The following is a 121,036-nucleotide window of genomic DNA, read 5'->3' as shown; positions in this document are numbered from 1 at the left end:
AAAGATGCTTTCATTCATATACATCATACCAATATTACATTGAACAAATGTAATAACTGCTTTTTACTGGTATTAGGTCATCTAATACCAGTCCATTTTCAAATTTCCCCAGTTATCCCCCAAATGTCTGAAAAGCAGTTTTTTTGGGGTTTTTTTGTTTGTTTGTTTTTTCAGAACCAGAATCCAGTCAAACATTTGATTGTGTGGGTTTCTTTTTGAAATTAAAAAAAAAAAAAAGTTACAACAATCACCACGTGACTCTGTTATGATATCACTTTTCCTTAATCTTTATATCTTATCTTCTGTAAAACCAGTTGTCTTATAGAATATCTCACATTTTTTATTTACTTGATTGTCTCCTTGGGGGTGTTGTTTATCTGGTTCCTCCAGCCCCTGTAACAACTTACGTTTTTGTAGCTGTTTAGTTTATCAAACACGTTCGTATGCATTTAATCACAACAGTATCGCTGTAAGGCTTTATTCCTATTTAACAAAAATGAACACTGAGGCTTGGAGTGCTTAAATGACTTTTCCAAAGCCAGAGAGCCAGTAAGTAGCAAAGGCAGGACTCAAGCATAAAGGAATTCACTTTAGTTGAGTTAAAACAACAACAATTAATCCCAAATAGCCTACATCTAACTGCAGATTTTCGAAGTGCATTGTCTCTCCAGAATTCAATAGATATTTCTCTTCTTTTAAAAACGTTTTCAGAAAAAGGATCTTTCAAGAAATATTTTATTTTCCTGATACCGTGAAGCACATTGCCAAGAAAAAGCAATTTGTTTTACAACTTCTAACAGCTATTTCTCTTGTCCAGCAAAACTAGCAAAATGTAACAGATACCGGGTTCCCCTCAAAGCTGCGTTTGTAACAACAGTTCACAACGTCTAAATGTTAAATGAGTTACTGAATTTATGACTTTCATAAATGTGTGAACAAAGTCAATTTATCTAAAATAACTATTTTCTGTGCAAAGTTAAGCATACACATGTGCGCTTATGATGCTAATACCAACAAGGGCCTTTCGGACTGTTAGAGACGCCGGTCGGAAGTACACGTAAACTCAGGTCTTCGCCAGTCTATTTTCTCCTCACAGCTGGGTCAGCAACTCGTGGAACAGAATTAGGAGAAGCTTATGACAGTCTACAATCAAGAGATAAGGGGTGTGGTGCGACGATGAGCAAACCAGGCAAAGGAATTAGGACGGTGGATTCAGGAGGAAACTGGGGAAGACATTTCTGGGCTCCCCAGGAATTCAGGCCTCCAGCTTGGAGCCAGCTGCTAGAAGGGGGCCCTAGAAGGGAGACTTAGGCAGGGGTTGACTACTGAGGAGTACTCTTCTCAGCAAGAAACTATGGAAATCTAACTCAGAGAGAGGGACTCCCAACACTGCGCGTACATCAAAAAACGCTTTTAAGAAGCTGACTCGCTTTCGCCTCTCACAAACTTCCCCGAAGGTGGAAGCAGACGGGCACGCCCCGCAAGTGCCCTTCCCTGGTTTTATTGGCTGCCCTGGCCTGCCCCTTTCTCAATCTGTTTCTTTCATTGGTTAGCATTGCTACGCTCCTGCTTTCACAGACAATTCCCGGAACCAATCATCTCCAACCACCGCTCCGTCTCTCCGCCGACTTGTGAGTGGCATCCATTCCAACCAATAAAAAATGAAAGTGAGGCTGTAAAGACTACACTCCTCCCCTTTCTCCTCAACTCGTTCAGCAAATGGTAGAAAAGGTTGAGCAGCTGATACGAACCACCAATCCGTAAGGGCGGAAGAGGGGCGAGGAGAAGAGTGATGGGAGGGGGTGACGTGGCGGTGACGGGGGCATAAACTAAAATGAGTGGCAGAAATACTAGCCAATCGACAATCAGACTGGCTGGGTAGTCTGCATTCTCGAGTCCTCCCTGAGCGCCGGAGACTTCGGGAAAGCACCAATGAGGTTTTCATGAGTCTGATTGGCCTTCACCTGCACCAATCAACGGCGTTCCTGGCGGAAGCGTCCCACCACGGGCTCTCACTGGGCGCTGGTGGAATGACAGGCCCAAGAGAAATGCCAATGTCCGAGGGGTCTTCCGCAAGTGACACTCAGCGGCACCAATCGACTTCCTCCTTCCCGGCGGCAGAGCCCTCCTCCCCGCGGCCGGCCTGGCTGGGCGGGGACGCTGCGCGGCGGCGGCTGATGCGCTAGCCAAGTGGGGCCCTCCGGGCGGCGACGGCGGCTCTCGTAGGCGGTTCCGGTCCTGTATCTCCGGGCGGCGGCGGCTCATGGCGGCGACGGAGCTGAGAGGAGTAGTGGGCCCGGGCCCGGCAGCCATTGCGGCCCCGGGCGGCGGTGGCGGCGCCGGTCCCCCCATGGTGGGAGGAGGCGGCGCCGGCGGCCGCGGAGACTCGGGGCCGGGCTCCGGGATCGCCCCGGGCACGGTGGCCGCGGTGGCTGCGGGCGGCCCGGGCCCCGGGGCCGGGGGAGTGGCGGCGGCGGGCCCGGCTCCTGCGCCGCCGGCGGGGGGCTCGGGCGCTGGGGGTTCGGGCTCTGCTCGCGAGGGCTGGCTCTTCAAATGGACCAATTATATCAAAGGCTACCAGCGGCGGTGGTTCGTGCTGAGCAACGGGCTCCTGAGCTACTACAGGTAACTGCTTCCGGGGCGCCGTCCCCCACTGCAGCCCATAGCCCCCGCGCCGTCACCCTCTCCAGCCCGCACAGCAGCCAAGGTCGCCCCAGGCCCCTTTTCGTCACTTGCGCGCGTTGACAGCCCGCGACACGAGTCCACCATCACGAAAGTGAACGCTCCAGGACTTACCGCTCCACCTGGGTGACCCACCCTTGGTGCCATACCTTCCCCTCGGTCCCTGGCCCTTCCAGTTGTTCGGAGAGCATCTTCTCTTCCATTGTGTTTCCAACAGCGTATGGGTGCAATGATTAATTCTGCAAGGAAGGCGCTGTTGTAGGTGTTTAAGGGACACGTATGGGAGGGCAAAGTCCAGGCACCGCTCCCAAGGAACTTACTGTAAAAAGTCCCAAGGCTTAGCTCTCTGTGCCTGGTCTCCAGAATTCAAGGTTATTAGCAGCCCTTGATGTACCCGCCTTTGCTCTCTCCACATTCAGGCACAAGGACACCACGCGTAGGGTGGCCTCGGTATCTGTCCCCTCTCTTTATCTCTTCAAGATTTGCCTAGGCTTTCGCCTTCTGGACAGACCAGAATGGAGAAGTGCACTCCAGTGTTTCTTTTTGCCTGCCCCACCTCCTCCCATGGGAATCATTAAGTGTTCCATCCAGTATTTCTGGGGTCTCTCTGGTCAGTGAGGTTTAAGTTTCATTAAGGGAAGAGTCCATGCCTTTTGTATGACTACTTCTGTTCAGAAATGCTTGTTTTGGGATGTTTAATATATGTTTACGGTGACCCACAATCTCCCCACAACATAACATGCTTTTGGCTACTCATGTTACTATAGATAGAGAGGTTGGGACACTGGATTTGGAGACAGGACATAAACATTTCCTGAGTGCTGGACAGTTTGGATAGGTGTTTTACATATGGTATTCTTTGACTCCCCAAAACAATCTGGAAGTTAGGAGATATTCCCATCTTACCAGTGAGGAAACGGAGACTTAGCTTGGGCAGCTTTCCCAAGGTCTTGAGTCAGGATTTGAAACTAATTCTTTTCACACCAACACAACCTAAAACCCAGGTTAGTGTTACATGGATCAGTCAGATATAGAGATAACTACTTATCCATAGCTAGTACATTTATAGATCATGATACTATGTATAATTTATACAAAGTGTATAGAAGTTCCCTTTAAGGGAGATTTTGCTTAATATAATGGCATTTCTAAGTGAAATCTTTTTATAAAGACCATTCTATTTGGGCCCCAAAACAGTGTTGTTAAGAACGGCTCACTCTATATTTCTTTTCCTCTGCCAGTAGTCACTTTGCCACCAGGAGGGTTCGGGTGAACGAATCTCTTTTCCACCAACTCCATTGTTTTGGCTCTTAAAGAATTTTGAGAGGAAATTGAAGATGGGAGTTGGAGGTTGTTGAAATAGGAACACATGCTTATCTGGTCTCTAACACAGTGGAAGATACCTTAGCACATACTCACTGCTTAAGCCACATTAATTGTGAACACTTGTGTATTTCATTTTTTTTTTTTTCACCATCTTTATTGGACTATAATTGCTTTATAATGTTGTGTTAGTTTCTGCTGTATAACAAAGTGAATCAGCTATACATAAACATATATCCCCATATCCCCTCCCTCTTGCATCTCCCTCCCACCCCTCTAGGTGGACACAAAGCACTGAGCTGATCTCCCTGTGCTATGCAGCTGCTTCCCACTAGCTATCTGTTTTACATTTGGTAGTCTATATATGTCAGTGCTACTTTCTCACTTCGTCCCAGCTTACCCTTTGCCCTCCCCGTGTCAAGTCCATTCTCTATGTCTGCGTCTTTACTCCTGTCCTCCCCCTAAGTTCATCAGAACAATTTTTTTTTAGATTCCATATCTCTGTATTAGCACAGGGTATTTGTTTTTCTCTTTCTTACTTCACTCTGTATGACAGGCTCTAGGTCCATCCACCTCACTACAAAAACTCAGTTTCGTTTATTTTTATGGCTAATATTCCATTGTATATATGTGCCACATCTTCTTTATCCATTTATCTGTTGATGGACACTTAGGTTGCTTCCATGTCCTGGCTACTGTAAATAGAGCTGCAGTGAACATTGTGGTACATGACTCTTTTTGAGTTATGATTTTCTCAGGGTATATGCCCAGTAGTGGGATTGCTGGGTCGTATGGTAGTTAAATTTTTAGTTTTTTAAGGAACCTCCATACTGTTCTCCATAGTGGCTGTATCAATTTACATTCCCACCAACAGTGCAAGAGGGTTCCCTTTTCTCCACACCCTCTCCAGCATTTATTGTTTGTAGATTTTTTGATGATGGCCTTTCTGACTGGTGTGAGGTGATACCTCATTGTGGTTTTGATTTGCATTTCTCTAATGATTAGTGATGTTGAGCATCCTTTCACGTGTCTGTTGGCCATCTGTATGTCTTCTTTGGAGAAATGTCTGTTCAGGTCTTCTGCCCATTTTTGGATTGGGTTGTTTGTTTTTTTGATATTGAGCTGCATGAGCTGCTTGTATATTTTGGAGATTAATCCTTTGTCAGTTGCTTCGTTTGCAAATATTTTCTCCCATTCTTTCGCCTTGTTTATGGTTTCCTTTGCTGTGTAAAAGCTTTTAAGTTTCATTAGGTCCCATTTGTTTATTTTTGTTTTTATTTCCATTTCTCTAGGAAGTGGGTCAAAAAGGATCTTGCTGTGATTTATGTCATAGAGTGTTCTGTCTATGTTTTCCTCTAAGAGTTTGCTAGTGTCTGGCCTTACACTTAGGTCTTTAATCCATTTTGAGTTTATTTTTATGTATGGTATTAGGGAGTGTTCTAATTTCCTTCTTTTACATGTAGCTGTCCAGTTTTCCCAGCACCACTTATTGAAGAGGCTGTCCTTTCTCCATTGTATATTCTTGCCTCCTTTATCAAAGATAAGGTGACCATATGTGTGTGGATTTATCTCTGAGCTTTCGATCCTGTTCCATTGATCTATATTTCTGTATTTGTGCCAGTACCATACTGTCTTGATCGCTGTAGCTCCGTAGTATAGTCTGAAGTCAGGGAGCCTGATTCCTCCAGCTCCGTTTTTCTTTCTCAGGATTGCTTTGGCTTATGTATATTGTTTGCATTATTATATTCAGAATTGATTTTCATTTTAACCCTTTCTAATTACTCATACAGGACTATCAGTTTAAGGTTAAATCACAAATCTAAAATTTTAGTCTGCTCCAAAGTTTTTCCCCTACTCAGGTTCATATTTTCCTGTTACACTGGCCATCATTCTAATGTTCAATTGATTCATGTCCTAACTTGGCTTGTAAGTCACTGTTAACACTGATTCCCCATTTTCAAAAGTTGTGTATCAGCTGAGGGCCTTAATGTGTGGTCATTTTTCCTCATCCAAGTTCCTAATCAAATCTACTTTCTAGCCCAGTTGAGTCTTTGATCGGTACCAGTCTTGATCAGTATTGATCTTGGTTGGCCAGTAATAACCTATATGTTGCTATCTTTTAAGTACTTGTAACCACTTTTCACTTCTCTCTTACAATAGCTAGTGGTACCTGTCTGACTACAGCTAAAACTACTCCCAAAACATATCAAACCACATATTGGGAAATATACCACATGCCTGTCCTTGCCAGCTAAGATGGTTCCACCCACACACCAACCAAGCAGCAGGATCCAAAGTTATCAAATCTACGCACTACCCTCAAAATCACATTGAAGTACTTCCTATCAACGAATTGGTAGTTTATTCTTTCAAACAGGTTCTTTGGGTCCCCATCTCCTTATTTAGCTAACTTGTCTTTCCTCCTGCTTTTCATGCCTCCAAAACCAATCGTATCCTGTATATACCTTTTACAAAATACTGTTTTCTTTTTAACTGAGTACTTCCTAGACCCGTGCTCTGATGAACTGTCCTAATAGGCTTTGGCATGCCTTCTTTTTACCTATCCTGTTCTTCCTCACAAAGTTACACAGATGTCTGGTTACTTAAAACCATATGTAGAACCCCAGCTCTCCTAGACACATCGTGACAAGCCCATAGTATTAGTTTTCCTGGCTAGCTTCTAGAGACTGAGTTACTATTTCTGCTGGCCTTTTCAGGGAAGACCTTACTAACCAGAAAATACCACCTAATACTGAGGTGCCTAAAGAACTTATCTTGCACTCTGAAAAGCATGTCTTTCTCGCTTCTGCACTGATCATTTATAAGCATAGGTGTACCTGCTTGAACCCAAGAGCTCCGAAGTTAAGCCCGCCCTACTTCCAGAGTTCTTTGGTATTTTAAAAACTGCTACAGACGTTATGTGATTTGAGAAACTTCTTTAGTTCATGAAGATGACCCAAGCAGAAGAGATTCCTAGGAAGTGGCTTGTGGAAAATACCAACACGTTGTGAGGAATGTGGTAGACGGTCCAAGTAACACCTTTGGAGTAGAAAGCAAGGGTGAGCTGGCCTGTCAGCTGTGGGTCTGTAATTCAGCCTGCATTATTCATAATGTAACTGAAGCTTGGGGGCAGGGGAGGGGAGGTAAGAATAGAAAAACCAGGGATTCACGTTACAGTGTGGCAGGTGCGGGCGCGATGGAAAGTGGCCTGGTTTATTGAGGACCCGTTTCCCCCCCCCCCCGCCCCCATCCCGGCCATCCCATACTGCTCATTTGTGCATCTGAGGAAGAAAAACCAGTTTCATGGGACAAACCGAACGATAGCAAATCTGTCTTCCTAAACACAGCACACAGACTTTCTCAAAGCCACCAAATCTTAGTTTCCAGAGCTGGAGTGTGTGTCATCTCTGGCATGCAGGAATTCTGGATGTGCCAGGTATGTTTGGCCGCTTGGCACTCGTGAAAGAGAAATGGCTCTGCTTTGCACTGTGGCAGTTGGCAAAGGACTTTGACCTCTTTATGTTCCAAGTTGGTCAGGGGAAAACTGCAGTCTCAACATGCAGGTCCCTGGGCATAATCGGCGGGTGGGGGAAATTAGCACAGTTTGCCCTGTACACTCAATTGTGCTGGCAGCTTGATCTTTTATGCCAGGTCTCTTGTAGCTTGTTGTCACCAACCAGTGCTGTAAAGTTCAAAAGTTAGTCTATTAATAGAACTGTCAGTCAGTAGAAATGGGGAAAATTTTTATACCCAGTCCTCTGAGAACAGATTTGCTGAATCTCTCCTAGCTATTAATAGGATGGCTTAGGAGTTCCCACCAATGGAGGTCAGTGGACCCTAGGAAAGAATATATTCCAGAAAGATTATACCATCTGGTGATTCTTTAATGATTATTCTTTCTTTACTCCCACAGAAAGCTAGTTATTCCTATTTCATATCATTTGAGCTGTAGTCAGTATTTAATACTCTAAACGTCTAAGGGTGCCTTACACTTCTGCAAGATAGTTGTTAAGAGTAGTATGAGAATTTCATTTGGGCTGAGTTATAGTTGGGGGAATGGGTTGTTCAGTACGTGTAAAATGGAGCTATTCTTAGAGAATAAGATTATTATACAGAATTTTGTTGCATGAGTTTATAAAGCACTATTTCATAATTATATCTTGCTAAATAAAAGGTAATTCCTGACTGCAAAAGGGCATGAGGGAACTTTCTGGGGTGATGGAAATGTTCTACATCTTGATTGTGGAGGTGGTAGCACAAGTGTATACATTTGTCAAAACTTACTAAATTGTACTCTTAAAATTGCTGGATTAATACTGTATGTAGTTATCCTTCAGTGAAGCCTATTTTTTAAAAGCTAAGGGTGAGAGGGACAGCAGAGCAATAAAATCTTATAGGCTCTGAAAGGAAATCCCTACTGATTGTTTTTTGAATTTTAGGGAGCCATTTGAGGGAAATATTACAACTGGCTAATTCCTAAGACTGCTGTATTTTCGAAAGGCTTAGAGTTATGAAATGGAATGTGAGGAAGGATAAACCACGCATCAGCTTTCTACTTAGCTTGTCTTTGGCTCGTTATTGCAGGTCAAAGGCAGAAATGAGACATACCTGCCGTGGTACCATCAACCTCGCCACAGCCAACATCACGGTGGAGGACTCCTGCAACTTCATCATTTCCAACGGGGGTGCTCAGACCTACCATCTGAAGGCGAGCTCGGAAGTAGAGCGGCAGCGCTGGGTCACAGCCCTGGAGCTGGCCAAGGCCAAGGCTGTGAAGATGCTGGCAGAGTCAGGTAGGGAGCAAAGAGTATTGTGTCTGGGGAACATTCTGTTTGCCCCTCTTATGCACACATCTTATTTTGTCCCTCATTGTCATTGTCATTTAACTATCAGCTGTCTCCTGGATGTCTCAGGCTTCTGCTCATCCGGCAGAATTTCTCCTGGAGTGCTGGTTTTCAGCTGGGGGCAGTTCTGCCCCAAAGGGGACATTTGGTGAAGGCTGAGGAGTGGCGGTGTTGGTGGCATCTAGGGAGTAGAGGCCAGGGACGCTGCTAACCTCCTGCCAGTGCACAGGGCAGCCCCACAGCAGAGAGGTGGCTGGCCCAAAATGTCAGCGTTGTTAAGGTTGGGAAACTCTGCCTTAGGAGCTTATCAGTTATCCTTTTGGCTTTTAATGCCAACTGACTACCTTAAAATTTTGAGAAATAATTATTTTATTGATAGATCAGTCAGGATTATTACAACTCACACTTTGGATCTGTCCTGACTTTTTTCTTTTCTCCTGGCATCTTCTTACTTAACTCTTTTCTGGTGGAATTGAAACCAACAATCTTCGTAGATTGCCAAAAACATTATATGTGAAACCCCCTGGCAGTGGGCAAAGAGACACCTGATGGGTGGTGTTGCTCTTATATCAGTCGGGGCAGAGGGGCGTACAGCCCTTTGTTCAACCCAGCTTGGTGCCTTCGTTGGTGGCCAGAGCTGTTTCATGCTTGAGGCACATGAAAAAAATAATAATTATATGTGATATTTTCTGTGAAAAATCTTTATTTTGCTACCATAGACTCACTAAAAAGAACAATCTAATTATGTTTTGATTTTTCTTAAAGGAAAATGGTAGGATTTCCCCGCAGATGTTGATAGTTTAGTCATGCTGAGCTTGGTCATCATAGAGCTGACCAAGATGCTCACCTGCTAACTTCTGGTTGTTCATCTCTTGTGTTTCTTATCCCTTGTTCTTTCCCGTGCTGTGTTTACTATCTCTTAAGCAATGAAGGAAAGTTTACTGCTTTGTTAGTTTCCGGGTAACAGCGAATATTTTGACTCTGGCCCTGCTGTCTGCCTAACAGATAGGGCAGGTCCTTCCTTGTTTCTTTTGTTTTGATTTTAGTGCTGATTTCAGCACCCCCAAAGGAAGTGACACTGCTGGAAAAGAACTTTGCAGTTGCAAAGTGTTAAGGACAAAACTGATAGCAAGAGGCACAACACAGCTCTCTGCTTGACTTATTATTTGAAAGTCATTTAACAGAAGACCTTGCACAGCTTTCAGTGCAGGGGTGGCTTTAGTGTCAGATGAGCTCATCATGAAGTTCCCGAGTTCTCCTTTAGAAAAGATAAGTTGGGCTTCCCTGGTGGTGCAGTGGTTGAGAATCTGCCTGCCAATGCAGGGGACACGGGTTCATGCCCTGGTCTGGGAAGATCCCACATGCCACGGAGCGACTAGGCCCGTGAGCCACAACTACTGAGCCTGTGCGTCTGGAGCCTGTGCTCCGCAACAAGAGAGGCCGCGACAGTGAGAGGCCCGCGCACCGCGATGAAGAGTGGCCCCCGCTCGCCGCAATTAGAGAAAGCCCTCGCACAGAAACGAAGACCCAACACAACCAAAAATTAATTAATTAATTAATTAATTTAAAAAAAAAAAGATAAGTTAATGAGTCTTTTGATGATGTGGACATGGTTTACAGAGAGCAGCTAGACTGCAGTTCTCAACCCATGTCATACAGGCCCACTGATCACCCAACAGATGATAGTGGATTTGCACTAATAATCAGTGTGACTGGATTGGGCCCCTCAAGCTAGGGTTAAAAGGCTCAATAATTCATTCCCAGCCCCAAGAGCCATTTAGCTTCTCCATCCTATCCTCTAGGTCACTGGTTTGCAAACCTCAATGTGCATCACAATTACCCAGACACCTTATTCGAAATACAGATTCCTGGACCTTGCCTCACACCAGCCAAATCAAAGTTTTTCTGGGGGTGGGGCCAGAGACTGCACCTTTAAGAAGAACCCCAGGGTTGGGACATGAGGGGATGGAGGAGGGTGGTCAAAAAGTACAAGCTTCCAAGGACTTCCCTTGTGGCACAGTGGTTAAGAATCCGCCTGCCAGTGAAGGGGACATGGGATCAATCCCTGGTCCGGGAAGATCCCACATGCCACGGAGCAACTAAGCCTGTGCGCCACAACTACTGAGCCCACGTGCTGCAACTACTGAAGCCTGTGCGCCTAGAACCCGTGCTCTGCAACAAGAGAAGCCACCACAATGAGAAGCCCGTGCACCGCAACGAAGAGTGGCCCCCGCTCGCCGCAACTAGAGAAAGCCCACTCACAGCAACGAAGACCCAACACAGCCAAAAAAAAAAAAAGATTACAAAAAACAGATTAAAAAAAAAGGTACAAGCTTCCAGTTATAAGATAAATAAGTCCTGGGGATGTAAATACAACATGATGACTGTAGTTAACACTGCCGTTCAGTGTATTTGGAAGTTGTTAAGAGAGTAGATCCTAAAAGTCTCATCACAAGGAAAAAAGAAACTTCTTTTTGTATCTATATGAGATGGTGGAGGTTAACTTCTTTTAATCATTTCACAATATTAGTAAGGTGTGTATGCTGTACACCTTAAACTTACAGCAGTGCTCTATGTCAATTATATGTCAATAAAACTAGGAGGAAAAAAAAGCATGAGCAGAAAAAATGCTTATTGTTGTCTGCCCCGGGAAGAAAAAGTAGTAGTACCCCAGGTGTTTGTGACACAGGTGGGCTGTGGACCACGCTGTAGGCGAGTCATCTGGCAGTGGTGAGCTCTCAGTCGGTCAGAACGCACAGCCTGAGGAGTGTCGGTTTGGTTGTGGGCAGAGTGGGTAGGGTTCCGACTCTCAGCCCTGGGCTTGGAGTCCTATCACTCACCTTTCCGCCCATACAGATGAGTCGGGAGATGAAGAGTCCGTCTCACAAACCGACAAGACCGAGCTGCAGAACACCCTGCGGACCCTGTCCAGCAAAGTGGAGGACCTGAGCACGTGCAACGACCTGATCGCCAAGCACGGCACGGCACTGCAGCGCTCGCTCAGCGAGCTGGAGTCCCTGCGGCTGCCGGCCGAGAGCAACGAGAAGATCAAACAGGTCAACGAGCGGGCCACGCTCTTCAGGATAACGTCCAACGCCATGATCAACGTAAGCGCGCACCTGTCTGCCTTTTTGCTTCTTTCCCTCTTTGAAATGTAATTCTCCCCAAATGCTGGAAAATCGTAGTTGGTAAAGCATAGGACGTTAGGTCCAGCTTAATCGTTCAAGGGATTTGAGTTACATTTTTTTTGTTGCGTGAAATGGAACAGGGTGCACAGATGGAATGACTTTCCCGCTCTGCTTGAATGGCAGGAGGACACTGCTCCAGCCCTGCGTCTGCCACCAGCAGGGCATCTGATGGTGACGTTCGTTGAGTCCCTTCACCTCTCTGGGTTGTGGTTCTTTCTATCTATCTATCTATCTGTCTGTCTGTTTATCTATCTACCTATCTATTTATTTTTCTCTAACTTTATCTATTGGAACTAAAAGGTCTTCATGGGCCCTTTCCACTTCCATGTTCCTTGAGATTTTGGTTGGAGTCTGACCCCCTACTTTGCTAACGCGCCCTGGCCTACAGTGTGGTAAGTGGGGGCTGGATTAAGTACTAGTGAGAACCTTGTAATCCTGGTTAGTCCCATCTTTAGTCTTGGATTTGTCGGTTCTGGGTGTAATTCTGGGTGATAAGACAAAATATTCAACCTTGGGTACTTTTCTTTTCAAAAGGAGGGGCCAGTGCTTCTGCCTCCTTATGACTCCTGACTCGGGTGCTGTCGTTGGTTTAGGGAATGCTTTGGCTGCTTGGGTGCAGGGCTCCAGGTAAACCCAGAGTGCCACTGGCGTTGGTGATGTGTGTCCGACACTGGGTGATAGGTGTGGAATGAGCGCACAGTTTAAACAGCGCTCTTTCTCCCCTGCTGGTGGCTGATCCTCACCCGGCAGCTTATTTTAGTCAGCTTCCACATAGGAGCACGGGAGGATAGTTCATGAGGCACGTGAGAAAGGGCTTCTGCACGTGGTGGTTTCGTTTTTGTTTTTGTTTTCCTATCTAATTAAATGGGATGAACTTACTTCACTAGGGTCAGATTTTTCCTTGTTTGAGGAGTGATAATAAGGCATCTGCTTAGAACTTGTGTTCACGTGGCTCTTAGAGATCGAAGGTCTTTTCCTATGACCAAGGGAAATTTTGGTTTTTCGCATTTAAAACCCCTTTGTTTCTTAATAGAAAGTTGTAGTAACTTTTACTTTTGTGTCATTTTCTGAAGCGTTGAACACTCCTCAGTGCTCCGACTCCCACAAAGTAGAGGAGAGAAATTATTTTGTCCTCTTAAGGACTGCAGGCAGATCAATGTCTCCCAGCACCATTCTGCAGACCAGCACTGGCGCTTGTGTTTCTGATGTTTGGTCGTGTGCTCTTTCCAAACTCCCGTACTTCTTGGTGCCTGTGTGCCTGTTTTTCTGGTCCTCCTGTGATCAGGAAGACCTCATAAATCATACAGGTCATTTAATCAATAGTAAATAAGTACACTTTTGAAATAGAACAGCTCAGGGCACAACCATCTGTTACCTTTTATCCATGTCAGGTGAACACCCTGCTCCATGACAATTTTTTTCCTACTCTGATAGGAAAAATTTGCTACATAAAACACCTCTCGATTTAAAAATGTCTCATAAAACTGGAACTTTATTTTGGACTTTTCTCTTGAAAATATGCTTATCTTTGTTCCTGGGGACAGTTCTTTTTCCCTGAGTTCTAGGTATCCAGAGTTTGTGTCAGTTCTCATTCTGTTCTCCCTGGGTGCACTGTCTTTGCCCCTTTTATAGCCAGTTACTGCAGGAAATGCATTTTTTAGCCCTGTGTTGTTTCCTTTGTACCTTTTAGGGGATGATGGCAAGGCCTTAAAACTGACATGCTAGCACAGCACATCTCTAAACAGGCAGTGTTACAGCAAAGGAAGAATGCACTCATTTCACTCAGTTGCTTGCTTGCTTAGGATATAGCTTTTCTTATTATCGGAGTGAATCTAAGTAGGGGAGTGCATTTGACACTGTTAGTGTATGCATTTGCTAATGCACTGAACACCTGTTGAGCACCTTCTGTGTTCTAGGCACTGTGCTGGGGATATAAAACTAATGTGGCTGTGGTCCCTGCCCTCAGGGAGATTACTGTCCAGTGAGGGGCCTGAGAAGTGAACAGATCATTATGGAGTGTGCTGCGTGCCAGGAGGGATGTGAGCACAGGCTGCTGTGCTGTAGAACCGCGGGAGTGTCTAGCTCAGACCAGGAGGATCTGAGAAGTTAACACCTCAGATAAATTCTGAAAGACCCGAGAGAGTCTTCTTATGAAAAAAAAGCAACAAAGAGTTTGGGGTCCTGAAGTCCAACTGCCCCAGTTAACCATCTCTGTAACCTGGGGCACCCTAGTTCCTCGGTGACCCCAGTTCCTTTTCTGTAAATGGTGATGATCCTAGTAGCTGCTCTCAGGGTGTGGAGAGGCTTTTATTAGATAATGGGTGTCGAGTGTTCAGTAAAGTGCCTGGCATATAATCTTCTCTCACTAACTTTGAGTTATGACCCCTGTTCTTCAAAGGAAGTGAGGGAGGAGAGTTGATCCAGGTGTGGTGTGTGTGGATCCCCCCCTCTCTCCCAGAGTCTGGGAACCACTTGCAATTGACTGTTAGCCAAGCAAGGAAGTAGCTAGAGATAAGGCTGAAGAGGAGTTAAGTATAGGGGGTGGGGGGCTGTGTGCAGATCCTACTAAATGGGCTTGGTAGTAGTGGATTAGAAGAGGATAAGACCGATTTTGATGCAGGCTTAACTCTAATAGCTAACACCTTATTGAATGATTACTGTGAGCCCTGTCTAAGTGCTTTACATGTTAAGCAACAACTTTTGAGATAGCGACTGTTGTCACTCTTTGTTTACAGGTGAGGAAGATGAGGCACCATGAGGTTAAGTAACTTGCTAAAAATTCTGTAGTTAGATAGTGAGAGGGAGCTGTGACAATTCCAGAGTATGTCCTCTGTACTGCTTCTGAGTGTGCAGGATGGAAAGAAATGTACAGATTCCAGAAATATGGAAGAAAAATCAGGATTTGATCATTGGATGTAGGGAGGGAAGAAAACTAAGACTCAAGGATGCCTTTTAGTTTTCTGGCTTGGGCAGGTGGAAGGGCCCTGGAACTGTTCTTGGGATGGAGATGCAGAGTCAGAAAGGGAACATGGTGAGTTCAATATGGGACCCACTGATTCTGAGATTACTTTGAGCCATTGAGCAGGCAGTTGGATAGTCTGGTCTGCAGCTCCTTGAGCGCAGAGCTGGAATTACTGATTTAGTAGGCATCAGCCCATAGGCAAAGGTTGAAACCATGGGAGTAGATGTTCTGTTTACCTTTTAGTTTCTCTTTAACAGGTTATAGACTTTTAAGCTTACATTGCTCCCTTCCTTCATTTATTTATTAAGCAAACTGTACCAGGCTCCCACTATGTACGAAGCAGCTAAGTTAGGAGCTGGAGATAAGTATGTGAATAAGCTATAAATGGTGTCTTCAAGTGGCTCATAATCCATCTGGAGAGAAAGTCACGATATTGCTGTGGATGGTGTAAAATAGAAATATGTGCAAAGTGCTGTGGAAAGTAGAGGAGAGACTGGCTACTTATGAGATGGGGGTTGGGGGGGAGTGTCACAGAGGAAATGACATTGGCCATAGATCCTAAAGAATGAAGAGGACTTGGCCAAGCAGAGAAAGGGGGTAGGAAGGCATTCTAGGCCAAGCAAATAGCACGTTCTCTGATGGGCAGGCCTGAAAGAAATCTGCATGTCTGAGAAAGGGCGAGCGGTTCAGGGTGCCTCCATGGCAGGGTGCAGGGGTGGCTCCAGCTGCCTGGACAGGAGGACACAAGGGCCGTTTATGTCCATGACCAATAGTTAGGATTTGGTCCTGATGTCGATGGGGAGCCAGTGAAGGGACTAATATGGTCAGGTTTGTGTTTTGTCTCTAGATCTCTTCCTCGATTCCTCAGGTAGGCTTCTAATTTTTAAGATCAGTTATTATCTTAGTGACCAAAATAAAAACCAATTAAATTTCCCCATATTTGGTTTAATTCAGTGCAGACTCTCTGTTCTCAGTGTCTGAATTCCTCAGTTTTAGGTGACTTGAGTTCAGTTGAGAATGTATTGAAAGCAATACATACGTATCTCATGCTTTTCCTCACCTTTTAGTCAGTAGGTTTCTTCTTTGGAGCGGTTCACATAGCTGCCCTTTGTGATGTTGCACGAATACTTTGTCTAGGTTTGTTACTCACTTGGCATTTGTTTGGTCCTCGTGACCAGGAAAATATGAAAGAACTGTGACAACCACATTCAATTTTTTTTTTCTGGAGTTGACCTTGATTGTATCATGGAGCTGGCTGTCCCTGATACTGTGGAATAACAGGGAAGGCCTTTCATTGTAATTTGCTAGTTCACGTTCCCAGAATAAGGTTGCTTACTGGGCTTACAGAGGCCTGAGGGGAATCTCTGACCAGCTGAGTTGAGGTGACCTATATCGGCTCTTTCTCCATACAGGCTTGCAGAGATTTCCTTGTGTTAGCGCAGACCCACAGCAAAAAGTGGCAGAAGTCCCTGCAGTATGAAAGGGACCAGCGCATCCGCCTGGAGGAGACCCTGGAGCAGCTGGCAAAGCAGCACAATCACCTGGAGAGAGCCTTCCGCGGAGCCACGGTGCTGCCGGCAAACGCCCCTGGCAGCGCTGGGTCTGGTAAAGGTGAGCTGCTTGCTTGGCTCTTGGATGGCCTGTTCTCATCCAAGCCAGATGCTTTTCTGCAGCTGATAGAGAGAGCTCCAGATTCTCCAGAATCAGCGACTCATGTGAGATGGGATTCGAGCCCTTTATTTCTTCTGACTTCCCCATTGCTTTCTACCATTTGTTACTCTGTTTGTGGTTAATATTTGAAAGCTCCAGCTGTGCCAGGTTTTGATCAATGCAGCCAAGGGAAACAAATGCGGCTTTCCTCCTTGTAGGTCAGTGCTGCTCTGGCAAAGGAGACGTGAGTGATGAGGATGACGAGAATGAGTTCTTTGATGCTCCTGAGATCATCACCGTGCCTGAAAATTTGGGCCACAAGTAAGTCATTCTTGATTCCCACCCCCCGCAAGATGAGCATATCTGGCCATGGAAAGGTTAGAAATGTTTCAGTGGGAGTGTCATAGTTGTTTACTAAGATGTGGACTCTTTTCCTTACGTAAGTGGAAGACTGTCAGCGTTTTTACATGAACAGGTTCTCCAGAGATGTCTATTCATACGTACTGTTTTCTAAGTGTCGTCGTTTGATCACTCATCGATAAGTTTGTGCAGTGTCCTTAGCATTCTACTTTGTAAAGACATGCTGAGGACCAAACTCTAGTTCTGACGTTTATGCTAATTCTCATACGCTTCCCATCTGTGTAGACGTACTGGCAGCAACATCAGCGGAACCAGCAGTGACATCAGCCTTGATGAACAGGTAACTCTTATTTGGGAATTACCAAGACTGAGGGGCTTAGGTGTCATTCCCAAGGATTTGCTTATACATTACTAAGAGAAACAGAAAATGCTGATTTTTTTTTTTTTTTTTTAATTTTAGCATGGGGGAAGGGAAGCTTATAAATACTGGGTTTTCTGTTCTTTGTGGGTGATTGAATGGCTTTGTTTCTGCGCTTAGTACAAGCATCAGCTGGAAGAGACCAAGAAGGAAAAGAGAACGCGGATACCGTACAAGCCAAACTACAGCCTCAATTTGTGGAGCATCATGAAGAACTGCATCGGAAAAGAACTCTCCAAGATCCCCATGCCGGTGAGGGTCTTGCACGACCAGGCTCCGCCCGGAAGGCCTCTCAGGCCCCGGTCAGAAGGGTGCTGCCGGGACAGCCTCCGCCCACTCCTGTGGCAGTTTGTGGCATGGTCCTTGTTACCCTTACAGTCATAAACGATCCCTTAAAACTAGCTGCTTCAGTTTTCGCTAGGGATCTGGTATGTTTCCAAATCACCTAGGATCAGATGCATTTGTTCAGTAACGGTTATTTATGAGCAAATTCCTATGCCAGATGTGCTGAGGACCTGCAAAGATAAATTCAGCATCGTTTCTGTTTTCAAGAAGCATGTAGTTCAAGAGACAGACATGAAAACAGGTAGAAAATATTCCTTTCTATGATGGGAAGTACTGTGCTTACAAAGGTTTGGGGAGACAAAAGCAGAACCAATTCATTCCAACCAGGAAGCTGTGGACCATCTCCCTGGTGAAGGAGGTGTTTGGACTGACCTCCCTGCCTCCTGTCATGCCCTCCTCCAGTCTGTCCACACTGTTTTAAAAAGGGATCTTTTTAATATTGCAAGTGTAGTCATGTCATTCCTTAGCTTAACATCCTTTACTAGCGCCTTACTGCTTTGAGATCCCTTAGTGGGCTTGATACTTCCTCCCCGAGGACAAGGCTCCACCCGTACACGTGCCGTGTTCTGGTCTTTGGGAGTTACCTTCAGGGACTCACCGGCATCTTCCCCCCCCCCCCAGGGCATTTGCACACACTGCTCTTTCTGCCCAAACTTTCATCAGCTTCCCACCCACCTATGCCACTTTTCTTTTGCCCTGGCTGATACCCTTTTTTTCAGGATTCGACTATGGTGTCGTCTCTTTCAGCAGACCTTCACCCATGCATCTGGTCAGGGTGAGCCGTCTCTTCCCTGTGTTCCAACAAGTGCCACTGTGTATTTCTGGGCAGTGGGTTTAACTTACTGGTTCACTCCCCAGGAGTTTAATGACTGCCTAGCTGCCTGGGGTTGTATCAGTGTATCAGGTATAGGTTCAATTTAAAGAATCCAAAATATGTTGGTTTAGACCAGGGGTCAGCAAACTGTGGCCCTGGGGCCAAATCTGGCTGCCATCTGTACAGCCTACAACCTAAGCATAGTTTTTATGTTTTTAAATGGTTGAAAAATATCAAAAGGATAATATTTTGTGATGTGAAAATTATATACAGTTTAGATGTTAGTGTCCATGAAGCTTATTGGAACACAGTAAATGCTCATTCACTTACAGATTGTCTGTGGCTGCTTTCATCCTAGAACAGCAGTGTTGAGTAGGTGTGACAGAGGCCATATGGCCCTTGAAGCCTAAATATTTACTATCTAACCTTTCACAGAAAAAGTTGGCCAACAAATATTAGCCTAACTCACTCTCACGTTAAAGTCCAGAAGTAGGTGGTCCAGGGCTGGTACGATACTCCACACTGTCACGACCGGGCTCCTTTCTGTCCTGTTGTTCTGCTGCCTGTGGCCTCAGTTCCTAGGTGTTAAGTGGCTGCTCCAACTCGGGCCGTCAGGATCGTGTTCCAGTCAGCAGGAAGAGGGAAAGAGGAGAAGGGCGTGTCCTGCCTTTTAAGGGTGTTTCCTGGAAATTTCATGAACCATTTTCCCTTCAGTCTCTTTGGCCAGAACTTAGTTACATGGCCTCAGCTAGCTGGAGAGGAGACTAGAAATGAAGACTTCTATTCTTGGTGGCATGACCTAGTTAAAAATTGGGGATTCAACTACTTGTAGAAGAAGGCAAGAACGGAGAGTGGGGGATGGCTACAGGCTCTGCCCATAGCCGGTTGCACGGCATACAGACAGCATTCTCGTAGCCTCTTGGGGCTTATGGACCAGTGAGTGGTTTCTGCCTCTCCGTGGACTGTTCTTCACGGGCAGAGGCTGCTCTTTATATCCTTGATGCTTAGCCGGTGCCTGGCACATATGCATCCCTCAGCAAATGTTAAAGTAATTAATTAACTGAGTCTTGGAAAACAAATAGATTTGTACGTAAGTGCATAGGATTTCTGTTAGAAAAATGTTGACCTCCAGACAGGGAAAGGCCGTGAGTAAGCACACTGGAGAAGCATAAAATAAGTGGTTGACTAGGGGCCTGAAAAGAAGCCCCGCTTCTTTGCCTAGTGCCTTGAAGGAAGTGGTGGAGAGGCAGGCTGGAAAGGCAAGTCATTGCAGCCTCAGAAATGCAGTTCCTGCTTAGAGATAGGTTCTGAGTCCAGGTGACCTCTCTGTCCTACTTTACCATTAGTTCCTTGTTGACACTGTTACGAGGAACGTGCAGTCCTGTATCTGCTGGCCTGTGGATCTAGTCCTCACCCTTCCCCTGCTCTGTGCTGTGTCACAGGAAAGCTGATCCCTCCAAGCTGTGTTTCTCAGGCTTCCATGTCTGCTGGCTCTGGCTGGGCTCCACCAGTGCGAGGCACCAGAAGGAGTTTGGAGCGGGAGGAAGGGAGAAACCCCAGGGTACTCCCCGCCCCGGCTACATTCTTGGGCAATGCTCTGGCAGCGGCTGTGTGGCTCTAGTTTCCACTGGACAGGCCCCCCTGAGGTTTTAGCTTCTGCGCACGCCTCCGGCCTCTGTGCTGCAGCAATACCACTGCTGCGCTTTGCTCCTCCTGCCTGTCAACAATTACGGCTTCCTGCTGCTGCTGCTAATCTCTAGGCTGTCATTTTATGCTGCCCAGCTCTCCATCAGCCATATAACTAATGCCCTGTTTCTTTCCACTGTAAATTCTCAGATTGGTTTGTTTCCCTGTTAGCCCTCTGAGGGATAAAATGACCGGTATAAAAAGCTTGGCACTTTCAGAGAAACTGTGGTTCCTGGAACAGCTGTTGGGGGGCAGGGCTGTGTGTGTGTGTGATAAGCGGTGATGGGCTAAGTAAGGATAGACTGATTCTAGGCCCAGGTGGTGCTCATCTGTCCTATAGCCACCGGCGGAGCCCATCACCTGTCCCATTTTCCTCGAAGCGTATGGAAATGTTACTACTGCGTGTTGCCTGCAGTTCTGCCACGGAGAGATTTTGTTGGCATAGTTAATAAGTACTGTCTTTTAAAAAGACACTTGAGGATTTGAGTTCTGTCCATCCATTTCCCCTCGGTGTGCATTCTTCTTATCATAATGCTTTTCTCTGTGCGGACAGCATGGCTTTGGAGTGTGGTACACTGTTTTTAGTTGAAGCAGGGTAGATCCTGCTTCCCCATTGGGAAATTTTCACAGAGAGATGCTTAGTATATTTCTCAGAAAAAGCAGGCTCTAGTATATATATTTTTTTAATGTATAAATGCATAGAAACAAATACGAAACTACTAACAGTGGTTATCTTTGGGTGATGGTATTTCAAGTAGATGTTTTCCTTTATACTTTGTTTCCAAAGTTTGTTATAGTGGAAATTACAAGATGTTTCATAATTGGGAAGACAGTAAGCATGAAGGTAGTATGTGAGTCAGAGATTGGGGGTAGGAGGCTGGATAAAAATGCAGAAAAAGAAAAAGAGGTAGGACTGTAGGAAAGAAAAGTGTTGTTTTATTAACTGAAATTTTGCATTAGGTCAGCTCCATTCAACACAAAGGACATTTTTTTTCTTCCTTCCTCTCTTCTTTGGACTCAACTCAGGCTAGTGATATTCAGGCTTATTTAGCTGTATTGCTGGTTAAATAAGCTTTATGGACTAGCCTGGGAACCTAACCTCTTTTTATAGTAATTTTTTAAAGTAGGAAAGTCATCATAAATTCCAGTCAACTTAGAAGCTAATTCTTTGGGGGATGAGGGGACAATGTCTGTTTTGTTCACTTCTCTGTACCCGCTGAGTTGTACAGGGTCTGGCACACATGAGGGCTCAATAAATATTTGTGGCATGAATGGACATCTTCTGCCCGACAGAGGTACACAGACACACACTTGCTTCACCTGTGGCTGAGTGCCCTAAGTTGGCTCTAAAACTTGAAAGGTAGAAGCACTCAGAGCCCTCTCTTAGCCCCCAGCATGAATACTCCAGGTGCAGAAACGCAACTGTCCAGCCTCAGAGAAGAAAGCAGAATCCTGGCCTGATGTAGAACTGACCTGAGACTCGGCGATGGTCTAGTCTGGGAGTGAAGCTAACTGCTGTAATGTTTTGTCCACTAGTCAGGACACGACTGCACTTAGAATCTACTACCCTTTCTCTCCTCCCTCAAAAATGTTAAATACCTAACTTCTTCTCTGCGTATACTTGTGCTGAAGTCCATTTCCCCTTTTATTCATTCATTCAATACCTATTTCATGGTCTCTCATGGGCCACGCATCAGTGGCTCTTGGATACGCAGTGGTGAGCAGAGGAGGCATGGTTCCCATCTCAGAATGCTTCCAGTTAGTGAAATAAATGAAAATGGAGATTTCCACCACTCATTGACATGAACAGTTGACCAAGGAGAATGGGCTGCTTTCAGGCTAGATCTTGGAGTTGCTCTGCTGAGCAAAGGCCTCTTCTTTTCCCAGTGATTTGCTTTTTTTTTTTTTTTAATTAATTAATTAATTAATTAATTTTTATTTTTGGCTGTGTTGGGTCTTCGTTTCTGTGCGAGGGCTTTCTCCAGTTGCGGCAAGCGGGGGCCACTCTTCATCGTGGTGCGCGGGCCTCTCACCATCGTGGCCTCTCTTGTTGCGGAGCACAGGCTCCAGACGTGCAGGCTCAGTAGTTGTGGCTCACGGGCCCAGTTGCTCCGTGGCATGTGGGATCTTCCCAGAGCAGGGCTCGAACCCGTGTCCCCTGCATTGGCAGACAGATTCTCAACCACTGCGCCACCAGGGAAGCCCCAGTGATTTGCTTTTTCATCTTGACGTCTCAGTATGTGTCTGCCTCCGACCGCAAAAAGAAAAAAAAAAAAGAAAGAAATTGTCTCATTTGGATGTGTGGACAAAGTTTTTATATCTGCTCTTTTCCTGACAGGTAAACTTTAATGAGCCCTTATCCATGCTTCAGCGCCTTACTGAAGATCTGGAATACCATGAGCTGTTAGACCGAGCTGCAAAGTGTGAGAACTCTCTAGAACAGCTCTGTTATGTTGCAGCTTTTACCGTGTCCTCCTACTCCACTACTGTCTTCCGTACCAGCAAGCCATTCAACCCACTCCTTGGGGAGACCTTTGAGCTAGACCGATTAGAGGAGAATGGCTACCGATCCCTCTGTGAGCAGGTAAAGGAGCCTCAGGACTGTGACACGTTGCCTTTTTGAAGGAAGGGATGATTTTTTTTGTTTGCTACCCCTGGGTGTTCACGTTTGCAGAAATTCCAGACCCCGTCATCCCAAACTGCCTTCTTTTCCTTCAGGACTTCAACACTGGAGGCCCTGGTATTCATCTACTGCTATGGGTGTAGACATGTCAAGTGTGAATTTGGGGTGTTTATCGCCAGTGAACAGGCAGTATCTTTTTTTTCTCCTTTCTTCCGTCTAACTTGAACCACTGATTTCTTCAAGGTGAGTCATCATCCCCCTGCGGCTGCACACCACGCTGAGTCCAGAAATGGCTGGACGTTGCGTCAGGAAATCAAAATCACCAGCAAGTTTCGAGGCAAATACCTCTCCATTATGCCCCTTGGTAAGGCCACCATCTTTGTAAGAATTTGTGCACCAGAAAGGAAAGCTTTTCTGGCAGGATGGAGGAGGTTACTGGTTCAGTAGTCAGGAACCTGGAGGTCTGATTCAGGCGCTGAAACTTATGAGCTAGCTTTGTGCAGGTCATTTAACTTCTCAGCTGCTGGGTGGGTGAGGGGGTGTGAGACTCTTGAAGGACCCATCCGGTCATAAGTTCTTTGTCTTCTTAGCTATATTTAATGCATCTTTAAGTACTATTTTAGAATACACATTTTAGCATGCATTTTAAAAATTCTATCTTTTAGTTGGTGTTGTTTACCCCATTACCCTAGCAATCAGGTTCTCTCTATAGATCAGAACTCTTGTGACTGCAAGGTTAGGTTTCCTGGGTAGCCCCTCCTCCTCCTCCTCTCCTTTCTCCCCTCTCTCTTCCTCCACCGGAGGGGTTAGGTATCATTTATGTAACAGCTGAACTCCAGGTAAAATGAAACTTTATTTTAAAAGATCTTATTGGATGACAAGTTAATTTTGCACCAAGATCAAAAAGATCAGACCTGGGAATAGGAATCCTAGCATGCAGTGTTTGTGTGTCTGTACTTTAGGGGAAATGAGATTATTCAGAAAGGGTAGTAGATTCTTGACGTTCTTTTGAACTAGAGCCAGCCACATTTGGCCATGTGTGTACTGAAGAGTGAATGTTGGTCTGCAGAAAAAGAAACACAAAGCAGGTAGAGAGAAAGCAAGTAGCTCCCTAGAGACAGAGCTGATAGTAACTGCCTGAGCTCTCGATGGCTTTCCATTTCCTGGTTCTAGTCTTTCATGTGGCAGAGCTGCAGTGCTGGGTTATTGCAGTACAGTCTTCTGCTTTAATAAATCCCCCTTTCTCTCAGAAACACACAATGTAGCAGGTACAGTGCAAACTAGAAATTAGCCAGAAAAAAATCCAGGGATGTTTGTAACATATTAAAAGACAAGAAACTGAAATGTTAACTCTGTTGCTTCATGGTTAATATGCAAGAGGCCCTTAGATGAAAAGGAGACTAAGTGATTTTGGTCTTGATCTTTACTGAGAACCTTTGAAAAGGTTCTAATTGCTTAACTGTCTTTGAAGCTGATGGTTTCCGAAGTGTGTTAGGTTAAGAGTAGTAAACACCTGAGATGTTCACACTTAATCTGCAGAACTAGGGTGTCAGTGGTCATATTGCAGTATAACTTTCATCCATGGAGAAGAGTTTCAGAGGCCCCCTGAGGGTTGCTGAAGGGATCGGTTATATGTATTTAATTCTAAGGAAGGTTATATACATTTTAAAAATGGCAGTAAACCTAAATTACCAGTGATGTGCTGTACATTTTCTCTGTAATTTGACTAATCTAGAATTCTTTGAGGGGTAAATAACTATAGGAACATGATATAAGTGGTAGATCTAATTTTTTAGAGTTAAAAAAATCTTGGATAGGATTTCATTCCTTTGGTTGTTTAAAGATTCATCGGGATGTATTATCTTAAGTCACCCCATCTATTAGATACTGAGTATATCTACCATGTACTAGGTATGGTTCTAAGGTGTTCAGGAAATGTAAGTGAACAAAACAAAGATCCCAGCCTTTGTAGGGAGATTGAACAAGAATTGACATAGTGGGACTTTCCAGTTGGTGCAGTGGTTAAGAATCCGCCTGCTAATGCAGGGGACGTGGGTTCGATCCATTTCCAGTGGTGTTCAATTCTCAGAGGGTAAATTGTTAAGCCAAGAGATGTCATTGAAGAAAGACAAATGGACAGGGGTGTGAGTGAGTAGGCAGATGGATGGTTTTTTGAGGTGGTGGAAGGGAGTCTGAGTCTTCCAGTAAAATAGACTGAAAAGGTTAGAATTCTTGCAATCTGGAAAAAAGAATGCTTCTAGGAAATATAATTGAAGTTTGCAAAATTATGAAGACTGCAGTAGAGGATAAATCTGAGTTTGCTCATCCACGCATTTTGGAATTGGGTGGTAGCTTCAAGTTTAAAGAGATATATTTAAATAGAGGATTATTTTATAGTTTGGAGTTCTTGAACCCAAGAAGAATCACAATTTGATATTATGAATGAAACAACCACTCAGCCTGTTGATCTCTGTATCAGTGACACTGCTGGGCTCCATGCACCTTGAATTTGCCCCAGCAGCACTTCAGTCAGAAAGTCCTCCTTATATATTTTATCCATTTTTCCAATTTCTACTTTTTGATTAGAGTAATTAATCCATTTATATTTATTATAATTACTGATCAGTTAGGATTTACATCTGCCATTTTGGTATTTTGTTTCTGTACATCTTATGTCCTTTTTGTTCCTCCTCTACTCCTCCGTTGTTCCTTCTTTTGTGTTAAATAGATATTTTTCTAGTTTACCATTTTAATTCCCTTGTTATTTCTTTTACTATATTTTTAAAGGTATTTTTGTGGTGGTTATCCTGGGTATTAAAATTAACACCTTCTAATAATCTAATTCAGATTAATACCAGCTGAATTTCAACAGGATATAAAAACTTTGCACTTATATGGATCTATTACCTTTTCCCTCCTTTGTGCTTTTATTTTCATACAAACTATTTTTCTACATTATAAGTCCATCAACATTGTTTTATAACTGTTGCTTTATGTAGTTGTCTTATACATCATATAGGAGAAAAAAGTTATAAGCAAAAAATACACTTATGCTGTCTTTTATATAGTTTAATTGCTGTTACCTTTACTGGTCTCGTAATTTCTTAAGGTAGATTTAAGTTACTGCCTAGTGTCCTTTCATTTCAGCCTGAAGGACTTCCTTTAGCATTTCTTGAAGAGCAGATCTGCTAGCTAGGAATTCTTTCAGTTTTTGTTCTTCTGGGAATGTCTTCATTCTCCTTGTTTATGAAGGATAATTTTGCTGGACATAGAATTCTGGGTTTGATGGTCTTTTTCTTTCAGCATTTTGAATATGTCATCCGACGGCCTTCTGGCCTTCATGGTTTCTGAGGATCGCTTGTGTATGATGCATCACTTCTCTCTTACTGCTTTCAGGATTCTCTCTTTGTCTTTGTCTTTCTAGTGTGCTTATGATTGGTTTCAGTGTGGTGCTCTTTGAGTTGATCCTACTTGGCGTTCATTGGACTTCTTGGAAGTGGAGATTAGTGTTTTTCGTCAAATCTGGGGAATTTGGGGCCATTATTTCTTCAAGTGCTCCAACTGTTATCACCACCTCTGGCAGCTGTTGTGTTAAATAATTGCCACGGATTGTTTTGATAATTGCCCCAGGAAAAAGGCTGAGGTGAGCGGGTGCTGAATCAGATCAAATGAAGATAAGCCCAGCGAGTGGGAGTTTACAGGGAGCCACCAGATAGGTCAGACAATGACAGAACTTTGGAGCTGGGCTTTGGGAGCTTCACACTGTTCTACTCCCTGCAGTGTTTGCTAGACTGCTTGCTGGTGTTCACGGCTACCATGACTGTGAGGCTGCCAGTTTTCAAGGCTACTGCTGAGCTGGGGAGAGAAGCATAGGAATGGGGCAGGTTAAAATGCCACAAAGCTCATTTTGCTTACTGAGATTCAGCCATTTTTCTTGAATAAATGTTTCTTGGAGTATTGTAAGCCTTTGGTTAATTTCCAGAGTTATGAAAAAGTTGATTCTGATCACTTTTGTTAGTGTGTTCATGTTGATCTTACTGGGGAGCTGATACATGGAAGTTCTTACTCTACCATTCTGCAAGTGGCTGTCTTCCCCTTTATACATTTTAAATGGCTCAGTTTTTGGATCTTTGACTTATTGCCAAGTTTTCAACACACAAATAATATATAAACGAAGGTAGTCATAGGGTGTTCTTTATTTTTCCACTATCCCAGTGAACTGGAAGGGCCACTCTGCAGAACAGCAGGTACATCAGGGTGGGATATAGGGTTGTGGTATTGGACTGTACACGTGTTCTGCTCTTATTTTGAACTTCAGCTCTAGCTGTCACTAGCTCTGGGACCTTGGGAAAATTATTTGACCTCTCTAAGCTCAGAGTCTTCATTTGGTAAAATGAGGATGTGGTAGGTTGAATAATGCCCCCAAATATATCCACATCCTAATCTCTGGAACCTATGAATTTATCACTTTACACAGTGAAAGGAACTTTGGATGTGTGGTGAAGGATCTGGAAATGGGGACATAATCCTGGATTATTCTATGGGCCTAGTGTAATCAACAAGGGTATTTATAAGAGGGAGGCCGGAGGTTCAGAGTCAGTGACAACAGAAGCAAGAGGTTTGAGTGATGCTAGGAAGGGTCCACAAACCAAAGAATGCAGGTGGCTTGTAGTAGCTGGGAAAAGCAAGAAAATGGATTCTCCCCTTGAGCCTTCAGAAGGAACACACACCTGCCGACACCTTGATTTTAGACTTCTGACTTCTAGAACTGTAAGAGAATAAGTTGTGTTATTTTTTTTAATTTATTTATTATTTGTTTGTTTTGGGCTGCATTGGGTCCTCATTGCTGCGAGCGGGGGCTACTCTTCGTTGCAGTGCGAGGGCTTCTCATTGCGGTGGCTTCTCTTGCTGTGGAGCATGGGCTCTAGGCACACGGGGTTCAGTACTTGTGGCACGCGGGCTCAGTAGTTGTGGCTCGCGGGCTCTAGAGCGCAGGCTCAGTAGTTGTGGCGCACGGCCTTAGTTGCTCCACGACGTGTGGGATCTTCCTGGACCAGGGCTTGAACCTGTGTCCCCTGAATTGGCAGGCGGATTCTTAACCACTGCGCCACCAGGGAAGTCCCAAGTTGTGTTATTTTAAGCCACAAAGTTTGTCATAGCTGGTTTCAGCAGCAGTAGGATACAAATGTAGCCTGCAGCTAAGGTATCAACAAATATTTGAGTGCCCACTATATGCTGGTAACTATTCTAGTTGGGTACATAATGGTGAACAAGAGGTACTTTGCCCTCATTTAGCTTGCATTCTTAAGTAGACACAAAAGTAAATAAAACAAGTACTTTGATTTCATATAGTGGTGGTTCAGTGAAGAAAATAGAGCAAGCGGAGATGGGGTTAATGGTGGAGGAAGGAGAGTGTTGTGTGTTCCCTTGTAGCGGAGTCAGGAACTTCTCTGAAAAGGTTACATTTGAGCAGAGACCTGAGAACAAAAAGAAACAAAACCAAAAGATGACTGGCACAGAGAACCCCAAAGATAAGGGCCCTGGGGATGGAGCAAGCATAGCACGCATGAGAAACAGCAAGGCCACAGCAGCTGGTTCAGAGTGAGGAGGGGGACGCGGTGGATGAGACCAGAGGGTAGGCGGGGGCCTGATCTTATAGCGTCTTGTACACCGTGGAAAGGAGTTGAGTTTTATTCTAACTACAGTGGGGAGTAATGGAGAGATTTTATGGTGTGGAAAGTTGATATGGCATGTTTTAAACAGATCGTTTTGACTAGAGACTTGAAGGGGGCCAGAGTGGAAGCTGGGAGGCCGAAAAGAGGTTCGGGCAAGAGCTGCTGGTGGCTTAGACTGCAGTGGTGAAGGACAAGCGATTTAGGCCATAATTAGGCAGAGCAAATGTTTCTGAAGATGGCTGTGAAGAGTAAATGAGTGAGGAGAGCCTAGCACAGTGTCTGGTACACAGCAGGTGTTCTCAGCAGAGCTGCCATTGCTGCTGTCAGGGTCATTGTCACCATTGTTATCCTCATCAGCGTGACTGCTGCTGCAGCCACCGGGGCTACTTTAACCTTTTGTACAAGAAAGACACGCCTCAGCCACGTTCAGTGTTCTTTTCTTTAGTGGTTACAGAGGGAGCTTAGAGTTATACCATTACTGGAATTAACTGTGTTATTTAATGTATATACCTTCTGAAATTTTTTGATTATTTTGAATCTCCACTCACCTCTGTTGAAGCCACTGATTTTGGTTTGGTATTCATTTGAGATTATAGGAACAGGAGAAGACCTTACGTACTGAGTGCTATCAAGGGTACAAATCAGGACCAGCCCCATGGAGAGGCACATAGCAGAGGGTGTGGGAGGATCCTGGACATGAGTTTCCATGCCCTCTCCCCATGAAATCAGGGCCCAGCACCTTCCTGGCACATTGATGTGTTTAACATCCTAGAAGCTCCACCAGGCTTCCTTGTCCAGAGATTTTATTGGGGTTTCATCGTGTGGGCACAGTTGATCAAACCCTTGGCCACGTAACTGAACTCAATATCCCGGCCTCCTTCCCTCCCTGGAAGGAAGGAAATATCATTCCCAGGAGGTCAGGAGGCCAGGTCTAGCCCATATCAGGTGACCCGCAGCCGCTGCTCTCTAATGACATGGTTGGTCTTTCTGGCCCACCCTCGTCCTAAGTCATCTTGTTGGCATAAGCTATCTAGGGGCCCACCTGAGGCACCTCCTTGGCATATATCACCAGGGCCCCCATGAGTAACAAAGACACTACTGTCGCTTGAGAAATTGCAAGGGTTTAGAGGTTGGACAAAGACCAGACAAGTTCTTTATTATACATCACATGCTCACAAGTTCTTTATTATACAGCACATGCTCACAAGTTCTTTATTATACAGCACATGCTCACACGTTCTTTATTATACAGCACATGCTCACACGTTCTTTATTATACAGCACATGCTCACACGTTCTTTATTATACAGCACATGCTCACACGTCTGATGAGTGGTGGAGCCAGTGCCCCTGCTCTATCCACTACTCCCCAATTTTTTTTTTTTTTTTTTTTTACTATTAAGGCCCTTAGGTAGACAAGTGATTTGCTTAAAGTCACACAGCTAGTTACTCACAATAGAGCTTGTCCCCAGTACTGACTACCAGTGTGTGCTCTTTTCCATAATGCCGCTTTATTTTTTCATGTTGGGGCAGATGTGACCTGTTCCTGTAAATTTTGCAGCTAGTATGGCAGGTGCAGTTAGTGAAAAGATTGGGGTTTTTGCTTTCATTTTTATTTCTACATTTGCAGAATATTACTTCCCAGCTAAGCTGTATCAGCTGTCAGTGTTTGTCCTCATTAGTTATATTTTATTCATAAATTTTAAAATCACGTGAAAAATTCAATTAGTGCTTCCAACATGTATAAAGGTTATAAGTCCTTTCTGACTTACTGTTTTCTTTTTAAAAGTAAGAAATATTGATAAAGTAAAATCAATCCATCATTGTTTCTAGCCAGCATGGTGCTGTTTTTCTAATATTTGGCTTAATTTGTGTACCACTCTGTGCCTGTAGGTAGCATCCACTGTATCTTCCATGCAACTGGGCACCACTACACTTGGAAAAAAGTTACCACAACAGTGCACAACATTATCGTGGGCAAATTGTGGATCGATCAGGTGAGTAAAGGGACTCAACATGCTTCTGAAGTTCAGAAGAATACCTCCCTACGTCCATCTTTGTAGTATTTAGGACATGTGAACTGGCCCCAGACTGCTGTTACTGGTTTATCAGTTTTGCCTAAGGAATTTCTCTCAGGCAGTAATCCCACCCCCAAACTCCCCGAGTTTCTATACCACAAACTATTACCTATAAATGACCAGATTGCAACATTCATTCAGTGACTACTCTACTAGGGCTGTTTTAGGTACTACGAAGAATACAAGAAAATAATAAACATGGCTCCCATCCTTCATCCTTTCATTATTCATCAAACATTTGTTGCCAGGCTGAGTGCTAGGTCTTGGGAATACGAAGTCATATGAGGCATTGTCCTGCCAAGAGTTATTTTATCATTGGAGATATATGACAGATATGTGTAGGATGAAAAGTATTTGACAAAATAGACTAGTGTAAGAGCTGTACTAAAATACTATCTAGGGGCTTCCCTGGTGGCACAGTGGTTAAGAATCCACCTGCTGATGCAGGGGACACGGGTTCGAGCCCTGGTCCAGGAAGATCCCACATGCCGCAGATTAGCTAACCCCGTGCGCCATAACTACTGAGCCTGCGCTCTAGAGCCCTCGAGCCACAACTACGGACCCTGTGTGCCACAACTACTGAAGCCCGCGTGCCTAGAGCCCGTGCTCTGCAACAAGAGATGCCACTGCAATGAGAAGCCCGCATACCACAACGAAGAGTAGCCCCCGCTCGCCGCAACTAGAGAAAGCCCACACTTAGCAACAAAGACCCAACGCAGCCATAAATAAACAAACAAACAAACAATCTAATTCATTGTCAATTTGCTCTTAAGACAGTGGTTGCAGTAAATTCAGAAAAGAGAGGGAATACTGTCTGAGCAGTCAGGAAAGCCTTCACGGTAGATGTGGGAATGAAGCTGAGTCTTAAACAGCTTTTTGGGATTTACAAGATAGAAAGGAGGAGAAAATGCAATGAATAAAGTGTAGAAAGGCCCACCATATGTAGGCCTGAAACCGTGAGTAGAATACTTTAAGCACAGAGTTCATGAAGGGTACGAGTGGAGGATTGGTTTGGGAAGGTAAATTATTGTGTGAATATCAATGTGTGTGCTGAAGGTCGAATTATGCCACTGAACATGTGACACACAGTTTTTTTAAAAAAAGGTCATTTGGCCTTGATTCCAACCTGGAATACCAGGATTACAAAGGGATTCCACAGCATCTCAGGGTTGGCTAAGACCTGAATCTTAAGCACGGGAAAGCTAGAATGTAAGATTGAAAGGAATTATGAGGCATGGGGCTTAGCATATATTCAAGTCATCCAGTCTTAATAAAACCAATCTATGATTCTTTTCTTTTTATAGTCTGGTGAAATTGATATTGTGAATCACAAGACAGGAGACAAGTGCAATCTTAAATTTGTTCCTTACAGCTACTTCTCTCGGGATGTAGCAAGAAAGGTAAGAGAAGTTGAAATTAAATTGTTTTTCACTTAGTGTGTATCCCATAGAAAGTCTGCTCCTTTGGAGCTGGTGTAGATGGATGGATTGTGTGTGTTCAAAAGAAAGGAGAGGTAAAGCAGAAAGCAAAAGACAACAAGTTAGAGAGTAAAAGTCAAGAGCAATGAGGGATTGGCATTTCCTGGCGGTCCAGTCATTAGGGTGCTTTCACTGCCGTGGGCCCGGGTTCAATCCCTGGTCGGGGAACTAAGATTCTGCAAGCTGCGCAGGCGTGGCCAGAAAAAAAAGAGCAATGAGATTTGAAAATGGGAAACACTGAGGAAGGACGAAGGAAAGGGTTACCGGAAGAAGGCATGGGTACTTTGACCCTTGTGAAGTCTGAGTGAGAGTTCTGGTACCACCGCAGTGGAATTGTGCCGTGAGTTTTGATGGGAGAGTGAAGAAATCTGTTTGTGGCTCTCTCTGATTTCTGGAGAGAAGAATATAACATAATTCTGAGTACAGTCAGATCCTTTTCCTATGTATATCATTACAACAAAAACCTATACAACAAAATGGTAATGAAACCTCCAACTCATGACTCAGTTATTTTAAGCAGCTCAAGAAAACATAACAAAATAATTTGAATGGCTCCATGGAGTTTGTCATAACAGGATTTAACCAGTATTTACCCTGGGACTTTGGTTTCCAGAGTAGTCAGGTAAGCTAACACAGCGAATGCCGTACTCCAGGGCCCTGCTTTCCCTCCTTGTAGGTGACAGGGGAAGTGACAGATCCATCAGGAAAAGTTCACTTTGCCCTTCTGGGCACGTGGGATGAGAAAATGGAGTGTTTCAAAGTACAGCCAGTCATCGGGGAAAATGGGGGTGACGCTCGGCAGCGAGGCCACGAAGCAGAGGAAAGCAGGGTCATGCTGTGGAAGCGGAATCCTTTACCGTGAGTATCAGTGTGGGTCCCGCCTGGGTCCTGCTGTGACCTCAGCCTTGGAGCAGTGTTGTGGCATGTCTGCCTTCCTTCCCACTTAATTCTGTGAGGGACTGAGCGTGGGAAATCGGAACCTGGAGAGATGACCGGAAGGCTGTCCCTGTGTGGTTGGGTTGTAGCCTGCCTTGTCCCAGGAAAGTTCAAACTACTCAAACCACGTCTGCCAAAAATATTTGGTGTTTCCTAAAGGTCCCTTGGATTGTGATTCAGAAGGATGTTTTTCTATAATTTAGAGTAAAACTATTCAGAAGTGGCTAGAGGAGAAAGATGCCTACCACCTGTGGCCCAAAGGCCTAGCAGCAGTGTAAAGGTCCCTGAGATAATGTGCAGGACTTTGGAAATAAATTAAGATGGAGGCCATTTGTCTCCTCTCATGATTTAATATGTTCAGTCCTCAGTAATAGCCAAGATCATCCCAGAAAGAGGTTAAAAAGAAAGCAAAGGAAACAGGAAGAAAGAAGTTTTATTTAGTAGAATGTTTCATCCTTCCTAATTTCACCTGAGCATAGCACAAGCCCAGAAAACTATCCAACTGAGTGATCCTGGGGAGGCGATGGGGAATGGTCCAGTCGGGTCTCTTAATTAGGTGAACCTGATGTGGTCCTAGAGTCTTTCCATCTGTAGAGCCGCCTGGATGATGTAGCCCTTGGAGTGAACTTAGTTGGTGCTCTGTAACTAACAAGGGTCTCAGCTCTGGCATTACCCTTCCTCTTTCTCACCCTTTACTTTTAGGAAGAATGCAGAAAACATGTACTACTTCTCAGAGCTGGCTCTAACTCTCAACGCCTGGGAAGCTGGCACGGCCCCCACAGACAGCCGATTACGGCCTGACCAGAGACTGATGGAGAATGGGCGCTGGGATGAAGCAAATGCTGAGAAGCAGCGCCTGGAGGAAAAACAGAGACTTTCCAGAAAGAAGAGAGAAGCCGAAGCTATGAAAGCCACGGAGGATGGTAGTGGACGCCTTCTACTCTGTTTCCCAATCCCGATGCGTGGCAAATGCCCATGTGTTTTCGGCTCTAATTCTGTTTTTCTTTACCCTCTTTCCCTTTTAGGCACGCCCTACGATCCCTACAAGGCACTGTGGTTCGAGCGGAAGAAGGACCCCGTTACCAAGGAGTTAACCCATATATATAGGGGAGGATACTGGGAGTGTAAAGAGAAACAGGACTGGAGCTCGTGCCCGGACATTTTCTGAACCGGCCGTGACGAAAGGAGGAGGATCGCAAGGAGAAGAAGACAGGATGCGCGGGAAAGCTGGCAGTTGTGACTCTCTTACGGAGAGCTTTCCTCAAGTTTGTCTGTCTTAACCAATCATTTTTTCCGAATCAATCACCAGAAGCAGACACCGTTGGTGGTGATTGGCTGGTTGCCTTAGCTGATTGAAACTGAAATCGACATTCTAGATACTGTGTGTGTGAGGGAGAGGCGTCGTGGCCGAGTGTTAGTGTCGCCCCACCTCCGCAGAGTCTCGTGCTCCTGACTCTTCCCTCTCCCTCTGCCCCGGTTTGAGATGCTGTCCCTCACCCTCCCCTGACAGAGCCTGCCCAGCCAAGACCTGCGGAAGAGGATGGTGCGGGGGCGTTCCGGAGCTGTTCAGAGCGAGAGCTGATTCTAGAGCTTCCCTTTAAAAAGAAACACGTAAGACTTACCAACAGAGGCATTGTGAATGCTCGTGGTGGAGCTCAGGCGTGACGTTATGAAGTGTTCACAAATGGGGTCAATGTAACGGGCTGTCCGTGCAGAGAACACCGTGGCACTGGAACACTTGTGAGAGGGACTGTTTTGCAAGGCCGGGACGTTCAGAATTAAATTCTTGGAAGTTTCGATCTTCACTCGCGTAAAACACCCTGCTGCTGTTCTCCATCTTCTTTGACAGCAACCAGGGCCACTTGGGTGGTCGGTAGGAGGGTTGCGTTATCCTCACAAAGGGGTTTTACGGACTTGCTCAGGCGGAGAACTTCTGAGAACACCAGGCAGGATGGAAGAAGACTGCTGGCCACTTTCGCTTTCCCCGTTCCTCCTCACCCCCATCCTTCATTGCCTTTCCTCTCTTCCTCCGCACAATACTGATGCGGGTTTGTGCCCTGTGGAGCGAAGCATTACCTGTCCCATTCTGATATACTTCAGAATCTGAGAGAAGGAGTTTATCTGGAATAAGTTTTCACCATCTCTCAAGCCCCAAGGACTGGAGCCACCTCTGGAATAATGCGTTAAGTATCTGTATATTATATATATGTAGAGAAAAATCTAATTTTTCTTTGGTTTGATTTTCCTTCTTCCCATTAAGAATCTTGATTTTTGATATCACTTGTCTCCCTGGGACTCTCTCTTGGACACACTGATGTGGATCGGAGCCCCCTCTGCTTTCCCTCTTTCAGGGGCAGACAGATTCCAAACCTGAGCAGGACCCCACCCAGCGGTTGCTGAGCAGGGACTTTGTCCATGGTTTGTATCATGAGGTGCCCACTGCTGTCTAGACTCTGCTCTTCTAATTACCTGACTCTTGAAAATGAAATCCATAACTTCTTTCCTACCTTTTTTCCTTCTCTTACTAGGAAGAGTATGGGTAGAAAGTCAGGAGGGTAATTTCCAGTTTCAGCCTGCCTCTGTCCAGATCTCAGCACACAGAGCTGATCCCCAAAAGAGCCTTCTTCCTAGGAATCGGAGCTAAAAGCGCTGTCCCGTGGGGTGGGTAAGAGAACTGCTCCTGCTGGGCCCTGGTTTCCTTCATTTTTTTGTTCTGTATTTGTTTAAGTTGTCTTGTTCAGAAATCTAACCCCTGTGCCACCCACCCTTGGTTGAGGATCACAAATCGAGGTGCCTTCCTTGTATGCTTTTTGTTAGTGTTTTTTGTTCCTGTTCCTTAACTGCCGAGCCTCAGCCAGTGTGGGTGCTAGGGGGGAGAATCATTCCAGAGGAAGCCATCCCTGCGGGGAAATTGGATTTATACTGGGTAAACAGTACTCTTATTTCTTCCCCACCATCCCTTCCTTCCTAGCTGTGATGAACTTGAGAGAGGGACAACTCCTGGGGAATTTCCTCCTACGAACTCGATTCCCAGCATAAGCAAGGGATTATTCCAGGGCTGCTTCTTTCAAGGAGGCCCATAAAAGCGTTGACGTAACTGGGGTGGGGGGCGGAGCTTTAGACAGCGGGAACTCCCCAAACAGACGGAACTTCCCTGCTCTGTCTCCTGCCCCCCCTTCCCCGTTCTTCCGCCACCATCTGCACTACATTTCCAGCCTGATCCCCAGTGAGGTTCCTGCTAATGGAAGAGGCTTCGAGTCCTTCAGGTGAAATAAAGTCACATGAAAACAAAACAAAACTATATATATTTTCGGTTTTTTTGCCTTACTGTTTTTTTTCCAAGAAAACTACTAAATTAAATAATTTTTAAAAAGTCATATTGTTTGTCTGATTCACTTCTACTTAAGGAGGAGACAGTGGGAAGAGGTGGAGAAGTGGCCCCTCGGTGATTTGTTCTTGGCAGTCTGGGAACTTGATTGTCATGGGAGATGGAAAGAAAAACTGGGCGCGGATTTCCAGATGTTTCGACTATTCAACAACAATCCGGAGGACCTAATGACCACATGAGTAGTTTTAACAGCCCCTGATGCTTCAGTGCCATGTCACTGTCAGGGTCCCACCTTGCCATAGGGGAACGGTTTCTAGTGTTTTTGATACTGGGCCTGTTTCACCTCAAAAAATAAAAGTTTTCTTGAATTTAATTTCTCTTGCCCATTTAGATTTTCAGGATCTTAGCTGTTCCGTGTAAGGATTCAAATTCTATATTTTGAAACATAAGCAATTGAGTATTGATTTGAAGACCTTGGAGAGAAGTAAAAGACAGTGAAAATGCTTGTTTTTCTCTGCACAGTTCAGGGAGGGGAGAAGGTGGGCAAAGTGAACGAAGGGGCATGGAGTGGCCTCCGATGAGGGTGAGCGCCAGTTCCTGCCCGGAGGGGGCGCTGCACCTCACTGATCATCTGCTTCTTCGCCCAGAGTGCTGAGACTGGAGCTCTCAACTTTGCCAGGCTTCCACTTAAACACTTTCAAGAAGTATATGTTACAATTGTCATGTTGAATATGAGGAAAGGCTCAAAAAAGAAACTGAATAAATCTATTCAAGGTCACATAGCTGATTGGTTAGTCACAGTACTGGAATTCAAAGCTGGGTTGGTTTAACCCCAGAGTTTGTGACCTTTACAAACTTGTGCTCTTTGAGAAACTGGGTTGGAAGGCGGCTGGTAGTTAAGTCATTTCCTCCTGGATTATACATCGTGCAGAAATGCATATCTCTGTTTCCAGAAGCTTCTTAATGTGGATAATACCATTTTGGGAGTCCCACGTGAAGGAAGGGGCATTGGAGCATTCTTTTTTTTTTTTTTTTTTTGGCCATGCCATGCAGCATGCAGAATCTTAGTTCCCCGACCAGAGATTGAACCCACCACGCCCCCTGCATTGGAAGCATGAAGTCTTAACCACTGGACCGCCAGGGATGTCCCGGAAGGAGCATTCTTGAAGTTCAGCCTTCTGGCTCCTTGATTTCTCAAGGCTCTCATGCCCACAAAATCAGCTATGTTGTCAGGGATTGTCTTTTCTAGCCTGGTTCTTGGGAAGGCCACTTAGCCTTGATGTTAAGTATCGGCAACGTTTTTTTTCTGGCAAGCTAAAAACCGTGGTAGTCGACCCTTGACACTTGGTGAGAGCTGCATCCTGCGATCTTGAATACCGTATGGTATGTAATTTCCTCCAATAGGGGCAGTCAATGTACCTGAAACATTTGAATAATCCCTCCTTCAGTCCTTTAATGGGCTACTGTGACATGATGGGTTGGGATGTGGATCCCAAGGAGTGTAGCTTACTCATGATTCAAAATTACACCTGTCAGGGACCTCTGAACTCCCACAAAAATGTTAAACCTATAAATTTCAAGGGTCTGCTCTACTTTCTGCAAGATAAGTGAAAATCAACCTATAGTATAGTCCTAAAATGAAGTGTAGAAAAATCTTTAGAATTTATTCACTATAAGGTATATACCTTGTGAAACCCTAAGATTATCAAAATTTAGAGCTTGCTTCTAAAATTTTATAAAGCTTTTGCCCAGTACTGTGCCCTGCCCTGTGGGACGCATCCCTCAAGCCTTCCCTGGCTTTCCCTTCTGAAGCTCATAAAATTATCTGTGGTTATGTTCTCCTCAGTCTTTCCTCCCTACTGTCTTTTCAAGTAGAGTGCTCCTTTTGGGGTTCACAATGATGCCCCAGGGGAAGGAAGCAAGCTGGTCAGATGAGGCATCTTTAAAGGCAAGAACTAAAGAGCTCAGAATCTTCTATAAGTAGCCTTGCAGAGGTCACACCTGAGTTTGACCAGGTGATTTAAGAAGTTAGTAAAGAACCAGTTGGCCCTGAGATAGGTATGGCTAGGAATGTCTCCATTCGTTCATTCATTCAACATTGACTTCCAGCTTGTTACATAACATAACATTAGAGATACAAATGGGAAGAAAGAGCTCAGATAAACGGGCAATTACAATCTAGTTTGATAAATGGCATGAAAGCACTGTAGAGGGGCAACAAGCCTATAGGGAGTGGGAGGGAGGGGATAAAGACATGTCAGGGAAGCCTTCTATTCAATACAACTAGGAGAATGTATCTGAGTTGAGAGTTGCAGGTTTAATAGGGGTTAGGGGAAGGGCAATGTATAAGATGCTGCATGGATAAAGATGGAGAGCAAAGTCGAGGAAAGCATCCTGCGTTTGGATGGCTGCATGAATGGCTGGAGTTTAAGGTCAAGGAGAGGGCACTGATACAGTGATGGAGAGAGGTAAGGCCCAAGTCACGGAAGTCTTCATATACCACATAAAGAAACCTTGGGGGCTTCCCTGGTGGCGCAGTGGTTGAGAGTCTGCCTGCCAATCTAGGGGACGCGGGTTCGAGCCCTGGTCTGGGAAGATTCCCACATGCCGCGGAGCAAATGGGCCCGTGAGCCACAATTGCTGAGCCTGCGCGTCTGGAGCCTGTGCTCCGCAACGGGAGAGGCCGCGATGGTGAGAGGCCCGCGCATCATGATGAAGAGTGGCCCCCGCTTGCCGCAACTAGGGAAGGCCCTCGCACAGAAACGAATATCCAACACAGCCATAAATAAATAAATAAAGCACACTTAGTATAGTGTAATAAAAAAAAAAAATTGATTAAAAAAAAAAAAAAAAGAAACCTTGGTTTTCGTTTTCAGCAAGGGAGCCAGTGAAAGATTTGTAAGCAGGGTGATGGGTTCCAGTGTGGAAAATGATTGACAGGTAGATCAATTAAGAGATTGGAGAAGTTGTGAGAATGAAGAGAAGTGCAGGGATTCCAGTATTGCCTGGAATGAACAGCACTTGAGTATGATCATTGGTGGAGAGCAGAGGGAGGGAGGGAGGGAGGGAGGAACGTGTATTTTTCTGGCTCAGGAAACTTAGAAGGAAGGTGGTAGCAAGCTAAACAAGTCTAGAGGGAAAGATGGGTTCATTTGGGGGCATTCTGAGTTGGAGGAGCCTGAGGAGAGGTTGAGGAAGCGATTTAAAACATGGGTCCAAATGTAATGGCTACATTTTTGTGAGAACTGAGGAATGAGATGCTGAGAGGGGCTGCACAGTAAAATCACCTGCAAGTTAAAAAATATATAATCCTGAGCCCCATCTGCAGAGATTCTGATTCAATTAGGGTTAGGGCTAGTGCAATTATATATATATATATATATATATATATATATATATATATATATAAAAGCAAGGGTCACAAAATTATGAAATGGGAGGAGGAGGTGGGATAAATCAGCATATTAGGGGATATTATTAAACCACAGCTTGCTTCTCAGAGTTTGAGAGGTCTGAGCCAATTCCACATTTTGACAATGTCTGTATGTTTCAAATTTTTTAAACGCTAAGATGAGATTACAGAAATTGAGGTATACTTTAGTTAGGTTTAGCAAATCAGTGCTTTTAACATACAATGACTCTATATATACTTCATCAGGAGGTAACATTGAAAATTTACATTTGAAATCTTTACAAATGGCCTTCCTGTCTGTCCTCTTGCATACATTTCTTGAGACCACTTTGACAATATCTGAAAAATTCAAAATGTTCATGTCTTTGGGACTTGCGAAATCTGCCTTCTCACAAGAAAAACAAATACAAAAGGATAGTCATTGCAGTATTGTTTTTAATAATGAAACCTAGGGGAAAAAAGTCAAAATGTCCATCATTAGGAATCTGATTACATGGATTGTGTTATATCCATACAATCCAATACTGTGCATGGGTTAAAAAGAATGAAATAGGTCTACATAGCTGACATGAAAAAAAAAAAAGTCCATGATTTATTTTTAAGTGAGAAAAGCAAATTTAAGGGTAGTTAAAAAACAGAGAAAAGTAAAATTATTTATCACATCTAGCTTATAAACAGAGGCCTTGCCTCATCACCTCTAATATTCGTTAAGTGCCTACCTCCAGCTGAACCTATAACCGAATCCTTTTTTGCTGCAATGGAACAGATATTATTTCATTACAGATATAAGGAAAACTTTTTCCAATGGAAGTCGAAATAGCTCAGTTGGGAGACCATTAGACTGAAAATCTAAAGGTTCCTGGTTCGATCCCAGGTTTCGGCAACGGTTCCGTGACTCTCCTCTTCTCAATAGTATGCGTACTTGTCTCCGCCTCTGTAAGGAGGGGATCTCAGGCTGCCACCCAGGTCTCACTTGGGCATGGATGATGATGAGCTTGGGTGGACCCGGAAGCACGGGCAGGTTTTCTTTCTTTTCTCTGGGAAGGAGGAAACCGTAAAGGGATTTATGTCTTTGCTTTTAAGCTGCTCTGTGTGGCCGGCCGGCTCTCCCCACACACCGTGCGCCGTTCGCTTTCTAATTCATCCCAGCCCGCCGACTTCTTTCCGACCACGTTCCAGGAGCTGCCGGCGTTGGACTGTCTCTCCGCTGGGACGGGCGCGCCGGGGCTCCGCAGGGGGATTTGGCGGTCACGGAGCCACCACGTGCGGGGCGCGGGGCTGCACAGAAAGAAATCCTCGATTTCAGCTTGGGGTTTAACAATAACAAGGACAGCTTTTGCTGATGGTGGCGGTGGCGGGGTGGGGTAGGGTTGGAATTCCTTTCTGGTTTATGTCTACACTAGCGTTACCAAATCAAATACAGGACGCCCAATTAAATTTGAATTTCGGAGAAACAATGACTATTTCTAGTATAAGCCTCCCAAAGATTGGCATGGGGACATAATACACATTCGTTATTTTTCTGAAATTCAAATTTAACTGTATTTTTATTCGCTAAATCGCAAACCACTATTGTACATCATATCCCCACACATCTCTGGGTGCGCCCCTCCACCCCACACCGCGCCCCCGGAAAGATACTCAGAAACTATAGTCAGGACGAAGTGGATTTCAGAAGAGACTGGTAATTTCTTATTCTCATCTCTCAGGTTTCAAAATGCATTTGCGTCCATCAGCTGATTTGTTCTTATCACCACCGGACAAGACCTTGGTGGGGATCACCAGGAAACACCCCAGGAATCAGCCATCTCACCTGGTCCCAGGCTTCCAGAGCTGTCCGCTCTCGCCTGGGATGGGGGTGGAGGAAAGGGAGATTTGGAAGCTGGAATGAATCTTTAAAAAAAAAAAAAAAATCGTGTTAAGATGATGAGCCACTCCATTCAAGGCAGTGCAATGGAACACACGCTCAGGGAATGCCTTCTTTTCTGCCAGCTCCCAGGCTGGGACATGGAGAGAGAGGAATGAGACCTAGTCCTCACATAAAAGGCAACATGGAGAGCTATTGCTTTTGGACCTATTATTTGTCCTCCCCTTTCTGTTAATCTGTGCCAAGATGCCTGCTGATGAGGGGCTTCAGCCCCCAAAACTTTGCGCTCTTGGGTGGAAGGATGCATTTTGCTTAAGGGACTCTTTGAAAAATTCAATGATCATCAAAAGGAAGGAAAACAAAATGGTGGATGAATAGATCGGGCAGTTCAAACTTTGCATGATGTATGCCGCCATGTGTGATGGTGAATTTTATGTGTCAGTTTGGCTAGCTATGGTGCCCAAATGCCAGTCTAGGTGGTGCTGTGAAGGTATTCTTTGGATGTGATTAACATTTAAATCAGTAGACTCTGAGTAAAGCACATTACCCTCCATAACGTGGGTGTGCCTCGTCCAATGAGGTGAAGGTTTAAGAACAAAGACTGGGGTTTCCTGATGAAGAAGGAATTCTCCTCAAGACTGTAACACAGAAGGCCTGCCTGAGCCTCCAGCTGGCTGCCCTGCTGAAGCTGGACTCAAGATGCAACATCAACTCTTACCTGAATTTCCAGCTTGTTGGCCAACCCAACAGATTCTAGACTTGACGGCCCCCACAATGCCCTGAGCCAATTAAAAAAAAAACCAATAAATAATTCTCTATCCACCCAGACAGCATGCTTTAAAGTGTTACACACAGGTGGGCACCATACTCCTAGGAAATGTTAGGCCTTTGCCCTGAAAGGGCAAACCCTTCCCAGTTTCCAGCCTGAGGAATCCCTTTGGGAAGTATTTGGATACAAGCAAGAAGCTCTGAGAAGAAGACAGGTGTGTCTGCCTGCATCTCCAAGCTCGCAAGCCTGGCATACCCCTACTCACCTTTCAAGGCACAGTTCTAATGTCTTTTTTCCTGCCAGGTTCTGCTCTACCCACATTCTAGTCATTCCTCGGTGTTACCAAAGTATATATTCCTCTATTAAAGCATTGATTACACGGTCCCAAAGGTCTGCTACCAGCTCTATAGTAGCTCCCCAGTGCAAGGGAGGAGACCAGGGATGGTGCGGGTCAGCAAGAGCTTCCCCGGTGGGATGGCGGTTAAGCTGAGTCCTCAAAAGTGCTTTGGGCGGACGAGGGGGAAGAAGTGAAAGGGAGGTGGCATTCCAGTTAGAGGGAACACCGTGAGCCAAGGCCCGGAGGATTGAAAAGGTATAGCGGGATCTGTAGAACGAAAACAGTGGCGTGTACGCTTGAGAAGTGGAGGGAGGTGGGTTCAGCCTACCCAGAGTGGGGTGAGCGCGCGTGCGCAAAGGCCAGGCCCGTGGGGGCGGGGGAGGGTGGCGAGCGGGGCGCGGGCGCGCTCTCAGAGCCCAGGGCGGTGGCGGCTGCCACCACTTCTGGCTGGATCCCAGATCGTCTCTTTCAGCTCATCCGTTTCGTGGGCGCCTAGGATGGGAACAGGGAACTGCGAAGTGGCGCTTCTCGGGAGAAGTAGCAGCTTGGTACCTGTAACACTGAACTGTGGTCTCCGACCCTGTGCGCTTTGGGTTTAGGGCAAGGAATCGCGGAGGGGCGGAGACAGTGAGTAAGCGGCTTCTCCTCCCTCCGCAGGGGTTTGCAGAAATCAGGATTCACGTTTGCCAAGGGGTCTCTATATAAAAGAGGACGTGTTCTGTTTTATTTGAGAAATCTGTATTCATCTGCCAGAGAACGACTTAATCACCTTCTTTCCATACTCCCCACTTCGCCTGCCCGGCGCCGTGGGATCTCTGGACTGGAATTGGATTGAATCACACACAAAGGAGGAGTCCAGAAACTCACCCGGTATCCCGCCCACTAGCTGCAGCGCAAACGATTACATGGCTTTCACTCACCGGAGTGCGCCACTCCTGCGTGAGCCCGGATAGCTCAGTCGGTAGAGCATCAGACTTTTAATCTGAGGGTCCAGGGTTCAAGTCCCTGTTCGGGCGGAATTTTTATTTTTTACCAGGTATTTTAAAAGTGAGAACCAGCTTTAGGGGCCTCTGAGTTTTAGCCGGTTGACTTTGGAAAAGGGAGTAAAATGTGGAGCGTGTACCCTGCGTTTCCAACGACTTCCCGGGGGTAAAAGCAAGGCAGACACCACGGGCCTTTGTGCAAAGGCCTTCGGGAGATTCGCAGTGCATAGCTGTAGGGTCTAAATAAGCTGGCTTACTCGGCAGCCGCCGCCTGGGCTGCTTGGTCTCAACTACTGCTGCAATTAAAGAAAGGGGGACGAAGCCTTCAGGAAGTCGCTGGGGCTCCCGCAGTCGCCGCCTCCCTTCGCTCTCCGTGAGCGAGCCCTGCAGACCCTCTCTCTCGGGTTCCCTCCCTCTGGGTGCCTGAGGATTGTGGGACGGATCCTGCACCCTTCCACTCCACCTTGCTACCCTTCTAGAGAATATTTTTTGCGCTCTGAAAAGGAAGAGGTGCCATCTAGAAACTGAAGCACCAAGGAGGACAGCTCCCCCTCTCTACCGAGGTCCAGTCTCACAGCTAACCCCCAAAGTGTGACCCTGAATCCAGGGAGAAGTTGAGGTTGAGATGGCAGCTTCTGCTGGTGGGAGAAGGAGGGTGCCTGCTGGGAAAGAGTGCGTTTGAGGGGCTGGAACGTGAAGTGTCCTGGAGTTCGAAAAACAAAAATGTTAGCTCCCCCTGACTACAAATTAATAAGGACAGCATTTGGCTCCTGAGAAGTTTTGAGGAAGTCGGGTTGTGGACACAAGAGCTCAGGCATGGATTCACCAAGACTAAACTAATCTTCCCTGTGAGGTGAAGGGAGCAGGTACATCCTTGCTTACCTGGAGACTGAGCCTTCCTTGCTTCTGCCAGGCAGCAGAAGAAAGTCGATCTTGAACTCATTAACAGGATGGGGATGTGGGCTGATTGAGTCAGCTGCCCTCTTAGGTGATGGACTATGTTACCTAACGCACCCAAAGAACGCTGATTGGTGGGGCAGGGCGAAGGTGGACGTAGAACTCAAGTGGGAGGCAGGGCCTTCACACCTTCACCCTCCAAGCTGAATGCCTTACCCTGTGCCTACACAGACCCACAATTTTCTTCTCTCCAAAACACAGCTTCCTTATCAGGAGAAAGGGAATAATAGTAATAACATCCCTCTCATAAACCTGTGCTGATTAAATGAGGTAACAATGCATGCAATAGTGCTTAGTAGAGTCTTTGCCCCAAAGCGAGCATGCAGTACACTGCAGCTATTATTATTAAAGAGCTTTCAGTCTAGGGAGGGAACAAAGGACACACTGAAACAGGTAAGAAACCATTTCAAAGAAATATGTTCCCAATATGTGAAGATCATGAACCCGTATTCATGTGACTTGTGTTGGTTGGTATGTGCTGAGGCGACAGCAATGGTCGCCGACCCAAGGAAGAGTGGGCTTCTTTCTTGAAGAAAGTGAATCATGGCGTTCAGGTGGTGTTCCAGGGAAACAAAGTAAGGGAGCTGAGGCAAACACTCGGATTTTGCCTCTTCTTCCTGAGGAAGTCCCCTGGAAAGTGATCAAGTCCATTTCTGGCAACCTTGAAAAGTGGAGTCTCTTTGCTCCGATCATTTCCTGACTGAACAAGAACACACCAGGTGGGGGAAAGGAGAGGACAAGGGGAGGAGAGCACTGAGACCTCCTGGCTCTTTCCTCCTTCCTGTCCTCAAGTTCACTCCCTCTCCCTTTCACCAAGGGGTGAAAAGTGAGAAAAAAGCAAAACAAAACAAAACACCAAAAATAAAAAGGAAAAGACAAATCAAAGTCTCTCTCTACCAAGACCTTTCGAGCTTTGGAGCTGAATAGCTCTGCTTGGGTTCTGGATGATTTGAGGAAAAATTAGTTATTTCATTTAAAAATTATCATACTATATCAACCTTAAGGCAGGTGTGGGGGGGGGGTGGGGACTGAACTGACACCACGTAGATGACGTGCTGGGCACACAGTAGGCACTTAGTAGGTGGCTGTCTTTCCTCTTATTAGGGTCCTGGGGAGACGTAGAAAAAGCCTTAGGAAGACAATAATATGTAGCCTGGGACAATTTCCCCACATGACAGAAATTCTTTTTCTCACTCACTGCCCTCGAAATCTCAGAGCTAAAATAAGATGCAATTTGGAAGGTGAAATTGGGAATTGGAAAGGTAGTGATGAAAGACTTTCTTAGTTTTCTTTTTTTCTTTTAAGTTTTCTTAACAGGGTTGAAAGGCCCCTCATCCTCGCCGAAATAGCTCAGTTGGGAGAGCGTTAGACTGAAGATCTAAAGGTCCCTGGTTCGATCCCGGGTTTCGGCAGGGCTTTTGCTGACTCATCATTAGACGGGACTGGAGTCTGGAGTACCTTCCTTTCCTTACAGTGTCTCCCCCGAAGGCTCACCTCCCTCCGCGATCCCACACACCGCGAGGATCCTAAGAGCTTAAACCTCTTAAAGATATCACAAATCATGGAATGACCCGGACCCAGTCTACTTAGACTATGTGTCCGATGTTTCATCGTGTGATGGCCACCATTCTGGTCTACACGTCGAAGGTCTTGAGTTTGATGCCAAGTATAGTTACGCTGGGCTTGCAAGTGTTTCTTATTGACGACAGACATGAAGACTTCAAAAACGTTTGTCTATACACGGAAGTCAGGGTCCTATCAGCGTGTTAGAAATTTGGTCGACAATGGTCCTCGGCTGAAGATGTGATTTATAAGCACGTGTGTTGACCTGAAATATTTCTTGGAACCCCAGTTTTCTCACCGCGCTTTTAATAAACAGTGCATGAACTATTATCACTTAGTGCCAAAATTTGCACATTTACTGCCAGGAGCATTACCATCCGTGACTCTGACGACAGGGGTGCAATTTTCTTGGTTATGTGTTTATTGACGTTTTCTATATAAAATGATACATGTTAGTCTTAAGGAAAAAATATCTGAAGGCAAAGTATCTATCATACAAGGTTGGAAGAGAAAAGACTGAGGTTGGAAGAGAAAGTTATCAGTCGCTTTCCTCACCGTTCACTTTTTCGGCAAAATCCACCGTTGGTCTGGCCTGGGTTGTAAACTCCAGGAGGGCCGAATCAAGTGTGTTCTGCATAACCTCACACCTGCTCAGCGAGAGTGGTGTGGACGCACACTCAAATTTGTTTTAGGAGTTTAAAATAACCGCCTGCACAGGGACTTGAACCCTGGACCCTCAGATTAAAAGTCTGATGTTCTACCGACTGAGCTAACCGGGCTCGGAAAGGTAAGGTGGCTCCTAGTCTATCCGCAGAAAATAGACCACGTGGCCCTATTCTTTTCCCGTTCGATTAAAATCCCGAGTCTTTTTGTTGATTACGTGAGTGGTGAAACTGCAAACTCAGGGTCGGGAAGGCGTTTGGCGAAAGAATCTTTTCTGATCCCGTTACAGAAAGACTATAAAGAAAATAACTGCCTGCCAGACCATGCTTCCACCCCAGCAGCGCCCCCGCCCCTCGCATCCTAAAGGGAGCATCCCAGGAGGAATTCTCCAGATCTAGGACGTCTGGATTTCTAAATCCAATCTTGGTCTGTGAAGAGTCCCGGAGGGTCTTGCGGGTGGAATCTTATGAGTAATTGATTAGGTCTCCAATCTTTATTAGTCACAACCCATCCAGGACCAAGACCCGGTCCTGGTCCTCAGTGGGGCGGGAAGGCACGCAAAACAGAAGTCAAGCGCTTTGATGGTGGGAAGCAGGTCAACACCAGAAGTAAGTGTCCTGCCAAGTATTCCAGCGGGAGGTGATGCCCAGATGAGCTACCAATGGTGACTGGGGCCCTGAAGCCTTGGGAAGAGAATTTTGAGCAGAGGAAACAGCAAAAGGAAAAGGACCTTCGCCAGGGAATCTGAACATTTTCCTTGAAGCTCCCATTGAAAGGTTTGGATCAGGCTGGATTTTATATTTTTAGGAAGTCCCATTACCCTGGCAGCTGTGTCCTGAATATAACTAATGTGGACACACAAAAAAACAAAAAGTTTCCCGCCATTTCAGGAAACAACCCATGTTGCCTACCATTCCACTAAACAACGAATGTTGCAGCCATCAAGCCACCAGCCACTGCAGCTTCCCTGGTGGTGCGCCCAGAGGGGAATTCAGGATGGAGAAAAACAGGATACTGGCCCTAGATAGTTAAGATGCATGTCAAAGGAATAATTTCAATGAACCCAGACCCTTGCATCTTCCCATACTTAGAAAAGCACTAAAACAATTAACTTGAGATGTCTGCTTTTTTTGTGTGTGTGTTTGGCAGTAATCATTTGATGTTCAACTACATGTTTTTTTTTTCCCAGCAAAAAATCCTAAATATCCTGGCCCCTCCCTTACCTTCCTGGAACAGTTCCTCAGAGCTGAGAGGCCGATTCCCTGGCTATAGTAAGGTCCCTGAATAAAACGGAACTCTCAAGTTTCAGGTTGTGTATTTTTTCAGTTGTCACCAATAGGCGCATTTTTTCATTACTCCTGTTTCTTCATTGCCACGTTATTCATTGAGGCATTGGATAAGATCCCTTGAAAGGGAAGGGGAGGGAATCCTATGGGGTAGAGGCTCATAACCATTATAGCTGTCCTCGGATTTCAGAGACACTCTGAACTCTGTGGGGGAAGGATGACGTCTGCAGTCTTTTATGGAGAAATGTATCCGTGTAACCGAGCAGGACCCTAGGGGGCCTTCCTGGGACAGAGACCCCGAACTCCACCTGGTGTGCTCCACCTGCCTCTTGTTTGTAGAAAAGCGTTAGTCTCCCAGACCTCCCAAGAGTCAGAAGAAGCTAGCTCAAGAGGTAAGGATTGGAAGAATGTGAACATATAGTAACAAAAGCTAGCAGTTGGGCCAGGAGAACTGGTAACAATGTAAACAGATCAGCCATATAGGAGTCACTGAATCTTTAGTTCTTCCCTGAAGGACATAGACAACAGTGTCTGATGCACATTCCTGAGTTGTTTTGCAGATACTAAAACCACCACCAGAGGGAAGAAGCTAACTGCATGATGACCAGACCGTAGCCTTGACACAAGCTGCTCCATCTTGGGCAGTACTGAATCTATGACTTGCATACTTCCGGAAATTCGCCTCAAGGAAGTGGAACCAAACCGACCCTGGAGTTGAAGATTAACTGTGCTTAAAACAAGATGATTCCGACCAGACCACCGCATGAACCGTTTTGAGATGATTATCGGAGCCGTCTGTGCTGTTCTGCACATAGCCCGCACCTGCACACCCCTGAAACTTCCTGGTTTTTCCCTATAAAACCCTTTTCCCTCTAACTGGCAACTTGGAGATGGTTTTGGGGACACTAGTTTGCTATCTTCCCAGGTTGCCAGCTTCCTGAATAAAGCACCAACCCTTGTGTCTCTTGAACACTGACTTTTGCATGAGATCAGCTGAACCTGAGCTCGGTTCCGGCTCCGGTTGGTAACCTCAGGAACTATGAACAAAGTTTAAAAAGTAATCCACTAGGGAAAGATAGTCACGTTATGTTAAACAAAAATGACAGAAGGTGCTAAACCATACGTATGATATAATATTTGTGGAAAAGTCAAACGATGTGTATATGAATATATATCCTTTAATTATATATATAATTAATTATATATATTTGTATATTTGTTGTTTGCATATATATAAGAGATGTTTAAGGGTAGAAAACAATCTGATAAAAATGACCACCTTTTGAGAAACAGCAATGAAGTGTGTGAGAAGAGTCTCTCACTGTTTCCTTTACGTACATCTGTATCATTGCATTAAAAAAGCATGTATTGTTTTCAATAATAAAATAAATGAAGAAAAATATTGTCAGTTAGATTATTCCATCCTTCTGAGATCACGTAGGCAGCCCTTTAGATCAAAGCATCCCTGATCCTGTGTTTTCTACAGATTCCAGCAGAGGAAGGTGAAAAGCAAATTTCCTTCCCAGTAGAGGCTCCCTCCATGCTTCAGGGTTTTGGAGGGTAGTATCTGGTGTAGGGGAGGAAGGACTTTTTCCTCTATCCTTCTTAGTTCTGGCTGGTCTAACAATTAAATTGACAAGACAGATTAACAGAAGAAAATTAAACAAAAGTTTAATAATATGTGTACATGGAAGGGATCCAGGAAAATTAAGTAACTCGCCGAAATGTCTGAAAACCTCACGTTAAATATTATCTTCAGCTAAAGCCAAAAGAGGATGTTGGGGATAGTGATTTGGAACCTCAAAGGGGAAGAAGGCAATTGGCATGAAGATGGAAAAGCAAATGTTTGGTAAACCACGGTTTGCTGGGCCATGCAGAGACCATGGGACACAGAGAGGAATTTGACTTTGCTAGGTTTCTCCCTGTCTACCCACCTGGTTCGTACTATAGTAATCTACGGTGATAACTCCTTTCCTGGAACAGATCCTTCATCTACATTCTTTAGGCAGTTAGGGAGAAGGTCAAAAGTCAAACTTTCTTCTTGAGTCTTTTGGGCCTTGATTGTTTTCAGCTCTAAACAATCCGCATGCCAGAGAGACATTTTGGGGTGGTAAATTTTGCTCCCCTACACTGGTATTGAAAAATCACCAGTGAATTAGGTGCGCTTTTCACAAATGAAGATGTAGATCCCTAAGAATCATATGACAAGGCTGGATTTAGCCAAGAAAAATAAAAAGAGCCTCCCCCTCGGAAAAAAAAAAAAGCCTGTAAGATGAAGCCAATTCTCTGGGGGAGTTAGTGAGCCTTTGGTCTAACCTCAGCTTCCTACAACAGTTCTGTACTCAGCTTTGAATGTAACGCAGGAGAGCGTGAAGATTTGTTTCCTGTTCCCCTAAGGCAGACTAGACTGACAGGCTTTGAACCCTGAGAACAAAAGTCTCAAACTGTGTATAATCAAGTGTTAATGGTGTGGAACTGGGCTGCTTAGCGTAGAGACAGTTAACTGGAGCTGTGTGTAATTTCATTTAACAAACTATCCTGTTTTTTTTCTTACGCACCACCCCTCCATCCCTCCGTCCGCCATCTTGAAATGCCCCCTCTTCCCACTTTCTAAGTTCTTTGGTTTGGGAAGTTCCCTCCGATCCTTAAAGACAGGGATGAGAACTTGCCGCAGAGATCTCTGCTTGATCCTCTCCAGAGGGGGTTGGGTCCCGAGGACTCAGACTGTCCGTATGGCTGCTCCCACCACAACCTGCCTTCAACACCTGTTTAATGGTCTGTCTTTCCTCCTAGAATGTTTCTGCTGTGAGGACAGGACCTCTCTGTACATCTCCGCTGTTATCCAAGTAAGCTCTCAAAAACTGCTGAATGAATGAATGGACAGTTGACTGAGGGCCAGGGGTCAGGGAAGGCTTTTCGTGGGGGAGGAGGGGGCAGAACTGGTCCTTGGAAGTTTTTGTTTGGTAGAGAGAGGGAAGAACATACCTGTCGAGGTGAATGATTTCCATAATCAAATGGAATAAGTTTGTCCTGAAAAAGTTCTATGCCACTGTATTGTGCCACCCCACTTAATTCTTTGTAAGAGCTTATCGCCATCTGAAATTCTCCTATTTATTTGCTTGTTTATGGACCATCTCTTACCTCTGTCGCTCTGTCCTGTAAGTGCTTCTGGACAAAAACCTTGTCGGTTAAGGACCTTCTATTTTTTTTTTCTTTTCTTAATGTTATTTTCTGTTTGGTTTACTTTCTTTTCTTTTAAATCTTTGCATTCCCACAACCTCAGCGTTTAGAACGGTATTTGGCACATAGCATGATCTTAGATAATCGCTATTTCAAAAAATGAACGTTTTTACTGAGCAATGTCCCTCTCGCCCCCTCCCCTACAAAGTAGTATAGTTTCACGCAGACGTTTACTTTTTACCTTCCAAACCATCGGTTCTGAAGCTATTGCTACACTTTCTACGTCTGCTATAAACTTTCAGATTAAAAGGTCACTGCCACTTAACCACTCAGGCTGCAAAATGGACGGCTCACAATCCTTAAATCCTCAGGAATTCGGAAAAAATGATTCAAGTTATGTTCAGAAAAGCAGGCTAACATGTACCAGAAGTGGGGTTCGAACCCACGAGGATATAAATCCATTGGATCTTAAGTCCAACGCCTTAACCACTCGGCCATTCTGGTATCCGCCAGATCTGTGCTTATTTTTACATAACCTGAGTAATAATGAGCTACGAAAAGTTGCACAATTTAAAAATTTTATGCCTTATGTAAAAGAACAATACGGGGATGGGGGGGATGGGAAACTCAGTAACTTTCATCACATCCTGCTAATTTCCTCATGTCCAGTCACCAGGAACTGGAGCCATACGAAAGCGATGAAGACTCAAGTAGCAGGATTCCTAACACAGTCACGTCTGAGGACACCACAGGGAACTGGAATAGGCTCCTTTTCAAAGTGGGCGAATCTCATCGGAAATCGTAGGTAATGTGTTTGTCTTCCTCCTAGCTCTTTCTTTATCAAAACAAAAGCGACTCTGGTGGGACTCGAACCCACAACCTTTGAATGCCTCCATCTAATCTAGAAGTCCAATGCGCTATCCATTGCGCCACAGAGCCCGACGCATAAGGGTTCTCCGCGTTGCTTACATCAAGGGAGGAGCGGCGTCTGTCTGGGGGACGGTCGCCTGCACGTCGGGCCACGCTTTCTTTCTCGGACAAACGGGGGAGCCCGCGTCGCCAAGGAGAAGCGTGGATGGGCATTGCGCTTGAAAGTCTGAAATCTGAAAGTTTCTTCTCGCGAGCGATCGCCAGGCATCAACTCTCAACCTCATTGCACATCGGGAGGAAAAAGTCTTTGTGTGCTGTTATTCTATCCTGGTACAACCATACACCGCGTGGTTCCATAGTGTAGCGGTTATCACGTCTGCTTTACACGCAGAAGGTCCTGGGTTCGAGCCCCAGTGGAACCAGAGCAGGGTGTTCTTCTTTTTCATGGATACTTTAAGGTTTCTTTTTGCCAGCCGGAACTTGAGTTTTACTCCAGGAAGTCGGAGACGCTGCCGTTTCCAACCGGGCTCAGCGCTGCGTCCCGAAGCACCCGCTAGGCTCCAGAGGTGTCCGCGCACATCGGCCACCACGGCTGCCCCCTCGTGGCACCACTAGGGAGGTGCAAGCGGCCCCGCCCTGCTCAGGTCATCGCGCGTCTCTGCGCCTGCGCGCTCCCGACTACCCCCCCGCAGTTCTGCCTCCAGGTGCCTGGGTAGAAGTCCGGATCCCGCTCCTTCTAAACCGTGCATTGCCATCTTTCAGTGTTTCTGCCACCACTCAGTTAAGGGTTATCCCGAAGGTCACCTCTCTCCTTTGTTGATTACTTCTAAGTCCACTGACCTCGTACTTTTATTTAATGTAAAAAAACTTTTTGAAAAATTATATGCTCATGGTGGAGAATTCAAACAGCCCCACGTGTTTTACGGTGCTGTTTCCCTCTGGCAAAGAATTTCCCTTTGACCAAACTCTAGCTGGGCTCCTCTGAGCCCTCCTCTCAACTAGGCGGCCTATAAGACTTGAAAAAACAGTTAACACTAACATTGTTTTTAGCAGCTCAAGGCTGCATGCCTAAAGTGACTCTAGTTTCAGTGAAAGTGTCAGCCTGAGAAAACTGAATGCTGCCGCCGCCCCAGCCCCATTTACTGTTTGTTCCAGCCAACAGCTGAACCTGGGGGGCCCCGGATCAGCAGTATAACTAAACATTTTCTTTATAAATCACTTATGATTAGTGTACAAAGGTAGCGTTGCCAGACGTACTGCTCGACCCCAACAATATTCTAGAAATCTTTCTATTTCCTTCTTAAGTCTTCACTCATCTTTTCACTTCCGGTGTTTGGATATATCCTAATTCTTTAGTCTGTGCTTTTTGATGAGCGATTAAATTGTATTCGGTCTTACAGATGATACCGTAGTGGAATTCCTTGGTCATTGGTTTTGGGGTGGATCACTATGTAGAACAATAATAGCGGAAATCTTGAATAGTCATTATTATCTAACCCATTTTACAAACGACTAAGAGGAAGCACAGAGAAGTTACGTAATGGCCCAAGGTCACACACTGGCCCTAGAAGATTAAGGTGCAGATCAAAGGAATGATTTCAGTAAGCCCAGACTCTTGCATTTTCTCATACATAGAAAGGTGCTAAATTCATTAACTTGAGATGTCTATTTCTTTAATCACCAGTACTCTTTTGATGTTTGACTATGTTTTTTTGTTTTTGTTTTGTTTTTTTGCAAAAACTCCAATATATCCTGGCTCTCTCTTACCTCTTCAGAACAGTCCCTCAGATCTGAGAGGCTGTATCTCAGGCTTAAGTCCTCGGTAAGTCCGCTGAATAAAACATAATTCTCCACTTTTAGGTTGTGTTTTTTTATTTTCTTTTTTTTCATTCGACATAGGTTTTGAGGCTTCGTCTTTTTGGAAATAAAAATCTCAGCTAAATTCTGAAACGTCTGCCAAAGGGAGAATCATGGAAAAGGAATAGGCCCCTCTAGTGGTGAGAAGACATTATGAAACATTTTGCTCTGTAGACACTGCTCCTAAATTTAAGAGGTTCTTTAGAAATACAGCTTCCCAACATCTCCCAAGGTGGGAGATGTTGAACGATTTAGCCAAAACGCAAATACCCTGTGTTAGAACCCATATGTTAAAAGATTGTTGTCAAGCAACACGTTCTCATTACATGGAAGGAGAAGGAACACATTTTCATGGGAAATAGATTTTAATGTATACTGCTTCTCTCCAAAGTACTGTGGTCTTTTAGGAACCCAGTAATCAATTAATTGTCTCTTAAAAGTAAGTGTGTGTGTGTGTGTTTGTGCGTGTGTATGTGTGTGTATCCTGGGATAGTCTCAAAGTAAAAAGTGTGTATACATGTGTGTGTATGTATTTTTTTTTTTTTTTCCTGGAACTAGTCTCTTGTGAATCCTCAATTCACTATTTGCCTCTAGAAAGTAAAGACTAAACGCTAAAAAAGGTATGTGGAAGGGAAGTTTTTTGGTTTTGTTTTTTGGTAATAAAAAATTATTCACAAGGAAGAAAGTAGTTGCTACTGTTGATAAAGGAACATACTAGTTATGGCAGAATATGATTCTGTATTCTTTGGTTCCAAGGGAAGCTTGAATTGTTTTTGACGTTTTTGTTACATGGGTAATTAGGTACAAAATTCAAGGCTGAAGTCAAAAGTGTGGTGAATGATTTTAATTCTAGGTAGGAAGTAACAGCCACCCAAAAGAAGCAAATGGAGATTTTTAAGAGATCTTCCAACTTTAGTAAAGCATCCGTGAGTCCAGGATCAGACATGAGCAAATGTGAATTTTGTCAATAGCGTCTGCCTTGTGTTGCCCCTGACACCTTGCTGAAGTGTTCCATCCTTCCGTACCTGGGTCTCTGGGCTACCTTTACACCCCGGACTTGGATTTACCTCCCTCACATGCACCCAATGCAGCTTTCGTGTCCTACATCTCTTCCACTCTGGGATGACACCTGGTGCCTTTGGCTGCGCCAGTAGACCACCTGAAATTAATCCCTAGTGAGATAATACTGAGAATGGATTTAGAGATTTGACTTCCAGTGGACCTTGAGCCTCATTATATGCTCATTGTAATACATTAGCATCTAAATGACATGCCCACAGGCACCATGACAGTTCTGAGGCCGACTATGAAAGGCCAAAAAGTGGACAGTGGCCCAATTCCTGGAAGTCCCTGCCCCTTCCCCAAAACAGTTAGAAAAATCCTCCCACTCATTAGCCTATGAAATTACCCAGCCAAGGAACTCCCTGGTGGTCCAGTGATTAGGATTCCATGCTTCCACTGCAGGGGGCATGGGTTTGATCCCTGATCAGGGAACTAAGATCCTGTATGCCAAGGCCAAAAAAAAAAAAAGGAAAAAATATTACCCTGCCCATAAAAACTAGCAACCCCATATTTGGGTCCTCTCGCCTTCTGAGATGGCCCACACTCTGTCTATGGAGTGTATATTTCTCTAAGTAAATCCACTTCTTACCTATCACTTTGCCTCTCACTGAATTTTTTCTGCGCTGAGACATAAAGAACCTGAACTTCAGCAAGTCCTGAAGCCAGGTGTGTGATCTCAATTAAAAGATAGTGGGTTCAAGACCCATCTGAGTTTTGGCAGGGTTCAAGTCCTGGTGTGAGTTGTGTGCTTTCAGTGGCGTTGTATCTAGCTTGAACCCCATGAACTGTGTCTAATTTATGAAATATCCCACGAGCAGGAATTTCAGGGCAACACCAAGGGAGCAACAGTACGCAGCGATAGAGCTGGTTGGGAGGGGCTGGATTTTGGAGCAAGTTTCCCTTGTTTGTGTTTCCCTCCTGAACCCCTCTGTGCAAATGGCTCTTTACTTCCCTTACATCTGTCCATCAGACATGGCTGGGAGATTAGACTGGGATATAACAGGCCAGTCAGTACTTCCAGTCCAAATTTCAGTTGACTACAGTTTTCATCTATTTACTCGACAAAAATAATAGGTTGCCAGGAGACCCACTGGAATTTATTATTGTTTCTATTCTCTTAATGCGGAGGCTCTAAAGAAAATGCTAGAAAGAGGAACGAGGAAGAATTTAGAATGGGCTGATTTGTAATCTTCTAGACAATCAGTCCCTGAATAATGGAAAGTCAGTTTATTCTTAAACCTTTGCTTCTTGCGAACCTGTGACTCAGGCACATTCTAGCGAAGCAGGCAGGGTAGGGTTCCTTTCTCCCTTGAGGGCTGGCCCAGAATAAATGGCAGGAAAATGATGTTGAAATTCTTAGAGGTACGGAAGACTTACCATACGTACTCCTCGGTCAGATAAAGACAGCAAAGTGCCTTTCATAACATTACAATAGAGGATAAATTTTCATAGACGAGCTTGTTTCAGATGCCCTCAAATCCTGCCTGAGGCAACAGGAGTAGTCAGACATGCATTTAGCTGATGGTCAGAGATCTCAGATCTAGCCTTGCCTGAGCCATTTATTAGCTATGAAAACTTTGGAAAAATATGAAAGTTATCTCAGCTTCTGTAAGGGAAACCCAAAGGTTTCCTTAGAAAAACAGAACTCATATCCTCCACGGTGGGCAATGGCAAACTTCCACAAAGGGAGGGGTGGCTGGATTTTATAGCCTGGACTCCTGGTCCCTGGAGATCATTTTACTAATTATTGCTTGGGCTGTACACGTGGTACAGCCACAACTCAAGAACTGAGAGGTAATTTTCTCTCAGACTTCATTTCCTCACCTGTAAAATGAGGTGTTTGAGTGATATAAGTTTTAGAGTCCCTTTCAGAGCTGACAACTTACAGATCTGAGACTCTAAGTTGCTAACAACCACGCCATGAGAAATTCTTACAGAGACGATTATTTCAGACCATCCTTATTAGAGGATTCTGCTGTAGGGCAAAGGGAAAACTCTGGCCTCACCATGGTCTGTTGATTGGGGTCTTCTATTGTGTTGTGAGAAAATACTTTTCAGTTCTGACTCTTCCAGTCTGGACTTCATGGCATCTATTTCTTTTTTTTAAAATAAATTTATTTATTTTTGGCTGCATTGGGCCTTCGTTGCTGTGCACGGGCTTTCTCTAGTTATGGAGAGTGGGGTCTCCTCTTCGTGTGGTGCACGGGCTGCTCATTGCGGTGGCTTCTCTTGTTGCGGAGCACGGGCTCTAGGCATACGGGCTTCAGTAGTTGTGGCACGTGGGCTCAGTAGTTGTGGCGCATGGGCTTAGTTGCTCTGGGGCATGTGGGATCTTCCCGGACCAGGGCTCTAACCCGTGTCCCCTGCATTGGCAGGTGGATTCTTAACCACTGCACCACCAGGGAAGTCCCCTATGGCATCTATTTCTTTTCGTAAGTTCCAAATCTCCTCTTCAATCTTTTCATGGCTGACTTCATCTCCTGGTTCCTCAGGGTGTAGATCATGGGGTTCAGGACAGGAATGATGACAGTGAAGGTAATGGAGACAGCTCTGTCCATGGGGAGGGCAGTGAAGGGCCGGGCGTAGACATAGATGCAGGGCACAAAGTGCAAGGTCACCACCGTGATGTGGGCTGTGCAAGTGGAGATGGCTTTTCTCCTGCCCTCCCCAGTGTGAGACCTCAGCATTGTCAAGATGACTGTGTAGGACACAAGGAGGAAGATGAACCACAGTGTAGAGATCAAGCCATTATTGGAAATCATTAAGACCTCAAGGGCAAAGGTGTCGGTGCAGGCGAGTTTGAGGACCTGGGGAACATCGCAGTAGAAACCATCCACAACATTAGGTCCACAGAAGGGGACTGGGAGCAAGAGGGAAATCTGCACGATGGAGTGGACGAAGCCCCCCACCCAGGAGGCCACAATGAGGGCAGTACATCGTGCCCTACTCATGATGGTCACGTAGTGCAAGGGCTTGGAGATGGCCATGTAGCGATCAAAGGCCATCACAGAGAGAGAGAAAATATCTGCCCCACCGAGGAGGTGGAAGAAAAACATCTGAGTGGTGCAGCCATTGAAGGAGATGACCTTTCTCCTTGTAAGAAGGTCTACTAGGGCCTTCGGAGCAGTGATGGAGGAGAAGCAAATGTCCAAGACAGAGAGATTGCGGAGCAGGAAGTACATGGGGGTGTGAAGGCGAGACTCACAGGTCACGGTGACAATGATGAGGAGGTTTCCCATCACGGTAGCTGTGTACACCAAGGATAACAAAAGAAATAAGACCAGGCTCAGCTCTTGGGACTGGGTCAGTCCTTGAAAAATAAATTCTTTCACCCTGGTGTAATTTCCCTGCTCCATCGGGTCATGTTTCTTCTTCTTCTTCAATTACCTGGAGAGAAAACAGAAAATAGAATATAGAAAAGATATCATTAAAAACAAAAGGAGCGTGAGTTATATGACCAGACTGCCTTGGGGTTATTTGTATGGTTATTTTTCTTTTGGGCAGGGATGCCTACAATTCTATCTCTAGTAGATGGCATTTTCTGAGTTCTCTCAGAGCAAACCAAAGAGTGGGTTTCCAACGGGTGTAATTAATAGAAGCTCCTAAATCAGTACATTATTAAATTCTTATTAAAAATTTTACAGGCTTATCATTTTATAGATTCTATATGCCTCTTAAAAAGTCACTGAATGCTCTGAGAAGTGAAGAGACTAGCTTTGCTTTTGTTTTCATGCACACTCATGTATCTAATTGTTAGGAAGTGGGAAACACACGCAGGGGAAAAATATAAAACACGGTCTGTGGCTCTAATGGAAGCTTGTACTTTCTTCTCTCATCTTCTTCCACAGGAGACCATCTGCTTGGCATAGTCTGACCAGATTTTCATGATACCGGTGATCTGCACTAAATTAGGCCAAAAAACCAGTTTACGGTTTACTGTCTCCCTAGGATAAATAGCTTTGCAGCAGCTAAGACAATTTAATTGAGTAAATCACTGTTTCTTTCTTCTTCTTCTTTTTTTTTTTTTTTCAGTCTCCCTTCTTTTGGTGTCTTGTTTTCCTCTGATTTCCATGGCCCAAGATTGGGACTTGACAACTGATAGCTATAGCCCCTGCTCCCCATAATGCTCTTGGCAAGGACTTTGCCCTCCAGGACACTGGACAAATGGTTTTCCTTTCTCAGGCTCCCTTCCTTTCATCACTTACATTTGTACGTCACTCCTTGCCGCCTCAGTTTATCATCAGTAAAAATGCGTATTAATCATGTTTGTTTTATAGGATTGTGAAGCTTAAAGAAACTTGTTTAATTCACTTAAACTGAGTTCGGCACAGACCACATTTCCGCTGCGTATATCACAGTTAACATTTTGCAGAGCCAATCTTTTATACACATTATTTCAGAAACGCTGACAAAAATACACTTTTTTATTCTTTTCTTATAAAATATGATTCTTTGAAATAATTGCAACTATTATCAAATCTAGCTTCAAAAGCAGATACGTTTCATACAATGGGATATTATTCAGTGATAAAAGGTAATGAGCTCTCAAGCCAAGAAAAGACAGAGGAAACTTTAGTTACATTACTAAGTGAGAGAAGCTGATCTGAAAATGTCCATACTGTATGATCCCAACTATATGACGTTCTGGAAAAGATAAAATTATAATGAAAAGATTAACGGTTGCCGGGGGCTGGGTGTGGAGGTGGGGAGGGATGAATAGGTGAGACACGGGATTTTTAGGGCATTGAAACTATTCTATATGATACTCTGATTGTGGATACATGACATTATGCCTTTACTAAAACCCATAGAATGTACAACACGAAGAGTGAGACCTCATGCAAACTGTGGACTGCAGTTAATAACAATGTATCAATATTGGTTCCTCAATTGGTACCTAATGTAGCACACTAATGCAAGATGAATTAATAATACGTGCATTACTAATAAGGGAAACTGGGGTGGTAGTGGGGAGAGGGAACGCTCTGTAGGTTCTAATTTTTATGTAAACCTAAAACTGCTCTAAGTAATAAAATCTGTTACTCTAAAAACAAACAAAAGTATACCAAAGGATAAAACAATTTAGAACATTTCTAGTTTGCAAAGGAGCACAATTTTTTAAAAACTTTTATTACCAAGCTTCATTTCCTATAAATCCTACTTGATGCTTTTCTCCTGTTTCCCACCCTGTTTTAAAGAGAACATTTAGATTAAATTCTAGTTTGGGTGTTGACAGGCATCAGGCTATTGTGATTTTGCCAACTGCTTAAAACAAAATTGTCTTTTGTAGCTTTGTTTTTTTTTAAATCGGCTTTGTTGCGGTGTAGCTTCCATACAATGAACTGCACACATTTAAAGGTACAGTTTGATGAGATTTGACATACATGTACACCCATGAAGCCATCACCACAATTAGGATAAGGAACATCTCCATCACCCCAAAGTTTCCTTGTGCCCCTGAGAACTGCACAATCTCGGCACCTAATGACTCTGTCCAAACCTGCACCAAGAGATGACCAGACTGTATCATGGCCTCTGGCGGCACAAGGCTGTGTCCTTAGGATGACCCCCAAACCCCCATTAAAATGCCTTCCCGGGAAAGCACAAAGCTGCCGGGAGAATTTACTGTTTGTTCCAGCCAACCTCTGAGATAGGCCGCTGACCTCCTTTACTTAGAGCATTTATGGGAAAGGCCTTGTAATTGTCAATATGTATCTCTTGCGACTAACAAGTGTCTCTCTCAAGGACTGAGAGCCTTTCCTTTAAATATCAACAGGAAGGAAGGGGCCTCTGTCTCCCAGTCTCCGTGGGGGGTTACTTCCAGCTCCCAGACACAACCAGCCTAATCGCACTGACACTGACTGACTCTTTGCAATTTTTCACTTTTCTGGCTCTACTGAGCCCCAGCTTGTCCCCCTCACTCTCCCTTTAAAGCACCCATCGCTTTGGGCAAATAGGCTTGGAGCTTAGCCTTTTCACTACTGTTTTCACTAACACTGGGCTGTGTTCACCTCTGACACTTCTTTGTACCACTTCCCTCTGTATTCTGTCCGTACTGAAGCCAGCCTCTCGTCCTGCTGTTCATGACTCAGCTCTCCGGATCCCACTGTACTTTATGTTTCATTTTCTCATCAGAACAGAACTTCTACGTTACTAACTTTCCTCCTATTCCCTTTCCTTTGAAGCCCAAGCAGCACAAAGCTAATTTTCTTGGCTCACTCACAGTGATCTATGAATCCATCAATAACTCCCAGAAGATTACATCCTTTTCAAATATTTTTAGTTTTTAAAAGGGCCAGTTAGGGACTTCCCTGGTGGCACGGTGGTTAAGAATACGCCTGCCAATGTAGGGGACATGGGTTTGAGCCCTAGGTCCGGGAAGATCCCACATGCCGCGGAGCAACTAAGCCCGTGGGCCACACCTACTGAGCCTGCGCTCTAGAGCCCGTGAGCCACAACTACTGAGCCCACGTGCCACAACTACTGAAGCCCACGTGCCACAACTACTGAAGCCCGCGTGCCTAGAGCCCGTGCTCCACAAAGAGAGAATCCACCGCAATGAGAAGCCCGTGCACCACAAGAAGAGTAGCCCCTGCTCGCCGCAACCAGAGAAAGCCCGCGTGCAGCAGTGAAGACCCAGTGCAGCAACAAATAAATAAATAAACAAATTTATTTTTTAAAAAAAAGGGCCATTATTTTCTTCAGAGTAAATGCTTTTTACAGATTTTTAAAAGAAAATGATCAGAACACATGAAGTTTTTAAGATAATGCACAGAGGATTTTTCTTTTTCTTTCTTTCTTTTTTTTAATGTTGGACTGCGGCGGGAAGTTTTGTGGCACAGAGAAAAGATACCAGCCTGGGAGATCTGAGCTCTGAGGCCTCCGTGGAACAATAGTGGAATCTTTAAAGGCATGTAAACTCCAAGATGTTCAGTCTTATCATGAGTGAAATGGGGGCCTTCACTGCCTTGAATCCCTTTACAAGTAGGCAAGTTCTGCACAATATTAAACAATACTAAATGGATCCATTGATCTAGGTGATTTCTAGACCTTTGGAGCTCTTTTTTTTTTAATTTTTAAATTAAAAAATTTTTTCTTGTTGGAGTATAGTTGCTTTACAATGTTGTGTTAGTTTATAGTGTACAGCAAAGTGAATCAGCTACACGTGTATACACATCCCCTCCTTTTCAGATTTCCTTCTCATTTAGGTCACCACGGAGCTTTTTAAAAAATATATATATTTTGGAGGACTTTCCTGGCGGTCCAGTGGTTAGGACTCCGCACTTCTACTGAAGGGGGCCCCGGGTTAAATCCCTGGTTGGGGAATTAAGATCCCACGTGCTGTGTGGTGTGGCAAAAAAAAAAAAAAAAAAAAAAAAAAATATATATATATATATATATATATTTAAAAATTTTTTTATTGGAGTATAGTTGATTTACAATATTGTGTTTGTTTCAGGTATATAGCAAAGTGATTTGGAGATATGTATGTATGTATATATCTATATTCATTTTTTCTATTCTTTTCCATTATAGGTTATTACAAGATATTGAATATAGTTCCCTGTGCTATACAGTAAATCCTTGTTTTTTAAATCTATTTTATATATGGTAGTGTGCATCTGTTAATTCCACATTCCCAATTTATGACCCCCCCACCTTTGGAGTTTTAATACTCAATTGTTTTAAATAATGTTGCCCTCAATTACCTTGTGACGAGTCTAAGACTGTGTTCCGTCCATTGCTTTTACCAACATTTGAACCTCAATTAACTGTAAACCTCAACTGTTTCTTGATAGTTAACTGATGGCTTATTAGTGGTGGCAAGAAAAACGGCTGCGATCAAGAATTTCCAGGGGCGGTCTACCGTAGTGGTTAGGAGAATGGGCTTTGAAACCCAAATGCACGAGGTTCTGTGCACAAATGAGTCGTGAAAGTAATCAAGTCACCAATGCAACTGAAAAATGCTGAAAAATGGGTACACTTCCCTGTGCAAAATACATGCACAACTAAGAAAGTAAAGATGGAGGGTGGGAGGACAAATGAGAATCCCTCTGTATGTGTGTCTGCAACAGGAAGGAAGGAGAGAAAACAGAGAACTATTGTTTATAAGTTTGCTTTTGTCCTTGCTTTTGGCAAGAACGAGTTCAAGATCTCAAGAACTTCTTTAGAAATAGGCCCAGGTAAACCCATTCTAATAAAACAGGCTTGGGAGTTTCCTGACGGTCCAGTGGTTAGGACTCGGGGCTCTCACTGCCAGGCCAGGTTTGATCCCTGGTCAGGGAAATAAGACCCTGCAAACCACACAGCTGGCCAAACAAACAACCAGAAAAAACCTCCAAAACCCCCCAAAACCGGCTTATTGAATTTCATAGAGTCCCCAACTTGAGGGAATCCCCACCACAATAGTCCACCAAGCATATGTTCCCCCATCCCTCTTGACAAGCTGACCTTCTCTCTATGCTCTTCAAGTCCCCTTCCTAGTACTGAAGGACTAATTATTCTGCTCTGCATCACTGAAGTTTTTAGCTTTAATATACAGCATCCTCCACCTTTCAGGAGCATTATTAACCTTCAAAATATTTCTGAAATCCACAATAATATTTCAAAACTGGTAGTGCATGGGCACACATGCTCAGACATATAGTCAGACACACAAGCACGCACTCAAAAGCCCCCACTTAAAGCTCCCGACCTCTAATCCTTACCCAAGAAGTAGTGCTAGCCATTCGGTTGCATACACTGACCTTAGGAATGATTGATTATCAAGGAGTACTCCTCTTTAAGGTAGACATGCCTCTGGGGGCTGGTTGGTACAGTGCCTTCTCTCCTGATACAGGGGGCAAAGGGTAGGCTCCGAGAATTGCCTCTGAGTGGTCCCAACACGCTGCCCCACGGTGCCGCTGCCGTGAGCACCAGTCTCTGAGCCCCAGCCCCAATGGAAGGATCACCGGAGGGAACACTTTTGGAAGTGAGTGTTGAACCTGAGTAGCCAGACTTTCCTATTGGGATGCAGTTCCCTAGAGTGTTATTAAGAAATTGAACACACACTGGAAGGGGTACGCAAACATGCACATTTTGGTTTTGAAATCCTCCTAATGCAGGGGAGGAGATGTATCCTCATAGACCTTGGGATTAGAACCCAAATATCTTTGCCTGAAGGGCTCATAGGGGACAAACAGAAGAGTCTGTCTCCTTCAGAGGTGGGAACTCAGGGAAAATAAATAGAACTCCCAGGAGGGTGTGTCTCAGTCTATTTCATTTCTTTCTTTCTTACTTTTTTTTTTTTTTTTAGGCAGATGGTTTGCTTGTTGTCCTAATAATATACATAATCAGATGCATCATAAAGACTGGGAAATGCATTTTCTCCTTGTTTTCCACCAAACTTCTCACACAAAGAGGGAATAAAAGCAGACGAAGGATGGGTTGGTACCATTCATCCATTAAATATTTAATTATAAAATATTTACTGAGTACCTTCCATGTTCCAGGCCCTATAATCCCAAAGATTTCCATTTTCTCTCTCCTCTCATTTCTTTTTTCCTTTTTTTCCTTTTTTTTTTTTTTTTTTTTTTCCATACCGTGCAGCACGTGGGATCTTAGTTCCCCTACCAGGGATTGAACCCGCTCCCTCTGCAGTGGGAGCTCAGAATCTTAACCACTGGACTGCCAGGGAAGTCCGTCTACCTCCCCTCCCCACGCCTGCATTTCCAATATCATTTTTGAAAACTCATCTCTCAACATAGATCCATGGATTGTCTCGCTTGGATATAGTGCACACCTTCAACTCAAAATGTCTAAAATTGATCTGATCGTTGCAATCGAGAACTAAATACTTCCCTCTCTGTAGCTGACACTATTATTCTCCTTGTCACAAGGGCTCAGTATCTCTGAAATACCGCTGACACTTCCCCTTACCTTTTTTTTTTTTTTTGGTCTTTTGTAATCCTTCCTGAATAAATTAGTTTTAGGTTTCTTTCATCATTTGCAATCAGTTTTATAGTTTACTTGGAGAACTTGTCAGTTCCTTCTGATATTCACACTCTTGTGCAATCCCCTCCCCTTGTGTGTGGATTGGATTTAGTGACTTGCTTCTACTGAAGAGAATACAGCAAAAATGATAGGATGTCACTTTCCAGATTAGACTATAAGAGACCGTGACTTCTATCTTGCTGACACACTCTTTTCTGCCTTGATTGCTCGCTCTGATGAAGTAAGCTGCCCTGTGGGAGAAGCCCACAAGGCTAGAACCTGGGGATGACCTCCAGCGAACAGCCAGGAAGGAACTGAAGCTCTCAGGCCAATAGCTCATGATTCTGGCTCATATGAGTGAGCTTGGAAGCCAATCCTTCCCCAGTCGAACCTTGAGATGAGACTGCTGCTCCCAGCTGATGCCTTGACTGCAGCCTTGTGAGAGATTCTAGGCAGGAGACTTAGCTAAGCTGTGCCTGGATTCCCAACTCACACAAACTGTGACTTAAGAAATGTGTGTTGCTTTAAGCCACTAAGTTTTGGGGTAATGTGTTATACAGCAATAAATCACTAATATCGTACTGAACTAATAGTCTGCTATTAAGTAAAAGCTATGTGGATGATATTCTCTTTCAGACTGGAGAGGCAAGTCATGCAACAGTAACAAAAAAAAGAACTCTGCAGATCCCTCCAGGGTAGTGTTTTGTGGCTGGAATTTCATGGATGCTTCAATATAGTTTATGTGGTACTGACTACACTAGCATCTTGGAAACTAAGCTGAAACAACCTGAATCTTCTTTGAATTTTTCAAAGAAGTACAGAATGACAGGATCACTCCTAAACCAGCCCGTCTGTGTTTATAGATATATTTATTTGCTTATGAAAAATATTGTGGAAGTTTAAAATCAATGTTCTTTATGTAGGACCAAATATATGGGATCTGTGCAGGATAAGCTAGAATCATTTCATTATCTGATAGTTCCCTAAGAAAATGTTCCTACCTGGAGAAAAAAAATATGTGTATATATTAATCCAAGTAATTATTTCATGTCATGGTGAAAGAGAAGTAAATTTAATGGCATTCTGAATTCAATTTCTTTTCCTCACCGTGTTTTTTTTAAAAATTAATTAATTTATTTGTCTTTATTTTTGGCTGTGTTGGGTCCTTGTTGCTGTGTGCGGGCTTTCTCTAGTTGCGGCGAGAGGGGGCTACTCTTTGTTGCGGTGCACAAGCTTCTCGTTGCCGTGTCTTCTCTTGTTACAGTTGCAGAGCACAGGCTATAGACGTACAGGCTTCAGTAGTTGTGGCACGTGGGCTCAGTAGTTGTAGCTTGCCGGCTCTAGAGTAGCTATGGTACACAGGCTTAGCTGCTCCACGGCATGTGGGATCTTCCCAGACCAGGGCTCGAACCTGTGTCCCCTGAATTGGCAGGTGGATTCTTAACCTCTGTGCCACTAAGGAAGCCCCGAAGCCTGTCTCTTTAAATGTCTTCCTGGAACAGCTCTTTCTAAAGACCAGCATTGGCCTGTGACATGAGCAGGAAATATATTTTTATTGTGGTTAACTACTTTGATTTTGGATGTTTTTAACACAGTATTTAATCTACTTTGATTACACATGAGTGTCAGCTTCTGTGGCTTGAACTTTATCACAACTGGAGACATAGTACAGTCAGTAGGTCCCAGCAAAATATCAGCTGCATTGTTAGATAAACCTTCTCCTGGCATCGTTCTCATTCCTTTCATTACAGATACTAGCAAAATCTCAGATTCACTGATTGAAACTTCATGCTTTTGATTCGTCTTTCTTTCACTTCTAATGGATTGAGTGGAAAGTGTAAAGGAGTTATAAGGTCCCATGTGCAGAAACAAGGAGAAATTTGGGTCTGGCTAGTCTGTGATTGAGATAATCCTGCTATACAATGGGGAGTCAGTTCCTTCCCATGGGAATGCTTAATATCTGTCTTTGCTTAAGCCTTTCACAAATCCAGGTGAGCTGTCTACAGCCTCTACCCATCAGTGTTATTTCTGTATGAATACTCCCATGTACAGCATTACCTCCTTCTTCCCAGGAAGAAACCACAGCTTTGGAGTGATTTGGGGATCCTCTCTCCCCAGTAGAAAGCATGGATTTGCGTTGCTCAGGGGGCCACAAATGGAGTTCTCCTTTCCCAGTTTTCCTTTTAAATGTCAAATACAGGTCTTCCCTCCAGGAGTGTACTGTGTTGTGGGTGCAATGAGCTCACTGCCACACTAATGTGGCACACTCTTACACCATTCTCTCCCTCTGCACATACTGAGTTATTTGCTTGGATTGTCCCTCTCTGCCTTATGACCTTTGGAAAGGTCGACTCGCTGTTAAATGTCTTTTGAAACTTTCAAGTGCCTACAATATTTCCACTACACTTTATTCATACCTTCATGGAAGCATCTTGGGGGATGCCTCTAACAGTGACTATTTTTAATCTTTTTGCAGCAGTTTGAATCCTAGCAATGTTGGGCCCATAAGAAGCGCCCTGTAAATACTCGTGGAATGAATGATTGAAAGAGGGTAGTGGAAGACATGAATGGGACTCACCTTAAAGCCGTATCATCCATAGGTCCCCAGCACATACTATAGGACCAACCTCTTTTAGGACTCCATGGTTATCTATAGATGTTAATTGCTTTTGGCATTAAGGTGATTGAAACCGAGCAGGACCCTGTGGGGCTCCTGGACATGGAAGCCTTTCTGTGTCCCCTGTTTCTTGTTTGTAGAGAATAGACTCCAGCCTCCATGACTTTCTCTGAGTTCCAAAGGGCAGATTCGTACAGTTGCTAATCAGGGAAGGGAGGGGATGTAGAGATAAGGGAGGAGCAGTCAAGTAATAGTAGTGTAACCTTGGGGCAGGGTCCGGGTTCTGCCTCAAGGGATAGAGATAACAGTATATTTTGAGCTCTTTACAGAATTAAAACCCCCAACAAATGGAAGATGTTAGCATTCTTCATTCCAGATTAAAGGAACCAGAGAAGCTCTTTAAGAGACCACCTGTGGCCAGATTAAATGAGTGCAGAAACTGCACACACCCTAATCTTATCAGCAACCCGGCCCTTGAACCATTGCTATAAAACTCCTCACCAAACCCTCCTGGGTTGAGGACACACGGTTTTGGGGGGCACGAGCCCGCTGTGTCCCCCTTTGCCTGACAAAGCAATAAAGCTGTTCTTTTCTACTTCATCCAAAACCGTGTCTCTGAAATTCGATTCGGCACCAGTGCACAGAGGCTGAGTTTTCAGCATCATGATTTCTTCCCATTTTGAGAAAGCAAAATTTAATATTTATCTTTATTTAAAAAAATTTTTTTTTGGCTGTGCAGGATCTTAGTTCCCTGACCAGCGATTGAACCTGCACCCCATACAATGGAAGTGTGGAGTCTTAACTGCTGGACCGCCAGGGAAATCTTTAATATTTATCTTTAAATTTTGGGATTATCTGGTCCTCATAGAATTTAAATCCTTTCCGAACACCCTAGTTGTTTCTTTAGTTTCCTCATGGCTGACTTCATTTCCTGATTTCTCAGGGTGTAGATCATAGGATTGAACAGAGGGGAGATGACAGTGAAGGTGACGGAAATGGCGGTACCTGTCAGGAGGGCAGTGAAGGGCCTGGCGTAGACATAGATGCATGGCACAAAGTGCAGGGTCACCACCATGATGTGGGAAGGGGGAGATGGCTTTCCTCCTGCCCTCCCCTGCCTGAGACCTCAGCATCATGAGGATGACTGTGTAAGAGACGAGGAGAAGGAAGAATGTAAACCAACTGAGTAATCCATTATTGGAAATCATCAGGAGCTCCAGAGTGACGGTATCAGTACAGGCGAGTTTGAGGACCTGGGGGACATCGCAGTAGAAAGTGTCAAGAACATTGGGTCCATAGAAGGGCAGGGGGAGCAACAAGGAAATCTGCACGATGGAGTGGACAAAGCCCCCAACCCAGGAGGCCACCACCAGGCTAGTGCATCGTTCCTTACTCATGATAGTCAGATAGTGGAGGGGTCTTGAGATGGCTACGTAGTGATCAAGTGCCATCACAGAGAGAAAAAAGACATCTGCTCCCCCCAGAAGGTGGAAGAAGAACATTTGTGTGACACAGCCATTGAAGGAGATGGTCTTTCTCTCTGACAGAAGATCAACCAGGACCTTCGGAGCTGTGATGGAGGAAAAGCAGAGGTCAAGAGCAAACAGATTACAGAGCAGGAAGTACTTGGGCGTGTGAAGACGAGATTCCCAGGTAACAGTAACCATGATGAGGAGGTTTCCCATCAGAGTGGTCATGTACACCAAAAACGAAAAGGCAAATAAGACCCAGCTTAGCTCTCAAGACTGGGTAATTCCCAGGCAAATAAATTCTTTCACTCTGGTATAATTTCCCTGATCCATTGGGTCACAGATTCTTTTTCAAGTATATCTCTGGAAGATATAACAGCACAGTTAAAGAATGTGTTATGAAGTCTACTGTTGTCTTTTCTGTCACTTGAATTTTGGTGCTGGCCTGGGAAGTTCTTTTTCCATGCAGGCGCTGTACCTGCAATTCTGTATGCCACGGTTAGGTAGAATGACCCAGGTTTCTGACACGAGTCATGTAAACAGATAGGTTCCATCACTGTGGCCACTGAAACACAGGTGACAGGTCTGTGAACCTATTCAATTCTACTTTTACTACAACATATGATACAAAATAATAAATAATAAGCATAAATTTTATGACATCAAGAATTTGTGTTCACAAAGGACATCATTATGAGAATTAAAAGAGAACCCTCAAATGGGAGAAGATATTTACAATACGTATATCTGAGAAAAGGTTCTCATCCAGAATATGTAAAGAACTTCTACAAATCAGTAAAACAAGATAGATGACCAAACCAGAAAATGGCAAAAGACGTGAACCAAACTTCACAAAAAAGAATATCCAAATGCCAATTCAACTTCATGAATTACCAGGGAAATGCAAATTAAAATCACAGCACATTAAAATCACAGCACATTAAAATCACAGCACAGGCTCTACTGCACACACACCTAAATGGTGGAAAAAGATGAAAAATATCAAGTGATGGTGAGGATGTGGGACAGTTGGAACACTGCTGGTGGGGTGTGTAAAATAACCACTTTGTTGTTTGATTATATCTGCTAATACTAATATATATATCTTTATTAAATATTATTTTAAGCTGAAGATCTATCTATGTATCTATCATCTATCATCTATCTGTCATTCTATCTATCTGCCCATCTCCATCTTAAGAACAATCTATTCCACTCCTAGGAAGTATGGACATATGTTATATCCACCAAAAGATATATCCTAGAGTATTCATAGCACTGTTTGTAATTGCTTCAAACTGGAGAATGACACAAATGCCCATTAACGGTAGAAAAGCTAAATACTGTTAAATTCACACATGACTACATAGCAATGGAAATGACCTACACTACACGTAACGATATACACCAATCTCACAAACAGGATGTTGAGCCAAATGACCCATGCACAGAAGAGTGCACACGCTCTTATTTTGTTCATATAAAGAATCAAAATGTACAAAACTAAAGGGAACATGAGGGAGGCTTTTGAGGTGCTGATAACGGTCTCTTTTCTTGATCAGGGGGCTTGTTGCAAAGATATATTCAGCTTGTGTGAAAATCCATTGAGATGTAGGCTTACGTGCGTTTTTCTATATGTATGTACTGTAGGCTTATGTACTTCAGTAAAATGTTAAAAAAATAAACATACAGTGATTACTTTATAACATTTTAATCTCATGTGTAAAGAATGAATTTCATTTCAAGTAAAATTTAATTGACCACTAACTTTCATAACAGTTATTTTATAATAAATGAAGTTAAAGCCTTTACCAGCTACAATCTGAGAGTTTTTTTATCTTTCTCTCATTTACCCACTTTAGGTCCTCCCAAATTCTTGTCTTATGCAGTTGCCCTGCTGTAGTTCTTTCTCTGATTCTGCTTTTAATTACTCTATTTTTTTTCCCCGCATTTTGCTCTTTGAACCTTAGAAAAAAATCCTTTAAAGACCACAGTTCCCCAGGCAACACTTTCCTTTTTATTCATACAGAAGAATAAGAGCCCCTTTTTCATTTTGTTGTCATTAATTTTTGGTGTCTATGTCAACAACATGGAGTGATAAGAATACATGTTCAGAATAATGATCACAGAAGATTTCAGCTCTCCAGAATCCTAAAATTCCCCACACTAACTACTTACCATAACTAGAAAGTGGAGAAATCATTCCCAAAGGAGTCTTTGGTTAAGCTGGAACATAGAAATATTTTAATTGATGACAGCATCTTATTCTAGAATCTTTCTTTTGGATATTGGAATGAAAAGTGAATGGTTTTCAAATCTTCTGCTCAGGAAACCACGTGACAAGATTAAGAGCTTCTGTGTCACCTGTTCTCTTTCTCCCTCCCTTCTTTCTTTCTCATGTTTTTCTTTACTATTTCTATTTTCTTTCCTTCCTCTATATACCATTTCCATGACAGTATTAGGGTTCTCCAGAAACAGAACTAATAGGATCTATGTCTATATCTACATCAGCTATATCCATCATATATATGTATATATGCACATATATATATAGAGAGAGAATTATCATGCAGAATTGGCTCACGCTATTATGGAGGCCGAGAAGTCCCACAATCTGCCTTCTGCAAGCTGGAGACCCAGGAAACCTGAGAGTGTAATTCAGTCATAATTCAATGATCTGAGAACCAGGGGAGCCACTGGTGTAAATGATGAGATGAGATGTCCCAACTCAAGCTGTGAGACAAGAATAAGGGGGTACATTTCTCCTTCCTCCACCTCTTTTGTTCTATTCAGGTTTTTAATAGATCAGTTGGTGTCCACCTATTGGGGGAGAGGCAACTAATCTGCTTTACTGAGTCCATCGATCCAAATGCTAATCTCATCTGGAAACACCCTCACAGACACACCCAAAAGCAATGTTTAATCTGAATCCCTGTGGCCAGTTCAGTTGACACATAAAATTAATCATCATAATGACTTGGAGAGAACAGTGACTCAAACACAGGTTCTATCCTTAAGGAATTGATAGTTAAGACATTAAGAGTGTTGTAGCTTGTGGAATCCGCAGAAAGAAAAGGGAGGCAGTACAAAATCGTGGGGCTCTATACGAAAAACGGTCCCACTTGGTCATATAATGTTTGTAAACCTTGTCCGGGAGGGCTGCTGGGACAGTATCACATCCCACACTTGTATCTTGGACACACATATGTGGATCATCTAGAACATTTATTAAATTTGGGTTTTCCTACTTCCTGGTTTGACCTTGGGCAAATTACTCAATAACAGTACCAAACTCATGAGAAATATATGTGAGGTTCACAGGACATGGGTTAGAGTCAGTTCTTAGCCTGCACCGTTATGATTTCTACGATATGATGATAATAAGACCTACCTCATGAGCAGGGTTCTTCTAAGGAGTAGGCGAGATTGCATGTCTGTTTTGCAAACTGAAAGCATCTGAGGATCCTGAGTTTGCCAGTGGCTACCCAGTCTCACCAGCTCCAGGTGAGTGCTGCTTCCTTACACAAGCCAGGTCCCTTTAGGGGGACTTGACTGAGAGTGGCTCATCTTGCTACTGACCCTGTGGTTCAAAGCCCTCTTTCCAACACTTGGGATAAGTGTAAAATGCCATTTATCCCATAGGGGTAGTTTTCTTTTTTGCTTAGGGATTTGAACTAAAGCATATGCAAAAAATTAGACGATTGTATCACACTCCTGCTTATAAACATAGATAAATTTATTTCTGTATGCAGTTGTAAATATAGGCATTTATATTAAAAAAAAATTTCCAGAAAGAAAATAAACTATAATCGTCCCTTTGAAACCCTGTCATCTGGATATATGGCTTCAGCCTACAGTAGGGTGGGGTCCAGGCAACTTTCAAGGTCTCAGCATTATAGAAATGTGGGCAGAATAATGGAGCTCTGTTTTGCTTATTTTTTTTCTTGCTTTTAAAGAACACTTCTGTTCATTTTATCACTTCCAAAACCCGCCATATCCATGTGAAATAGATATTATTATCCTGATTTTATAGATGAAGAAACCAAGGCACAGAAAGATTAAGTAACTTGGTCAAGGTCTCACCGCTGGTAGAGCCATGTCTCAAACCAACATTTGTCTTATTCCAAAGACTGACGCTCTTAACTACTTTAACTATACTTCTTCCCGGTGTTGATCAGCCCTTCCAGAAAACCCTGCAAAGAAAAAAAATCCTCTGTAAAACAAGTGAAAGTAGACTGTGGGTGTAAGATCGTGGTGGTAGAGGCCGGCACGCAGTGAGTGAAAGGTTTGGCTGAGAGAAACTTACATGAGAGGATGTCAGAAGTGACTTGGAAAAAAAATCAGAGTTTGAAAAGTAGACTTTGCAGTCCTCAGAGCTACCTTCACCAGGAACCTGCATCAATCACATAGTGTTCCAATGCCAGGTGCAGAAATGAGTTCCGAGAAGCATGACCTCTAACACAAATTCCTCCTGCAGATCATGGATCTTGTGGGTTCCTACGATGCTGTCTTTGTATGGAGTGGGAAGGATACTTTGAAACTGCAAGATTACGTACATTGCGTCAAAACACAGGCACATAGAGAGGGAGGGGGAAGGGATAAAGAAATACAATTTGGGGAGGGGGGATAAATTCAGAGTTTGGGAGTAACATATACACACTACTATATATAAAATAGATAACCAACAAAGACCTACCGTATTGTACAGGGAACTATACTCAAGATTTGTAATAACCTATAAAGGAAAAGAATCTGAAAAAGAATATATATATGTATAACTGAATCACTTTGCTGTACACCTGAAACTAACACAACATTGTAAATCAACTATACTTCAATTAAAAAAAAAAAGAAATACAATTTTATGTGTTTTTGAGAGGTCAAAAGAAGGATCAAGAGGGCTTCTTAGAAATCACCCCAAAGGGGACCGTCCTTTAGAAACAAGCTTACTAAACATCTTTGAAAGAGCCTGCAAACTCAAGGTTACACCCATACCCCGGCTTCCTACAAAGAATGCTGCTTCATTCTCTACACTGGGTTGAATCTCTGAGAGATCTCCCAGGTCACATTTTTCTCTTTCCCAATACTGAAAAGTCTCTACTCTTGATTGAATCTCTAAAAGTTTTAGGAGCATTTTTCATATTCAGTAGCACATGAGTGCACAGATTAGCTAGCTATGAAAACCCCTTACTCAAAGCCCCGCAAATTCCATTCCCAGCTAAGAAGCAAAGCTGGCCAGACTGTATATACTGAGTTCAGGAATTGCTGTCTTTAAGAGCTGTTTTTCTAAGGTAGTCACCTTCTGAGAGCTGGGGTATCGGCACTTTCTCAACTCCCTTCAAAACAACTCAAACCTCAACATCCTACCAACTAAAATGCATCATACCTCCTGGGGCCAACTGACCTTCTTCTTCTATGTTGCAAGGCACAATTCCCCTCTTCCTAATCATGAAAAACTACCACTTTTCTTTGCTGCATTAAGACTTCTGGTTTCAGTAGGAACATCCTATACACTTGCAGCATTTCTGAAAAATCAACACTACCAGATTTTCAGTTTCAGAAGTTCGCATACCAACACTTAACTGACTCAGTCTCCAAGTGAAAAATCAATCCTCTTACGATGCTCCAATGCCTCTTAGAAGTAGGTTCTGGGAAAATTCTGTGCTTCATGGACAGCCTACCTCAAGGCTAGTGATTTTGTTATGCTTTTCCTTCAGGTGGGAAAAGGCGACCTCAGGGAATCACATCCTTCTGACTCTTCCACATTGCCTTATGGTGTCTTGGCCACCACTGTTAGTCCCTCAGCCACAAGCCTAATAAAGGAATTAGCAAAGGGAATATTGTTGAATATGAATGTGGAGGCTGAGTGGCCAATTCAATTGTGTTCTCTTGGGAGTCATTAAAATGTCATCAAGCCCTCCTTCTTCTCTCTCTTCCCCTCCATCACCCCCTCTCTGCCCCATCTCACACGTATCTGCAGAGACACTAGTGCACATTCAGGACATATCCTTTTCTCTAGAGGAAGCACATGAGACAGTGCGCTATCCTCCTTGGCTTAGGAAGAAAATATATTGTTAAACCGCACCATGGACCATGCAATTTTCCTCCTCACTAAAATTGCTTTGCTTGCAATCAGCTGGGAAATGAACCTTAAATAAAAGGGCAACAATAGAAAAATCAAAGCTCTGGGGCTACTGTCAGGGTAGCTCTCAGAGACTGGATGGTGCAGATTTATACATGCAATTTCTGTTTAATGTGACATGTATATTGCCCCTATGCAATTATTTTAATCTACATCTCTGAGATCCATGGCTCACTTAGAACCTAGGGAGGCAGCATGGTAACAGTTTTTGATATTTATCAATTTAATTACTTCAGAATTATTTTATGTTATTAGGTTCATGGGTACCCAGAGATGTTTACAGTTAAAATGTTTGATTCAAGGGAGTGAGGTAGGAAAGGGTAGTTTGAAAGCTATGTTTACTCCCAGAGTCTGTTGAATTTTCTATGGCTCTTAGCAGCAGAGCTTAAACAACAACAAAAAAAAACTGATTTAAATGGGAAAAATGCAGCCCAGCTTGTGATTTTATGTCATCCAGAGAAATGATACATCTTTGTGTAATGAGATGCAATTGCTTTCCCCTTCTCCTGAATTACTGAATCAGGTTATACTGTGTGTTTATACATAGTTTGAGGAAGTGTCAGGGACAGTGGTGTGGCAGGGGTTCATGAGTTCCTGCTCCCTTGGGACTATGCTTCTGAGATACAGTGATCCAGACTCCATAGGTCTTCGGTGCCATCCAGTTTCAACATAGCGATAAAACTGATTTGAGTGAGTCTCGAGAGATGGGAAGGAAAGGAAAGGAATAGTCCATTTGCATGAAATGGACTATGAAGTGGCTTGTGGTATGCATTTTTCATAGGCAGTTTCATAAAGAAAAGCTTAGAGAGTCTAGAGACCAGAGCTACCCGAGCAAATGTAGCAGGACCCTATGAGTGGTGACTTGACAAGTGAGGATTATTCTTAGAATTTGCAAGCTGGATTAATATTGTAAAAAGTTATCAATAGAATTGATTGATCAGGTGGCAGGAAATGACAAGCAAGTGAGCTGATTAGTTAATGGATCCTTATGAGGCTAGCCCAGATCCAATGAGGGACGTAAGTGAAGTTTGTCTTCAACACTCACTATCTTTTGGCTGACTCCCCTGGGACTCTCTTCCATCCACCCTGAGTCTGCTTTCTTGGTCTGATCCCTCATCTCTACGCTCAAAGCCAAGGTTTATCCTTGACCCATTATATTCTTTTGCTATGAAACTCTCCTGTGTTGTACCTTATCAGCTTCAGGGTGACCCTTCAACCTGTATAAATAACAGGAAAACCTATTGTCATGTTTTAATGACAGAAAGCTAGAAATTTTAAGATGATAGGGGCTTTGAATTCAATGTACATTCCCATCATTTCCACACCTGTTTTTTTTTTTTTTCTAATAATGATGAATATGCGCCATATAGGAGAAGAGTATAACAGGATGATGGGGGATCGAATGTGTCTTAGGCAGAGCAAAAAGGATCATATTAAAATGGATGCATTTGTGGTTTTTACCATGAGATGTAGAAAGCAGTTAGCCCTAGGAGATTTTTTAACTTTTTATTTTTTTATAGAGGAGCTTGTTAACCCAGTGAATTTCTTTTTTTTTTTTTTTAAGCAGATATTCATTTTTAGTTATTTATTTATTTATTTTTGGCTGTGTTGGGTCTTCGTTTCTGTGCGAGGGCTTTCTCTAGTTGCGGCGAGCGGGGGCCACTCTTCATCGCGGGGCGCGGGCCTCTCACTATTGTGGCCTCTCTTGTTGCGGAGCACAGGCTCCAGACGCGCAGGCTCAGTAGTTGTGGCTCACGGGCCTAGTTGCTCCGCGGCATGTGGGATCTTCCCAGACCAGGGCTTGAACCCGTGTTCCCTGCACCGGCAGGCAGATTCTCAACCACTGCGCCACCAGGGAAGCCCCCTAGGAGATTTTTAACTAACTGCTTTATACTCTCTAAACTTTCTGCATTTTAGATAAGAAATATGTAATAAGCATAATTTTAAAATAAAGGTATTTTCATTTTGGAAAAGAGAGAAATACAAACACTAATATAAAAAAATTAAATGGACCCATTTGCCTTTGACAGAGCATTTACTATCTGCCTGGCATTGTATATTTCATATATACCATCTCATCGTAACCTTCACAACAACTCCATAAGATGGATCGTATAAGTACATTTGTATAGGTGAACTCTGACCTGTGAAGAGTTTAACTAACTCAAGATCACACAGCTGATGGATGGCAGAGATGGGATTTGCACCCAGGTCTGTATAACTCTGAAGTTAGAGCTTTCAGCCACAATGCTTTACTTTTGACTTTAATTTTAATCATATTTTCCCAGACAAAAACACTAACTTATACTCCCTCTTCACAAACACTAGCAGAGTGCAAAATAGACAGCATGGTTAGAGTTTTACCTTCTTTAACACCTCCTCTCTCTCTCTCTCCAGTGGGAAAAACGTAAATCGTCAACAGTGAAGCCAATCTGAGATTGGCCCTGGTAAGGCTGCAACTGAAAACCAGTTCTTGAATAATGAGAATGGATTTCTCTTTGTGTAGGATCCCTGAGGTTCTGTCTGCCTTTGTCTAAACTTATCATGAGAACGTGAATCTGGCATGTCTAGTTCTGCATAAGATAAATCCCTGGAGGCCATTATGGGAAATCTTCCCAAGCTTCTTCATTCCTGATAGGAATGCAGGAGTACAACAATTTGTACCTTTGAGATTCTCACTAGGTTACGAGCCCATAAGGAGTTTAAGCAGGAAGAAATTTCTTAATCTGTGATAGGCCACATGTATTCATATATGTGTATTTCAGAGGCACTGACCATGAGATCCTCCTAGAACAAGATTGCAGTTTGGCATGGACAGGTCCAGTAATGAAATAAATTACATTCATAAGGTGAGAGCAATTGACTGAGTATCTGAAGACTTATCTCTGTAACTAAGTTGATATGACATGGGGAAAACCACTATATTCTTCTATTTACTTACCTCTTGAAAAAGGGGTTAGATTCAGTCAGTCTCTTTACCTGCCATATACCTTTCATGATTGACACGTTGTTATTTTGGTCTTTGAGTGGAAATACATCCAATCAACTCAATCCTATAACACTGATACATTGTGCTCACCAGAAGCTTGGGTTATCATCAACCTATTAACTTAAAGTGCAAAATAAATTGTTACCTAGTAAGTGTAGTTGGTTTATTGACAATATATCTGAGTATATAAATATGACTCCATGGGAAAAATAATGAAAGGGGTCCTTGCTGATGAAGAGGTTGGAGAGTCTTACTCTATTCCATTACAGGAGGCATGAGTCTTCCCTTCAGTCTCCTCATGGCTGACTTCATCTCCTGGTTCCTCAGAGTGTAGATCAAGGGGTTCAGCAGAGGGGAGATGACAGTGAAGGTGACAGAGATGGCCTTATCCATGGGGAGGGCAGTGAAGGGCCGAGCATAGACATAGATGCAGGGTACAAAGTGTAGGCTCACCACGGTGATGTGGGAAGTACAGGTGGAGATGGCTTTCCTCCTGCCCTCCCCTGCCTGAGACCTCAACATCATGAGGATGACTGTGTAGGACACAAGCAAGAAGATAAACCACAGGGTAGTGACTAAGCCATTGTTGGAAATCATCAGGAGCTCAAGTGCAAAAGTGTCAGTACAGGCGAGTTTGAGGACCTGGGGGACATCGCAGTAGAAAGTGTCAAGAACATTAGGTCCACAGAAGGGGAGTGGGAGCAAGAGGGAAATCTGCACAATGGAGTGGACAAAGCCGCCCATCCAGGAGGCCACAATGAGGGCAGTGCATCGCCCCCTACTCATGATGGTCACATAGCGCAGGGGCTTGGAGATGGCCATGTAGCGGTCAAAGGCCATCACAGAGAGAGAGAAAATATCTGCCCCACCGAGGAGGTGGAAGAAAAACAACTGTGTCATGCAGCTTGTGTATGATATGGTCTTTATCTTTGTCAGAAGGTCTACTAGGGCCTTCGGAGCGGTGATGGAGGAGAAGCAGATATCAAGGATGGCTAGATTACGGAGCAGGAAGTACATGGGGGTGTGAAGACGAGACTCACAGGTCACAGTGACCATGATGAGGAGGTTTCCCAGAAGAGTAGTCATGTACACAAAGCACAAAAAAGGAAATAAGGCCAAGCTTAGGTCTTGCGACTCAGTAAGTCCAAGAAATATAAATTCATTTACTCTGGTGCCGTTTCCCAACTCCATTGAATCATGTTTCTTCTTCTTCTGTAGCTTGGAAAAAATTTCAAGTGTTGTTTCAGTAAGAGTTTACTCTCCCTTAATAGATTCATGTTTATAAAATCAGGTATTAGGTCTAAAAACTAGTGAGGTATTTTCCCCACTGGATAGCTGTTCTGGGGTTATTGCTAATGTGTGCAAAGTGATATCTTATGACACAAGCATGCATTTAATTATTATTTCTTCTGTAAATTATAAATATTTTAGAAAATGCATAAAAATAATGTTCTAAGAATGTGAGTTCTAAATATTCAAGATATACAGGTGGATGTTAAATATTTGTAAAGGGACTATTGTGGCATGAGTGATATAAAAATGGAATCAGTTTGGTGTGTGGGTAAAACAGTGCCTATTTGATAGGACTGAGTTCCCATGAGTTCCACAGGGGTGTGCTTGCTTCTTTTTTTTTTTTCCAGACTGGTGCCTCATTTAAATGGTTTAATAACTACAATCTTTAGAATTCTCTTTGGACTGAATTCTACAGAAGCACTCCTTTCTTTTTTACACCACAAATTTAATTCTATGAAAACTTAGAAAATTTTAAGGCCATAAAATTCTTCTCTATTGCTCTATTCTTCCTTAAGGGGATTTCTTGTTTCTACCTTTACTTTAAACTACTTTAGGTACCAAAACCCCTGTGTGTCAAAATAACAGCTATGGAAAAAAAAGCTGTAACTCAGAATCTCTCTTCTATTCATTGTTCTGATTTATTTCTTAAAATTTATTTTTTTAATTGAGCTATTATTGACACATAGACTCACCTACTTGAAGTGTACACTTTGATAAGTTTTGACATAAGCATATACCCATGACATCATCACTACATTTAAGATAGTTAACATGTCTATCATCCCCAAAGTGTCCTTGTGACCCTTTGTAATCTGTTCCCTCTGCCCCTCCTTCTTCAGGCAACCACTGAGCTGCTTGCTTTCTGTCACTATACATTAGTTTGTATTTTGTAAAATTTTCTGTGGATGGAATCTTACAATGTGTACTCTCTTTTTGTTTGGCTTCTTTTACTCATAAAAATTATCCATGTTTTGGTGTGGACCAAGATTTTGTTCCTTTTTATTGTATGGATATACTACAGTTTATTTATCCACTCACTTGTTGATGAACATTTGGGTTGTTTTAATTTTTGGCTATTACACACAAAGAACAGGTGTCCAAAAACCATAATTCAAAAAGAGTCATGTACCACAATGTTCATTGCAGCTCTATTTACAATAGCCAGGACATGGAAGCAACCTAAGTGTCCATTGACAGATGAATGGATAAAGAAGATGTGGCACATATATAAAATGGAATATTACTCAGCCATAAAAGGAAACGAAATTGAGTTATTTGTATTGAGGTGGATGGACCTAGAGTCTGTCATACAGAGTGAAGTAAGTCAGAAAGAGAAAAACAAATACCGTATGCTAACACATATATATGAAATCTAACAAAAAAAGAAAAAGGTCATGAAGAACCTAGGGGCAAGACGGGAATAAAGACACAGACCTACTAGAGAATGGACTTGAGGACACGGGGAGGGGGAAGGGTAAGCTGGGACAAAGTGAGAGAGTGGCGTGGCCATATATACACTACCAAACATAAAATAGATAGCTAGTGGGAAGCAATCGCATAGCACAGGGAGATCAGCTTCGTGCTTTGTGACCAGCTAGAAGGTTGGGGTAGGGAGGGTGGGAGCGAGGGAGACGCAAGAGGGAAGAGATATGGGGATATATGTATATGTATAACTGATTCACTTTGTTATAAAGCGGAAACTAACACACCATTGTAAAGCAATTATACTCTAATAAAAATGTTTAAAAAAAAAAATAAAGACTGGGTTAAGCAAAAAAAAAAACCAAAAAAACACAAAAAAGCAAATAATACTATGTGTACTTACCATATTATATTTTATGTGTATATAAAAACAAGAAATTGAAAATAAATATGTTCAATATAAATATGAACATGATTAAACTTCAGCGTGTTAAAATTAAAAAAAAAAAAAAGAACAGGTCTCCATGTGGACATATATTTTCATTTCACTTGGGTAAGTATCTAGGAGTGAATGGCTGTAACTCTTAAAATTCAATAATAAAAAACCAAACAACTCAATTAAAATAAAAAGAACAAATGGTTTGAACAGATACTTCAACAAGAAGATATAGGGGTAACAAATAAACACCTGAAAAGATGCTGAATGTCATTTATCACTGGGGAAATGTAAGCTAAAACCACAGTGAGATAATAGTACACACCTGTTAGAATAGCTAAAATTAAAAAGATGGATATATCAAGAGTGAGTGGGACTTCCCTGGTGGTCCAGTGGGTAAGACTCCTCACTCCCAGTGCAGGGGACCTGGGTTCCATCCCTGGTTGGGCAGTGAGATCCTGCATGCGTGCCACAACTAAGAGTTCACATGCTGCAACTAAGACCCGGAGCAGCCTAAATAAAATAAAATAAAATAAAATATTAAAAAAAAAAAAGAGTGGGCAAAAATGAGATGAATTGGAACTCTGGTGGGAACATAAAATGGTACAACCACTTTAAAAAATAATTCGGTAGTTTCTTAAAATGTTAAACATATACTTACCATATACTCTTATGGCTTTTGAATTCCTTTTTTGTTTTTTGGTGAGTCCTTGAAATGGGGCTTAACTTCTTTCTTTGCAGTTTATCTCCCTTTTTTTGCTGTAATCAGAAACAGAGGAAAGGGGAAAGCTACTTCCCTCCCACTTTCTGGGTGTATTTTTTGCTTCACCACTTTGGCCCCAAGCTCTGCACTGGTGTTTAGAAACAATAGCATCTCCTTCACATAATTTTTTTAAGGGTTAAATGAATTCATCTATGTAAAGCATCAGTACTGGAAGCACTGCCTAATCCACAATAAGTGTGATTATACGTGTGTTACCTAAAAGAAAAGCTCTGGGTCAGTAACTCTCACAGACACACAGCTTCTTTAAATACACTGACAATCTTTTGGAGGAGCTGAATATTTCCCAGAACATGTATTCTACAACTTCATCAGACTAACCTGTTTTGAGGAAAATAGAAGGTATTTTTCTTTAAGTGGCAACCACTGAGGGTGGTGACACTGTATGGCAGTAAGAAGGGAGTTTGCTTATTTTGGCTTCTTGTCTGATGTCATCTTAGCAGATCAGAGAAGGCTAGTGCGTGGTCTCTGCAGGAGAACTGTCTGGGCTCAAGTCCTGGTTTTGCCCCTGTGTGATTTGGGGGAGTGGGTCTCCATTTATCAGAAAGGAATAGGTCCCATGTTCACAAACTATCTTTGATAATTCAGACAACATCCTCCAGATTTTGCTGCTTCTTTCAGCTATTTTGAATCTATCTAATTATTTAGCGAATATTGATGGAAAAGTGGCATAATTCTAAGTTATTTGAGAGAAAGGAATATAATCCTAAACCAGTGGAAAAACAATTGAAATCTAATAGTAATATGGGAGTGATGGGGACCCTCTAAGGACAGATGAAAAGCTGTGTGTGAGAAAAGGATGATTTCTCCTTAAGAGGCTCAGAGAATCCTGCCTGGAGGAGGTGGCATTTACATTGGGGCACGTGGGAATGGAGAGAAAGGGAGCTCTGGCTTTAGGGGGCCATTTGAATATATAAAAGTTGCTTGTGAGTGGGAAGTTTGGCGGGAATGAAGAGATGCAAACATGTAGGCATGGAAAGACATAGGAAAGAAAGTCATTGCTATATATATATATATTTTTGGTTAGGCTAAGGAAGAGTATATAGGTGTTCATTGTACAATTCTTTCAGTTTTTTTGAAGGTTTGCAATATTTTATTTTTCTCTCTAGTTTTATTAAATTTAACTTAAGAAATACCTCTGTAGATGTCAGTCTGAGGGGGTCCATCTAGACGAAATAAGCCTGAGAAAAATCTCTCCTTTGTGCAAATCCAGGGGTGCCAGAAAACAAAAACTGCCTTCTCCCAGTTCCAAACTGAACTCATTTTTATGTCTCTCCTCTTGCAATGTCTTCTTTGTTAATATTTCTTATCCATGCTGTCTGTCCCTGAAGGTTCGTACTGGGATGCATTATCTTGTGTACTTATTACATTATTTGCAGTCAAAATATATTTATAAATATTAACAATTACACCTAGATTTCAAAATTTCTCACTTGTACACATACACACCCAGACACCACAGACGTACATACCCAGGTAGAGTTATACATCTTACCTAAAGTCTCCAGTCTTCTTTCCAGGACTCCAACATCTTACATAATCTTCACATGAATCATTCAGCTTCAGAAAATTCTGTTAAATACCCCTCTGAAGGCCAGTGATTTCAATGGCTTCTCTTCCATGTTTATGTGGAAAGGTCAGACACAGGGAATCATATTTTCTTGGCTCTTCCATGCTGATACAGAGTGCCCCATTGTATTTACCAATTCCTTAATCCCCAAACCGGTGTGAGAATTATCAGAGGGAATGTAGTTGGACGTGGCTCTGGAAAAATTCTGCTGATGGAAAGGTTGTTTCAGTGGGGATAATTAAAGCACACATATACTATGTGCTATTTAGATACACACACTTCGGAGCACACATTTTTGTTTTGGGTCTAAAATTTTCTAGCAGTAGTAAAGATTCTCTCCTTGACCAAACACTGCTTAGCCGCCCCTGAATTTTTCAACAAAGTCTAGACTTTTGGACCTCCATGTTTGTCTCTGCATTGTCCAATTTTAGCAAAAATCCTGCTGTCACTTTAGCCAGAATTCCCCGCCCTCCTCATTTGATCACCTTCCACATCTAATCAGGTTTCTCTTCCTCCAGCACCTCCCAGGTGATGTCTGATCTCCCTGGTCTGCCTTCAGCAAGAATCCTGTTAGGTCACTTTAGCCAGGATGCTTCCTTCCCCCTGTTTCCCTTTGTAATTTTCCTATTGGGAAATAAATGTTCTTAAGGATTGTGAACAATGTCCTTAGGCAACTTCACCCTTGCAGGGAGATTCCTGAAGTGTGACACAGAGGTGTTGGCAGGAGCCCTTGGATCTGAAGGGTTATGTAGGTGAGAGTGAAAGAGATCTCAGTGGGGTGCCAGCCAAAGTGGGTAATGGAGTTTTCATGAGATCCACACTGGCTCCACCAGCAAATTCTACTCGCTGGACCTTCAGAGTTTTTCAACATTCTCACCACCTCTACCATGACTACCCGAAGTCATGGCTTCATTATTTCTGCTGTAGTAACTTCTTAATTGGTCTCCGTGTTTTCGTCCTCAGCCCTCTTCAGTCTATTCATAACAGTAGCTCCTGCAATTCTCTTTAAAACATGCATAATGAGTCCACTTTTCAAAGCCCTCCAAGTGCATCCCACCTTACTTAATGTGAAAGTCGAAATCTTTCCAATGGTTTAAAAAAGTCCTAATGACCTGGACCCATGGCCCGGTTATCTCTCTGACCTCAACTACTACCCCTCTCTTCCTTGCTTCCTCTCATCTAATTACAAAGTCCTCCTTGCTGTTTCTTGGATGCTCTGGGCACATCCCCACCTCAGGGCCTTTGCATGTCTGATTTGTGGGCTGAGGTTTGCACCACGACATGAACATTTTTATAATTAAAAAAAAATTAAGATCTATTCAGCTCGCTGCTTTGTGACCACCTAGAGGGGTGGGAGGGAGGCGCAAGAGGGAGGGGATATGGGGATATATGCATACATATAGCTGATTCACTTTGTTATACAGCAGAAACTAACACAACATTGTAAAGCAGTTATACTCCAATAAAGATGTTAAATTAAAAAAAAAAATTAAGATCTCTTATCTACCTCCAGAAATGGAGGGAAAAAACCTCCCAGCAGTTGTAAATAGCATAGTAAGTAAACAAATAAAAGCTGAGTTGATATATAGAATAATGTTTTCCACTTCATTCCGACCCTTTTGAGTGTATATGCATCGTCTGAAGCAGCTGTAGAGGTTTCTGTTCATTTTAAGGAGTCAGGTTGTCGGAGAATAAAAACGAATCGGTTGTTTTCTTAACCATATTCTCCAAGGATTTTAGCAGCAAAAATGAGTGAGAGGCAATATTCATTCATCGACATTTTAAATTTTTTTTTTCCAGAACATATAAGATTTTTAGAAATTTCATGTAATGTCTGAAACATTTATATTAACATATTTCCATACAAATAACCCAATGAAAGTTTAGTATTAGTTGTTTTATTTGTTGTTTTATACTGCAGGTTCTTATTAGGCATCAATTTTATACACATCAGTGTATACATGTCAATCCCAATCGCCCAATTCAGCACACCACCATCCCCACCCCACCACAGTTTTCCCCCCTCGGTGTCCGTATGTCCATTCTCTACATCTGTGTCTCAACTTCTGCCCTGCAAACTGGCTCATCTGTACCATTTTTCTAGGTTCCACATACATGCATTAATATACGATATTTGTTTTTCTCTTTCTGACTTACTTCACTCTGTATGACAGTCTCTAGATCCATCCACGTCTCAACAAATGACTCAATTTCGTTCCTTTTTATGGCTGAGTAATATTCCATTGTATATATGTACCACATCTTCTTTATCCATTCGTCTGTTGATGGGCATTTAGGTTGCTTCCATGACCTGGCTATTGTAAATAGTGCTGCAACGAACATTCGGGTGCATGTGTCTTTTTGAATTACGGTTTTCTCTGGGTATATGCCCAGTAGTGGGATTGCTGGGTCATATGGTAATTCTATTTTTAGTTTTTTAAGGAACCTCCATATTGTTCTCCATAGTGGCTGTATCAATTGACATTCCCACCAACAGTGCAAGAGGGTTCCCTTTTCTCCACACCCTCTCCAGCATTTGTTGTTTGTAGATTTTCTGATGATGCCCATTCTAACAGGAGTGAGGTGATACCTCATTGTAGTTTTGATTTGCATTTCTCTAATAATTAGTGATGTTGAGCATCTTTTCATGTGCTTCGTGGCCGTCTGTATGTCTTCTTTGGAGAAATGTCTATTTAGGTCTTCTGCCCATTTTTGGATTGGGGTGTTTGTTTCTTTAATATTGAGCTGAATGAGCTGTTTATATATTTTGGAGAACAATCCTTTGTCCGTTGATTCATTTGCAAATATTTTCTCCCATTCTGAGGGTTGTCTTTTCGTCTTGTTTATGATTTCCTTTGCTGTGCAAAAGCTTTGAAGTTTCATTAGGTCCCACTTGTTTATTTTTGTTTTTATTTCCATTACTCTAGGAGGTGGATCAAAAAAGATCTTGCTGTGATTTATGTCAAAGAGTGTTCTTCCTATGTTTTCCTCTAAGAGTTTTATAGTGTCCAGTCTTATATTTAGGTCTCTAATCCATTTTGAGTTTATTTTTGTGTATGGTGTTAGGGAGTATTCTAATTTCATTCTTTTACATGTAGCTGTCCAGTTTTCCCAGCACCACTTATTGAAGAGACTGTCTTTTCTCCATTGTATATCTTTGCCTCCTTTGTCATAGATTAGTTGACCATAGGTGCGTGGGTTAATGTCTGGGCTTTCTATCTTGTTCCATTGATCTAGGTTTCTGTTTTTGTGCCAGTACCATATTGTCTTAATTACTGTAGCTTTGTAGTATAGTCTGAAGTCAGGGAGTCTGATTCCTCCAGCTCCATTTTTTTGCCTCAAGACTGCTTTGGCTATTCGGGGTCTTTTGTGTCTCCATACAAATTTTAAGATGATTTGTTCTAGCTCTGTAAAAAATGCCATTGGTAATTTGATAGGGATTGCATTGAATCTGTAGATTGCTTTGGGTAGTATAGTCATTTTCACAATGTTGATTCTTCCAATCCAAGAACATGGTATATCTCTCCATCTGTTGGTATCATCTTTAATTTCTTTCATCAGTGTCTTATAGTTTTCTGCATACAGGTCTTTTGTCTCCCTAGGTAGCTTTATTCCTAGGTATTTTATTCTTTTTGTTGCAATGGGAAATGGGAGTGTTTCCATAATTTCTCTTTCAGATTTTTCATCATTAGTGTATAGGAATGCAAGAGATTCCTGTGCATTAATTTTGTATCCTGCAACTTTACCATATTCATTAATTAGCTCTAGCAGTTTTCTGGTGGCAGTTTTAGGATTCTCTATGTATAGTATCATGTCATCCGCAAACAGTGACAGTTTTACTTCTTCTTTTCCAATTTGTATTCCTTTTATTTCTTTTTCTTCTCTGATTGCCGTGGCTAGGACTTCCAGAACTATGTTGAATAATAGTGGTGAGAGTGGACATCCTTGTCTCGTTCCTGATCTTAGAGGAAATGCTTTCAGTTTTTCACCTTTGAGAATGATGTTGGCTGTGGGTTTGTCATATATGGCCTTTATTATGTGGAGGTAGGTTCCCTCTATGCCCACTTTCTGGAGAGTTTTTATCAGAAATGGGTGTTGAATTTTGTCAAAAGCTTTTTCTGCATCTATTGAGATGATCATATGGTTTTTATTCTTCAATTTGTTAACATGGTGTATCACATTGATTGATTTGCGTATATTGAAGAATCCTTGCATCCCTGGGATAAATCCCACTTGATCGTGGTGTATAATCCTTTTAATGTGTTGTTGGATTCTGTTTGCTAGTATTTTGTTGAGCATTTTTGCATCTATATTCATCAGTGATATTGGTCTGTAATTTTCTTTTTTTGTAGTGTCTTTGTCTGGTTTTGGTATCAGGGTGATGGTGGCCTCATAGAATGAGTTTGGGAGTGTTCCTTCCTCTGCAATTTTTTGGAAGAGTTTGAGAAGGATGGGTGTTAGCTCTTCTCTAAATGTTTGATAGAATTCACCTGTGAAGCCATCTGGTCCTGGACTTTTGTTTGTTGGAAGATTTTGAATCACAGTTTCAATTTCATTACTTGTGATTGGTCTGTTCATATTTTCTGTTTCTTCCTGGTTCAGTCTTGGAAGGTTATACCTTTCTAAAAATTTGTCCATTTCTTCCAGGTTGTCCATTTTATTGGCATAGAGTTGCTTGTAGTAGTCTCTTAGGATGCTTTGTATTTCTGCGGTGTCTGTTGTAACTTCTCCTTTTTCATTTCTGATTTTATTGATTTGAGTCCTCTCTCTCTTTTTCTTGATGAGTCTGGCTAATGGCTTATCAATCTTGTTTATCTTCTCAAAGAACCAGCTTTTAGTTTTATTGATCTTTGCTATTGTTTTCTTTGTTTCTATTTCATTTACTTGTGCTCTGATCTTTATGATTTCTTTCCTTCTGCTAACTTTGGGTTTTGTTTGTTCTTCTTTCTCTAGTTTCTTTAGGTGTAAGGCTAGATTGTTTACTTGAAATTTTTCTTGTTTCTTGAGGTAGGCTTGTATAGCTATAAACTTCCCTCTTAGAACTGCTTTTGCTGCATCCCATAGGTTTTGGGTCGTCGTGTTTTCATTGTCATTTGTCTCTAGGTATTTTTTGATTTCCTCTGTGATTTCTTCAGTGATCTCTTGGTTATTTAGTAACGTATTGTTTAGCCTCCATGTGTTTGTCTTTTTTACGTGTTTTTCCCTGTAATTCATTTCTAATCTCATAGCGTTGTGGTCAGAAAAGATGCTTGATATAATTTCAATTTTCTTAAATTTACTGAGGCTTGATTTGTGACCCAAGATGTGATCTATCCTGGAGAATGTTCCGTGCGCACTTGAGAAGAACGTGTAATCTACTGTTTTTGGATGGAATGCCCTATATATATCAATTAAATCTATCTGGTCTATTGTGTCATTTAAAGCTTCTGTTTCCTTATTTATTTTCATTTTGGATGATCTGTCCATTGGTGTAAGTGAGGTGTTAAAGTCCCCCACTATTATTGTGTTACTGTCGATTTCCTCCTTTATAGCTGTTAGCAGTTGCCTTATGTATTGAGGTGCTCCTATGTTGGGTGCATATATATTTATAATTGTTATATCTTCTTCTTGGATTGATCCCTGGATCATTATGTAGTGTCCTTCCTTGTCTCTTGTAACATTCTTTATTTTAAAGTCTATTTTATCTGATATGAGTATAGCTACTCCAGCTTTCTTTTGATTTCCATTTGCATGGAATATCTTTTTCCATCCCCTCACTTTCAGTCTGTATGTGTCCCTAGGTCTAAAGTGGGTCTCTTGTAGACAGCATATATATGGGTCTTGTTTTTGTATCCATTCAGCCAGTCTATGTCTTTTGGTTGGGGCATTTAATCCATTCACGTTTAAGGTAATTATCGATATGTATGTTCCTATGACCATTTTCTTAATTGTTTTGGGTTTGTTTTTGTAGGACCTTTTCTTCTCTTGTGATTCCCACTTAGAGAAGTTCCTTTAGCATTTGTTGTAGAGCTGGTTTGGTGGTGCTGAATTCTCTTAGCTTTTGCTTGTCTGTAAAGCTTTTGATTTCTCCATCAAATCTAAATGAGATCCTTGCCGGGTAGAGTAATCTTGGTTGTAGGTTCTTCCCTTTCATCACTTTAAGTATATCATGCCACTCTCTTCTGGCTTGTAGAGTTTCTGCTGAGAAATCAGCTGCTAACCTTATGGGAGTTCCCTTGTATGTTATTTGTCGTTTTTCCCTTGCTGCTTTCAATAATTTTTCTTTGTCTTTAATTTTTGCCATTTTGATTACTATGTGTCTCGGCATGTTTCTCCTTGGGTTTATTCTGTATGGGACTCTCTGCGCTTCCTGGACTTGGGTGGCTATTTCCTTTCCCATGTTAGGGAAGTTTTCGACTATAATCTCTTCAAATATTTTCTCGGGTCCTTTCTCTCTCTCTTCTCCTTCTGGGACCCCTATAATGCGAATGTTGTTGCATTTAATGTTGTCTCAGAGGTCTCTTAGGCTGTCTTCATTTCTTTTCATTCTTTTTTCTTTAGTCTGTTCCACAGCAGTGAATTCCACCATTCTGTCTTCCAGGTCACTTATCCGTTCTTCTGCCCCAGTTATTCTGCTATTGATTCCTTCTAGTGTAGTTTTCATTTCAGTTGTTGTATTGGTCATCTCTGTTTGTTTGTTCTTTAATTCTTCTAGGTCTTTGTTAATCATTTCTTGCATCTTCTCAATCTTTGCCTCCATTCTTATTCCGAGGTCCTGGATCATCTTCACTATCATTATTCTGAATTCTTTTTCTGCAAGGTTGCCAACCTCCACTTCATTTAGTTGTTTTTCTGGGGTTTTTTCTTGTTCCTTCATCTGGTACATAGCCCTCTGCCTTTTCATCTTGTCTATCTTTCTGTAACTGTGGTTTTTGGTCCACAGGCTGCAGGATTGTAGTTTTTCTTTGACATTTTAAATTTTTATGAGTGTTTTCTATGTTCCGCTTGCTCTGCCAGGTGCTGGGGATAAAACTATAAACAAAGCATAAAGAGAACAAGGAATGGGAAACAGGGTCCTGAGTGCTGTGCTGGAGCCAAGCGCAGGGCGCTGAGGGAGAGCAGTGGCCAGTGGCCAGTGGGCCAGGGCTTCAGAGGAAGGTGAACATGAGGACCTGCGTGAGGTCACAGAACTCATAAATGCGGAGGTCCATATTCTAATTCAAGCTGTGCTGGCTTCAAGGCACCTGCTCTCAACTGCTGGTGTGTGGGCTTTGGAAGGGAAAACCTTCAGGAAATAGATATATAATTTATTCATATTCTAGAGTCAGAGCAGGTGCTTCGCTTGGATGTGTTTACTTCCTTATGATGTGATCACTTCATGAAAAATCTTATAGAATCCAAATGCCCAAACTGTGTTATTTGCTAATGTGTCTCAGCTCCCTTCCTGTGAACATCGTAGAAATGTAGAGGGAATGTCTGGGTATATATATTTTTTTGTTTTTTCTTAATTAAAAAATTTATTTAGATAAGTGTAGACTCCCATGTGGTCGTAAGAAATAACAAGAGAGACCCCACCTTAACTCATTTTCCCCTAGTGACCATTTCACAATATCTATGTATATCAAAACATCAAGTTGTACATCTTAAATATATGCCATTTGTATTTGTTAATTATAACTCAATAGAGCTGAAAAAAAACCCCACAACTATCCAGTGTGATAAAATTGTCTGAGTGTATTGGATTCCATTTTCTTTATTTCTTTCAAGGCTGTATTGCCAAGTGACATACACTTCTCTGGCTAACTATCTGATTTCTCTACTTCTTTTGTAACATAAACCCCATTTATTTACATTATTATTGCATGCTGACCAGAATATTTGTAAGTCATATGTATATTAGTAGAAATATAAAAATTAATCAGAAATCTTTTAGTAAATATAGTTTATTTGATGCAGAAACATTTTGAAAGGTGGTGAGACAGTGAGCTATCAGTCTACACCCTGTCAGAAGGCATGAATTTTCCCTTCAGTCTTCTCATGGCAGACTTCATCTCCTGGTTCCTCAGAGTGTAGATCAGGGGGTTCAGCAGAGGGGAGATGACAGTGAAGATGAAAGAGATGGCCTTATCCGTGGGGAGGGTGGTGAAGGGCCGGGCGTAGACATAGATGCAGGGTACAAAGTGTAGGCTCACCACGGTGATGTGGGAAGTACAGGTGGCGATGGCTTTCCTCCTACCCTCCCCTGCCTGAGACCTTAGTAATAATAATATGACCATATAGGACACCAGGAGGAAAGCGAACCACAGTGTGGTGAGCAGTCCGTTATTGGAGATCATCAGCAGCTCAAGCATAAGAATGTCAGTACAGGCGAGTTTGAGGACCTGGGGGACATCACAGTAAAATGTGTCAAGAACATTGGGTCCACAGAAGGGGACTGGTAACAAGAGGGAAATCTGCACGATGGAGTGGACAAAGCCCCCCACCCAGGAAGCCACTATTAACCCAATGCATCGGCCTCTACTCATGATGGGCACATAGCGCAGGGGCTTAGAGATGGCCACATACCGATCTAATGCCATAACTGACAAAGAAAATACATCCACACCGCCAATAAGATGGAAGAAAAACATCTGCGTGAAGCAGCCATTGAAGGAGATGGTCTTTCTCTGGGACAGAAGGTCCACCAGAACTTTGGGAGCTGTGATGGAGGAAAAGCAGATGTCGGCAATAGACAAATTACGGAGCAAAAGATACATGGGGGTGTGGAGGCGAGATTCACAGGTCACTGTGACCATGATGAGGAGGTTTCCCAGCAGAGTTGTCACATACACCAAAAGCAGGAAAAGGAATAAGACCAAGCTCAGTCCTTGATTCTGGGTTAGGCCGAGGAAAATAAATTCCTTTACCCTGGTGCAGTTTCCCAGCTCCATGGACTCATCGTCTTTTTCTCTGTTTTCTTTGAAGCTACTTCATATGAAAGCGCTCAACCATTTATTTTGTTTTCTTCTTAAACACTGTGAATGCAGTTCAGGTGTTCCTCATGTGGCCGCAGTGTTTGCAATGTGTTGAATTGTCCACATTTTTAAGATTGCAATCAGTTTGGGGATCCAGTCAAATCATCACATGTGAAATCACTCAATACTTCTTTTCCTATAAATCTGTTTTTGGAAAGAAGAAGCGTTCGTGTTAAGTAGCGACATTTACATTTGCAGTCTGTTTTATTTAATTAATTTATTTTGGTTTTTTAAATGTTACTATTATTTTTAATTTCACACAAATTTATTGATGTCAAGAGCTGTCTGAAGCAGTTTTTTTGTACTCAAACCATATCTTTGTATTCAAAGATAAGTAAGACACGGCTCCAGCCATTGTGGACTTATAGTCTACAAATTTAATATTCCTATTAGCAAATATTCTGTTGACTTACTAAAAAAAGTTGTCTTCTGTTTCTGATTATAGTGTTGCTGTGCATGAGTCAGTTTCCTTGCTCTTGGCTGTTTTATGTCGAATTTCTTAAAATTGCAGTCTCTTATTTTGTGTAGGTAACTTGTCATTGTGGTTACTTTATACTAATGAGATAATTTACTTAATAATTTTTTAAAAATACTTAAAAGTTGATATTGGAAAACAGATTGAAACAGTGTGTAAATCCAAATCTCAAAGGCTATCATAACTTTTCTTATTGTGGTAAAAACACAAACGTGAGAGCTACCCTCTTAAAAATTTTAAGTGCACAATACAGTATTGTTCACTGTGGCCACAGTTATGTACAAAAAATCTCTAGAACATATTCATCTTGTATAACTGACGTGATCCTTGCTTGAGTCTGGGGGAGAGAAGAAAGATAGTGAGCCACTTCTGAGAGGCGGTCCGTACTGTATCAGGCACGCTCTTCTCTGCCTCTTTCCTTTTGTGGATCAAAGAGAAAAGAGTGGAGGGATCACACAGCAGGAAGAGACATTGGTATTATTAGAATAATGCCCAATTTTACGTAAGCTGTTATAAAGCATTCTCAGGAGATTTTATAATTATTATTTTAAAATTAATTAATTTATTTTTGGCTCCATTGGGTCTTCGTTGTTGTGTGCGGGCCTTCTCTAGTTGCAGAGAGCGGGGGCTACTCTTTGTTGCGGTGCACGGGCTTCTCACTGTGGTTGCTTCTCTTGTTGTGGAGCTCGGGCTCTAGGCACGTGGGCTTCAGTAGTTGTGGCTCACAGGCTCTAGAGCGCAGGCTCAGTAGTTGTGGCACACTGGCTTAGTTGCCCTGCGGCATGTGGGATCTTCCCAGACCAGGGCTTGAACCCGTGTCCCCTGCATTGGCAGGCAGATTCTCAATCACTGCGCCACCAGGGAAGTCCCCTATAATCATTATTTGTTTCTCCTTATACTTAGCAAATGACCGTTTATTGCAATCTTCAAATGCATGTAGATAAATTGGACTACATTGTCAAAGTGTTTTCAGGCTAATGAAATGAATGATTGTGTAAATTGATGAATGTAATACATGATCAAATGTGAAATGTGTTATGAGAAGAGAAGAAGTAGAATTGAGTGGAGCAGGACATATGATAGGAGATGATAGGAGATGTCATGATTTTCAACAGTAACAAAAGCTACTATTTTTTGAGCTTACTCTATGTGGAAAGGTATTAAAAGTATTTAACTTTACCACTATCCTTTAGTAAGGGATAATGTTATTCTTGGCTTTCATATGGAATATACTATGAATTTATGTTTGGTTGAAGGGAAGGAAGAGATGGAAATAGGATGAAAATAAACAAAGAAACAGTCTTTTTTTAAACCTTCAATCATATATATATATATGTGATTATATCTATGACTATATATATGTATATATATATAGTCTAATTCTGTATAACAAAAATGTTATACAAAAATAAAAAAATCTGAAGATAAGCATTTGGCAGAAAGGGCTTTGAGAATCACACTGAATGGACCACAGTTCTGCATTCCTCTTAACACGACATCTTTCTTCCCAATGGTAACACCCACCTTTGCTGTCTCTGTCACTGAGAAGACCATCTTGGCTCTGAAACATTTAATACAACTGAGAAGTATTAAAGTCAAACTATTTTTACAAAATCAATAAGGACATCTCAATTTCACTATGCGTAACCTTAACCTTAGCTAGAAGTTGAATGTCTTTACCTAATTCCTTTGATCCTGAAACTCCAAGTACAAATTGTATGTCCTTAGGTTGAGTGCAGAACAAAACACGGGTGACGTTAATTCTTGGAAATTTTGTTCCTGCAGGTAAAGCCCTTTGGAGGACTAAATATCTTAGTGTCTTTTCTCCCCTTTCAAGAAAAAAAGGGTAGATTCAAAGAATCACATCTTCAAGGTTCTTTCACTGTGCCTTATGCACAAATCCCTCAGCCTCAGGTCTCATATAAGAATTGAAAAGGGAATATTATTGGACAGGGAGGGAAGTCAAGTGCCTGATTGCGCCGTTTGTGACGAATTTTCAATGGGAGTTATTAAAAAGTCACCAAGATACACACACACACACACACACACACACACACACGCACACACACACACACGAACATAATTTGGTTGGTGTCCAAATTATTTAGAGGCAATAGATGAAACCTATACCTTTATCGACAGCTCAATCAGAACTTAGTTAACACATGCCAATTGCTGTTCCTGCAATAATAAAAGGGTCCAATTTTGTTGGTGTGCAAGACTCAGAGGACACCAGAGACAAGTGAGTTTTAATTATATTGCCAAAAAACTAGAAGAAGAGAACTGACCCCCAAATCCTTTGCTATTAGTCCAGTTTCTGATTATACACAGGATACTTATAGTCTCATGAGTCCCCTCAGGTAGGGAAATATGACTTAGATGGTGTTTGGGGAACACACGATTTTCTTGTTTTCCAACACTCTACTCACGTGGAATCTCTCAATTTCCATACAGCTAGATAAGTACATTAGTAAAGCTGTCCACACAATTGCTGTAGTTATTTAAGATTAATTCAATTATTAAATGGTTTCATCTCATATGCAAGGTACTTTGTTTCTAGAATGATGATGGGTTTGGATTTACTTGCTTTTCGATTTTGTTTTAGTATATTCAACTAGTCTACAAAAATAAAAACTGCATGGGTTAGGGTGTTTGAGATGGGTATTTTTTCCACCTTTATTGAGATATAATTGACATATATGTTGTGTATGTTTAAGGTATAGACAATGTTGTGATTTAATACATTTATATACTGCAAAAATGGTTATCCTAGTAGTGTTAACTAAAAACTCCATTATCTCACATATATACTAATTCTTTTTTGAGGTGAGATCACTTAAGACATACTCTCTTCCGTATTCTAGAGTGAACATGTATTACTTTTGAAACATACTAAAATCAATATCTAAACACACTTAGAGGGCATGTCTTACTTCCTATGCTTCATGACTGTGAACATACATAAAATTCCTTTTTAAAGCTGCAAAGGTCAATATGAAGAGCCAGTAGATGTCACAGTAGGTGTCACATTGAACCTCCTGATGTGAAAAATAGAAACAAAGTGAATGGAATTCAGATTTCTAAAGGTTCCTACCAGTGAAATTTCTGATGTTTTTTTAATCTATTCAATAAATACCCACTGAGCACCATGTTAATGAGGATTCTTGGGTCGCATGTGACAGAATCCCAAATCAAAACACAAAGAAGAAAATAAAAGTTATGTAACTACTCATAAATAAATAACTTGGCATGCCAGTTTCTTTTCTGCATCCATGTTTTTGAAATAAAATTGGAGTTATACTAAAAATAAAAGATGTAATCTCTTAGCAACTTTCAAGTCTATAATACAGTATTGTGAACTATAATCACCGCTTTGGACATTAGATCCCCCAAACTTTTATTTATATTATAACTGGGAGTTTATACCCTTTGACCAACATCTCCCCATTTCTTTCACCCCCAGCACCTGGTGACCAACTCTGTTTCTATAAATTCAGATTTTTAGATCCCACATATAAATGAGATCATACAGTATTTATCTTTCTCTGTCTGACTTATTTCACTTATTTCATTAGGACTTATTTCACAAGGTCCATCCATGTTGTTGCAAGTGGCAGGATTTCCTTCTTTTTTATGGCTGATAATATATACGTATTTATCCACATATTTATCCATTCATCCACTGATAAACACTTAGGTTGTTTCCATTTCTTGGATATTGTGAATAATGCTACAAGGACCATGGGAGTTCTGACACCTCTTCTAGATCCTGATTTCGTTTCCTTTGGATATATACCCAGAGGTGGAATTGCTGGATCATTTGTAGTTCTGTTTTTAATTTGAGGAAACTCTATATTGTTTTTCATAGTGGCTGTACCAGTTTATATTTCCACCAACAGTGTACAAGGATTTCCTCTTCTGCACATCCTTGCTGACACTTGTTATCTCTTGTCTTTTTGATTATAGTCATTCTAATAGGTGTTGAAAGATATCTCATTGTGATTTTGATTGGCATTTCTCTGATATTTAGTGATGTTGAGCACCTTTTCATGTATCTATTGACCATTTGTATGTCTTGTTTGGAAAAATACCTATTCAGTTCCTCTGCCCATTTTAAAATTGGATTTTTTTCCTGCTATTGAGTTGTATGAGTTCTTTATATATTTTGGATATTAACCCCTTATCTGATATATGATTTACAAATATCTTCTTCCATTCTGTAGGTTGTCCTTTCATTTGTTGATTATGTCTTTTGCTGTGCAGAGCTTTTCAGTTTGATGTAGTTTCATTTATTAATTTTTGCTTTGTTGCTTGTGTTTTTGGTGTCAGATCCAAAAAATCACTGCCAAGACCAATGCCAAGGAGGTTTCCCCCAGCTTTTCTTCTAGGAGTTTTATGGTTTCATGTCTTATATTTAAATATTTAATCCATTCAATTTAATTTTTGTGAGTGGTATAGGATAGGGGTCCAATTTCATTATTATGCATGTGGTTATCCAGTTTTCCCAAAAATATTCATTGAAGAGACTATCCTTTCTCCATTGTATATTCTTGGCTTTTTTCCCATAAATTAATTGATTGTAATTGTATGGATTTATTTCTGGGCTCTCAGTTCTGTTCCATTGGTCTATATGTCTGTTTTTATGCTAGTACTATGTAACTTTGATTTCTACAGGTTTGTAGTATGGTTTCAAATGATAAGTGTGATGCCTCTAGTTTTGTTCTTTCTCAAGATCACTTTGGCTATGGAGGGTCTTTTGTGGTACCACACAATTTTAAGGATTGCTTTTCTATTTCTGTGAAAATTGCCTTTGGAATTTTGATGGGGATTGCATAGAATCTGTAGCTATCTTTGGGTAGAATGGAAATTTTGTAATAAGAATTCTTCCAAACCATGAGCATGGAATATCTTCCTATTTATTTGTATTTTCTTGAATTTCTTTCATCAGTATTGTATGGTTTTCAGTGAACAGATCTTTCACCTCCTTGGTTAAATTTATTCCTAGGTATTTTATTCTCTTGATGCAATTGTAGATGAGACTGTTTTCTTAATTTATCTTTCTGATAGTTTGTTGTTAGTGTACAGAAATGATGTGCTTTTTGACTTTGGTGGTTTACAGTTTTGCCACAATGTGACTATATGTGGACTACTTCTTATGTATTCTAGGATGATATGTTATGAATATGGGAATTTGTATTTTTCATCAATTATAGAAATTTCCCAGTTATATCCCATAAAATAGTGACCCTTCCTCATTCATATTATTTTTTCATTCTGGAACTCATGCAGATATATTACTTATTAGATTTGTTCATTTTCTTTACTAAGTCTCCTAACCATACTTCTGTGTATATATGTGACCAATTTCAGGGAGTTATTCAGTTGGTTATAGCTTTCATTTCTAGAAGTTCTATTTCATTCTTTTTACAAACCTACTTTTTTTCTTTTATTATCTTTTTTTCTTGCTCATTTAAAACACTCCTTTAAGGGACTTCCCTGGTGGTCCAGTGCAGAAGAATCCACCTTCCAATGCAGGGGACGTGGGTTCGATCTCTGGTCGGGGAACTAAGATTCCACATGCCGCGGGGCAACTAAGCAACTACTGAGCTTGTGCTCCTCAACAGGAGAGCCCGCGTGCCACAAACTACAGAGCCCACGTGCCCTGGAGCCCGCATGCCACAACTAGAGAGAAACCCACATGTAGCAACGAGAGAGAAGCCCACTCGCTGCAACAAAGATCTGACACAGCCGAAAAACAAACAAACAAACAAACAAACCAAAAACTCCTTTAATTTTTTTAGCTTCTTATTCACATTACATTCTGTATATGATTACTCCAGTGTTCAGGTCCTTGAGAGTCTGTTATGCTTTGGTTGTTTCTTTTGATTCTTGCTAATAATGGCTAGTTTCTTCATGAATTTTTAATTTTGAATTATGAATTTATGTTCAGCTACTTACGTGGAAAACTTGGAAGGCTCAGGTTCAGTGTGCATTCCTTCAGAGAAGGCAAATATTTGTTTCTTCCAGCCATCATAAGTCATTATTAACCCTGAATTACTCTTAGTTAATTTTTCCCTTTGGAGTTTCCCATTTCATGTAGGCAATGCAAACTTGAATCCAAGACTCCAGTCAGGGTTTTGAATTCTCAGAAGAGATGATTTTTTTCCACTCAAAGCTCAGGTTGAGGCAAACAATTTCATTGTGATCTTTGCTGTGGGATGATTTTTATCCAGTTTACCCTTCCACTGATGGAGGAGTATTCAATTCTCTGGTTTTCTGCTTTATGTTTATTTTTGGTCCTGAGCCTTTCCCGTCCCTTCTTGTGAGTTCAGATATGCACTGAAGTGTATGTTTGCAAGAAGCAATGCATGTGCATGTTTAAATCAGGACTTTATTTCATGATATGTGGTCTTTCATTTTGCCTAAAATAGCTCTTATTATATTTTCTCCATGGATATTGGTGGTGTATAGAAAAAAATGATGCATGTAATTTGATTTTATATGTTATCACCAAGTTGAATTCTTTTACTATTTTCAATAATGTTTCAGTGAATTCCTTATAGCATTTTGGGTATATCTTCTCAATATCTGAGAATAATGACTTTTTTTCCTCCAGTTTTCCCACCTTTATATACTTTCTCATTTTTGTAGTGTTTTTGAATTGTAAGTGAATTCAAGTTCAATAATTAATATTAGTGGTGATAGTGGGCATTATTGTCTATTTATGAACAGTATTAAAATTGTTTTAATGTTTAATCATTAAATATAATGTTTGCTATACAGTTCTTGTTGATATTCTTTTTTTTTTTTTACTTTTTCTTTTTTTTTTTTTTTTTTTATAGCTACTTTATTTATTTATTTTTATTTTTTTTATTTTTGGCTGTGTTGGGTCTTCGGTTCATGCGAGGGCTTTCTCTAGTTGAGGCAAGTGGGGGCCACTCTTCATCGCGGTGCGGGGACCGCTTCTTCATCGCGGTGCGCGGGCCTTTCACTATCGCGGCCCCTCCTGTCGCGGGGCACAGGCTCCAGACGCGCAGGCTCAGTAGTTGTGGCTCACGGGCCCAGCTGCTCCGTGGCATGTGGGATCCTCCCAGACCAGGGCTCGAACCCGTGTCCCCTGCACTGGCAGGCAGACTCTCAACCACTGCGCCACCAGGGAAGCCCTCTTTTTTTTTTTTTTAAAGAAAGTTGGCAACTACATGTTCTTTTTTTAAAAAATTAATTAGTTAATTAATTTATGGCTGTGTTGGGTCTTCGTTTCTGTGCGAGGGCTTTCTCTAGTTGTGGCAAGTGGGGGCCACTCTTCATCGCGGTGCGCGGGCCTTTCACTATCGCGGCCTCTCTTGTGCGGAGCACATCCACCTCACTACAAATAACTCAATTTCGTTTCTTTTTATGGCTGAGTAATATTCCATTGTATATATGTGCCACATTTCTTTATCCATTCATCTGCTGATGGACACTTAGGTTGCTTCCATGTCCTGGCTATTGTAAATAGAGCTGCAGTGAACACTGTGGTACATGTCATTTATGAATTATGGTTTTCTCAGAGTATATGCCCAGTAGTGGGATTCCTGGGTCCTATGGTAGTTCTATTTTTAGTTTTTTAAGGAACCTCCATATTGTTCTCCATAGTGTCTGTATCAATTTATATTCCCACCAACAGTGCAAGAGGGTTCCCTTTTCTCCACACCCTCTCCAGCATTTATTGTTTGTAGATTTTTTCATGATGGCCATTCTGACCAGTGTGAGGTGATACTTCATTGTGGTTTTGATTTGCTTTTCTCTAATGATTAGTGATGTTGAACATCCTTTCATGTGTTTGTTGGCAATCTGTATGTCTTCTTTGGAGAAATGTCTGCTTAAATCTTCCACCGATTTTTGGATTGCAATGTTTGTTTTATTGATATTGAGCTGCATGAGTAGCTTGTATGTTTTGGAGATTAATCCTTTGTCAGTTGCTTCATTTGCAAATATTATCTCCCATTCTGAGGGTTGTCTTTTCATCTTGTTTATGGTTTCCTTTGCTGTGCAAAAGCTTTTAAGTTTCATTAGGTCCCCTTTTTTAATTTTTGTTTTTATTTTCATTTCTCTAGGAGGTGGATCAAAAAGGATCTTGCTGTGATTTATGTCATAGAATGTTCTGCCTATGTTTTCCTCTAAGAGTTTGATGGTGTCTGGCCTTACATTTAGGTCTTTAATCCATTTTGAGTTTATTTTTTATTTTTTTATTTTTTTTAAATTTATTTATTTATTTTTGGCCGTGTTGGGTCCTCGTTTCTGTGCCAGGGCTTTCTCCAGTTGTGGCAAGTGGAGGCCACTCTTCATCGTGGTGCGCGGGCCTCTCACCATCGTGGCCTCTCTTCTTGCGGAGCACAGGCTCCAGACGCACAGGCTCAGTAATGGTGGCTCAGGTCCAGTTGCTCCACGGCATGTGGGATCCTCCCAGACCAGGGCTCGAACCCGTGTTCCCTGCATTGTCAGGCAGACTCTCAACCACTGCGCCACCAGGGAAGCCCCTTGAGTTTATATTTGTGTATGGTGTTAGGGAGTGTTCTAATTTCACTCTTTTACATGTAGCTGTCCAGTTTTCCCAGCACCACTTACTGAAGAGACTGTCTTTTCTCCATTGTATGTTCTTGCCTCCTTTATCAAAAATAAGGTGACCATATGTGCGTGGGTTTATCTCTGGGCTTTCTATCCTGTTCCATTGATCTATATTTCTGTTTTTGTGCCAGTACCATACTGTCTTGATTACTGTAGCTTTGTAGTATAGCCTGGGGTCAGGGTGCCTGATTCCTCCAGCTCCATTTTTCATTCTCAAGATTGCTTTGGCTATTCGGGGTCTTCTGTGTTTCCATACAAGTTGTGAAGTTTTTTGTTCTAGTTCTGTGAAAAGGAAGGACACTACATAATGATCAAGGGATCAATCCAAGAAAAAGATATAACAATTATAAATATTTATGCACCCAACATAGGAGCATCTCAATACATAAGGCAAATACTAACAGCCATAAAAGGGGAAATTGACAGTAACACAATCATAGTAGGGGACTTTAACACCTCCCTTTCACCAATGGACAGATCATCCAAAATGAAAATAAATAAGGAAACACAAGCTTTCAATGATACATTAAACAAGATGGACTTAATTGATGTTTATAGGACATTCCACCCAAAAACAACAGAATACACATTCTTCTCAAGTGCTCATGGAACATTCTCCAGGATAGATCATATCTTAGGTCACAAATCAAGCCTTGGTAAATTTAAGAAAATTGAAATCGTATCAACTATCTTTTCTGACCACAATGCTATGAGACTAGATATCAATTACAGGAAAAAATCTGTAAAAAATACAAACACATGGAGGATAAACAATACACTACTTAATAACCAAGAGATCACTGAAGAAATCAAAGAGGAAATCAAAAAATACCTAGAAACAAATGACAATGAAAACACGATGACCCAAAACCTATGGGATGCAGCAAAAGCAGTTCTAAGAGGGAAGTTCATAGCAATACAATCCTACCTTAAGAAACAAGAAACATCTCAAATAAACAACTTAACCTTACACCTAAAGCAATTAGAGAAAGAAGAACAAAAACCCCCTAAGTTAGCAGAAGGAAAGAAATCATAAAGATCAGATCAGAAGTAAATGAAAAAGAAATGAAGGAAATGATAGCAAAAATCAATAAAACTAAAAGGTGGTTCTTTGAGAAGATAAACAAAATTGATAAACCATTAGCCAGACTCATCAGGAAAAAAAGGGAGAAGACTCAAGTCAATAGAATTAGAAATGAAAGAGGAGAAGTAACAACTGACACTGCAGAAATACAAAGGATCATGAGAGATTACTACAAGCAACTCTATGCCAATAAAATGGACAACGTGGAAGAAATGGACAATTCTTAGAAATGCACAACCTTCCGAGACTGAACCAGGAAGAAATAGAAAATATGAACAGACCAATCACGAGGACTGAAATTGAAACTGTGATTAAAAATCTTCCAACAAACAAAAGCCCAGGACCAGACGGCTTCACAGGCGAATTCTATCAAACATTTAGAGAAGAGATAACACCCATCCTTCTCAAACTATTCCAAAATATAGCAGAGGGAGGAACACTCCCAAACTCATTCTACGAGGCCACCACCACCCTGATACCAAAACCAGACAAAGATGTCAGAAAGAAAGAAAACTACAGGCCAATATTACTGATGACCATAGATGCAAAAATCCTCAACAAAATACTAGCAAACAGAATCCAACAACACATTAAAAGGATCATACACCATGATCAAGTGGGGTTTATCCCAGGAATGCAAGGATTCTTCAATATACACAAATCAATCAATGTGATACACCATATTAACAAATTGAAGGAGAAAAACCATATGATCATCTCAATAGATGCAGAGAAAGCTTTTGACAAAATTCAACACCCATTTATGGTAAAAACCCTGCAGAAAGTAGGCATAGAGGGAACTTTCCTCAAATAATAAAGGTCATATATGACAAACTCACAGCCAACATCGTCCTCAATGGTGAAAAACTGAAACCATTTCCACTAAGATCAGGAACAAGACAAGGTTGCCCACTCTCACCACTATTATTCAACATAGTTTTGGAAGTGTTAGCCACAGCAATCAGAGAAGAAAAAGAAATAAAAGGAATCCAAATCGGAAAAGAAGAAGTAAAGCTGTCACTGTTTGCAGATGACATGATACTATACATAGAGAATCCTAAAGATGCCACCAGAAAACTACTAGAGCTAATCAATGAATTTGGTAAAGTAGCAGGATACAAAATTAATGCACAGAAATCTCTTGCATTCCTATACACTAATGATGAAAAATCTGAAAAAGAAATTAAGGAAACACCCCCATTTACCATTGCAACAAAAAGAATAAAATACCTAGGAATAAAGCTACCTAGGGAGACAAAAGACCTGTATGCAGAAAACTATAAGACACTGATGAAAGAAATTAAAGATGATACCAACAGATGGAGAGATATACCATGTTCTTGGATTGGAAGAATCAACATTGTGAAAATGACTATACTACCCAAAGCAATCTACAGATTCAATGCAATCCCTATCAAACTACCACTGGCATTTTTCACAGAACTAGAACAAAAAATTTCACAATTTGTATGGAAACACAAAAAACCCCAAATAGCCAAAGCAATCTTGAGAAAGAAAAATGGAGCTGGAGGAATCAGACTCCCTGACTTCAGACTGTACTACAAATCTACAGTAATCAATAGAGTATGGTACTGGCACAAAAACACAAATATAGATCAGTGGAACAGTATAGAAAGGCCAGAGATAAACCCACACACATATGGTCGCCTTATCTTTGATAAAGGAGGCAAGAATATACAATGCAGAAAAGACAGCCTCCTCAAAAAGTGGTGCTGGGAAAACTGGACAGCTACATGAAGAGAATGAAATTAGAACACGCCCTAACACCATACACAAAAATAAACTCAAAATGGATTAAAGACCTAAATGTAAGGCCAGAGAGTATAAAACTCTTAGAGGAAAACATAGGCAGAACACTCTATGACATAAATCACAGCAAGATCCTTTTTGACCCACCTCCTACAGAAATGGACATAAAAACAAAAATAAACAAATGGGACCTAATGAAAATTAAAAGCTTTTGCACGGGAAAGGAAACCATAAACAAGATGAAAAGACCACCCTCAGAATGCAAGAAAATATTTGCAAACGAAGCAACTGACAAAGGATTAATCATCCAAATTTACAAGCAGCTCAATATCAAAAAAACAAACAACCCAATCCAAAAATGGACAGAAGACCTAAATAGACATTTCTCCAAAGAAGATACACAGGTTGCCAACAAACACATGAAAGGATGCTCAACATCATTAATCATTAGAGAAATGCAAATCAAAACTATAAAGAGATATCATCTCATACCAGTCAGAATGGCCATCATCAAAAAATCTACAAACAATAAATGCTGGAGAGGGTGTGGAGAAAAGGGAACCCTCTTGCACTGTTGGTGGGAATGTAAATTGATACAGACACCATGGAGAACAGTATGGAGGTTCCTTAAAAAACTAAAAATAGAACTACCATACGACCCAGCAATCCCACTGCTGGGCATATACTCTGAGAAAACCATAATTCAAAAAGAGTCATGTACCACAGTGTTCACTGCAGCTCTATTTACAGTAGCCAGGACATGGAAGCAACCTAAGTGTCCATCAACAGATGAATGAATAAAGAAGATGTGGCACATATATACAATGGAATATGACTCAGCCATAAAAAGAAACGAAATTGAGTTATTTGTAGTGAGGTGGATGGACCTAGAGTCTGTCATACAGAGTGAAATAAGCCAGAAAGAGAAAAACAAATACCGTATGCTAACACATATATATGGAATCTAAAAAGAAATAAAATGGTTCTGAAGAACCTAGGGGCTGGACGTGAATAAAGATGCAGACCTACTAGAGAATGGACTTGAGGACACGGGGAGGGGGAAGGGTAAGCTGGGACAAAGTGAGAGAGTGGCATGGACATATATACACTACCAAATGTAAAATAGATAGCTAGTGGGAAGCAGCCGCATAGCACAGGGAGATCAGCTCCATGCTTTGAGACCACCTGGAAGGGTGGGATAGGGAGGGTGGGAGGGAGGGAGACGCAAGAGGGAAGAGATATAGGGATATATGTATATGTATAGCTGATTCACTTTGTTATAAAGCAGAAACTAACACACCATTGTAAAGCAATTATACTCCAATAAAGGTGTTTAAAAAAAAAAAAAAAGAATCTGCCTGCCAGTGCACGGGACACGGTTTCGAGCCCTGGTCCGGGAAGATCCCACGTGCCGTGGAGCAACTAAGCCCGTGTGCCACAACTGCTGAGCCTGTGCTCTAGAGCCCGCGTGCCACAAATACTGAAGCCCGCGTGCCTAGACCCCGTGCTCCTCAACAAGAGAAGCCACCGCAATGAGAAGCCCTTGCACCGCAACGAAGAGTAGCCCCCACTCTGTGCAACTAGAGAAAGCCAGCGCTCAGTAACGAAGACCCAACTCAGCCAAAACTAAAATAAATTAGTTAAAAAAAAAGAATGAAGCCATTTGTTTAAAGGAAATAATATAAAAGTCAAAAAATAAATTGAAATATTAGAATAGAGTTTAACTAAATGTTTTTTTGTAATTTTGGGGGAGGAGGAGAACTTTGTAAGCATTACACAGATGATGATTAGATTTGGCTAAATAAAAATATGAAACTTCCATGTTTCAAAAGTGTTTAAAATAAGTTTAAAACTAAAAATAAATGAAAAACTTGAGAAAACATATGGAAAAAATACAAAATAGGCTTAATGTTTTTGATATATAGAGCTCTAATCATTCAGTAAGAAATAGATACTTTAAAAGATGATTCACTTTGTTATAAAGCAGAAACTAACACACTATTGTAAAGCAATTACACTCCAATAAAGACGTAAAAATAAATAAATAAATAAATAAACAAACAAATAAATAAATAAATAAAAGAAAAGAAAAATGGGCCATGATTCGCAGAGAAATAGAGTTGGTCAGCCCACAAATGAAAAGATGGTAAATCACACTGTCAATCAAATAAGCGCAAATTAAAATTGTAATGAGATATCACTTCTCATCTAGAAGATTGGTCAACGATGAGAAGATCCATTACTGGCATGGATATGGGGAAACAGACACTTCCATATGTGGTTAATAGGAGTGTATACAGTGACAACTTTCTGAGGTCATTCTGGAAACGTGTCAGAACTTAAAATGTGCAAATTCTTTGAGTCAAAAATTCTACTGTAGGCATTTATGCTAAAAAGCTAATAAACCAAATGCTTAATGTCATAAGTACAAAGAAAGGTCATCACAGTAGAGAAATTATAATTTAAATTAATATCTGATTTATGAAATTGCTTCAATAAGTTAATGTATAGTAGAATAATTCAATACTTGCAGCCATTCAAATTTATGATGTAGAATTTTATTCTTAGACATGGTAAGATTCCCTTTTAGGAAAAGGCTCAAGCACTGAATGTATCACATAATGTTATTTTTGGAAAAAAACTACATGTCTAGAAGAAATCTCAAAAAATGTATACCATTATCTGTGGGTAATTGGATTTTGGTAGTTTTATTTTAAAAAGATATTCTTTGTTTCCTATTTTAAAAATGACTGTAAATGGCTTCTAATCTTGAAAATCAGAAAAAAATCATACACATCTTTACAACTTGAAGTAAAAGATTTTCCCCATTAATTTGAGCTCTGATGTTATGCTTCTTTTATTTTTCTTTTCCTTTGCTGTAAAATTGTCCTAAGAAAGCTAATTTATTAAGGAGAGAGGGATGGGAGGAAGACAGTTCTAATTATTCTTTTGGTGTGTTTTGGTTCCCTAAGCCATTGGCTGAAGGCATCCAGGAGAGAGTCTGGGACCAGCCAAGTCAGATCTCTGGAAAATGAGCTCAAAGACACTGTTGGCTTCTCTTTTGGATTAATATGATTCCCCTTGCTCTTCTGGCCAATCACCTTAGAAGGTTTGGGACAATCAGGTCCAATGTCAGGTCAGGATCAAATGGTGGCCTTTCTATCTTGTAACCTCATGGTTTCACTGCAGGGGGCATGGGTTCGATCCCTGGTCTGGGAAGTAAGATCCCACATGCTGCGTGGCTTGGTCAAAAAAAATAAACTTTCTCCTCTCACCCCCTATTCACTTTTGTTGCTGTGTAAATCCATTAAATGACAATTCACATGAGAGCACGTTGTAAGCTTCAAACCATTATACCACACCGTCATAATGCTAATGTCATTATATCACTGTGTTTCTCTCCCTGCTCCCAGCTAGCTTTTAATCTCTTTTTTTAAGAAAGGGACTGTGCGGGGTACTTTCCTACACATGGTAGGTGCTCAGTAAATGTTCATAGAATAAGTTTTAATATAAAAAAAAACTTCTAATTTGAATGTGTCTTGAGAAACCTAATATTTGACATGAGAGTCAGCAGATTTTAATCAGCCTAAGGCTTTTAGTTCTAAATGACATCTACTTCAAGAATTGCACATGGATATTTTACTTTTCAGGGGCTGAAGATGGAACACTATCGAAATCATGAAATTATACGTGTGCTAAGCTGAAGTTGCCTGCAATTGTGTCCTCCGGATGCCCTCACCTACCTCTGCCTTAGAAAGGTGAGCCTGCTGGGTTCCCCATCTTCACTTCTCTGCTCTTCACCCAAACACAGGCACAGTCTACACTGCTCCCTGAGACACTGGGTTGGAAGTCTAATGATATAAGAGTCAGCATAGGGAATAGTGTCACATCTTTGTAGGAAAAGTAATTTTCACTGGAGAAGCTGGCAGTTGCAGATGCAATGGGAGTTACTAAAAAGTTACTAAGCAAAAGGAATCTATATTGGAATTTTCCAATCTAGCTTTCTGTTATTGCCTTCTCATTTAATTCCAGTGTGGTCTTAGACCATACTTTGGGGGCTTCCCTGGTGGTCCCTCTGTGCTCCGCGCAGTCCCTCTGCGCTCCCAATGCAGGGGGCCTGGGTTCGATCCTTGGTCGGGGAAATAGATCCCGCATGCAGGCCGCAACTAAGAAGCCCGCGTGCCGCAATGAAGATCCTGCCTGCCGCAACTAAGACCTGGTGCAGCCAGAATAAAAATAAAGACATAAATAAATAAATTGAAAACCCCCCATACTTTGTGTGATTTATGAATAAAATGTTTTATTTTATTATCTTATTTTTTAAAAAATATTTATTTAATTTTAATTTTTTTGGCTCCGTCAGGTCTTAGTGGCGGCACACGGGATCTTCGTTGTGGCATGTGGGATCTTTTGTTGTGGTGTGTGGGCTTCTCTCTAGTTGAGGCACATGAGCTCAGTAGTTGTGGCACGCAGGCTTAGTTGCCCTGTGGCAGGTAGGGCCTTAGTTCCCCGACCAGGGATTGAACCTGCATCCCCTGCATTGGAAGGCAGATTCTTTACCACTGGACCGCCAGGGAAATCCCAATAAAATGTTTTATAGTCCAGAATGTGGTCTGTCCGGGTAAATGTTCCATGTGATCTTAAGAAGAATGTGTATTATGCTAATGTTGGATGAAATATTTTATAAATATTAGTTAGATCCAGTTGATTAGTGGTGCTATTCAATTCAACTGTAGGGATGTTGATGTCTCCAGCTATGTAGTGGATTTGTCTTTTTCCTTGTATTTCTATCAGTTTTTGCCTCATGTATTTTGACACTCTGTTGCCAAGTACATACACATTAAGGGTTGTTAGGTATTCTCTGAGAATTGACCCCTTTATCATTATCATTATAAAGACTCTCTCCTTATCTCTGATAAGTTTCCTTGTTGCAAAGTTTGCTTTATCTCAAATTAGTATGTCTACTCCAGCTTTCTTTTGGTGTATCTTTCTCCTTCGCATTACTTTTAATCTATCTCTGTCTTTGTCCTTAAAGCTGGTTTCTGACAGAATATGTATAGTTGGGTCTTTTAAAAAAAAATCCACTCTACAGTCTTTTATTTTTATTTTGGATATTATTTTATTTTAATGAGATATGATTGACACTTTATATTAGTTTCAGGTGTACAAAATAATGGTCTTGATACTTGTATGTATTGTGAAATGATGGCCACAGTAAGTCTAGTTAACACCCATCACCATACATAGCTGCAATTTTTTTTGGTGTGTGATGAGAAACTTTTTGTCTTTTTTTTTTTTTTGTCTGTGTTGGGTCTTCGTTTCTGTGCGAGGACTTTCTCTGGTTGCGGTGATGGGGGCCACTCTTCACAGCGGTGCGCGGGCCTCTCATTATCGCGGCCTCTCTTGTTGCGGAGCACAGGCTCCAGACGCGCAGGCTCAGTAATTGTGGCTCACGGGCCTAGTTGCTCCGTGGCATGTGGGATCTTCCCAGACCAGGGCTCGAACCCGTGTCCCCTGCATCGGCAGGCAGCTTCTCAACCACTGCGCCACCAGGGAAGCCCAGTTTTTTGTCTTCTAATTGTCATAGTTAGACTATTTACATGATAAGGTGGTTTAAAAAACCTTTTTATTGCAAACTATAGCTCACTTTCAGTAAAGTAAGGCATAATTACAGAACATACCACTGTGTAACCTTCACCCAGATCAAGAAATGAAACACTGAAGGAAGCCCTAGAGTGTTACATACTGACCACCTCCCCCACCCCCATCACTAGAGCTCATCACAATCCCCACTTTTGTGATAATCGCTTGCTTGTTTTTTTTAAAAAATTATTTTAACAACTTATGCACCCATAAACAATATAGTTAATTTGTCTGTTTTCGAACTTTATATGTATTAGATCATATTATAGGTATTATTTTGTGTTTGGCGTCTTTTACTTAAGGTCAATCCCTGTTGTTGCACGTAGCTATAATTTGTTCACACTTATCACTGCATGATATTACATTGAATAATATAGCCCAATTATTCATCCACATCTTTTGAACATAATATATATATAAATATATATATATTTATAGTTTATAATACAGTTCTAGGCACAGAGTGAGTGCTCATTAAAAGGGGCATATTAATAATGGTAACTTTGGGGCATGGATGGATTATATCTCATGGAACTCCATGTTGACATATGCTAAATACAGAAAAATTGAGTCTACCCTGAGAGATACACAAGTTCATAGGAAGGTGGTTTTTGAGGTGATGTTGGGGATTTAGTCTTGAGGTTGAAAAGTCAGTTCAAGGGGCTCTTTTTAATCATTATTTTATTTTGTCCTTAAAAATTCAAAGAGTAGCCTTGAGAAAGAACATTAAAGTTTAAGGGTAAGATTTCTTAGCACCATAAATTTTTTTCTTTTAGACAAGTTGACACCAGAAGAAAAGGAGTAGGTATACGCTTCCCTGAATGTTACTTTAGAAACAAATCAGAATGATTTATCATCATGAGGGATTTTTGGCCTAATTTGAATCCCTGGAAGATGTGAAAGATGTAGAGGCTCCTTGAACCTAGGGGAGGGGATTCTTTCCTTTAGACAGAGGGGAAAGCCCCTGCCCTCAACGTAAAACAGAGAATTCAGTTTGCACACAGAACCACACAGAGATGGAAACCTAACACAAATTACACAAATTACATATATGTATAGAATTTAATTCTCACATCTATTTTGCAAAATAGATGTGATAATTAAATATTAATCAACTTTAAATGAGTAGTACTGCCTAGGTAGACTTAGAGAATAAGGATTTGAGAGCATAAGTGACATCCACAAATTGTCAGAGTCGGCAACTTTTGCATCTGAAATTCGAACCTTGATCATCTGAGAAATATTCACCTTGCAGGTTATTGTGCTGATTACATCCAAAGAGCAACTGTGAAGTGTCTGGCACAATGCTCCAGGAAGAGTAGACAGTCAGGAAACGTTAATTCTTTAATGTACATTGTGGGCGAGTGGTGGAAGGCATCTTGGGAATCAATCCTCCTTCAATTAGATAATAATACCTAAACCAATAAAACAGATAAGATTTTATCGGTGTGCAAGACCCAGAATGTTTTACACATATTACCTTATTTAATTAGCTTTTGCCAGCTTCAAATGTCTTAAAATATGCGGCTAAGTTTGAGCCTGACCATTTGGGTTGCTAGTTTTGGTTTGACAGGTGTCTTGGCTGTGAGAGTGAAATGGCATAAATTGATACCAATGTCTGTAATCGGAGCTGAGTCAGACTGTGAGGTTCGCGAGTTCGTCTGTGAGTGCGCCCTCTTCTGGTCTGGAACTCGTCTTCTTTCAGCGCTGCCTCTCCTTTTAACTTCTCAGGTGCTTAGAGACCTGCTCAGTTTTCTCTTTCAGATCCTTACCGTACAAATGACTATGAATCTTAAACAGTAACTTCCTTTTAAAAAAATGCTTCTTTTAAATTTATTAAATTAAAAATAAGAACGGTTTTGAAAGACAATCACAAATCACTCAATGTGTGACAAGTGTATTTGTAAATAATGGGAGATGAAAAGTGATTGGTATAATGAAAAAGGGTTCATCATGAAGGACTAGCTTCTTTTAAAAGGGAAAGGTTGGCATTTTAAAAGGGGACAAACCTTAAACTAATAGATGAGTTTCAGAATTCTAGGTATCAAGATGATAATAAGGGAAAGTTTGGATGTTAAGGACCTCCCTGGTACCTAGAATATATCTCACTTCTTAATTCTTTGGATAGAGGTGGTCTAGAGCAAGCAACCTCCTCAGAAACTTTTTCTTTTTAAATTTTTATTCCTAGGAGTAAAGTTTCAAACATGGGTCACGATGCCCATCAGAGGATGTCATCAGAGGAGCAGGAGAGGAAAGGGAAGAATTTGGGTTGAGTTTATAGAAAGGCCGAAAAACTAGAGTCATGCATGGAGAGGAAATATGAAAGAAGTTCCTTCATCTGGCTGAGACTTACAGTTCCAGGGGGCTCATAAATAAGCCTGGATAGTACATACACACACAGAGAAAATGCCAACTGACTATGGGCACCCGTTCCCTCTCTGTCCCTCCTGCCAGTCTGTTCCCTAACTACTTTATATTTGGATTTATTCTGCTTTGGAGACAGTCTAATCAGGCACATGTAGCTCCTTCCAGACCTCAAGCTGCTCTCTAATGAGACGAGAACTTGAAGCTTATTCATCCATACTCCTGGTGCTGGAAGTGTGTGTTTGTGGGCAGATACTTGAAGTTGAGAAGATAAAAGGAGATTGGAGAGAGACTGTAACCTCTAAGATCTCTTTACTAGGTCCTGTTAATATCCACAGCTCTGGACAGTAGAGAAGGAATTTTCAAAGCCCATGGTTAGGGGTGAATTTGGGGAGCTGGTTCTCTACATCCTTGCAAATGATTCACTACATTTACCACTTGAGTGTCTCTACAAAGGAAGGATTTGCAAAATCCAAAATCCACAGCTTCATAAATTATCACTCTCTGGGGTGTAAAGGACACATTCTCATTTAAATTTTCTAAAAACAGAGGTAATTAATCGTCATCCCAGTGGTCAGACCCTGAGATACCCTAGGGTTGATTCAACTCGGGATTTTCTTTTGTGGTCCATGAAGAAAACACAGAGGAGGGTCTGGAAGACACAGCAAAGGATAAATATTGATAAATAAATACTTGATTATCTTAAATCTTGCCCTCTTCACCTCCAAATAACCTGCCAGCATAGAGAAGCTCAAAATTATTGAGTTTCCATTGTTTGCCAAGCATTGTGCTGGGCATTTTGCATATGTTAACATGTTAAATCCTGCAAACAACCCATTTACAGATGATTTGCTGGACACTAACACTCATAAATTAGAGGGACACTTTGCGCCATAGTACTCACATCATGAGCCCATACCCTCTTCACAGCACACATGTGACCTTTCCCTCAGGTGAGGGAGCACAAAATACACAGAGTTTTCCTATAAAGGTCTAGTTTTATTTTATTAAAATGTGCACTTATGTAACACTATTTAGGGCAGGAGTGGAGAATATCTTTTCTAAGGAGAAATCACATGCATATAAAAAGCAGTAGAGGGGGGATTGGATAGAGGTGGTCAAAAGGTACAAACTTCCAGTTATAAGATAAATAAGTACTGGGGATGTAATGTACAGCATGATGACTATAATTAACACTGCTGTATGGTACACTTGAAAGATGCTAAGAGAGTATATCCTAAAATTTTTATCACACAAAATCCCACATTTTCTCTTTCTTTTCTTGTATCTCTGTGAGATGATGGATGTTAACTAAACTTATTGTGGTCATCATTTCACAATATATATATGTCAAGTCAATATATGCTGTACATCTTAAACTTATACAGTGTAGTATGTCAATTGCATCTCAATAAAACTGAAAGAAACAAAATAGACACAGAGGATGACAAGCTCATAAAAAGTAGTTTACAAAAAAAAAAAAAGTAGTTTACCAGTTAGATGTACCATTAACATTTTTATATATAAATATAAAATTCAATAAAAAAATTCATTTTATAATATTTAAATAAAAATGTTAATACAAATTTAATGATATTAATTAAATATTTAACTTTAATTTAATTTACATTTTAATTTAACATAAATATAAACATTTTAATTCACTTGCTTCGTGAACGGAACATAGATTTGAACTTTTATTAAATAGCTAGAACGAATAATGAAAAGGTAGAGAGAAGTTGATTCTTGATTCATGTTCGACCCATGAAGGGAAAGAAAGGCATTTAGGTTAGAAAACAAGGTATGAATTTCAGGGGTCATGGGATAGCATGCTGTCCAGATCCCATGGTACTGGGGGAGACGTAGTGAGGAGTGAAGGATGGAGAGGTATAGCAAAAAGTAAAATGGACTTTGCAGTGCCTGGTAAGGACCTTAACTTGGACGCAAAGGGGAGCTCATGAATGTTCTTGAGAGCTGGCCTCAGAAACTCAAATCAATAAAGTGACAAGTGTTAAAAGAACTAAGAATGCAGGATAGTCTCCCCCCACCCCGCTCCACCGCACCCCCCCCCGCCCCCCCGCCCCGCCGCCCAAGATGCCTAGGTCCTAATTCCAGGAAATCGCGAATAGATTACCTCTCAGGCAAAAGGGACTTTTCAAATGTGATTGTCAGTCTTTTTTTTTTTTTTAAAGTATTTTAATTTTATTGGAGTATAGTTGACTTACAAGAGTTATCAACCTTGAAATGGGGAGATTGTTCTGGATTATCTGGGTGGGCTCAGTCTAATCACAAGAGTCTTTAAAAGCAGAGAATGTTTCAGATGAGAGTAGGTGTGACATTGCTGGCTTTGAAGAGGGAGGAAGGGGACAATAAACCAAGGAATGTGGGTGGCCTCTAAAGAAGCTGGAAAAACCAAGGAAATGGATTCTATCCCAGAGTCTCCAGAAAGGAAGGCGGCCCTGCTGATACCTTGATTTCAGCCCAGTGAGACCCCTGTCAAACTTCTAACCTACAGAACTGTGAGATAATAAATTTATGTTGTTTTAAGCCACTAAGTTTGTGGTAATTAGTTACAGCAGTGATAGTAAATTCACACACTCAGCTTCTTCACATAGAACTATGTAGAGGCCACGTTTTATTCTGCTTCCATGTAAGGCTCTCTCATGAGATCAGATGGAGAGTCTAGGGTATACGAACTGAGACGGGTTGGCAAGTAAGGCAGATGAGGAAGAGCAAAGGTGTGTGTGTGTGTGTGTGTGTGTGTGTGTGTGTTTTAACTTAAAGGAGGAGAAGAAGGTAAAATGACTTGATATTGAATAACTTGTAGATTTCCTTTAAGGTAAACTCATTCCAAAATTTTCATAAATTGAATCACTTCCTTTAGGGAGAAAGACTAATTATACTTAATCAGAAGTATTCATTTGGATTGATATGTACCAGAATTCTAGCAGGTCAATTCAAAACTTCAAAGGAATAATCTATCCCTATGTCTCTAAATCTGCTCTGCTTGGTCAGTGTGGTCCCTCCATTCCATATTACTTTGAAATAATCGCAAAGACTTCCTCACATTACACTCAGCCAGCTGAGGAAACATAAAACTAGAAGGGTCCTGGGCATAGCATCCATCCATCGAGATGATTCCCAGAATTTCCAACACAATGCCATATAGGTCCTTCCTAATGTTCAAAAGGGTAACTGATAAAGGAATTTCAGGAAAAATTGCCTCTTGGGTAATACCTTTGGGTATTATCTGTATGAGTCATTTTAAACTTGCTTGACCTTGAATGGGAATGGATTTAGGAGACTGAAAAACCCAGGAGACCTGAACAGAGGTCTTTCCTCTGCCATGAGTCATTTATGCTCCTCCAGATATGAAGGAAATAGTTAATCCACTTATATGAACAATGATGTAAAGTCAAATCCATATCCAATATACAACAGAGGGGAGAGGACAGAGCCACAAAGCAATGAGAGAGGGGTTTATCAGCAGAAATTTTTGTCCCTGACAATTCCACTGTAAGTGTCTTCTACGAAGGAGTAATGATAGCCTGGGATATACCTCCCAGAGATAAAGGCAAATAATACTGAATGTGGGGCTTCAAGGGCTAATCCATTTGGGAACAGAAACAATTTATAGGAGCAATAGGCTCAAATAGAAAAGAGGAACTCAGAGTGTGGTGATCAAAAGGGGGATGGAGCTGTGACATGAAGTCCTGTGGTGGTAAAGGAATGATAGGGTTGAAATCAAGGAGATAGAAAAGTAGGCAGTTCAGGTGACTGAGACTGAGAAGAGAAGAGTATTGCTGTGATACCGCTGGACTCAAATTTTCCAGGTCCCTCCATAGGTGACATAGAAACGGCAGCAATGGGTAATGTCCTTCAGTATTTGCTTAAATAATTTTCCAGTAGCCACAATGGGAGTCCAACAGGGGTAGCTCAGAGAGAGTGTTTAATGGGGTAGGCATCTTGTTTTGCAGTTTTTCTCAACTACACATAGTGTATCTTTTCGGATTCTTCCATGTTCTAATAATAAGAGCTATACTCTTGTAAAAATTCAGGGCTGTTTGTTGTTGAACGTGGAAGGCAACATTTGGGTAGAGCATGGGCTCTGGAGTCAGGAAGACCTGGGTCTGAATGGGAGTTCTGCCCCTTACTTCCTGTATGACCCTGGGCATGTCAGGTTTTGTTTTTTGCTTTTTGTTTGCTGGGACTTCGTTTCCTCATTTGTAACATAGGGATAGTGTCATGTATATCGTAGCACTGCAATGTGTATTTAATTAAATAACTTTTATGCCTGGTACATAGTAAGTACTTAATAAAAGGTGTTTGTAATACCAATTGTGAGAATAAGTTACCCTGGGGAATTTTTTTGTTTGTTTGTTTGTTTTACTGAAGTAATCTCTTTCTCCTTTTGACTATCCATGTTGGGATCAGTAGACAGATGACCATAAGGAACAGTGAGAGAATCTGGCAGGAGCCTCCATTTTCAAAATGCACACAAAACATATCACTTACCTAAGCCAGAGGTGGAGGTAGGTGTCATGGATCATTTAAGTCTCTAGCAGTTCGGAGAAATATGTTTTCAATCATGAACTAGGAAAACACTTTCTTCTTCTCCAACACCTTCCACAGGGCGTCTTTGATCTCTTTGCTCCTCAAACTGTAAATGACAAGGTTTAGCATGGGGATCACCAGCGAACAGAACACAGATACCACCTTGTCTCTGCCGAGTAAGTAGCTGGAGTTGGGTCGCAGGTACATGAAAAGGGCCATCCCAAACAACAGAGTCACTGCCATCAGATGCGAGGCACATGTGTTGAAGGCTTTCCTTCGACCTTCCGCTGAGCAGATCTTCAAGGCAGCAGCCACTATGTAACTGTAGGAGATGAGGAGGATGAGGAATGATGTGCCCCCGCCAGGAAATTCACCACTTGACTGAAGAAAGTGTTAGAGCAAGAAAGTGCGAGGACTCAAAAACAGAAATATAGATCAATGGAACAGGATAGAAAGCCCAGAGATAAACCCACGCACATATGGTCACCTTATCTTTGATAAAGGAGGCAAGAATATATAGTGGAGAAAAGACAGCCTCTTTAATAAGTGGTGCTGGGAAAACTGGACAGCTACATGTAAGAGAATGAAATTAGAACACTCCCTAACACCATACACAAAAATAAACTCAAAATGGATTAAAGACCTAAATGTAAGGCCAGACACTATCAAACTCTTAGAGGAAAACATAGGCAGAACACTCTATGACATAAATCACAGCAAGATCCTTTTTGACCCACCTCCTAGAGAAATGGAAATCAAAACAAAAATAAAAAAATCGGACCTAATGAAAATTAAAAGCTTTTGCACAGCAAAGGAAACCATAAACAAGATGAAAAGACCACCCTCAGAATGCGAGAAAATATTTGCAAACGAAGCAACTGACAAAGGATTAATCTCCAAAATTTGCAAGCAGTTCAATATCAAAAAAAACAAACAACCCAATCCAAAAATGGACAGAAGACCTAAATAGACATTTCTCCAAAGAAGATATACAGATTGCCAACAAACACATGAAAGGATGCTCAACATCATTAATCATTAGAGAAATGCAAATCAAAACTACAATGAGGTATCATCTCACACTGGTCAGAATGGTCATCATCAAAAAATCTACAAACAATAAATGCTGGAGAGGGTGTGGAGAAAAGGGAACCCTCTTGCACTGTTGGTGGGAATGTAAATTGATACAGCCACTATGGAGAACAGTATGGAGGTTCCTTAAAAAACTAAAAATAGAACTACCATGTGACCTAGCAATCCCACTACTGGGCATATACCCTGAGAAAACCATAATTCAAAAAGAGTCATGTACCAAAATGTTCACTGCAGCTCTATTTACAATAGCCAGGACATGGAAGCAATGTAAGTGTCCATCAACAGATGAATGTGTAAAGAAGATGTGGCACATATATACAATGGAATATTACTCAGCCATAAAAAGAAATGAAACTGAGTTATTTGTAGTGATGTGGATGGACCTAGAGACTGTCATACAGAGTGAAGTAAGTCAGAAAGAGAAAAACAAATACCGTATGCTAACACATATATATGGAATCTAAGAAAAAAGAAAAAGAAAAAGAAAAAAGAATGGTCAGAAGAACTTAGGGGCAAGACAGGAATAAAGATGTAGACCTACTAGATAATGGACTTGAGGATACGGGGAGGGGGAAGGGTAAGCTGAGACAAAGTGAGAGAGTGGTATGGACATATATACACTACCAAATGTAAAATAGATAGCTAGTGGGAAGCAGCCGCATAGCACAGGGAGATCAGCTCGGTGCTTTGTGACCGCCTAGAGGGGTGGGATAGGGAGGGTGGGAGGAGGTGCAAGAGGGAGGGGATATGGGGATATATGTATATGTATGACTGATTCACTTTGTTATAAAGCAGAAACTAACACACCATTGTAAAGCAATTATACTCCAATAAAGATGTTAGAAAAAAATAAATAAATAAAGATGGTTTCACTCACATGAGGAAAAAAAAAAAAAAAAAGTGCCCGGACTGGTGGAAGGTCACAGAAGAAATGGTTGACGATGTTGGGTCCGCAGAAGTGGAGCCGAAACATGGAGCTGGCTTGGACCAGGGAGCTCAGGAAGCCACCGACATAGGCCCCAACCACCATGCGTGTACAGAGGCCCTGGGACATGACAGCAGTGTACAGCAGGGGGGCTGGAAATGGTGGCGTATCGGTTGTACGCCATAGAAGTCAGGAGGAAGCACTCAGTTAGACATATGCCGACAAAAAAAAAGAACTGAGCAGCACAGCCCAAGAATGATATGGTCTTCTGCTCCTGGAAGAAGTCAATGAGCATTTTGGGAGCCCTCACCCAATTCTGAGTAGGGTCCACCATTTAGCAAGTTAGGGACCTGAGGTCCGTGATGTGGTTCAGGTTGTTTGGGGCAGCTGTTCAGGTTAGCAGAAAAGGGATAAGGTAGTGGTTATGATTCTGGGTAGGCTTCAGGACAAGCCGGGTTCTAATCCTGACTCTGCCACTTGCCAGTGGTGGGATATTGAACAACTCATTCCTCTGTTCTGAGTCTCAATTTCTCTATTTGCAAAACAGGGATAACAGTGACTACGGAGTTGTTTGAGGATCAGTTAACAGAGTTGTTAGAGGATCGCGTGAGACAATGTGTGAAATGTTCGTGGGTCCTGAGATAGAATGTTTGCTTAATAAATTGGCACTGTGATTGCTATCAGCAGTGAATATTCCTTAAATAATTATTTATGAAACTGAGCCTTTTTTGAAAACAATTCCTCCTCATGTGATAGGTTAAAGTATGCTTTTATTACAGAAATAAGGAGTTCACTGATGGACCATATAGGATTATAAGACATGTACAGGAGTGAGGTTGCAGAATTTGATGATCTGGAGGTTGATGTGTCAACTGAAAGCCTGTTTGAATGTTGCCATTAGGAGGGAAAACTTTCATATTTAAGAATGAAATTTCCCATCCCCAGAAACAGAAAGTGAGGCTGGGCATATTGAAACAAGAAGAGAAGCTTATCCAGGGTTTTATTCTCACATATGGATGCCCTGAATGTTATTCTAGACCCTTAAATGGAAGTTATCTTAAGGGTTTATGAAGCACTTTACATCGCTGAACTCTGCTCACAAAGAGGTGCTTCTTCCCTTGAGAGAGAAAGGAAATCTCCTTCATTCTTGCAGCAAACTCTGGGAGGTTCAGTTTGGTCTGAATCTGGACTCCCTGTGATCCTGTGGTGTAGATATAATCAACACCAAGCCTATTTTACAGAGCTGAAGAGAGTTTGAGGGGCTCAGTGACTTTGTTGGATTTATAGGTGCTGGAGCTGCATCTTTGTGAATAACACTAGCCTTCAAAGCCATGGTGAAGAGATGACAATGCAGTAAAATGAACAATCTAGCACGTGGAAGACAGGCAGAAACTGATGGGATCTGGTAGCACTGATTTATAACTCAACTCATCTGTTATGAAAGATCTTTAAGAAAGTGTTAAATTTTATAACTAAATATGCCTAATCTGAGTTTAACAGATGCAGTTGGGAATGCAAGGAAAAAAAAATGCAATAATGACAAGGAGAACCTCAGCCAAACTGGTTTTCTGTGATCTTTCCGTCCTTCCTGACCATGATGCCTCCTCCCCTCCCTGGGCAAGAGCCCGGTGCCCTCAAG

The 121,036-nt window shown here is 42.0% G+C and overlaps 4 protein-coding genes, 1 long non-coding RNA gene, 8 other non-coding genes and 1 pseudogene across 13 annotated transcripts; 6 read left to right on the top strand and 8 right to left on the bottom strand.

The window, feature by feature from the left end:
* The first annotated feature begins 2,037 nt into the window (after nt 1–2,037).
* OSBP (oxysterol binding protein) lies at nt 2,038–36,439 on the top strand. Its single transcript, XM_059931658.1, has 14 exons — nt 2,038–2,625; nt 8,590–8,798; nt 11,706–11,956; nt 16,412–16,610; nt 16,868–16,970; nt 17,295–17,349; nt 17,548–17,679; nt 22,611–22,856; nt 23,139–23,259; nt 30,464–30,567; nt 31,953–32,048; nt 32,803–32,984; nt 33,765–33,985; nt 34,088–36,439. The coding sequence occupies exons 1-14, from the start codon at nt 2,264–2,266 to the stop codon at nt 34,228–34,230; spliced, it is 2,424 nt and encodes an 807-aa protein (XP_059787641.1). The 5' UTR covers nt 2,038–2,263; the 3' UTR covers nt 34,231–36,439.
* Nucleotides 9,368–9,510, top strand: LOC132371166 (small nucleolar RNA SNORA48). Its single transcript, XR_009504789.1, has one exon. It is a non-coding gene; the product is annotated as a small nucleolar RNA SNORA48 (small nucleolar RNA).
* Nucleotides 36,440–40,612: 4,173 nt separating the features above from the next.
* Nucleotides 40,613–40,685, top strand: TRNAF-GAA (transfer RNA phenylalanine (anticodon GAA)). Its single transcript has one exon. It is a non-coding gene; the product is annotated as a tRNA-Phe (tRNA).
* Nucleotides 40,686–43,718: 3,033 nt separating this feature from the next.
* On the top strand, nt 43,719–43,791 carry TRNAK-UUU (transfer RNA lysine (anticodon UUU)). The gene has a single exon. It is a non-coding gene; the product is annotated as a tRNA-Lys (tRNA).
* A 2,263-nt stretch (nt 43,792–46,054) lies between these two features.
* TRNAF-GAA (transfer RNA phenylalanine (anticodon GAA)) lies at nt 46,055–46,127 on the top strand. Its single transcript has one exon. It is a non-coding gene; the product is annotated as a tRNA-Phe (tRNA).
* Nucleotides 46,128–46,984: 857 nt separating this feature from the next.
* Nucleotides 46,985–47,057, bottom strand: TRNAK-UUU (transfer RNA lysine (anticodon UUU)). Its single transcript has one exon. It is a non-coding gene; the product is annotated as a tRNA-Lys (tRNA).
* A 4,771-nt stretch (nt 47,058–51,828) lies between these two features.
* On the bottom strand, nt 51,829–51,911 carry TRNAL-UAA (transfer RNA leucine (anticodon UAA)). Its single transcript has one exon. It is a non-coding gene; the product is annotated as a tRNA-Leu (tRNA).
* Nucleotides 51,912–52,259: 348 nt separating this feature from the next.
* TRNAR-UCU (transfer RNA arginine (anticodon UCU)) lies at nt 52,260–52,346 on the bottom strand. Its single transcript is given in 2 exon segments — nt 52,260–52,295; nt 52,310–52,346. It is a non-coding gene; the product is annotated as a tRNA-Arg (tRNA).
* Nucleotides 52,347–52,626: 280 nt separating this feature from the next.
* TRNAV-UAC (transfer RNA valine (anticodon UAC)) lies at nt 52,627–52,699 on the top strand. The gene has a single exon. It is a non-coding gene; the product is annotated as a tRNA-Val (tRNA).
* A 4,917-nt stretch (nt 52,700–57,616) lies between these two features.
* Nucleotides 57,617–58,552, bottom strand: LOC132370012 (olfactory receptor 4D9-like). The gene has a single exon (XM_059929733.1). The coding sequence runs from the start codon at nt 58,550–58,552 to the stop codon at nt 57,617–57,619; it is 936 nt and encodes a 311-aa protein (XP_059785716.1).
* Nucleotides 58,553–68,656: 10,104 nt separating this feature from the next.
* LOC132370011 (olfactory receptor 4D9-like) lies at nt 68,657–69,587 on the bottom strand (annotated as a pseudogene).
* Nucleotides 69,588–78,552: 8,965 nt separating this feature from the next.
* LOC132370009 (olfactory receptor 4D11) lies at nt 78,553–79,576 on the bottom strand. Its single transcript, XM_059929731.1, has one exon. It carries the CDS (start codon nt 79,574–79,576, stop codon nt 78,641–78,643), a length of 936 nt encoding a protein of 311 aa, XP_059785714.1. The 3' UTR covers nt 78,553–78,640.
* A 2,302-nt stretch (nt 79,577–81,878) lies between these two features.
* Nucleotides 81,879–84,442, bottom strand: LOC132370010 (uncharacterized). The gene is made up of 4 exons (XR_009504507.1): nt 84,373–84,442; nt 83,813–84,092; nt 82,198–82,295; nt 81,879–82,049 (listed from the first exon to the last, which is right to left on the bottom strand). It is a non-coding gene; the product is annotated as an uncharacterized LOC132370010 (long non-coding RNA).
* Nucleotides 84,443–91,860: 7,418 nt separating this feature from the next.
* Nucleotides 91,861–92,796, bottom strand: LOC132370008 (olfactory receptor 4D10). Its single transcript, XM_059929730.1, has one exon. The coding sequence runs from the start codon at nt 92,794–92,796 to the stop codon at nt 91,861–91,863; it is 936 nt and encodes a 311-aa protein (XP_059785713.1).
* Between the last annotated feature and the right edge of the window lie 28,240 nt (nt 92,797–121,036).

Source organism: Balaenoptera ricei, chromosome 8 (genome assembly GCF_028023285.1).
Source record: "Balaenoptera ricei isolate mBalRic1 chromosome 8, mBalRic1.hap2, whole genome shotgun sequence".
Taxonomy (NCBI): domain Eukaryota; kingdom Metazoa; phylum Chordata; class Mammalia; order Artiodactyla; family Balaenopteridae; genus Balaenoptera; species Balaenoptera ricei.
The sequence above is the reverse complement of the archived record's forward strand: the minus strand, read 5'-3'. Positions and strand labels throughout refer to the sequence as shown.

Coding starts and splice junctions, on each gene's coding strand:
- LOC132370008 (XM_059929730.1), bottom strand. CDS start 92,796: ATGGAGCTGGGAAACTGCACCAGGGTAAAGGAATTTATTTTCCTCGGC.
- OSBP (XM_059931658.1), top strand. CDS start 2,264: ATGGCGGCGACGGAGCTGAGAGGAGTAGTGGGCCCGGGCCCGGCAGCC. Junction 22,857..23,138: donor ACCGATCCCTCTGTGAGCAG/GTAAAGGAGCCT, acceptor GATTTCTTCAAG/GTGAGTCATCATCCCCCTGC. Junction 30,568..31,952: donor GCAAATTGTGGATCGATCAG/GTGAGTAAAGGG, acceptor TTCTTTTTATAG/TCTGGTGAAATTGATATTGT.
- LOC132370009 (XM_059929731.1), bottom strand. CDS start 79,576: ATGGAGTTGGGAAACGGCACCAGAGTAAATGAATTTATATTTCTTGGA.
- LOC132370012 (XM_059929733.1), bottom strand. CDS start 58,552: ATGGAGCAGGGAAATTACACCAGGGTGAAAGAATTTATTTTTCAAGGA.